Below are 144,179 nucleotides of genomic sequence, written 5' to 3'. Positions count from 1 at the left end.
CATACAGAACTGTGCTCCATAATTTAGGTAATCTAAGTGTTAAAATATTTTACTTATTGATTTTTCCATAAGCATCAGGGAAGGCTTTTTGTTAGTTAAACAAAGAGGAACTGGCTGGGTTTAAAATGGGCAGACAAAGCTACAATAAACTCTTATGTCAGATATTCACAATGAAATAAAAATGAAATCAGTTAATAATCCAGTGTTTAAAATCCATTCAAATATTATATTTTCAGCAACCGGCTACCTGAAAACTTCCGATTGTAGGTAATAACTATTTTGTACTACGTTGAAAAAAAACCAATAATGCAAGGTTTATACAATTAACGTGAAAAAGCTTTTTATAAGACGTAGACATTTTTATGTGGTTGATAATGCCGTTAAAAAACCTATAAAATATCTATATTAAATAACGCAGCATATTATAAAGGCGCATTGTGGAATTTCCACATGGAAAACCATGTTATCACACGTAGGCCTTCATAATTGGACACGCAGTTTATGACATGTGATACCTATCGCAGCTTTATGCACAGCTGCATACTTGTTAGGTGTATAGGATTTATTATTATAATAATAATTATTTTTATTATTATTACTAGTAGTAGTAGTAATAGTAATGGTAGTAGTAGTAATTGTAGTAAGAAAAATGAAACATTTTAAATTACTGAGTTGTTCCATGTCACAATTTGAATTTTAGACGATATTTTCCTACATTCCAAGTACTTTCATTTTGTTCATTTATCATCTATCTCTCCCGGCGTTCGGCCCTCACCTTGCCTCAGTGCTCATCGGCATTTTAAATTCTGCACGGTCATATTTCGTCCCACAGGCAATTGTTTTGTCATCACACCTTAATTTCTAATTCTTGTTTGTCGCTGTAGTTTTTTTGTGTGAAATGTATAAGACGGTGATTATTAAAATAATGCAAAGGCAGAGACAGTTATTGTAAGCAGGTTCATTAGATGTTCCAAACATCTAGTCCATGTGCTAAGTAACGAAATGCACACGTTTCATAAGCAACCTACATTTTACCGTGGCAGGCACGTTAGCAGTTAGGCATGGAATCCACAGCAAATTTAAGAAATGGGTTTTGAAAATCAAAACCAAAATTTTGATTTGCTAAAGTTGACACAGAAATCATTTGCGCGTCCGTTTATATGACTATTCCCTCACACATCATGACATTTACCCGCAACTCTGAGATTCATTCTGTTGGATGTTTTTATTTTAGTCAATTAAAAAAACATAAGTCCGCTATTCTGCAAGCAGTGAACTGGGTTGTGTTTATGAGACAGTCCGGGGGAGTGAAGCATTGATCTGGCTTGGCTTTGACTTGGGGACTTACGATTGCCAATTGAAACTCTGTGAATTAAGTGGTCCGCAGTGATTCCTCCTGAGTAACTAATTTAGACATTATATAGTTCAACGTAAATCTATTAAAATATACACTCTTAAAACGTACCATCAAATATCATGTGTGTAAAAGGTGCTGAATAACATGCATGTGATGTGTATAATGATATCTACGTTTCTGTCACCTGATGGGTGAATTGAAATCAGTACAAACGCATGAGCGACATTAATTACTATAGCCCTATAATAAAACAGCACGACCGCCGAATTCCAGAATACATAGAGAATTATGGGAATTTAACGTTCAAGTTGAATTTTATGCATACAGCAGGTGTGTTCTTTAAAAGTCCCGGGCCATGTCTTTGATGGTTTCCAAGGACTGAAAAAAACACCGTCGTCCTTTATCTATGCATCTGAACAAGGCTATGGCAGATGTACATGGATTAGACCTTAATGATGTTTAAGTCGCTTTCATTTAAACCTGAATACTAGTACGACCCATTACAACAAATTAAAGAACAGTTCAGACAACCACATCACGTTATCCAAAACACAGAGAACACCGCGTATTTGCCGTAGGCTACGCGCTAGCTTTTTCGCGTCTGCAAGCGCCCATATGAGTCCCTTAAATGCACGTCCACCTCCCCCCCCCCCCCCCACGCGCCCTCATATTTTGTTTACAAACATTCAGGTGAACTGAAAGCAAAATAACAAACGAGTGAAGACTGCTTGGTTAAAATTATAGTGTTTAGTTATCCAATTACATCAAACCACATGGTTTAAATTACCGTTAGTAGCAAAATTTTAGCCTTCATGACAAGACAGTCTAAACCAAGTCTAAAGCGGATTTGTTTATTTGTGGAATTGTTTGCATGTATTTGGATTGTACTCACTTAATTGCCGGTTTATTTTTTATATCATTTAGCTACTCCTCACTGCTCTCGTGCCCAACTCTCGTCTGTAAACTTTGTAATGCAGTCTACAAAATGATATCGTTAAAGGAATATTACTATAGTAATACAGCGTTTTACGCATATGCTGAGTGTCCAAATAACAGAAAGTAAGAATGCATTCATTCGAATAATTTGACAATCCAATTTAATATTAATCAGACTTGCAACCCCTCCTATTTTGTACGTGTGATAAGTATGCCAGTAAAAATAACAGGGTCATTTTAATATTAAATACAGGAACGATTTATGGGCGTATTATGACGAAATACAATTTTAAGAACTTTTATGAACGCAGGATTTCATCTGCAGTATACCGATTGTTAATGCTATATTCTAAATATAATGATGCATCTTTTACAGTATTGCGATACACGTACGTGGTTCTGTGTATGTTTTTACCATAGTTCTTGAGCAAAATACTATTTACAATTCGAAATTTATTGTGACATAAAGGGATGAAAGGCAGCGTTCTTTAACATAGGTTAATAAATTTAATTGGGCTTGCCCCTGGGGTCGGATGACATAGTAAGTCCTCGTAACCAATCAGAATTCGAGTCGGTGAAAGGCAAGTGGGGTTGTGACACATCGGATCCATATGTATGAAGTGGCCAGAGAAATTGTGAAGTTTTCCCATGATTTCAGCGAGATTCCCACTAAACTCGTTTAACTTGCTACGGTGAAACTTCAAAGGATCTGGAAATATATTGAAAAATAGTGGAATATTTTTTTCGTTTCCAGTTTTTATTAGTTTTATTAATTTTGAGATGGATCGAGTCCAAGTTTCCTCTCGCTAGTGGCAATTACTTTATGCAGCCTTTCCAGCGCGTCGTTTTTATGGACTCCTCGATCGATGATGACTATGAGTTCAATGTCTGATAGTCTGATTGCTTCAGACCCGTCCAAATCAGCCTTTTTAGAGTTTGGACACGGAATCCCCGCACACCAGCAGCACTCCCCCGGACTGTCTCATAACCACTACCCAGTTCATGGCTTGCACGCCGGCGGACACGCGCAGCACGAAAGTCCCTTCTCTTCGAGCGCGTCCTCCTACGGTCGGTCGCTGGGGTACCCGTACCCGAGCACGGTGAGCACTCACCATCCGAGTGCTTACCTGTCTTACCAGCACAATAGCCACAGCAGCACTTTGGGGCACACGCGAATAGAAGATACAGGTACGTGTAATGTACTTACGTATCAGTTTGTGTATAAGTAATGTTTTACAGCTACATGTCTCAGGGTCGTTTCAAAATAAAGTGGATGCATTACAGTGGAGTTATACAGTAATTGTAAAAATTCCGTGTCGCCCGCGTTATTAATTAATTTATTATTAGTATTATTATTATTAACAATAATAATTTTGTTATTATTAATAGGCTTATTATTGACGCGGCACGATACCTTACATCCATACTTAAACACGTTAAATGAACTACATGTGAAAAAAAAATCCATGCTCACGCCCGTTTTTACTACATACGGAGTGTATTATAAGATAAAACATGATAAAATAGAACTAAGTGAAATATCCAGTTGTACCGTTTAAGTTGCATATTATTTAGTGAAATTTTGCCGAGTTCTATCCAGATATTGTTAATTTTTTAAAGTCTTTCCCAAGAGCAGTCAGGAAATCAGATGTTAAATCCTACGTACAGTCCTGTAGAGTCTAAGCTTGTTAATTGTAACAATTTAATTGATGATATTACTGTGTGATACGTGAAATGTTACTACTTTTTAGTTTAGCGTGAATTTGGGTCTCCGCGTGTATTAAGACTGTACAAAATATCCAGTATCTAGAAATAGCCAAAGTTACAGCACTAGCCCATTACAAAACCGAAAGTTTATGGTATAATACATTTTAGGTCGCTTTGTACGGTTCACCGTAAATGCTGGTTTAATATTAATATTTCAAATTTAATTTTAAACTTCATTAAATGAACCGTTAAATGCGTTGAATCATACACTTACTAAAAGAGAATTCGTAGTGAAGTTAACAGGCCTTATAAAAATATAACAAACCACTGTGTATTGCTTTTATTGAGACTTATTATTATTATTATTATTATTGGTGTTATTGCTGGTTGTCAAATCGCCTGAACCAAACACGACTTTCTAGCCCTTTCGCCAAAATTACCCTCATCGTTTTTAACTCTCTGGAAAACTTAGAACATTGATCCCCTGCCTGGAGAAGAATGCTTTCATTGTACGACTTTTGCCCAATTCCAGATGAACAATAGGTGTTTGTTGGAGAATCGTATGTTCTGCTTTGATAAACATGTGCAGTTGGGTGTTGCAAATACCAGGCGCAAGTAAATGATAACACCTTAAGTGGAAATTAATATATAAATAAAACACACAATTTATTGCAGGTAATGAACATGAAAGTGAAAATGAACAAAAGTATTATACCTGTAAGTCGACTTTTTACTGAGTAAGTCAACGCATTCAAGTTCAGTCTGAGTTAAAAATCTCTTGGTGTTTTTGGTAGATTTGTGAATCGCCTGATCAAAATCAATAGGCCAAAAAGAGCGGGCAGCGGTTATATCATGCTTTAGATTAAGTGCATAAGATAATTTGGGATATGCAGGCTAATTTATGGTTTGCAAGTCCAGCTAAACCGACTATTTTGTTATACACAAGGTACTATCAGAAATCGCATGGGAAAATAAATACTAAAAAACCCCCAAAGTAATCCTATCGTGGTAACGGCGACAGTTGGATTATTTAAATTCTAAAATAAAAACATCTCCTTTAACTTTCCATCTCATAATTAATACGAAATTTATCCGGGAGTATTTACACGCGACAGCGGTGCGCGGCCTTGCCATTTCCACAACTGTCCAAATATCCTCCTTGAAGTATCATTATTCTAACAAATTTCGCGTATAGCAATTCTTACTTATTTCCATTTTTTGAAGATCACGAGAAGCCAACCGTCATTGAGAACGGCGAAATTCGACTGAACGGCAAAGGCAAGAAGATCCGTAAGCCCCGAACCATTTACTCCAGTCTACAACTGCAAGCACTGAACCAGCGGTTTCAGCAAACCCAGTACTTGGCTTTGCCCGAGCGCGCAGATTTGGCAGCTAAGCTGGGCCTGACTCAGACACAGGTAAAAAGAAATAATAAACATTTTAAATGTCAGCTGGATGTAGGCCTATCTCTGTTTTGGGAAAAATGGTATCTTCTCTATGCAGATTCTCGCAAATTAGGAAGGTCAGGGAAAAAATGACCGTAAGTTTTCGTATCGTAAGAGTAACCTATGTTATTGCAGCTGAGTGGTATTGCGTTATAAAATTACTGTTTTTAATATAAACCCAATTTGCCTTTTGTAAAAAGAAAAGCTCATTACTCTGATTAGCTATTACTTTTCACTGTTAGACGTATCAACGCCAGTATTCGGCTGCAACGCTTCTCTGACGTAAACTGGATAATATATTTATACTGTAACAACTGTACAGTCATATTTAAACCGTGTGCTCTGTTCTTCTAAAAAATATTACGGGGGGAGGGTAAAACAAACATGGCTCCTGTTTGGTATATAAATAAACTCTCTACTGATTAGTTATCAAAATGTGAATCTATGTAATCTATTTCCTATCAGATTAGGTTATAATAAGTAAAGTTGAAAAACAAGAAATTGCGTGTGTTCTTTTTCTTTTTTAGGATCAGCTGTGAATAGCACCCCCCATGTTAAAATTAAATACTTGTTTTGTTTTTTTTTGGGGGGGGGGGGGGACTATACTATTATATGGTTATTTTGAATAGTTGTTGTGGTGTTTAAAAATAATAGGGTTTTTCTTTATGTATTGTTTATTTATACGAGGAACACTGCAGGGCACTGGATATCAGTAGCGTTTCTGGGGAAGCAGAGGCAGTGTGGTCTCCTGCACATTACAGGATTGTCATGTCCCACTGACCGTATGATGCAGCTTTATAAATATTTGGTACGCGATTCCTCGTGGCCTTGAAGGAACTCAAGTGCTGCCTATAATACCACATCGCGTTACTGGTTTAGGTGTCCTCTCAAGATTATCCTCTAATCATTTCTTGCTAGCCACTCGCTTTCCTTGCGGATTCTTAAGGTAAACTTGTGAAGTGCTGGCTCTTGTTCCCTAAGCTTTTAAGCTGTATTTCGTTGGAATGTCCTTTTAAATGATTTAACTACCCCCCCTCCCTTGGAGTGCAGAGAGTGCTCTTTCTCCTGAGTTGTCATCAAGAGCGAGTAGCGAGAATTGGTACGGAGATGCAAATGTGCAACATTTTCACTCAGAATACCTTCACTGATACTCTCCCCTTTGTTTTTTGTTAAAAGTAACATTGACCTAACAACTGCAGTGGTTACCTGAGCAAAGTATCAACATTAAACAAATACAACACCTAAGTAATAAGTTAATAAGAAGCCCCAGAAACAAACCTTACTATTTACATTGATTTGTTGGATGAGGTACAATATAAACATTGCAAACAAATGGGATTTGTTTACATGTGGAGATTGCACTTACATATCAGAGTGAATGATTTGAGAGAGGGAAACCTTGTCTTGGGATGAAAACCACTCACAGAATGTACTGCAGTTTGAACAAAGTTCGTGCTGAAGAGATCTCGTTCTAAACGTATGTGAAAGCTGGGAAACACATGTATAGTTAGTATCACGTGTATCTGGTAGGAATTTGAAGGGAAATCGTTTAGCTGAAGTAACTAGAAACTTTGCATAAATTATGTTGCGGGGAAAAAAATCTCTTCTGTAATTCCAGAAGCACACAATGCAGAGGAAGTAAGTGAGGATTATAGAAAATGTCCTTAAGGAGTCTGAGAAGATACTTTGATCAGTCATAGTATAGGTTATACTGCTGACTATCTTGTAGTGACAGTACTTACAATTACAGAAGGACACGTTCTTTAAATGTTCTTTAAAGCTGTTGAGGGTACAGTATTTATGCTCTAGACAGGCTGCTGTTCTGCTCCAAAAAGAACCCATTTTCAGGATGGACAACACAGCAGTAATGTCAGGAATGATCACAGTTCTAAGAGCTAAATACACATAAAATGGGCAGCGATTTCCTTAAAGAGCGGGAAGATCTGTATGAAATGGTCAGGATTGTGTGGCATTACATTTGCTATTACTTTCATGATGTCTTTCATCATGATTGAAGCCTTGGTTTGTGTAAAGGATTTGGTTTTAATTCTCATATAATCGGCCCTGTGCAGAGGGTGAAAGCCACACTTAGGCTGTCTTCTGTCCAATGAATCTCAAATGCATGGAAATCTGGTTTTGTGGTCCCAGTATCCCAGTGCTCGGGCAAATCGGACTTTTAACTTGGGCATTAGAAACCTGACTAATGATAACCATTTACCACATTTCCATAGTGGGTGCCTGACTCTGTCAATGCTAAATGAGCTAAAAAAATAGCTTTAACACCTTCCATTTGACATATGGCAGATGTTTAGAAGATGCCATTGTCTTTTTTTCTTTCTTTTCAAGCAAGATATAAGTTCCGGAATCTGAACTCTTGAGACTTCAGTGTAGAAGAGACTTTTATAGATACTGATAGCCCAGATCCCTTTCATTCTGCGGCGTCTTAATTTCCAGGCTGGCTTCTCTCTGTTGCTAAATGCCACCTCAGTCATCTTAGACGGACACTAGCCCATGGCAAGGCCTCATTTGCCTGCTGTCACGCACTTCGGCGGGCACAGAGGGGTTAATGGCGAGGCAGTGAGCAGATGCCCGGTGACACAGGTGACATGTATGGGCATGTGTGGCCCCGGTCATGGCACGGCCGCGGCCGCTGGTTGTTGTGTGAACATGCGTCTGCTGCCGGCAGGCTGCATGTGTGCTGCGTCCCTCTTTGGCTTCAGCCTCCTTCCCTCAGCCTAAACATGACCAGCGTAATCCGCCCTGTGGCCGCCAGTGGACCACAGGTCCACTGGAACTGTCATTAATTTGACACTGTTCTGCTTCCTGATAATCCACAGTGCTTTAGTTGAGAATACAGGCTGTTTTGAATTGTTTTAAGTTACTTTTTGAAATGATTGAGTGGGATGATCGGGATTTGGAATACATGTGGGTATGTAAATATTTAAATAATTATATCTAACTTGATATAGCACAGCCGTTTATAGGTTACATGTAACATTTACAGTTGTACATCGGGTTTACAAAGGATTTATTACAGATTTCATGAAAGTTAAATCTTTCCTTGGCTTATGTCCGACATCTACCAAGATTGTTTCCCCTTTGAATAAAGAAATTACAATATTTTTCTTTTGGTTTCTTACTCGGCTTATTATTTATTGTTCTGGTGATCTTGGAATAATCAAAAGCTATTTCTTTTATTTTGAGCTTTCTGCTTTTCAATGTGGCTTTAAATACAATGCCATTGTTTTCAATGGTAAAATAACTTCACCTGAGCTCATAACTTTTACGACAATTTGAATCAGATTTGCCTTTTAATACGCCGAACGCTGTGCTTCTGGTCTTGCGCTAAAGTTAACTTGAGGCCACACACTGGTTGTCTCACCTTGATACCACATTAGAATATTGGTTTGACTAGCCCATCTCCCACATAATCTAGATGGCTTGCATATCCGTCAAACCTAGTTACCAGGCAACCTTGTTAAAATATAAACAGAAGCAACCCCAGCTATGTTTGTAAGTATGTAAGTCTTTTGAATTTACACGGATCGAGTTCTCAGGCAACACTTATTTTGTGTTGCATTAGAGAGTCGACGTACAGTGGAACTAATAATACCTGGACCTGGGTGATTTCTTTGTGTTTTATTTTTCACGTGTGGGTGGTATTCATGTCCGGAGCGCATTGAATATTGAAGCCAAAATGCATGTTCAAAATGTGCGCCATTGTGATTGGATTCACAAAGCACTCAGTGTCCCATTTTAGTATCGCGGCGTACCCTCCTTTCCAGACACACGCCTGCCGGATCGCACGTACCGCTGCGTCTTTTCCGAGCCGAGTTCCCTTCGAGGCAGAAACGATGGCGTTTACGGCCAGATGCGTTGTGTAGATTGCAGTGTTTATCCTGGAGACGCGAAGGTGTTGCTTGGCCATCTTTACCTTCTAACCTGCCGCGTGGCTTAATGAGCCTCATTCAGTGGGAAGGCAAGGAGATCCCAGCGATAAACAAGCACTGGCCCCCGAATCAGAAGTGCGACTGGAGTTCTGTTGTTAATGTAGCCTGTGATACCTGGGCTAGAGTATTTGTAGGCCTGCAGTAATTACACATGCAACACAGCAGCGTCATTGTCAAGACTCTGTACAGCTGTTCTAGTGAAACTTGGAATGAAATTAATATAACTCAATAACTGAAGAAATTATACATTATTTTTTTTATATGTTAAATGAGTCTGCTTAGCGATCATAAACCTCTTTGAGCATTGTTTTTTAATTCCTTAATATTACGCTTATGTGAATAAAAACAAGTCGATTAACTCTGTTTAGATGCCAGGAAAAAATGGGACAGAAATAAGCAATATGGCAAGCATTTTCCAGCTATTTGATCTATAAACACGACTGAAGACGTATAAACAAGTGGCACACTGCAGATGCCTTGGCCTGAAATCTGCCCACACATGTCTCTTCGCTGCAGAAAGCATCCAAGCCACATGAAACCCCATGAGGTCGCCTGTGAAAGGCGCCCCTGCGATGCCAATCTGCGTGTTGTTCGGTTTCTGGGCTGCGAATGACGAGCTTCACCTTGACTCCCTAAATGGCGCTCCGAGAGGCAGCTCTCAGCAACATTTTCTTGACACCCTGTGGTTTTGCTCTGGTGAAAATGCATTGGTGGTTTGGGAATGTCAAACTCAAAGTGGAATTATGGGTAACTTTGGCTTCGTCTTAAATGAATGTTACATTTATTTTTTTTGCAGGCGAGCCATTCACTCACAGCCATTTGATTACAATTACAACTACAGTGCAGATACTTATAAAAAAACATATGGCAAGTGTGATTTTTATTGGAATTATTTGGTGTGCCCAGTTTGAAAAAAGACTAATATAGACATTTTCAGCTATTTCAGCTGTCCCCATCAATTCACCCAATTAAATATTCAATTAAATGTACCCTAGCATCACTTCAGTGGATTTTTAATGTGCTGTATGCTGCGGTTTTTATAAATGACTTCAGCCCAATGTTAAAATGTTTTTTTTGACTCCAGCTATTGTCCAGATTTCACAGAAACGATCCATAAAAGCCAAATCAATCTAGCCTGCTGTCTCGTTTACAGAATGTCTCCTGGCAAAACATTTTGGGGTAATATTTTTACTATCTGCCTACCCTGATCCATGTGTCAGTGACCTCACAACAAAAGTCAGAGAAGTCAATGGACATATGGGCTGCTGAAGAGCATGCACAGAAGTGCTAGAAACTTCTGCCTTAGAGGAGCTGTCCGTTAGAAAGATAAGAAGGGTTTCTTACTGTGTACAGTGGCTGTGGCAGGCTTGCTGCACAACCTAACACTATGTTCTGATAGGCAATAACTGAATTCGGAATGTGTAACTTTGCAGTTCATTGAACAATAATGAAACACACATGAAAATGAAATGTGGGGCAGTTTTATTGTGACTGTGTCTGGCGTTGTGGGTAATCGCAGTCGTCCCTTAGCATTTCTGCCTTGTCTCCCTCTGTCTGGTAAAGGTTAAGATATGGTTCCAAAACAAGCGGTCCAAGTACAAGAAGATCATGAAGCACGGCTCGAATGGACCAGAAGGAGAGCTGCTCCACACCACGAACCCCATGTCGCCCTGCTCCCCTGGGCTGTGGGACGTGTCAATGGCGAACAAAGGGGCGCCGACTCACGCCAGCAGCTACATGAACAATTTTGGACACTGGTACCCGACCCACCACCAAGACACAATTCCCAGACCTCAGATGATGTGATGGGTTTATCTGAATTGGCAAAGCTGCACATGAAGAATTCCATCCTTTCATTTCATCACATCTAAATGCGCTCCCCCCCCCCCACTCCTTTTTACTTAAGAATGGTTTTTAAAAGATATGTATATAAATTTTAATCTTTTTTTGTCTTTTATAGTTGGAAGTGTGTCATGCCTTTAAAGGGACATGTCCCTAAGAGACTTCATCTGGTGTTTGAATGCCTGTGTTTTGTTGCTGTTTGTATGAAATGTATAGTCATTTTTTTTTGTCCTTAAAATGCCATGCAGAAATTAAATGACGTAATTAGGTAGAAAGACGGGACTTGGAAGCCCTGGTATATGTTTACCTGCGTGGGATGGGATGATTTCGACCCTAGGGGGGGCTGATCTTTTTTTCCGTAGATCAGCGGAAAACTGGATCGTCCTTACCATGTGATATTCTAAAAAATAACCATGATAACCAATCTGATAATAAAAATACATTTATAACTTTAAACTAATTGTTTGTGTAATAATTATTTAAAATGATATGAAAATTAACTGAGTTCATCACACTTTAGAGCAAAATCCAGTTTAAACCTGATTTTAGTTATATTTTGCATTATTTATTAAAATGATATTCATTCACATATTCACATTTTTGTACATTCTTTTAGCGATTTTAAGTTAAATCAGCCTGCTAACTTTTAAAATTATTTGCCAGCTGTTCCGAATAGCACCGGTCGTTATATTGCCGTCATGTATATATTTACCTATAGTTCTGTTTAACCGTGATTTAAAGTAAATGCAAATAGGACGAGATTGCACATGCAGTCAAACATCGCGTCAGAGTAAACTGATCAACACACAGGTGTTTCTCTCCAAGACACAATGAACGCCCAACTCAAGTTTACTGAAACTAGAAAACAATTAAATTGGAACGTAAATAAAAACACAAGTATGGTAGATTCACATATTTCTATTCACAAGGGCTAAGAAACTACTGAAATCGTTAATACTTCTGAGGCGTGAAAAATGTGTAGATATATAGTCTCGTTAATGATAGTTGGGTAAACGCTTAAACCCGATTATTCCCATATATCTGTAAAAAAATAGATATCAGTCATGTTGCAAAAAATCTTTGCGTATAACTGTAATTATTTAATAATCGGTGTGCATAAACTGTGCTTTATTTAACATCAAGGAAGCCGAGAACCCTTAATTAATGATCTTCAAAAACAAGACGAGCCTGTAAATGCGTCAGGGCTTCTAGGGCTTGAAATAAAATTGAAACCAGCTTACTTTGTGTCAATTTATCTTCCTAATACTGATCTCACTTGAAGCATTTTCATGCTTGAGCTATAAACGTCAAAGGTAAGGTGCATTTTTTTGCGATTTTTTTTTAATATACGGTACTATAAGGCCTACTATTAAATGCCGTTAATTTTTTTTAATCACATTTAAAATCACATTAGTTTTCATTACAACACAGCAACGTGTATAAAAGATGATTATGATTTAGAATAGGCACTCATTTGCTTTGTTACGACGTTAAAATGTCTGAGTCATATTTACGCCATATAGACTGCAATAAGCCAGCCGCCAATTAAACAGTGGAAAATACCAAGTCCTAATACATTTACATTACAGGCATTATGACAATAAAGTTATTTAGGCCAACACATGCATCTATTATTATTAATCAAGGTATAATTATAGACAACAATGATAATAATGTTCCTCACAATAATGATAATTATGTCCTAAAATAAGTCCTACACTATCTTACACTTAATTGGCCAGTGAACTAATGTTCAAGTCCAATGTCATATCATAAAGCTGATATGAATATTCTCATCATGTGATCAGGAAAAAATGCTTCCCATAAAGTGACGATTAACGAACGGAGACGAAAACGATGGACTTAAAGTTGAACTCAAGCGCTTTCACGTCAGGTGCAGTGTAATGGGGGAGGGGAGGTCAAAGCTTTTAGCTGCGAAACATCTGGACACGCCGAAAGGATGCTATTTTAAGAATCTCCAATGTTTTATGAAATGGGTTCACCAATTACGGTAATTTAGGACACAGCTTGTTCCTCTTGTTAAATACGGCTTTCATTCCAACAGTGTAATTACAAGTAATTTACAGCCAACAAAATGTATTTCTTAATGCTGTTTTGTTTCGAATGCAGACATGTCAAAGAGAATCCATTGCTTGATACCTGGGTTGGCCGGTCTAAGTGATTCTGTTGTATCAAATTACTAACAGTTTAATGCAAATAACGGCGAACGAGATCGAACTCGCGAAAACGTCGCGCGAACGTAAAGTTGCCACGTGCCACGTTGTCGGTTATTGTTCATTAAAGCTTGCATAGCACTTGCGTTTTAAGTGCTAAAGACTGATGTAACAGTACAAACATGTGGCTAACAATTAACTACATTTCGTATATGATTTTACGCACTTAAGAAAAAGATAAAATGCACGGCTTGTCAATAGGGTCTAATAGGAAAACGGAAATTCTTGCAGCGGAAGGCGGTCCTATAACTTTTTCCACGTTTATCTGGTGAACAGGATGAATGGAAACAACATCAAATCGTTGGTGTTACATTATAACGCTCTTTGTTTTTAACTAGTATAAAATAAGTAACAAACAAAGTATCGGTAAATAAATACGTAGGCCTACGCATACCAGCCGTAAGGATTTTTTATTTCTGTAAATTAAGTGACGAACTGAAAAGCCGTCACACTGTAGGTCCGTTGTTTACAGGAATAACCTTTAATAAAATGTAAAATTAATTACTTTACGTTATATTCAGAATAGGACTAAAAATACGAAGGATTTAGTTAAAATTAAATTGATGAAACTGCTCTTGTTTTGTAAAATTTTTTACAACAACCAACCTAAAATGTCTGCTTTCATAATGAAATTACGCACGAATTACTGTCACAGTTCCAAAAAAAAAAAACAGACGCACGAATTGATTTGCGAATTGTACTGATTAAACTGTTGAAAAAGAGAACAAGCTATTTAAATTTGATTACTGTTGATTTATACTCGCACCCGTTCCAGAAATTTAAATCATCCCAGGAATGAATTACAATTAGATATACCTAACTAATCCCAATCCCTGTAATATCTCTACATACAAATGTACATATATACATACTATTTTATATATAAAATATACGTCTACTATACATATATGATATAACTATATAATGATATAGGAATTGCTATTATTAATAGTATTATTATTATTATTATTATTAGTAGTAGTAGTAGTAGTAGTAGTAGTATTCTTGTTTTGTTGTTATTGTTAGCGGTGGTGTTAAACTTTTATATTCATTATTACTGGGTTTTCTTAAGTATTTTGACTCTGAAATATATGCAGCTGTACATTACTTTCAGGCTTACGTCGAGTCTGGGGCAAAGTTTAGCAATACGCAACCCTGGAGCACTAATCTCCCGCGAAAGAATGGTGTATTATGGTGTAACGATGATTATAACAATTATTTTATTATGATGTGATTTATTTTGTGACTCGTCTAAGAAAAGACTCCATTAATATGTCTCGTCCGCAATATAGAATAATACAATTGAATGTTTTGTTAGAATTGCGAATTGAAATTTGAATGCCAGGTAGACAGACAGACAGATAGATAGATAGATAGATAGATAGATAGATAGATAGATAGATAGATAGATAGATAGATAGATTTCCAAAAAGAGCGTAAATTTAAAGCAGTCGGAATTTTGACGCATTCATAGAAACAAAGTTGCATCGTAAAACCGTTTGCACGGGTGACTTGCTTCGTTCTTCCTTCGGCTGGCAGTTAATTTAATCGTTAAGCTTTATGTATTATGGCGAAGACACTGACAGACGTAATTTATTGCAGTGCTACAATATCCTCATTGGTGGCTTTATAAAGTATACAACACTTTTCCTGACAAACATGATATGTGAAAAGTTAAGACAACCCAGGGTGCCCTTGTTTAAAAAGGTATACAGGCTATCTGATATATTGAAGTGTTTTATTTTATATACGTAATTACGTTTGACGGACTATGCTGTGTTAAACGTAACATGATATCTTTACGGAACGACCAGTATCTGCTGTGCGGACGAGCGAAAAATGCGGCTGTTCATTTGCATTGTGTAGTCCGTAATACAGATGTGCATACCTCTATTGTGTCATTTTGCTATGTATTCACTACAAGTGTGATGTCAACGTAACAATGTTAATCAGAGTGTTTTATATATTGTCACTTAAACTTGTATTTCCGACTAATATTATAGGTATACTAGAATTAGAAGACAAGTATGCGGCTGACTAAAAGGGTTTGCAGGTGTGGATCGATCATCACGAGAAAATTATGTGACTTCCTGAATTTAGGAAATGTTTACTAGAAGTGGTGAGGAGTTTTAATGCAAAATCTGTGCCGTCTGCCCGTGGCAGGTTTGTCTGATCTTAACTTAAAAATGAAACACCACCTCACGCCTGTACTTTATACCATCGCGACAACTTGACAGTCGACTTTTGCAGAATCGGAGTTATAAGGATCGCTTCACTTAGGACACACCCCGCTCTCCACCCCCGTTTCCCGCTCCCTGTGAAACGTGAAGGTTGAGGAAACATTTAGTCCATATTATCAAAAACGGAAAGAATTTTCTTTTGATCAGGAAGGTTAAAAAATGCGTTTAGACAAACTAACCAAAGATTTTTAAACAAATGCAGCGTGGCGGGGTGCGGAGCCTATCCGGTGAGCTACCGGCACAAGTTGGTACAGAAAATGGATGGATGGATTTTAAAATCCAGTCGATTTTTTTGCAAAGTGGGGCAACGCAGTGTACTGGTGAGCCCACTCGAGTACGAGTGACAAAAGAGAATCTAGACTTTTCCAAGCGGATCGAAAATCATGCATTTGTTGAGACATTATAGGCTAGGTGTATGTGTGCGTGTTCAGTGGGCAACATTCCTCAGGTTGAACTGTCACGAGAGCTTCATGTTTGTCCGGTTTTAGAAAGCTACATATTACACAATTTAATCCCGCCCATTTGATTATTTTATCCTCTATAGCGACGGGTACATTTTTAAAGCATCGGAACAATACAGTGTACCTGAATATTTTTCCACATAATATTCTATTACAACACATTAGCCGACCAATGCAATACAAACTGTGGCTAGTTATGTGTATTGCATATTATTTATTTACATTAAATTCACAATTGTGAACAGTTATCCTACGCCATGCAAATCTGAAAATATATTTCTTCTTCAGATCAGATTTTCAGATAAGTGCAAATGTCAGGTATGAAACAAATGAACTATGAATTCACATCTTGCAAAGATTTAGTTCTGAAAGAAAAAGTCCAGGTCCACCTATCTTCTCAGTTCCATCCCAGGTTAACTAACACGTCCTCCCGTCCATGTTTCTTAGTCTAGATATCTTCTCCATACCCTCTATGCATGAATATATATGTCTTATGATAACTCTTGACGGACATAACAGGAAGAAAACGTGTTAAATTTCTGGAGAGCTACCTGCAGGCTTGACCACAGGTACACAGTGACTTACCTCGGTGGGTGGCAGTCTGCTATATTGCAGTGAAGGAAAGGTGAAGCCTGACACCTCTGTGCAGCGGTAAGCCAAAGTTTTGTTGCTGCTGTGTAAATTCCTTGATAAAGGGACGGGGTGTTGATTAATTTGGCTACTCCCAGCCTTCTTTATATACTACCTCCTTTGTTGGGCTTGGAGCATTTACGGGCCTTGTTTACTTGAAGTCCAGGGAAGAGAAAAGAAGTGTTATTGAATGGAGTGGCAAGGCATCACAGTAAATTATAGGCAATTTCACATCTCAAGATTAGAATAATGGGAGCTCAATTAGGACAGGCAGCGCTGGGTCTTCCGAACAGGGCAATTACCGCAAAAAGGGGTTTGGGAAACTCAAGAGAGCATTGGAGAGACAGAGCAAGATGGAGGTGGGGAGAAGTAACAGGGGGGGTGATGATGCAGATAAAACAAGCTGCTATTCCCAGTGTCGGGGCTGAGCCTTCTCTACCCGAGGTGTCTGATGAAATTTAATTGCAGGATATCAATGAAGGTTCGATGGGGTGTTATTACACAAAATCCCAGCTGTCTTTTGAGGGCCGAGGAGCAATCGAATTCATTGTGATTAATGTTATTAGCATGAGTGCTCTGATAACTAATGTAATTGTGAAGCACTTCCCTTTGGTGCATGTGTCTGTGATGACCGGGTTGAATATGTGGTTCGTTTAACTTGCTGTCACAATGTGCCTATATGTATGATTAGCAGAAAGCCTTGGGTATTAATGCGCCATTACTGTGACTTCCTGACAGCAGGACAATGGGGGTCAAGGGATTTGGAGGCAACAAAGACGTGGAGGAGATAACAGTGAGGTTGTCTCAAAGGCTGTCTGTTAATAGACAAATCGATCTAAAAATGTGTTGACTGTTACTTGTACTCAATGTCAGTGTCAAAGGCCACATCGTACTGTGCTCCGCGCCCCCCCCCCCCCCCCCCCCCCCCCCATCCAAGATGGAGTCTGGGGGTGAACCGGAGTTCATTGGCCTACAGCTGTCAGGGATTCTGCCTCTTTTTTTGTTTTGAATTTTTTTTCCATCTAAATGATGGTAATGAGTGATCAGCGCATAGGGGTGGAATCATATCTCGCTCTGGCTTTGAACAAGTGCCTGGCAGCTGCTCGCTGTCTTCCCCTCTCAGCCGTCGTCTGCTTGACCTCCAGTTAAACCCTATTGCTGCTACCTCCCAAGTTCCACCAGCAACTCTCTCTTTTTTTAGGTCTCCCAATGAGTCACCGAGTCAGGGGCTCCATCTCTTCTTCCAAGGCGCATTTTTGTGCAGCTTCAGACGCCCGGCCATTTGGTATCACGTTCAAGTTCAACAGTTCACTGCCAGTGATTTAGCATGCTCACTAATGTGCTAAGTGGCTGTTCTGAGTCCACTGTAACCCCACTGGCCCACACACCCATCTGGTCCATAACCAGCAAGTGTTTCAAAGCTGCTTGTCCCTTGACTATAGTTGGGGGGCCGTGGTGAGGCCCACACACAGTGGCCGGGGTAAACATGAAACCGTGTGCTCGAAGATTTGTACCGCGTACCCCGAGGTCAACGTGATAACCTGTTCCTCAGTTATTCCGTTGATCTCAGCAGAGCGTGAAGTTCGTCAGTTACGTCATTTTGTGATGTATTCCGAAGTGATGTTTGAAAAATAAAACGCAAAAACATTGCTGTGCCGAGCCGTTATGACAGCATTTTTTCACATATGGATTTTAAAATAGAATGTCTGGCCCTTCAGATGGTAGTATTTAAAATTAGGAACAATAGCATTTGAAATTCTGGGAAATAGAAGAACGTCAGCCAAGAAAAATTACATTCTTTTTTACACTTGGAAGAGAGACAGGAAACCAGTCTAATTAGGGAAATTCAACACAGAATCACAACATACGCCACATACAGGTAGCTGACAAGTACCAAAAATACGAGTAAAGTGTCACTCCATCGACAACGAAAATGGAACACAGCACAGATCGGGAAATGTTCTACAAGAATTTCGGACGAAATGAATGTGATTGCTCGGGAGAGTAGCATGCAAAGCCATACATCATTACACTTACCCCATAACTGAATAAATTAACCCAGAATAAATTAACCCAGGCCTTTATGAATGAAATGACTCCTTGTTTCCAGATGAACAAAAGTTGTGACAAGTGCTCATGTTCGTGCATTGGGCCAGCAGGCTGTCAGTCAGCGTGTCACAATCCTCCACTCCCCAGACGTCCGCTGCTTTCACTCTTAGCACTACTTTTTGCTTTAGCGAGCAGCGCTAACAGTTGTTTTGAGCCATTTGTGCATATTGACATAGATATTCACCCCTGTCAAAATTGCTTCTGGCTGTTGTTGCTGACACAGGACACTCACAGCCCACAGTGAGTCATGGGTACAGCTTGTCTGCCCTTTCTGTCCTGTCTCACATCAACCAGGCCATTGCTCATTTTACAGAAGCACACACACACATACACACACAGGTTTGTAATTATACCTTTGTGGGGACTCTCCATTCGTTTCTATGGAGAAAACTCTAATCCCAACATGACAACCTTAACCCCTACCCAGGCCTAACCTTGACCATAAGTGCCCATTTTTTTTTTTTAGTTTTTTGATTGTAGTTAGAATTTAAAGAGTTTCCCATGGTGGTAACTGAAATTATAATAACACAATATAAAATACAGGTTTTTATCACATTGTGGGGACATTTGATCACATAACCTCTATTTTTCCCTTAAGGGTGACATCACATCACCTTATTAGAAGCTGTGTCATGAGCTGTCTTGTTTACAGCCTTGTTTACTGAAGCACAACCCTTTTTTCTAAATTTACCACAGATCATTGCCTAGCTTTTGCCTAGGATTTTAACCAAGCAACTATCTACTATACAATGTGTTTATTAAATATATGGAAGTGTTCATTCAAGTAGTTATATTTTTATTACATTTTCTATAGTTGTCATTCTTGTTCCTATGGGGTCTGGGGTGGTATGGGGGGGGGGGGGGGGGGGGGAAATGTCAGTGTAATGAAGCATCTTTCCCGTAGTAATTTAGACACATGATAATAAAAAAGGCACTTATGGTCTACATATGTTAAAACGTGCTGGCTGATTGATATCTATACTAATGATGTTTAACTACTCCGCCACTCTACACCCACTAAGTGTTCATTTTCTCTAAATAAAAATAGCATTTAAGCTCACTTCACATAGCACCACTCCTCTTCATCAATGATGAAGTCAGAAGATACCTATTTCACTAATCACTGAATAACACCGCAATACATATATATATACATAATACATACATACAGACGTGCAAGCATACATACATATATAATATATACATACATAATACATACATACAGGCCTGCATGCATGAATACATACATACATACAGCTTCCATCCACTTATCCGGGACAAGGTTCCAGGTGGGTGGTGCTGTAGCACAAGCTCCACTTTGGGGACTCTGGACACCAGTCCATAGTGCTGAAGAAGTTACTCACAAACGTGATCCATTACAGACAGAGGTATAATGTTCAGGTCCAGAAAGTACAAATCCAGACCAAGGTTTTGTTTCAACCAACCAGTTGAGTACTCTGTGACTGTGACTGTTATTACTCGACTGGTTGGTTGAAACAAAACCTTGGACTGGGTTTCTACCTCTTATTGGTAATGGATTACTTTTGTGAGTGACTTCCCCAACAATGCCAGTCCACTGCAAGGCACATATATGAATTATAAACAGTTTATGGATATCAATTAGCCTAACTGCTTGTCTTTGCTGTGAGAAATAATCATTATTATCATTGATAATAATAATAATAATAATAACAATTATAATAATAATAATAATAATAATGCGCTGGTTATGTTTTCTTTGTTCCTATGGAGACGTGATGGATTGGCATCCTGTCCAGGGTGTGCCCTGCTTTGATTCCTGTGCTTTTTGTGATAAGTTCCTGGACTCAATATTTTGTAATAACTTGATACATTGGCAAAAAGAGCCAAAATATACCATAATGTGTTCATCTTCATGTGTAATAATTCCGTATTTGTATTGCTATAGGTATTTGCATGCAGGTCTACCTCGCTATCCCCCTTGACCCTATACTGATAAGCAGTTGAAGCCTGGCTGAAGGGGTTGCATGGATGGGTCTCAATCCACCTGTCGGGTATAACTTGTAAAATTTTACTCTTTAATTGAAATGAAGTTGAAATGCTTGCGATAATGATTTTTTTGCTTTGTTTCTTCGAACTGTCGCTTCCAAAAGACACTGAGGAATTTCCCTTCGTTGGCCCAAACAGCACGGCCACGGCTGTCAAGCACAGGCGACTCAGCTGCTCCCTCGCTCCGCTTTGGTAGCTGAACCGCCGGAAAGAACAAGCAGACAAGCCACTCGGATGCTGTATTAGCCACCATCTGCCACCATGTTGATATTGTGGCTTTGGAATTTTTCAGTTCTAAGTCATTTACTAGAAAACACCAAGAATTATAATTGGACTGTCTTTCAACGTGCATAAAGAGCAGTTGTCATGGTGTCAGTTCTGATTACATGTGCTTAGAAGACAAATCTCACAAAGATCTAATCATAGATAATAATATAATATATAAATCATTTAAGCTTATAAGTGTAGGTTATCTGTGTAATGCTTATCTGTGTAATATATCTAAACACACCTATTCTGTTAACTGTATGGAAATTGCTAGGTTCACTTCTGGTGGTTTGGGAAAGGAGACTTTTGGAAGAAACGAATTGTCTTAACTTGTGAGTTTTAATTCTTGGAACCTTTGGATGGACATCGAAGGTACTGTTGGGCAAACACTGTGGTATTTATGATAGTTGGCTGCTTTGAATTGAAAACAAAGACGACAAACGTTGTTTTCTGTTGAATCGCGAATGAGATTCTCACCAAGCTTCTGCTCCACTTGCCTTCATAGACCCACGGGAACAGCGGTGAGCGTAGCTTCCCATACGGTAACGCTGGCCCTTTTCCATGACACTTATGCTCACCACAGCACGGAGCACGGAACGCTTGGGGCACAGAACACTCACGATCCAGAGAACCGCAAGCATGGGTTAATATGCATGACCGAGCTGTTTTATGTGATATGACAACCAATAGACTGAAAAGGAGAAAGTACTGAAGAAAATCTGTGAAAATAAAATGAAGCATAGTCAAGTGTGCCGAGAATGTATCATACTGCTATACATCTATTCTGACCCATAGGACTGTTCCTGGCTGCACTGGTCATACTGCATTTCCATTCTTTATACTGGGAATCTTAACCTGAACCTGTCACTGAATTATCAGATCAGTAGAATGTTTCAGTTCAGTGTTCAGTGCTGTGTCCATCATCCCATATAAAGCATCCTCAATTTGTTTTGTGCTGCTGAAAAAAAAAATCATATGAGGATTTTTTTTAGATCTATCATGCACTACAATGATAAATACAATACATATGCATGGGAAAAACTTTATTTAAAGCTATTAAAGTTTTCTAATGGCTGTGCCCCTTTTACTGCATTCTGCCATTGGTAATATCCATACTGATGCACCCACTTTAGAGAACTGTACAGCTACTCAGACACAGGAGTGTTAAATCTGCCGTAAGTGGTCAATACTTACACTTCACATTTGTATCATTTGTAATTTCTGACTGGCTTGCCATTTACCATTTCTCTCTTTGCTCGGTAACTTAATTTAACGATCCCATGCCTAAATATCCACCTTATTTGTAACAATATAATTATTCTCAGTTGACGTCTTGTATAAATCTATTATATATTGTATATTTTTAATGTATAACCTTAAGAAATCCAGTGACATCCATGTTTGTATTAGTCACTGAATTTACGGTAAAAAGAATATGTTTTTCCTCACAGTATTTTAGTACCTCCCAGAAGGGAATGCAAAAGTACTCAAATAATCAGTAAACCGTTTTTCTAAGCGTTTCCCAGCAATTCTCAGACTAGTTTATGGTCTCTCTGTCCATGATCTGGGACCGGAGTGCTTGTATAGTTTGCAGTTCAGGTAAAGGTTCTTTTCCTGGTTATTTCTTAAAATATTGTTTTAGGTTTCACAACTTTTTTTCCAGTTCTGTACATTATTCCTGTGTGCACGAAAACAGCGCTTGACACCTAGTATTTCACGATTGGCTGATTAAATATTTAAATACCTTTCCCTGAAACAGCACTAGATTGTGCTGCGCGACAAGATATGCAGTATGATATGTGGAAACATTTCACAATTCATATTATATCACCATTTCGTAATGATTATTTGTAAACCACGCATTTTGGCTTTTTATTTAGAAATGAAGTTCATAGTAGATAAAATCTGTCAGTCTCACGAAAATAAAATTATATCTTGAATCAAATTACAAAACATTACCACAGGTCTTGATAACGCAGAAGTTAATGTGCTGGATTACCAAACACTGATCAGCGACCTGTTGGAGTAGCTGACAGTCATGAAGAAATACTTCTGCCTTTTAGTTTACATTCCTCCTCTTAACACTGTAGTCAGTAAAAAATACATGAATTTTAATACGATCACATGTATTCTTCATTAAAGGTAAATGGAGTTATGTATAAGAAGTTATTGCGGTAAGAAGCACCGTTTAGCGCCCTCTGTCGTTATTGTTAAATGCACATGTTGACGTATTCGAATCGCAACATATCGCAGCCGCCAGATCATTTAATTCACAACAGATATACTTTATCCTGGGCTATAATGTATTTTGCTTGTTGCCCCAAAATTCGCCCATGTTGTTGTTGTTGCTATTATTGTTATTATTATTATTATTATTATTATTATTATTATTATTATTATTGTTGTTGTTGTTATTAGTAGGGTCAAAGGATCAGATTTGGGATTGGTTGTAATTATTTACTATTTTCTTTTCTAGTCTTAATTACTAATCGTTGGTGGTCCATCTGCTGATACAAACCTTGTTATTAGCGGTTTGTGTATTAGCGGTTTGCCTGTGACTTAAGCGAGACACTTATTACAATATGGCTTCTGCGGTTCATTCCTAATGGCCTTGCTTCCGAACTATATATTTTTAACAGATGAGGAGAAATTGCTTAATAAGAATTAAAACAAAAACGACCGGTATTGAAAAAAACCCCATAAAATTAGAAACATGGGACCAAGGACAGTTGCGGTTTCCGCGGACTTGCTTGCGGTAATGTCTTTTGATCGTGGTATAAAATAATTATTTCGAGGGGCAGGCTGAAGAAATCATGTTCACCAGCCCTTCATGTTAAAACAATACAAAAGCATGCATTAATGTGTAACTGTTTAAGTATATTCCTCTATAACGTTGGCGCTATTGCTTCAATAGTCATGACTGTTGACAGATAGTAATTACTTAAAAATATGCTGTAATTGTCTCAGACCTCTTAGATGGCTATCTCGGCAAATACAAATGATATGCCTAGTAATCTGTGATCGTAATCTTACGACACTTTGCTAAGTCAAGTCAACATTCGATGCCAATAATTTCTATTTTTTGCTGTAGTGCCTTATAGCTAACCAATGGGGATTCGTGTGAGTGAAAACATTTTGAAGTATGTGGATTTAAAACACACACACACGCACGCACACATAAAACATGTACTTGCCTATACGTTATGAATTTAAACGATAGGCCTATACACTTTCATGACTGTTTTATTTGATCAACACAGCGTAGTTATATAGAGAGATTGGCGTTAGGACTCAACAGGAATGAATAATATTAATTTGATAAAGAACATTGCAACATTGCTTTGAAAAAAAAACTGCTCCACGAAAAATGAAGCTACTGAACATAATGTGTAATTATGGGAAGCGCGTTTCATCTGTTTCATCAATACGAACTATCGGGAAGTGAAATATAAAGCGTTGGTGAATGTTTGCTGAAAACAATATTACGAATTTTATCCCGCTATATCACCATATGTTATCCCATGCACACTGCCGGTGTATGCATCGTTTTTGTCTGTTTTTCGAATACATAATACTTACGACAACTTTTCAACTGCAAGGCATATGAAACAAAATGTACCTAAGGTGAGATATAAAGTAAAAAATAGAACGATGTATGAATAGTAGAACTTAAGCTTTGTTTATTTATTATGAATATTTATTTGAATGATGAATTGGTGCTATTATGCTTGCGAGGTGTCTATAAACGTAAACTTGATTATACAAAATGATCCCAAACGTGCGTGTAAACTGTAAATTATGGAGGAGATGGGGGTTGTAAACCCCCCCTCACCCAGTAATCAAAACCAGCCAATACACCCCCCTGGACCACCTTAAACTGGTGGAGACCTCAACCCCCCATTGCGCAACCCAATGTCATGCCCTTGATATTCCCAGCACCTTCACGTGCGCGGGTACACTTACGTGTTTAGTCTAATTAACATTTCGACCGTAGGAGCCTGAGTCCTATTTAGAACGAGCCCTACTTCGACGCTGACTATCCGCCCTGTCATTTATTTATTGCCTCTTCGATTTGTTTGAAAAATTCTAGATTTTTATATATTATTTCATATAAATTTGACACATTATCTGTATGCCGTTAATGTGTGATTATTCAGTTATAACCAAGTTGTCGTTTGAATACGCGGAAAAGGATCAACTTGAGATATGAGAGCAGGAGAATAAGATGAGCCCAATTGCTGGGGCCCCTTGTGCTCACAGGATTTTCCAGTAGCAGTCAGATGTAACGTTAAAAAGCCGCAATTTCTGAGCGCAACTGAGCATCCAAACTTGCCTCGCGATGCGGGTGTGATCGCAGTACGCCCAACAAAAACAAGAGACAACTTTAACTGAAAACTCGCGATCGAAGGCTATACTGTATTGAACAAGATAAGCTAAGAGCTGTGGCCGCAGATAGGTCTGAAGCAGGATGTGCCAATTAACTGCGTTGTTTTTGTAGATGCTTGATACTTTATATACATTTATGTAATGTCTTATTGCTGTTTCACAAGTCAGCACCCGGAAAAATGATTCAGTTGAAATACTGCAAGATGTTACGGAAATCACCATTAGTATTGCCTAAGATGTCGGAAAGGAAGGAAGAGCTTTAAGCAACTTAAGGATTGTTTAAGAACTATTGTTGATGGATCCCTTACACTCTGGGAGGGGGGGATAGTACGAATAACAGGAAAATCATACTTTTAATATTGAAACCAGTCAAGGTTACCGAGAAACTTTGTTTCCCACCCCTGCAGGCTGTCTCATGTGCTTTGATTGCAGGTGACGTTAAAAAATCCCTAGATGTCTTCGGGAACATATGTTCATCCGTATACATGTAACGCAATTGCCTTTGGTTGTGCTGACCAGTGGCAGACATATGCTGCACTGTTGTTCTTCTATAGGGGTCAGTGAAGCATGACTGACAATTGGTAACACAGGGTTTACGGGACTGAATTAGCTAGGCTTGTCATTCTCAATAAAAGGGGTATACGGCACACACACGTCTATTCATGTTGGAAATAAATTGTGGAAAGTATTTATGTTTCAAAGCCAGACAATGTGACAAAAGGCAATTCACTGGTTCTATTCCCGTTCACCGTTCCTGTTCTCAGTGTTCAATTTCCATTGTACTTACACGGCTCACATATAAAGAACCCACCTCCCCAGAGGGCAATCCAGAATCTGAACGGGTTCGGCACAGAAATGGTTAAACGACTTGACTGTCAGCTTGAGAATTGCACCATTTTCTCTTGCCCCTAACCCCTGCAGTCTTCGTGCTCTCATTTTGGTATGTGTACTTGCAGCATGCACGTGTCCCGGGGCTAAAGAACTACTCAAGCAGTCTTTTCTCTCCTCTCAGTCTGTTTGTCTCTACCCCGCTCTCTCCCTCTCTTTTTCTCTCTGCTGTATTCTTTCTTTTTATCTGGCAACAGAATACTAATAAAATCCGGTGACTCCAGCATGTCTGCTTGCCTGTCGCCTCCTACAGCTTCTTTGCACGCAGCCCTAAAACCATACAGGGTTTGGTTCTGACTGCTCAGGCGGACTGAGAGGACTACAGGCGAGATTCTTGCCCTGACTTAACTCTTTCATTACACCACGCAAAGTTAAAGCCAGCTTTTGGATCTAGGCATTATTTGCAATTGTCTTAAATACATATTACAAGTTGCATTATGCGGCACAGCCCGTCCTGATACTTGGTACCCAATTTTCGTTGATTGATTAAAGGAAAACAGCGCAATTGTGCACCTAGAAGATGCTGGAAACAATTGCGATGGAATAAATATATAAAAAGTGCAAGAAAAGTTCATTATCTGAGCCGCATATGACTTGAAATAGTTCATGGTTTATATTGTAAGTACATAAGAATAAAAACGGTAATGTTACTGAGTGTCAGTGGTGAAACAGCTTCTGTACGGTGGTCCAAATGATTTGAAAAACAAGCAAATTTCGAATATGTTTAAATATGCATAGGGTTCAATTCTAAATCATTTTATTTAATCTCATAGAATAACAATAACAATAACAATAGTTACATGTAATAATTAAATGACTTTTTAAAATTTTCGGCACCACAGTGCGGTCTTGTATTTCAAACTGAAATATGGTTTAGTGGTTCTATTTTTATATATGTATATAAACAAAGACCTATGTACAGTTTTAGACATTTTATTGTACAAAATATATAAATAACAACCTGAGTCTTTAAAGCATGTCATGAATCTAATGTACATTTACGGCTAAAATGTAGGTCAAATTTATTGTTTGGGTTTAAACAAAATGCGCCTTCTTTAGAAGGAAAAAAATAAACAGCGAAACATAAAACATCATTAATAATTTAAAACCCACTCCATACCTTTTTAAAATGTTACAAGTGAGAAAGTGAATTGAATATACACATGTTATGTGCTCTTGAATACAGATCGATGTTTAGATTGTTAAATAATACAGTGATGGGTTTACCTGACATTTGATTTTCAAGCGTTCAATTAAAAGTAAGGGCACATAATAATAATAATAATAATAATAATAATAATAATAAACTCTTGCACTATGGGTACCCCCGATGTCAGCTTATTTTTGGACTACGTGTATTGATAAACTCAGTTGCATTTAAAAGTCTTTCACTTTTCAGATAACACACCAGTCCATATTAATACACGGCACCAACGCTCTGCGGCGGTGGCGTATGATGTACAGAGCCCGGGTGCTGTAAATGCGATCCTTGCTGATACCAATGATTGCTGTAATCTTCCATATAAGAGGGCGATGAGCTGAGCGGAGGCTGCGGAAGCGGCGCCCTGCTGGTAGGGTTGGTGTGAGAGTTACTGTCCCAAACAGCCGGCGATGGTGGCGAGTTACAGGCCATAGAGTCACTGGCATTGGGGCTGTGCTCGAGCGGAACCTCTCCGTTTTTGTAAAGCTTCTTGAACTTGGACCGCCGATTCTGAAACCAGATTTTCACCTGTCGATGAAAATAAGAAACAAAATACATATCGTTGACTTACAAATCCAAGCTTATGTTTAATACTGAAATTGTTATACATATTCACGGATTTCAGCTTAGTTAGCTATTTAATTTAACCCCGATCACGTCATTCGAATTTGTATGGGATACAGTAAGATGCCTCTACATCATACCCAGAGGCATGAGACAAAGCCTCTGAAGCATAAACAATTATGATTAGTATAAAACAACAATTGCCAGATACTTCACATTAATAAGGCGATGTGACAGATTGTTGACAGTGTTGCTTAAATCAATGCACAGTGCTGATTGTGGTCTTGATTTAAACAGCTGTTACTCTAAAGCTTGTCGTCTTCCTTCGATTTACAAGTTTATCTTAATTTTAGTAACTGAAGTGAGACACAGATGTGTTTGTTTTTAATAAATAGTATAGCTTAATGTGAGAATGTGCTCTTTTATATGTGTTAGTAGGCTTATAGCCTCACAAAAAGGCATACCACACACCTTTAAGTATAAATATCATGTAAAGTATTAAGTATCATTTAAAATCAAGTTCATTAATTGCGGAATCTATTTTTTGTTAAGCTAAAATAAACTACGGGTTTGTATACAGTATACAGTTAGCCTAGGCCAAATTGCTTCAAGTACAAGTAGGCGTATTCTTGAAAGATTTTTGGCGGATAAAACCGCCAACTAGAAAACTGCAATGGCATTAAATAAAAATTAAACACACCTTTCCTTTCAAATGATTCAATAAATGCACAAGACACATATTTGGCATGCATTCGTTGAACCCCTCAAATCGGATTTCTGCCAATTTCCGTGAGATTACTTGCGGAGCTTAAGTGGTTTAAATATCATTTTTTATTAAACTATGGCCTTTTGCAGCATCACTAACGTCTGAATTTACCTGCGTCTGCGTCAGTCCAAGCTGAGCCGCGAGTTCCGCTCTCTCGGGTAGCGCGAGGTACTGCGCCTTTTGAAACCTTCGTTGGAGAGCCGCAAGTTGGTAGCTGGAGTAAATGGTGCGAGGTTTGCGGATCTTTTTCGGTTTTCCGTTGACCATTCGGACCTCGGGCTCAGGTTCTTCTTTGACTGAAAAAATATCTGACATTAGAGTGCTTGAATATATACGCATGTTTCGTATGGATGCACGCTGGTTTTTAGCCATTAGTATATTTTATGTACCTAAGCAGGTACACATGCAGATATTTAATGTTTACATTTATCGTACATTTGTCTAGTACTGGATTGATTTTTAAAGTACCTTTTTAGTTTTCGGTTGTGTTTATGAAAATCAAATGGCCGTCCTCCATTTTTGCATTGAAGACAAGCTTAAAAAACTTAAATGCACGACGGGCATTCGGCGATTGTGTTAATTTTACATATCAATGATTCGTTAATGGATTGTGACTGCAATAAGCACGAATGCTTCGGGGTGCAGTCGTAATCGATCATTTTTGGCCTGTTTTTAGCATAATAATTAGAAGAGGCTTTAGCAAAACCACACGACACTGAAACCATAATAATTAAATAATGATTTTTGTTACAGTACGTATCAGAACATACTACGAAATTTACCGCAGATGAAATCTGAGATCATTGCAAAGTTTATACCTGACTCCATGTAACCGCAAAGTATAACAGCAGAGTGCTATCGTGCTCAGTGTATTGCTCTGGGTGTTTGTGATTTCATTAGTAGAATATAAAATCCCATTCTTAAAAATTCAGATGGACGGCTTAATTCTATGCATACCTGAACGAGAAGCCGTATTTACTGTCATTTAAACAACTACGGCTGCAGCTTCTTAGACATGTTTCGCTTAATAGCGCAGCAGTGAGCAACTTGAAATATTTGGCCTATAATAGATTTCATTACGTCTGCTGTAAATAACAGTATCAAATAGTATCATATAAACAAGATATCTCTTAGATTGATCGTATGTGGTTGCCATTTTTTCTTTCAAAAGCAAACAAATTAAATAAATGTAACTGCGTTTCAGGGTTATTCTGACGCAAATATTGTAAATAAATGCTCAAATTAGAAGATCCACCGCAAGTTTTAAAATAATATTTATCTTCGGTGATGTTCCCGGTGCCTTACGGTACTTGTTTGTCTGAATCCTTTATAGAAGCTGAATTTTCCTTAGAAGGCTTAACCGAAAGTATGTTCTTAGCCACAGTAAATAATGTAAAGGAACTTAAGTAATATGCATTTCTTACTTTGAATCAACCTAGTCGTAAGCTGAGACATTTTATTGGTGCACTCAGACAATGTTTTAAGTTTACCCATGACTAACTGTAAAAAGGCGCCTACATCAATTTAATACTTGCTGTTAGTGAAAGAGTCACGCATAGTCGTTTTATACCTGGTCATTGTATTATAAATGCTGCAATGTTTTAGGTAGCTATTGCAGTATTGCAAACAGGTAGATCGTCAGCCCGTACTAGAAAATGGATGGAAGAATGGATGGTTTGAATATAACAAGAACCGGATTCATTGATCTCTCTGTAGAAATAACTATATGTTTTTAATCATACAATAGAACTAATAAATATTAGAGAAGTCCGTACGGCTACAGCGTCCGAGGCTTTGTATCTTACCTATATCCTGTGGCGGTGACTGCAGCTCCCTGTTATAGTGTCCGTATTGCCGGTAGGAATTCGAGTAAGGGTATTCGGATTTGGTGGGATACGCTCCTGCACCCCCCATTCCGTTTAAATTGAATTGGTGATAGGAGTATGGGTTCATAGGCTGCGAATACGACTGAGTCTGGTAATATTCGTGTTGGCCGTGTGTTGTCTGTCCATTGTAGTAACCCATGTCTGTCGCCGAGGACTCGGGCAGCGTTGGAGAATCTTTGGATGCTGGATGGCAGCTCATAGAACCTGGAAGATCTGTTAAAATGCTGGTGATCTTCTTCTCAAAAGTTGGTCCGCTCATTATGCGTCACCTCCCCTGGAAGCAGAACGTCCAAGTCGCCGTGGAAATCGTGTGAAAGATAAATAAAAGTATATGCAGACGGAGTGTAGTACAAATCCTTAGAGAATCTCTTCTCGTCGAATTCTCTCGGCAGTACTGCACACACTATCGCAGCACCCAACCCAGTTAAACTCTTAATTATAGAGCAATGGGGTGGATTCTCTGTTCCTATTGGCTCAAGAGAACTTTTTTTCGTATTTTCCCCAAAGGCAAAACAGAACTCTCGTCGTCTCTCCTCCCCTCCTCAGAGCCTCCACACACCGACATTTCTTGAGTAAAACTTAGTTTAAATATGAAAATATTCGCGCTTACCACTTACCTGTATATTTGACGACTCGTTTGAGCAATTTCCATAATAGATATTCGCTGAGGTTTGAATTAGGTCAGTAAGTTTAACCTAGATAAACCGCTTTTTAAGAAATTATTTGTTTTATATAAGGAATAAACTCGAATAGTCCGTTCCATCACTTATCGTTAGCGGAAACTTGCACGTAAATATTTGTAAAGCATTTCATTTAACCGATCGTAAAATTATCAGGTAATATTACAAACACATAAAGTTATAATTACTGAGCATCAAATAAAATAAACCAAATGTTTGTTTTCAGTTCCAAAGTAAACACAAAGACTTAGGCCAAAAGCTTAGGTCAAAATCTATATTGATCCAGATACCATGTATTTTCGAGGGCCACCCATTACCGCACGTGTATTTTGATGCAGAATCCATTTGGGCAGTGGGTGAAAGAGACTGATTTGATAAAATCATTTCAAACATCGCCTTCGGGGATTCTTTTGTGTCTTGTCTTCACAGTAACTGCTAGGCGTGGTAGTTTTTTTTAACCGAAGTCATTGACTGAAAGCAAAGAGTCAACATTAAAATGATCATTTGAGTTTTATTTTTTCAAAGATTACGCATACAGCCAAAAACGTATCCATTGGTTTAAATTCGACCGTACAGTAATCATTCTGTTATTAATAGGGCATCAACGTTCATTATTTTTCATACGTTCAAATACTTCTAGATGGTATTGTTTGAACATACTTTTTAAATACAATGTTTTCACTTCTTAAGTTTACTGGCAATCATAAAGTATTTCATATTGCATTTATCAGTTAAGCGCGAAAAAGTACAAGTAAATGGTCCATAAAACCGGTGGTCATAGACGCATTGGCGTAGATTGATAACGCGTATAGCTAAGTACTTTTTGCATAGAAATTACATAATCACGGCACATTTCTCTCAAAAGCAATCAGTTAAGGAGCTTAATGATTCTTCAACGGTCACTCACCGAGATCCTCTGCGGTTTTGTGACTTAAAGTAAAGGAAGATTATAGCGCACACGTTAATACCGTATTACGATGAGTTGGTGGGGTTCCGGGTTATTTGCTATTGCAAATATTCTGAATAAAAAAGTTATCAGATATACTTCTTTGCCGACTAAAAGCAAATATCTATGTATACATACAGTAAAACACTATTCGGAAAGCGAGCTGCTTTTCATCTAGTAAAGCAGTACATAAGGTTTATTCTATTCTATTCTATTCTATAAGCCATGGTATAACAGCGGCCCCTTGTGTCTCAGAGAGAAAGATTGAACAACGGGTCTAACCCGTAGTCTTTATTCGTATATCCAAAGTTATCAGGAAAATTATTGATTATTATCATTGGCATAGGCCTGCAGTAATTTTATGCTTTAGTCAGTGTAAGTTCCAAACTATTAACGTGAACAACCAGAGGAAGAGTAAAAGAAAAGGATTTGCGATTTCGCAGTGTGATGTTTTGCTGCCATCATGTGGTAGAAGCTACTCAACTGCATTTCTGTCCCTTTTAATAAGAAGTTTAATTCTAAACTTGCAAGTACTGCAAACTACTTTTTTCCCCGTTAATTTTAGGGAAAACAATGTCACAAACAAAAGCTAGTAATAATTTTAAAACCAAATTGCATCAACAGAATTAAAATAACTTTAAGAGAAATGCATTGCTTAAACCAAACAAAAACAGAATGCAAAACTGTTGACCAGTATATTTTGCTTAGTATTTTATTAATTTTGAATTTTGAGGACGTCATTATGGATCACTTGAGATCATTTTAGAACAATAAAATCAGAAATAATGAATCTGGTCATCAGTAAGGCTGGGGGCGGCATGGTGGTGCAGTGGTCAGCACTGTAAGGGGCGGCATGGTGGTGCAGTGGTCAGCCCTGTTGCCTCACACCTCTGGGACCTGGGTTCGAGTCTCCGCCTTGGTCGCATGGGTGTGAAGTTTGCATGCTCTCCCCATGTCATCATGGGGTTTCCTCCGGGTACTCCGGTTTCCCCCCACAGTCCCAGCACATGCTGAGGCTAATTGGAGTTGCTAAATTGCCCGTAGGAGTGCATGTGTGAGTGAATGGTGTGTGAGTGTGCCCTGCGATGGGCTGCCCCCCCCCCCCCTCCTGGGTTGTTCCTGCCTCATGCCCATTGCTTCCAGAATAAGCTCTGGGATAAGCGGGGTCCCCCCCACAACCTGGTAGGATAAGCGGTTTGGAAAATGAATGGATAGATGAATACAGCTTGATTTCAAGGATTTTAATCTATTTCTGACTATGTAAATTTATTTTAAGAGAATTAATTCTTTACAAGAAGACTGAAACTTGCTGCCTGGCACCACACCACCTGCACCACATCACAACCCATCAGGCAGGTGATTGAGAGGCATGTACAAGGGTCTCTTTTTGTTGGCCTAATTATCCACCTTTCTTTTACCTTCGTTGGGAAAAAGTATGGGTTTCTCCGGTCCTGAATAGAGAGAAGACAGCATAGGAAGTGCTTCTACGGTTCTGCCGGCTATGGAAAAGACAACATTACTCATAAAATCGTCCATCAGAATTCCAACTAGTCTTAATTAAAATGGGCTTACCAGGAGAATAAATAACTACGTGTCACCTGAACCATTAGTGTCACCCGAAACATTAGTAATGCACAAACAAAAACAAATTTGCCCTAAACCACGTCTCTGCCATCGGTTCAGTAATCATGCCGACTATGCCAGATTGTGGTGGAGTGATCCACCGAGACCCAGAATACGACCAACTGCTGACTACAGCACCCCAGGCCTTACATCCGGGGATATATTCAAATTAACATGAATAGTGCACAAGCACACAAGTTTCATTAACCGAAGGAGGGCAGAGACATAACTCGAATTGAGACTTTATTGAATTCCAGATAGAATCGTCATACCTCGGAAATAATTAACTCAAATGAAGGGTCCAAAGCAGAACATACACCAATCATGAGACAGGAGAGACTCCCCCAGACTGGACCTTTGAGTGGCCAATTGGACTCATGCTCACATACGCTCAACCACAATGTACCTACGCCAGGTGGTCTTACATCACGCACACGACACGAAGTGAAGACCACCAGTGAAGAAGACTTCACTCAGGTGGCTCTAGGTCACTATCTCTGAAATATAAATTCAACAGAGGATTAAGATCACATTCACCCTCCCATCACCTTGTATACTGACTGAGGCACGTACAAATGAATTAAAAACCCAAAAACAAAGAAACGCAGCAACAGAAAATTACACGGCAAATCAAAGACTCCGATCTCAGGACAAATCATGCAAAGAAAAATAATTGACAAAGTGAAATTACATACAAAACAACATGAAACAGAATAACTCAGGAAAACAGTTATCCAACCAAAGCATTAAATACACAGCAAATTAATACAAATCAAAATCCAAAAGAAACTTTGGGCAGTATCATGCTACTCGACCAAAAAGAAGACAAATCCCAAGTGATCCCACAGTCTAAAAGTCCAAATGCCGCTCGTCCTCGCTGGACTGCTCCCCACACTGACCCTGATCAGCACTGGATGGGCCAAAGCATGCCAAAGATCCCCAGGGTATGTCGTAGTTAAACCCATGACAAAAATGATAAAGACAAAACAGCAGCAATGTTCTGCTCCCAGGGACAACCCTGGAACATATTACCACAGTCAGACATCACACTAAACATTACATAGAACTCACTAAAAAAACATTAAAATTACCCACCACAGACGGCATAGAAAACAGCACAGGAACTATTCCTACAGTTCCGTCGGCTATGGAAAAGAAAACATTACTCATAAAATTGTCCGGCCCCAGCAGAATTCCAACTTGTCTTAATTAAAACGGGCATACCTGGAGAACAAACTCGTTGTAACTACAACCAGAACCATCAAACTCAAAGGGAAACACTCAATTCTGCTAAAGCAGTAGGGAAAGCACAAACTAACCATGTAGCCCCACTGCCCAACTATGGCTGGCTGGCAAAATACCTGACAATTCAGACACCGTTCCTTCCTAGGCACTCACTTTATATACAGACAAGAAAATTCATTGAATTTCATGAGAGAAGCTCTACCTCATTAGTCAGTGAACATGAAGACTCATTAATATTATGATCTCCGGACACGTCCTCTTTTTCATCTCACTGAATATGGTAACCCTGTCCATGGGTAACATTGTGGTACTTACTATTGTTGACTACTGGAGGACTGATCGACTGAAGGGTCCTCACATCTGGGTTTGACCAGCTGACCTACAGGTTATCCCAAAAACTTGCATACACACTGGCCCCTTGCGGATAAGATTGACTACCCCTGGTCTAGAGCAATGCCAGGTGCTGTTCCTAGACTGGGGGGGATACTGTCAAAGCCAGTGTATAGTAGACTCCAGTTCCCAGAATCTCTTGCATCCACTTTCTGTTCCCCATATAAAATGATACAGGACAGATGCTGTCCCTCAGCCAGGAATTCACATATGCATGTACAATTTTTGCATTTACATGTTTAGTCATCATAGGCTTTTATTCAAAGTGACATACAATTGAGAAAGCAGAGTCAAGAAGTCCTGAGAGCAATTAGGGGTTAAATGGCTTAAATAATCTCCACATTAACATGCACCACACTGGTATAACCTCCTGTGCCACATTCCACTCTGCAGTAAGTTGGGCTGTGAGACAGTGCAGGTTCCAGTCACCTACTAAATGGCTTCACTGATTTGTTGCCTATTAAAATAAGCTTAGCATAGCCTATAGGGAGAAAATGGTAAACGGCATTTCTTCTGACCCAGATGGGACTTGAACCCACAATCTCCAGCTCCGGAGGCTGATGCCTTATCCATTAGGCCACTGAGTCACTGTTGCAGGGTACATTATCACCTTGCAAATGCCTTCTGTGTGAGTATGCTACCTGTGCCCTTTAGTATTTCACTAAAGGGGCCTCTGTCATTAGACAGCAAATTAATTTGTAAAAGAAAATTGAAAATTTATCTGGGGCTGGTCCATGAGGGTAGCAGTCTGAGCAGAGTTGCCGAGACCTGGGTCAGTCCTGAAGTCTCCTCTGTTCAAATGTCTGAAGGTTAGCTTGTTATAGGAAAATGCAGTAAACAGAAAAAGGATGTAATAAAACTAGGTTGGCGTCCTGAAGGCATTCAAGATAGATACCTGAACCATCCCTGACTGGCTCCTTTAGATGCAGAGGAGCAGAAGCTCTACCTTGAGCTCTTCCCGAAGCTTCTCATACCATCTCTAAGGCTGAGCCCAGACACACTGTGAAGGAAACTCATTTCTGCCGCTTATATCTGCAATACCAGTCTTTTAGTCACTGCCCAAATAGCTTTGTCTTCTGCCTCAGCTCTGTCTTTATCGTTACAGAACAGTACAATGTCTGCATGACTGCTGACGCAGCACCGATCTGCTTGTTGATCTCTCACTCCATTCTTCCATCACTTATGAACAAGACCCCAAGATACTTAAACTCCTCCACTTGAGACAGTAACTCATACCCAACGTGGATGGGGCAATCCACCCTTTCCTGGTTGAGAACCATGACCTCAGACTTGGAGGTGCTGATCCTTATCTCAGTTGCTTTCCACTCAGCCTCAAAATGGCCCCAGTGCACACTGCAGATCATCGCCCGATGAAGTCGACAGATGCGAAAGATGCGATCCTGAGGCCTCTGAACCAGACCTCCTCCGCCATTTGGCTATGCGTAGAAATGCTACAGGCTATGAACGGAATCGCCCTGGTGGATTCCTACACCCACCGGGAACAAGTCAGGTTTACCAATGTCCCTAAAGCTGGATTTGGTAGCTCCTGCCTTTGACTGCCATCTTTTCGCCTTTTGTTGTGGTCATTTTATACTAAAATTGAAACCAAAATTCCCTCCAGCGTTCAATGCAAAGCAGCAACCTGCCTTATGAAACGGACCACAGTGATGACTGTGATAGCCCTGCCCAAACATTTCAGAAATGCTCTGTTAGTCATACTGTTGTATCTCCATCATTTGCTTATCCAAGGAGGCTGGTTGAGTGGGCGCAGTTGCACTAATCTGAGATGTGTAGATAATTGACTGCTCCAATAAAATAACGGCAAAGAGTAATGAGTAATGCTTCCAGACAAAACTTCCAGCTTTTGGAATTCTTTGCATCAGAAGTTTTCCACTGGATTACATGCATGCTTGGGTGTGGTTTGAATAATTTTGTGATCCAAATGAATCTAACCTGTCATTTTTTTTAAATATCAAGAGTTTCTCAGCCAATGATTAAATAGTAAGGGAAGTTTAAAAAAGACTTTCCTCATGAGTTAGATCTCATGAGTTAGACCATCTCTTGCTGGTCTCAGGGACCTTGGTGCAACTTATTATATTCATCCGAGTATCTGATAAGGAATGCCGACAAAATGGGTATCACTGTGAACTGGGTTGTTCCTCTCAACTATTTAGCTTAGTCTTCTGCCCAAAAGACAGCGAGTCTATTAGAAAAAGACAGGAAAAATGATAGCTAATGGGACTTACGGGTGTACGCACAATAGCAAATGCATACCATCAATTCATAAACAATATATCCAATCCCAGTTTGTTGTGCGATGAAGGGTGTTTTGTGGCAATATTCAATGAAAAATATATCATTTAAACAATTGTTTAAATTATAAAGTGTCCTTTAAATGTTTATTTATAAACATGTTATTCAAATGATAGGACAAACAAAAAAAATGCTACTGGCACTACAGTGGACTTCCTGTCTGTCAGTGGATGTGCCTCACAGTGGATATAGACTGATGTCATTTCCGGGCCCACAGTGAACTTCCTGTCTGTCAGTGGATAGCCTCACTGCGGATCTAGAGTGATGTCATTTCTGGGCCCACAGTGGACTTCCTGACTGTCAGTTGATGTGCCGCACAGTGGATCTGCAGCTAGACTCCATTGAATCAAAGTCACAACAAATCAATCTCTTCTAGTCAATTGAATTCTAATTTACAACCACATTTTTTCTGTTCTTTCCTGGGGTTGTATACATCCTAACTTTCCAAAATCTTAAATAAGCTTTCCTAACTTCAGCATAACAGTTAAACTGTCCTAACTTTTTATTTAATTTGTATGGGTATTCTTTTATTGGTTTTACACAACCAATGAAACATATGGAGACATAACAAGAAAAATTATGTATATTGTGCCCCCGTTATATAGTATATCATGGGAATGAATTATACTAGTTGCCCTGGATCCGTGGTAGCCATTTAATTTCCTCCAGTGTACAATAAATGGACAGAGAGTAATTTAGTAATAAATAATTATGTATGTAAATACATAATCTCAAGACCGAAGAAGTGTGCATTGTCCCTCATAGTTCACTGGATTTTCTGTAACAGTTATTAATTACTATATTGTATCCATTTAATACATAAAGGGGAAATACATGAATGGATTAATAACTTTTAAACTAAGCAAGTTTGGTGCATCCAGTAAAGTCTGCATTCATCAGTGGACTCTGGGGGACACTGCACATCCCTTGGATTTTCAGGCTATCTTTGTCTGTAATAGTTATAATTATATTATATCCATATAATATGCGAAGGGCCAATACATAAATTGGTTAATATTTCTATAACCAAATGAGACAGACATGTTCAATGAAGTGTGCTTTGATCAGTGGACTCTGGGGGCAGTGCACACCTTGTGGGTTTTTGGTTTATCAATGTCTGTAATAGCTATTAGTTATATAATGGGTGTCATGCCCTGCTCGTCTGATCCTTCCGTGTGCCACACACCCTCTCATTTATCGTGTGGAATCCCGGTGTTTCCTGCTGTGTCTAGTTCTTGTTAATTAGTCCTGTATATTTAAGTCAGCTTTCGCGTATGTTTCCCCGTCCGGTCATTGACGTTGTGTTGTGGTTCTATGGTCTTGAGTGCTTTACCCTTATTAAATCCCATGTTTACCCGACTCCCTGCTTCCTGTGCTGCTTCCCCGCTCCGTGCCCGAGCGTACATAACAATGCGTCAATACCCATAAATGGGATAATAGCTCATAAACCAAATGAGACAGACATGTCCTATGATACCTTTAGTCTGCTCATGACATAACAATAAGAATGATGTGTATTGTGGCCACGTTGCAGTATATCGTAGAAATGAATTATATTAGTGCCCCTAGATCCATGGGTTCAGTTATCTGTGGTTATCCTTGGTTGGAAAATAAATGTTAAATGTGTAATTATGTTTTTTCAAAGTTTCCTCATCCTTTGATGGGAGAGTTTATTTACGATTTTTGGATGACGCTGTAGTTTCTTATTCGCAAAACCTGTTCCAGCTTCAGTAGGCAAAATGAATGTTCTCCCATATCGACAGTAATTTATCTTGTCAATGTCAGAATGTCTGTTTGAAAACTAATACCATCTGAGACACTATACACTATTACTATATCCTGATTTTGAAGGTATTTTACTGTAGATTTTTGTAAAAATTGCTCCCTGAAATTGGTATTCTACCCCATTATGACCCATTCAAAAACAATGTGTGATCTGGCATATTCACAGCAATGTATGAGGTCAATGTCAAAACATCGGTTTGAAAGCTAAATACCATCTGAAGCACTAACTGTTACACTTACTATATCCAGGGTTTCAAGGTATTTTGCTATAGAATTTTGTAAAATAATGCCCTCTGAAATTGGGGCAGGACTGCTGATGGGACCAGAAGTGAACATAAGATACAAACTCTATACACAGAATATGCTATGCACAGGACGCCTGAAGTTTGAAGAATATCAAGGATTTTCCATTAATTTTGGTGTCTTAAGACAAGTAGCAAATAAAGTTCAGTAGAAAGCATTTATCGATGGATTTATATGGAGTTCTGTTATTGCAAATGACTATAATTGATTCAGCTGTTATATGCTGTCATGGTCCCTGCTTATCCTCTCATGTTCCTGTTTGATGAGTTCCTGTCTGCTGGCTATCCCATTTCCTCCCCTCTGGCTTCTAGCCATTCATACCTGTCTCTCTTCCTGTGCTTGTTATCCTTGTATATTATAACCTGCCTGTATGATATTCCTTAGTCCAGTCATTGTCAATGTGAGCCCTTGTATGGTAAGTGTTGGTGTTACTCTGTTCCCCTTTGGTAGTTAGTGTGTCCTTTACATTGTTTCCCTGAACGTCATCCCAGAGTTAAAGTTGCCCTTGACCCTCCCTACTGTTTCACCTGCCTCCTGTTTTGACCCTTGGTTTTCCTTTTGTTTCTGTGTGCTTGTGTCTTGTTGCTTATTAACCCCTTCAGTTTACCCTGAAGGCTGCATCTGGGGCGTCCCTCTGTTTTGTAATGATATGTCTCTCTTTTTGAATACACTGCATAAAAACACAAATTTTAAAAACAAAATAAGTCCTATTTCTCATAAAAGTAAAAAGGTAGAGAATTCTGAGGTGATAAATAGCTAAAAAGTATTCAGGAAAATCCTTAAGTCAGCACTTTTGCTAGTGTTTGAAGCACGTTGCACCTGATATATTCAAGCAAATTCTGGCAGACGAACACTGGAGAGAGATGTTACAGTCGTCCAGAAAAAGGTTGGTCTTTGAGAACTAACAGGTCAGTGAGCAAGGATACAAGATGGACAGGGTACTTTGCTGTGGTCTACAACAGAAATCATCCAGCTGATACAATAGGCATACATAAAGCTTCAGAGACATTGAAAACCCTCTAATATAGAAGTCATCCAACAAAAACGCAAGAAAAACATATGGATGGTGCTGGGCTTATCTTAGTCACGGCTTCATTATCTGTTAAAAACACCATTCCTGTTCATATCAAAGTGGAAAAAGAAAGACAAGAATGTTAACAGTCAAATGGCAAATGACCCAGGAGGCTAAAATTCAGAAACAAAATTAGAGATGGGAAACCTCGAGCTGAGATGGAAGAGCTTGGATTCTGGCCCACGCACAAGCCGGCCAAGTAGGATGTTTGAATAAAATCAAGATGAATTTCTGCTTAACGTTATACGACTTCTTAAAAACTAAAGATAATTCCATAGTTTTATTTCCTGCCAAATGTGGTATAAACCTGTATGAAGGAGATGGGGAAGAAGACAAAAAGGTTTTGATGGAGAGATGGTATGAATAAAATAGAGCTTATTTACACATCGGATGTATGACAGTTCTTCTCACCCTCATGATCCCTTTAGTATATGTCATAGGAGATGTTTATACTAACGGCAAAAATGACCAGCCGGTACAGAAAGATGACTTGCTTCAAAAGCAGAAATCCAGCCTTTGGATTAGTTAGACTTAGGTATACAGAAGTTTTGTTGAAATATTCTGGGACTTAAAGCCAATATAAATATACAGGATTTACAAAATGCATTCCCTCTACATCTGCATGTTATATTATTGTAGCTTCAAATGGAAGAATATTTCCGCATTAATGACCAGACAGTGCCATTCTGAGGAATATTTTCAGATTTTTTTTGTGTTTCTGTAGTATAAATATAGTACAAAGCCAAATCATCTAACAACGGACACTTTTCCTCCAAGCCTAGAAACAACTCAGAAAATATTACAGTGCAGGGTCTAAATTAAAGGTTTTTAATTGGTTGACAAAGTGTTGTCACCAACTTCTGCAGTTATAAATTGAGAGTGATGGGCACGGTTAACGGATAACTTTAGACATAAATCTATCTCCATATTAATGAATCAACCAGGTTCTACATACAACGTGACCCTCCTGAAAATATGGAGGGTGTAAGAACTTGAGCTATGAGCTGAGCTAAAAACTCTCAGCTTGGAGCTGGATCCCACTTTTCCTGAATTCTATTCCAGTCGTGTTTTATTCATTTATCTCCTGACTCAGCCTCAAACATTGACCCCACCCAAGATGGTTATTATGTTACCATCCAACCAGGCATGTGGAAAATGCTGTTTGTACAGAACGGACTAAGCTGTCAGTCTCATCCTAATCAGTCCCATCTTGTTTCTGCCAGATGAGTCAATTCTGTACAGATGACCCATGAGTTAGCAAGGCCTATCCCATGCTTAGATCAAGGAGTTACTTTGCAACATGCCATGTCTCGTCACACTCAACACTGGCACAAAGCTCTTGGCAAAATCCCTTAACACCTGAATCTAGTACCATCAGGATCTTTTGTATGCAGAAAAGCAGCATCGGCAGCATGTTAGCGTGGCACTGCAGTCACTGATACAGGCAGCATGTTAGCGCTGCCCTGCAGTCACTGATACGGGCAGCATGTTAGCGCTGCCCTGCAGTCACTGATACGGGCAGCATGTTAGCGCTGCCCTGCAGTCACTGATACGGGCAGCATGTTAGCGCTGCCCTGCAGTCACTGATACGGGCAGCATGTTAGCGCTGCCCTGCAGTCACAGATACGGGCAGCATGTTAGCGCTGCCCTGCAGTCACTGATACGGGCAGCATGTTAGCGCTGCCCTGCAGTCACTGATACGGGCAGCATGTTAGCCCGGCCCTGCAGTCACTGATACGGGCAGCATGTTAGCCCGGCACTGCAGTCACTGATACAGGCAGCATGTTAGCGCTGCCCTGCAGTCACTGATACGGGCAGCATGTTAGCGCTGCCCTGCAGTCACTGATACGGGCAGCATGTTAGTGCTGCCCTGCAGTCACTGATATGGGCAGCATGTTAGCCCGGCCCTGCAATGACTGATATGGGCAACTGGGAGAAGGGCAGTGTGTAATCTGCCAGTTCTATCGAGTGGTGGGCAAGTTTTCATTCAAAGAGATATAATATTTGTAATTGCTCCCTGCCTCTGGCTCAGAAACAAAGTCGGCTGAGGTCATTTTGTGGGGGTTAGACAATGACAATTCGTTTGTGATTTTTCAAGCCTGGCCAGTCCCTTCACTGATCTGAATGGATGGCGCTCTGCCAGGCAGCATTCCTGCCTGTTAAGGCTACACAGTTTATAGGATCATCAGCATGTTGGCAAAGCAGATCTAATCCATCAGCTGGGTGGTCCTTACCTTCCACTGCTGCTTTCTTCTTCAACCTCAACTCTGACCAGACGTCCTCCCCCTTCAGTAGTTACACTGCATGAAGGACACCAGGGCTTAGATCACTCATTGGTATCTGCGTTTGCCTCAATTTTATTTCTGGGTGGTCTGCGCGCTGGGGAAGGACCTAATCTGCATTGACTTCCTGTCCCAGGAAGGCGGGGGTGTTGTTGGTGGGTGAGGCTTTCACCAGTCCGGAGGGGCGGCTGAGAAAGCAGAGTGTTGTTGCCTCGGAAACAGGGCTGGATTGTAAGCATTTACTTCACCTGCTGCTTTTCTTGGTGGACAATTTATTGTTGATACCAGCCCTCATAGCTGGCTTAGTTCCTATGACTGTTGCCCAGTGCAGTTGAATTTTTGGGGAGAAATATTCTGTCAGTGTAAAGACTTTAAAGTAACAGTGTTTCCAAAATTTTTCTGATGTTTTTGGCATTGTTAGGTATGTCGCAGTCTTGTAATTACTTTTACTAAATTAATTAATCTATTAATTCAATGACTAATTTTGTTCAAACCTTAACATGTTTAGTTTAAGAGCATATAGATACAGTAGATAAGTCATAAACACATGAACATTCACAGTAAAGAGAATTTCAGTAGGGGCAACCACAACAAAATCCAGAGAAAATAACATTCAAGCAAAACAACTATGTGGATGATGAAGGGGTGTGTGTTTTATTCTGGGAAAATGTGCAGTGTTAGCAAGATACCACTAGAGGGCGCTGTGACCCTCATTTTTAAAACATACTGCAATGAAGATACAATTAAAATGTAAGCCCGTGTCCCTGCTCAGGACCCCCCCACGACCCTGAATAGGGTAAGGGGTTACAGAAAACGGATGGATGTAGGGATGGATGGACGAACAGACGGATGTTGATGTCACCCTATATTTAAATCAAAATCACACTATACCAATATAGTGCTGCAGTATTGTCATACTGTATATTTTGGGAAATTGTTTTGTCTTTGGCTCACAATCAGATGCAAAATATTGACACACATCACAAAAACATGAACAACAGCAATTACAACATCATGTACAAAGATGTTAATCATCTTAGGGCAACTATTCAGATTTAAAACCGTTTATTGAGTTTTAAGAATACGTGGCTGAAAAACCCGCAGCAGTCGAGAAAAAACAGACAGGTTTCTGCAACAGTGCATCCCTGAGTGCAGTGACACCTGTATCACACTAGGTGGCAGATTCGCGTACATTTTTGATTAATACACCCTCAGGCTGATTACCGAATGTGCGTCTGCGTTTCAGATACGCAAATCCTCAGAACATAGTTGTCACTTGAGTACTATTTTATTTGGAGAAACATCAATCCAACGAGAAATAAATGAATATATTTACATTGACAAAGTGCTGCAGTTTCCTAGATATCTAGCGTTGTATAAAAAGAAACTGTTATGGTACTTGAAAAGAGCTATTTTGAACAAAATTGATACTGAAACCATGTGTTCTGAGCTCAGGCCTGTTTCATTAAAGGGTAAGGCTTGCAGCCACAGCAGCCATATTTATAAACACGTGGTTTCAGGCCACCTGAGCTTGACCAAACAGTAGTGTTTGCGATTTAAAAAAAATAGTATCTCATAAAGCAAGCAATGTACTGAATAGGTACGGGCTGGGATATCAGTAAAGGTCCTTTTTTTCCTCTGAGGTAAATGAATGATTGAACGAACCAGTCATGAATGTAAATAAATGATTCAGCCTGCAGTTCAGTCATTCATTTACTGCCATAACGTGCTCGTCTGCTGCCCTCTGCGGAAAACACTGCTTTGCATGATTATCGATTTCATGGCCTCTCGAGGGGACAATGAAATTATGCAGTGAATTCTGCTGTTTTATGGTGAATGAAAGATCTATTGAATTTGCTACTTTAATGGCTTCGGAGAAAAACATCACAGATTCCTGTCATGAGATGGTGATTAAGTGCTTGCCGGAACAGGAAGTAGCAGCTGAAGCCCCTGGACAGCACTGGTGATTCTCACAGAGACGTGGTGACCCACAATAAAAAGGAATTTTATCCTGGCTTTATAGGCCCTGCTAATACTGAGGTGAAGTTATACTTTAATTGGTAGTTTTAGCCCTAGACGCATTTCAGAAACGCTCCTTGTTTTCATTCTTCCATACAGTTAGATCTCTTTCTTGTCTCTGTGAGAATTCACACTGCAGTCACAGGGATACACTGGGCCGGTTATTATAGCCTGGATTCATCAAATGTACTGCATTAGTGAGGTGTCTCACAAAATTATGTGCATTAAAAGCCTTTTGTGCTAAAGCACCAAAGCTCATAAGTGTTGTACTTTAGTGGAACATCTTATTTAACTAGATTAATGTGTAAGTGGGGATGAGACTGACCAAAGTTATTGTGTCAGATGTTATAACGGCAAGAAACCATCAGGACACAGATTGTGTATATGACAGTGAGAGTTCAGTGATTCACCGGAGGCCTGTCATTAGTCCAATGTGTCACCTGGGATGTGCTCATTCGTTTTGTCTGTGGCCACAGCCAATAGAGTCATTCATGGTCATGGGTCTTTCCTTGTCTCCCTACACCTTGTAAAAAATAAGCTGTATCATCACCATGTCAGTGCAGGAGTGGGAGCAACCTGCATGCCACAGCTTGCGCTGTTTAAGGCTAAAACCGATCCACTGAAAGACGAAGACTGAAGAGGAACTTACTTTGTTCCAGATTTAAAAAAAAAAAAATGTAATAGTGGGTAGTGTTTACAGTATCGATAACAAAAATGCGCTTGAAATAAATATTATACATGAAAGCCTAGGGGGATGGAAAAAGTTCTACGTTTCTTTGGGAAAGTTGCATGCATGAGTGTTTTTTTCCGGTTGAGCCCTTGTCCTTTATGTATCTATGTAGGTCAGCGGACAGTCAATGATTAAGCAACTGCAGAAATAAAAGGCTGAAGGAAAGGAAGAGAGGAACTGCAATCTCTATTGGGGCATGTAGGGTGAACTACTTGAAAGGAAAATACCTATCTGTCTGAACATGAACTGAAAAGTGGCGTGTATTGCTGTTACCCCTTAATGCTTCAGAGGAGCTCCAGAAACAGACAGCGTCATTGTTTGCTTACCGCAGTATGGATATTCCAGGAAGCAGAGGGGCCTGCAGGGGATGCGAATCCATCACGAGGCACGCACTTCAGGGACATTCATGGACAAAAGGTTTTGGATCACAGGAACAATCCACTAGAAAACATGCAAACTCCACATGAGCTGAGGACAGGAACCAAACCCACAACCATGGAGATATGAAACCAGGCACAGTGCTTCCTGCTGGGCCACTATGTCACCCAACAGCTGCCATTTTATAAACGTACACCGAGCTCAATTTATTTCTGCAATCCTTGAATTCTAATCTTGGTTCAATTGATCTGAATCTGCTTGCTAATTGCATTTCCCTGCAATATTAAAAAAAAAAAAAAAAGACATTTTACGGAAATTTTTATCCAGAGTGAATTAATTGCTTTCAATGACAGCGTTTTACTGATGCCTGTTTTTCTTTCGTTTTTTTTGTTCGGTTGTATCGTAGATAGATGGTGCTACAGCGGAATCCATTACTGAAAACCTTGAACTCAATAGCATTACTGGCCATCGCTCAAAATTTTTCTAATGGCTTTCAATAAGGCAGGAAGGATAATTAAAGCTTGGAACACAGAAACAGGATCAGTAAACAGACTGGATTTAGATTTTGATTACTGCCCACATGCTAAAACGTCCCTACCAAATAGCCCTGACAAAAAGTCATCACCTGGTTATTACTCAGAACTATACCAGGATAATTCAGCCATCTTCCATAACCACTTACCCAGTATAAGGTCATGTTGAACCTGGAGTCTACACCAGGAAACACAGAGTGCCCTGTAACCTGGAATTCCAGGCCAGTGTTAGTGTCGCCTACCTGGGGGAAGTCCTTTCAGAGCAGAGGGGAAATACAGAACTGCACACGTAGAGGGTGGGCCATGCCGAGTCCAAACCCCCACACTGCCTGTGTGAGGCAGTGTTGCTCAGAAAACGAGCTTGTCACACTTATCCATGAATTTACAAATGTATAAATAGAATAGTCAGAATTTTTTCAAGCATCCTCAGTTTACATCGTAACGAAAGCCTTTTTCATGGCAACATTTAGTTTTTTGTTCTTCCCGCATAAAGTCTAAATTAAAATAAAATCTATTGTGATATACACTCACCGGCCACTTTATTAGGTACACCTTGCTAGTACCGGGTTGGACCCGCTTTTGCCTTCAGAACTGCCTTAATCCTTCGTGGCATAGATTCAACAAGGTACTGGAAACATTCCTCAGAGATATTGGTCCATATTGACATGACAGCATCACGCAGTTGCTGCAGATTTGTCAGCTGTACATCCATGATGCGAATCTCCCGTTCCACCACATCCCAAAGGTGCTCTATTGGATTGAGATCTGGTGACTGTGGAGGCCATTTGAGTACAGTGAACTCATTGTCATGTTCAAGAAACCAGTCTGAGATGATTCGAGCTTTATGACATGGTACATTATCCTGCTGGAGGTAGCCATCAGAAGATGGGTACACTGTGGTCATAAAGGGAAGGACATGGTCAGCAACAATACTCAAGTAGGCTGTGGCTTTGCAACGATGATCAATTAGTACTAAGGGGCCCAAAGTGTGCCAAGAAAATGTCCCCCACACCATTACACCACCACCACCAGCCTGAACCGTTGATACAAGGCAGGATGGATCCATGATTTCATGTTGTTGACGTCAAATTCTGACCCTACCATCCAAATGTCGCAGCAGAAATCGAGATTCATCAGACCAGGCAACATTTTTCCAATCTTCTAATGTCCAATTTCGGTGAGCCTGTGCGAATTGTAGCCTCAGTTTCCTGTTCTTTGCTGACAGGAGTGGCACCTGGTGTGGTCTTCTGCTGCTGTAGCCCATCTGCCTCAAGGTTCTACGTGTTGTGCGTTCAGAGACGCTCTTCTGCATACCTTGGTTGTAACGAGTGGTTATTTGAGTTACTGTTGCCTTTCTATCAGCTCGAACCACTCTGGCCATTCTCCTCAGACCTCTGGCATCAACAAGGCATTTTCGCCCACAGAACTGCCACTCACTGGATGTTTTCCCTTTTTCGGACCATTCTCTGTAAACCCTAGAGATGGTTGTGAGTGACAATCCCAGAAGATCAGCAGTTTCTGCAATACTCAGACCAGCCCATCTGGCACCAACAACCATGCCACGTTCAAAGTCACTTAAATCACCTTTCTTCCCCATTCTGAAGCTCAGTTTGAACTGCAGCGGTTCGTCAACATGCCTAAATGCATTGACACCATGTGATTGGCTGATCAGTAATTTGCGTCAACGAGCAGTTGGACAGGTGTGCCTAATAAAGTGGCCGGTGAGTGTATAATAAAATGTAAATTGAGTATGACATCTTTGTGAAACCGCAGGAAAATCTGCTAAACTGGTGTCTCCGTTAGTTACTGGTGATTATTAGGAATGGACCCATCAGTTGTGTTTTACTTCTTCTTTGACATCCTCATGGCAAAACAAGCAGCCGCACTGGTGTGGTGTTCCTCGGAAACGCCGAGGCCCTAAATGATGCAGGCCGTTGTTAGCTTTCATGGATTTTGGCTGGATGAGGTGAATATGGGGAGTAAGAAACACTTCATTTTGGTAGGGGATCCGGGGTGCTTGAGTCCTCTCATTTAGCCCAATTTTCTTGTCATCTTGTCTGTCTCTTCCCTAAGGGATGATGAAAAGTTCATTATTATCGAGCTCAGACTGAGTTCACAAAACCATGCTAGTTTTTCTGTTTTGTTTTTAGGTGAAAGTTAAATCCTCTTAACTGATTTTGGCTGATATGCTATTGTCCTAACAAAAATGTAAAGGAAAATGGAAAAAAAACTTTCAACAAAGTCATAAACACTGGTCCATTTTCTGTGACTGCTTTTCCTATTCAGGGTCATGAGGGGTCTGGAGCCTATGGGCACAAGGCAGGGAACAACCTAGGATGGGGCACCAACCCATCACAGGGCAGATACACACACACCATACACTCACACACGCCAAACACTCACACACCATACACTCACACACACCATACACTCACACACTATACACTCACACACACCATACACTCACACACTATACACTCACACACACCATACACTCACACACGCCAAACACTCACACACCATACACTCACACACACCATACACTCACACACTATACACTCACACACACCATACACTCACACACTATACACTCACACACACCATACACTCACACACGCCAAACACTCACACACCATACACTCACACACACCATACACTCACACACTATACACTCACACACACCATACACTCACACACTATACACTCACACACACCATACACTCACACACGCCAAACACTCACACACCATACACTCACACACGCCATACACTCACACACACCATACACTCACACACCATTCCCAATCACACACCATTCACTCACACACACCATACACTCACACACGCCAAACACTCACACACCATACACTCACACACACCATACACTCACACACACCATACACTCACACACTATACACTCACACACACCATACACTCACACACACCATACACTCACACACAACAAACACTCACGCACCATTCCCAATCACACACCATTCCTAATTACACACCATACACTCACACACCATTCCCAATCACACACCATTCACTCACACACACCATACACTCACACACCATTCCCAATCACACACCATTCACTCACACACACCATACACTCACACACCATTCCCAATCACACACCATACACTCACACACACCATACACTCACACACACCATACACTCACACACCATTCCCAATCACACACCATTCACTCACACACAACATACACTCACACACAACATACACTCACACACAACATACACTCACACACACCAAACACTCACGCACCATTCCCAGTCACACACCATTCCTAATCACACACCATTCACTCACACACACCATACACTCACACACCATTCCCAATCACACACCATTCACTCACACACACCAAACACTCACACACACCATACACTCACACACCATTCCCGATCACACACCATTCACTCAGACACACCATACACTCACACACCATTCCCAATGACACACCATTCACTCACACACACCATACAATCACACATCATTCCCAATCAGACACTATTCACTCACACTTATGGGCAATTTGGCAACTCCAGTTAACATCAGCATATTTTGGGACTGTTGGAGGAATCCAGAGTACCCGGAGGAAACCCCACGACGACATGGGGAGAACATGCAAACTCCACACACATGTAACCCAGGCGGAGACTTGAACGGAGGTCCCTGAGGTGTGAGGCAACACTGCTAACCACTGCTCCCCCCCCCACGAGGCAATAAACTGCATAGCTGCGTTTCAGATTTGCTACATACAGCTGACACACACACTCACCCTTTTCCTGTTTGTCTATGCCACATCTCTCCAGAGAGGCCGCTTAGAATTCAGTGGCCTGTAAAGAGAGAGAAGCCGCCCCCCTTTTGTTGAATAAATGTAATTTCCTCTCAAGTACTTCAGGGCCAGTTCTGCCTCAGAAAACGAAGTGAACCACCTTCTTTGTGTCTGTCTCTCCCTGATCACTGGGGCATGTAACTTCCAGGGCAGAAAGGCGCAGGTGAGGAAGAAACTCTGTCACGGTAAAATGCACTAACCCCCTGGTCCCACTTCACCCTCGTCCTTTTCATTCTGTTTGATCTATTTAGCTTCTGCTGTCCCAAACACATGCACACACACACACACACACACACACACACACACACACATATACACACAAACACACGCACACAGACACACACACACACACACATATACACACAAAAACACGCACAAGTAGGGTATACCTATCCTTATGGAGCCCGCTCATTCACTTCTATGGGAAAAACGCTAACTATGACAACCTAAACCCTCACCCTGCCCTAACCATAACCATAAGTAACCAAGCAAAATAATTTTTTGCAGTTTTAGTTTTTTCATAGCAGTTACCGATGTTTATAAAACAGAGTTTTCCTTTATGGGGACCAGGAAGGGGAAAAAAATGGATATTTATCACGTTATGGGGACGCAATAGGTATACCCACTCACACACACACACACACACACACACACACACACACACAGATACATATCCATGTTGGTAATGTTGGTAATGTTGGTAATGTTGGTAAATCTGGTCCCTCCACTCTAATAATTACAAAAACAAAGACACACACACACACACACACACACACACACAGACACACACACTGCATAACAATGGAAATGTTGCATGGGCAGGTCCAAAAAAGCATGGACTGTAATTATAAGGTTATTATAGGCCAGCAGGATGGCTGCAGCAAGCCAGAAATATTTTGTGTGTGGGGGGGTGGGATGGGGGGGTTGTATCTGTCTAATCTATGATGCTGTTGAAGTCCAAGACATGACAGCGTAGGGAAGAAAAGCCTCATTCAGTTAGTGTCTGTGACTCCAGACCGTCAAAATCTCTTCAGCGATCACAGATCGGCGACTGAAAAACAGCCTTCCTGTGGGCCGATGTGGGTGGGTGTCGCTCGTGGGGGCCACCGGGGCTCGTTAACCGTATGTAGTCAGGCGGGAAAATGGTCCTGGCTCCCATCAGCGGGGGCTGGCCTGTAAGACAACAACAAAACAGCATCAGGGAGCTAAAGGCTGTTTCATAAATTGGCAACTTGTTGTTTACGCCATTTCTTGGCTTTGCTGTTTACTTCTGTATTAGGAAATGCGAGTCATTTTGTATGGCGAAACTGTGGCAGAGGTGAGCAGATACACAATAAGCTTCCCTTAAGTTAATTAAAAACCAAAACTACACCATCAAGATGAAGTTCTAGCTCTGATGACTCACTCATACTCACAACCTCACAACCAGGGAGGGGAATAGCTTCGAACACCAACATCACAACTGTTGTTACAAGAATTTTCTTGTGTGACCGTGACTGTGAATCAGTCCATCAAACTCTGGTGCCATCAAACTCTGGTGACTCACTGAAAGTTTTCCCCAAAACGTACCTGATTTCAGGGGTCAAGAAATGAATGTTTTCAGGTATGTATGCTACACCAGCCCTGCCTTGCATCCCAAGAAGGCCACAATGCACATAAAAGGAACTACTTCCTGTTTCTCCCTTCTGTTGGATAAATGGGGATTTAAGAACCTTCGTCTCTATGGTCAATGTTAAAAGATGCTTTTGATCACATGACCTTACATCAGGCCCAACACATGGACTGACGGCAGCTGGACTTTTATTTGTCTTTTATTTTGTTGTACTGGTGCATGCAGCTGTGTTTCCGGCTTCTCAAGATGCAGCGGAAGAGGCTCTATGTCAGTAGTGCTTGACGAGGCAACTTCAGGGGAACAGTTGCTAGTTCAGTTTTGTTCATTTTATAATCCCCTTTGCGACATCAAAACTATTGCTTCAGTTACCCAGGTGCATAAATATATAACTAAACAAAGATCTCTATATCCATTGAGTAACAACAACAATAACGTAGAGGAAGTTATTTTTTTTTGTAGAAGAAGAATGTGGCAAGGTAATCAGCAGTTAGAGTCGTGGGTGGAGGGGAAGCTGGAGAGCTGGGGAGATTGTTGAAAGTGAAAAATAGTTTGTTGTCTGGGGTGGTATTGATCGTGTTCTTGCAGTAGGTGGCGTTAGCAGCAGTGATGATAGCAGAAAAATGATAAAAAGTGGCTGATACTCAACCTGATGCAAAGGGTCCCTGGTTTTCTGCCATTTCCTTTCAACCATCTTGAGTTTTTCTGTTTCCCACGGAATGTACTGCTAAGGATGAGATGGTTGCGAATGCGGGTTTGGAGGGGAGGAGACCTGAGGGGGTCAGGGTCTGAGGGCGGGATAGGGAGGAGCGGACCGGGGGCTCCACTGGCACCTGTAGAACAGAACCTGTCAGAAGAAGGAAAGGCAGAGGAGACATGCAGAGAGACAAGTAGGGGAGTGCGAGAGATGGTTACAGCTGAAGGAGGATCAAAGAGGGGAGACAGATGAAAATGTAGGGAGTGACAAGGTGAACTAAATAAAGCCTCGATCAGAAACATGGAGAGCGGCTGTCTGTCATGCAGACAGATTTCAGGATGAGGTACAGTGCAGTGAGGAACCTCTCCAGGACAAATGAGGCGGAAGTGGGTGTTCAAGCACCCAAGGATGACGAATGGTGAGCCATCGCGGGGCAGGACTTGCAACAGCCTGCACATTTCTTCAGAAAAGTTACCTAGTAATTCTGCCCTGTGATAAATGGCATCAATATGCAGTTTATCAGGGTTAGTAATCACAATGGTATGGTGTTCAAATGGAGAGTTATCACATGGAACCCTAACCACACAGACAATGGGTGCGGGTTGTATGATTGTAACTCATATTTACGAATACAAACAATGAAAAAAATCAAAACCGAATTACACTAAAAGATCTGGTACCTTGTATTCGGTACCAGGCCCTACAAGATAGATGTTCCGCTTGAAAAACCTCAGTTGTACCACATTTCTTAGTCATACTTTAGTCTTTTTATGCACACACAGTGAAACAAAAAATAAAACAATGGGGTGATGTCAGATGAAGTCCCATATTTGATATAACACAAGAGATCACGAGGTAAACGATGATGGAACAAGGGGAAAGACTACTAAAGCGTGTCGCTCTGTAGGTATGCATAGGAACAGACATACAGCTTTGGAAAAAAGTGCCCTTCTGATCCTGCCCTTTGTGTCTCTTCCCTGTTTGGGCAGCAGGTGTCGCTGGTCATCCCATCTTGTCATTCCTTGTCTGATAATCCTTGTGTGTTTTCCCTGCTCCCCAGACCTCTGCTTAACTCACTGGGTTGAGTGTGTGGCTCTGACACTGATTTCCATAGGTTTTGAGGCTGGCCAGTGACCAGCCGCAGAAGTTATTCATATTTGTTTAGTTTTCTGTTTTAATTCCTGTACGTGGTTCACCATCCTTGTGTTCTGTTCTGGTTTTGTTTTGTACCTTTTGATTTTATAATGAATTAGCTTTGCTTTGTATTCCCCGTATCAGAGTAATGTCTATTAAGCCTCGTAGTACTGTGTTCATCTTGGTTAAGCAGTTCCACCTGTTGCTTGTTACTCTGTGTTCTTGTTGATTGGCTGTTGTAGTAATGTGTCACTCCTTCTCCCTCATCAGCCTAGTTTGGTCTCTTGTGTCGCCTAGTTCTTCCTTTATATGTACTCCGAAGTTCTTTTAGTTTTTTTTTTCCCAGGGAGTTTCTGATCCCTTGTGGTCCTTTTATTTGTGGTTGCCAGTGGCTTCTGCTTTTGCTTACTAAATTCCTTTTGACTCGGAGCCACTAAGTGGGTTGTCTTTTGGTTTTCCCCACCTGCACCCTGCCCTGCTAACACAGACCACAGCAACTTTTTTAGAATTAAGCCAGGACCTTCTTTGTGTACTATTTATAATTTTATAACTTGAAATGGGACAAAATAAATGTTCTTCCAGACATTAATCAGCATTGATGGATAGCAGTTACAAGAAAATTGTGCTTTGGAGTATTTCTTTCTTCCCTAAGTTTTGTGAACATAAAACCTAATTAAAAAAATTAAGTGAACATCAATCATTTTATCTTGATGACGAAAGACTTTGTAGCTTTTTAAAGAAGATACTCAAAAAGTCTGATATATACCATGGCCCCTTTATACAGACACACTATTCCATAATCACTTATATTTACATTTAAGATTTACATTTAACAACGTATGAAGCAGGTGCTTTTGTCCAGAACTACGTAAAAATGAGGCAACAGCACCTCGCACACATACATGATGTCATGGATTCAACTAGGCATACGTGCAGCTAGACTGAGCTTCCAATGAATGTCAGAACAGTTGTAAACAGTATCTGATATTATAGAGGGTCATAGACACAAAGAGGAGGAACATCTTGGATAGGATGCCAGTCGATCACAGAACACGCACAAAGTGGCCTTTGGCTAACTGCAGGTTTTGGACTGTGGACAATAGAGGACATGCAGACAGCACAGCGCTGGGGGGGGGGTTTCCCAGCCTGGATATCTGAGGCTTGGGGGCAGACTAACTTCTCTGGGGCCCCTAGGCTGACATGGATAGGGGGCCTCCTAAGGGGGTCCTAATCAATGCATGGGGTGCGAGCAGTAAGACTTACCGATCAGTGTGGGGTGGGTTTGCTGTCAGTAACATTTGCCAGGCAGATGAGGGGGTGTATCATGCCAGCAAAATTTAATAAGTTTATCCGTCGGTTCACAATTTATCTACCTCCCTATTTGGATATTATAAGACACCGGAGATAAGGAGGAGGTAATGTTAATTTTTGCACCGTTTTCCTCTTCTGTTAGGCTACTTTGTCCCAGTTTGCTTGGCAGTGAAACAACCACTAGCCAACCGTTAGACTCCAGTGTGAAAAGAAAGTTGTGTAGCGTAAAGTCTCAATGTAGAAATAACTCATTATAGCAGAGACAGGGGGCAACTTTTGCAAACATATTGCTATAATTTAAATGATCATGTTATCTTATATCCATAAAAGTAACTTCTGCAAATCCTGACTTCATAGATTCAGGAAAATGGATGGATGGATGGATGGAAATAAAAAGACCTTATTAAGCATAAATCCATAGGAAAGAATGAATTTTGCAGGACTTTTGAACCATGGTAACGTTTAGCCAACTACTGATTCACAGATAATCTGTTAGCATCATCAGTTCTTTAAATGGAATAATGTAAGACAAATATTTACACAGGAGTTTATTTTCCCTGTATAGTGACTGAATGAAAACAGAATGTACATTTATGTTTATAAAGAAAACAGAAGCATAGCTTAGCCATGGACACCCTCGCAGATTAGTTGCAAGTAGTTTACAAAATGGCCAAAGGGAAGTGTGTGTGTGCAAGGAAAATACCGTGAGGACATATCAATTCAATAAATACCAGTACATTTGTTTTTGCTTTACAAAGTAGCTTTTACTGTCTGCATGTGTGACTGAGAGCCTGTTGTTGTAAAACCTTGTATTATATAGTAATATAAATAGAACTTTGCTTGAGAATATAGCAAGTAACCATGTCTTGCTGTTAAGCACATAGTTCTTCTGGTTATCAAGATTCAGATAAAACACAGATGAAGCTGCTTACCACAAAATTTGCATCTGACTTCCTTAGTTTAGGTGCTAGACGTCCCAAGCATTCGTTCCCATGGGTCTAGACATTTTTTATGCTCCTCCTAACCCCCTGAAATAGATACACAGTATACGAGGTGCCCACCTGCATGCTTTACTACACAAGCATGACAGCAGAGAGTGTCACATTGTCCGACATTAATTAACCTCAAGTCACGTTACTGACCAGATGGCGCAAGTAAAAACTCCGTTGTACTTACCTACATAAGACAAATAAAAAATTGTGAAGGATGAATTGTATAACTGATCTTTGTGTGGCAGTATGACTATTTTAAGTACCTGTGCCTTTAAATGTGCGGGCCGATTTGTATCGTAATTCGTGGAAGCGCCCTATAAAAATGGCAGTGGTTGGCTGGGGGTCGAACGCTGGCAAGGTTCTTCCGGTTACCTGACTTCGCGGTAAAGGTATGCGGGGGGCCGGTTTGCGTTTCTCCTTGCTGTTGTCAGTCACCTTTGTGGCTGTTTGAATGTCTTGTTCATTTTGTAGATCTGCATACGACGGATTTATTGGAGGTGGCTGTTTGGTAGGTGGCAGCGGGTACGTTTTATTCCATTCTGTTTCGGCTCACTTGTACTCAACCGGTGGGTGCACGTTGCTGCGGGTAAATGGTGGGGCTGGCGACCTGTAATGGGCTTGTGTAAAATCGCCCGTAAGTTCGATTTTGGTTCGTGATTGTAGGTTTTAATTAACTTGTTTTGCCTGGCGCCATCCTTTGCAGGCAACGTGGAGAGAGTTTATCCGGCTGGTTGGAGATCACTACGCCATTAAGCATTGCTGCTCTGCCTGCTTTTACAGCTGCGGTCTGGATTGCCTGTCCTGCAGTTGCTGCTGCTTTGCCTCTTTGCCTCTGCTCTTCTCTCCTTTTTTGCATTATGAATGTGGGGATTGGTAGCTTGTCATTCCTTGTTTAACTGCGAGGATTAACTGTTTAAAGTGAGGGATTTTATTTTGTGTGTTTTAAGATTCTTTGGGGTTGGGATGCCATTAGGGAGGAGGGGAACTTTGTGGTGGCATGTTGTATTGTGTGTGCATGGGAGTTGTAGTGTTTTGTTTCAGGATGCCATCTGCTGCTTGACTGTTTAACCTCCTACCCTGTGTGGACCAGCCCCGAGGTTTTATTTTGTCGTGTGGATGGTGTTTAATTTATTTGTAATAAAAGATTGTAAGTGGAGTCACGTCTCTTGCTGCCGTGTATAACGGATCTGAGTACCTTTCTCTTGGAGTTTCATTTAGCTTAGGAACTATTTCCCTGGGTGCAATTCCCAGGGTGGCATAGTCGGTGTCTTAAGGGGTGGTTCCCCTGAGCTCTGAGCCCAGCGCTGTGACATTTGCATTTAATTGCATACAAACAATTTATACAAATGACGCTGAAAACATAAGAATAAGAGAAACATTTTGAGTATAATAAGGGACTATAGGAATATAGATTAATAAGGGATCTGCATCATGTTTAAGGAACAAAAAGTTGACTCAAAACAAACTTCAAAACAAATCAGGCAAACGTGTCAGAATAAGCCAGCTAGTGTATACCATTCATATTAATGGTCACCAGGGGGGCAGTAGGGTCATGGATACCCTGGCAGATTTAGAGGGGGGGGGGCAGTACTTTACAACGGGGCCCTTGAATACATAGAATTACAAGAATATACAATCTAAGGGGGTGTTGGGGCCCTAGGAGGCCTATAATGTCTAGCTATGCCTCTTCCCCTACCTCTTGGGCATAGCCATCAGCAGTGTGTCTCACTGCACTGAGAGGTTCACCCTGACAGATACATTCATGTCTCTGGTGACTTCCTATGAAGTCAGCAGATGGATTGGGAGAGGATGGGGGGTCATGAGGTCACTGGAAAGGGGTGTGTGCTGCTCTCGATATCTTTGTATGAGGACGAAGGTCCGAGTCTTTAGAGTCCTGGTGCTCCCTGTCTTGCTGTATAGCTGTGAGACATGGACATTATCCAGTGAGCTGAGATGAAAACTGGACTCCTTCGGAGAATCCTTGGGTACTACTGGTTTGACTTTGTTGTGAATGAGCGGTTGCTAGAGGAACCCGAATGAGGCATATTACCTGCATTGTGAGGGAGCGTCAGTTACGGCACTAGAACCATGTGGCGCGTTTCCCTGAGGGTGATCCGGCTCGCAGTATCCTCATTGCTGGGAACCCAAGCAGCTGGATCGGGCCAAGGGGACGCCCATGTAACACCTGGTGGCAGCAAATAGATGGTCATTTCTGGAGGGTGGAACTGGACCGCGTGTCCGTCTGGGGGACTGCTATCCGGGATCCCGAGGTGTCTAGTCGTGCGGTGGGTGTGGCAATGTGCTGCACTAGTGCATGCTCCTCAACCTCACCTGATCCTTCCCAGTGTCACTTCTAGGAACCATATTTCCTCACAAACATCAACAAACACTCTCTCCTTACAGTGATCACCTGAGAGAAGATTCCAAAATCATTCTTGGCTCCTGGAGACTGACTTAGGGTCTTGTTATTGCCCAAATATACTCCTACGTGGCTCTACAACCAGAATCCTTCTCACAACATCCCCGTATTAATGACTGAACACATTCAGATATACATGGACAAAAATATTGATACTCATACACTTTCAGCAAGTATCACGCAATTTTTCATAAAAATAAGCTGAAATTGATCAAAATATTTGCTTTCCATAATTCCTTACTTTTTTGTAAAATCTTGCAGAAACCTTGATTTTGATTCTGAAATTCGAACACCATTTTAAATCAGAAAACAAACTGAAATTGCATTGATGATATTATTGACACCCTGTATCCTACATATGCTATACATGAGTTTCCTGAAAATCATTCTGTGCAAATGACTCTCTTGTCTTACATTATCGTTATTACACATCCAGCTGCTGCTATCCAGGACTAATGGGTTAATTCCCACATGATGCTCTTGGCAAATGGCCACACAACCACCACAGAAAGTTTCAAAAAAGATCTCATAAAGGCTTCTCTATTAATACTGAAACCTTTTTTGAGAGGACTGTGATACCTAGGGTAAAACCTCTTTGCAAAATGGCTCAACAATACCCAGTATATCAGTTTTGGAAATGATAGAGCATGTTGTTATCGGTAACTACTCTCAGAAAAAAAGGGTTAAAATTCATACCTTTGCTTGTCACTAGGGTTGTACCCTTGTAATTGTTCCTTTTAAGGCAGAGGAATGGACTCCCTGAGGTACAAACTGCATTAATGTATCGTCAATGAGTCCATTTCTGTAACTTAAAAGGTAGAATTACCTGCATCTATAAGGGTACAACTGGCAGACCCATACAGGCACTGTACCCATACTGGATACAGCCCCAGTAACAAGCAATGGTAACATTTTTATCCTTTTTCTTGAGAGTGTATAGCAAACTTGTGACTAACAAGGAGTCTTGATACTGCAAGCATCCTACTTCCACAGAAAGTTACTCACTTACTGTATGTCCTTGCTGTTGATTGAGGACGGCCTACAAATCCTTGCTACTCACATGGCCATGAGTGCCAGCCATTTGCAGCTTTTCATTTATGACTGTTACTTTTAAGGGACTTCCACTAAACCGAGACCATTGATTAACTAAATCGTGTGTAGGAGCCAAGAACTTCCATTGAACCACCCTCCATATCTGCAAAACCCGTGAATGACTTCAGCTTCCTGAAAGCAGTAGGAACCGATTATGATGGAATTTTTTATCTCTTGGGAATGTTTTAACCGTACGGGCTGAAATCTGTTATCCCAGTAAATAAGCAGGACCACTGAAGTCAAGAGGTCAGTTTCAAAATCACATTTGACCAAATGATGTTCTTTGTTTGGCCACTGTTTATTCTGAGGGAATGTTCAGCCTCTTGAACATCGGTGAAAGATATTGCGCAGTCCTGATGCTAATTTGCACAGATTCAAGCTACTGCCATGGCATGCCTTACATTCCACAAACTGCTACTGAGTTACATCAAGCTATCATAGACATACAGATATTGGATGCCTTACGAGGAAATTACCCAAGATGCTCCAGCTGACTTCTGTTGAGAAAACAGTAAACTGAAGTACATTCCCAAACATGTTGCATTGTTCTTGATGAAGAAAATAAAGAATCATCCTTGGGTTCATAGTTAATAAATGTTCCATTGGGGTTTATAAAATCTGTTTATTTCTGTCTTGGCTCTTGTGGGCTACTTTTTTCCCCTGTTATTCTCAGTAAGAATCCAGCAAAGAGCTCTAAGACTGACCTCCCATCACTGTTGCATGTGTTTCTGTTTTTCTGTTCTCACTCCCTCACTTTTAGACTTTCCATATCATCAATGTTCTTTGGTGTTTTTCGCATCTTTGCTGCCCTAGAAGCCTGGTGTTGGCTCTGCCCCCCACCCCCCCCCCGGAAATAAGGGAGCGGTTGTTCCTCCTGGGTCTTACATTGGTTTCTTTTTTTGGCAATCCTTCTATCTCCCAACATTCCAGCTGGAATTTTGGTTTTACTGAGATCTCCAGTGTCTCCAGACAGTGTCTCCAAAGAGGAGTGATGCAGAAAAGAGGGCGGGGAGGGAATCTGGTGTCTCCTTCGGACTTTTCCTTGGCAGGGATTCGAAACGGCTTTGTTGAAACAGCTGTCATGGGAGCTATCAAAAGAGAGCAGCTTCCCTCTTTTAATAACTGCTTTGCTGCTGCCTGGCTCCTGCGTCCTTCTTATAACATACATGATTGAACACAATTTTCAATTTGTTCTGGAGGGGGGTTTGTGTTATATACATTCAGCAAGTGCTGCCTGCTCTTTTTAGAACGAGAGCCTATGTCCGTCTTTCTGGGGAAGCAGGTTCTGGTTCTGCTCACTAAGGCGGACAGGAAGTCACACCTTTAAATATACAGCTTGTTTAGTCTAATACGGAAACCCTCTGGGGAGCTGATACCTCTGATAGGTCTTTAAACCCAATGCTGACATCAGTCACACAAATCATAAAGTCACTCATGCGCATCGCTTTGTCTGGAACTCAGCGAGAATGTTTTCGCAGCAAAGACCAATCTCCGTCTGTGGCATACTCATGGAATCCGACTTATGCGACATTCTTATACATTCAGGTGTGACATGACTTCTCTTTTACTTCCTTTACTCCTCCATTTTGAAGTAAGCCTCCTTTCTTTAAATCAATGTCTACAGCTGGCAGAATCTCCACTGAGCTGGTGCATCATTGCAAAAACTGTAGAATGTTCTTAAACACCATAGGCTTCTAGTGATCTATGACTCAGCACTATTATTTTAACATTATTAACACATTTAACATTATTGAATCAAACATAGGACCTATTATGCTGTTTTATGTTCTCAGTGTATATTTATTGTAAGTCAAATAGAATAAAAATGCGTTTTGTAAGTCTTTGAGGTCAATATCCATGCAGTTTAACACAATTTTTGTAAGTGAAACCTCCAGTCAAACGGGTGTCTATTATCATGCTCATGCTAGATGAAGTTACCTGGAAGAGCAACGTTTTGAATCTTGGGTACTTTGAGATGCAGCTCAATGGGAATTATTGAAGATCATAATCTTTGTAACAAAGGGTGAATATTAATCAAGGTGTGGTTGGAAAGAACAAGCATCCATGCAAGTTTGGATAATTACAGTGGCCTTTAATTCGCCTGTTGAAGTGTGTTTCTGCAGTGGGTAAGGCCAGTCCTCAGGCTAGTCAAGGCAAGACTGGGAAGTGAACTGGCATACCGTCGCTGTCATTAACCCTCTGTTACAGGGGCTCGGGGTATAAAAACAGGTGAAATAGCCCTGTGGTCGCAGACAGGTATCACAGCGTGAGGGTATTAGAAAGTAAAAGCGCTGCAAAGATTCTTAGCGTAGAGATTCTTGGCTAATAAAGTGTTTCCATAAACGTCCCACATCTCTCATCTGCTTATAAACATGTTCGTAATTAATCTGCAGTACTTGCCGGCTTGCTCAACCTACCTACACAATCTTCTTGTGTAGCTGTAATATTTATACAGTGTTACAGACAGAAGGGGAAGCTGAGGGGCCCTGAGCACCTGCTCATCTTGCCCAGACTGTTTAATGTGAGCTTGTGCGTGGGCTTAAAAGGTACTGAGTCCCCCTTACTAACCTGTGAGCACTTGCCCAACATAAAGTCTCTGCACAGCCCTGATTACAGACATACAGAAAGTACATTATGTGCGAGTGACTCTCCAGGTATGACTATGCAAATCTTTGTTCTCACAGTGTATGCTGAGAGTGTTTTTCTCTGACTTTCACATTTAAGTATGTCTATATAGTCAAATAAAAACAATCATTCAAGGATTTGTTTTAAAAACGATTTGAAATTGACCCATTGCAGTTAGAAAGATACCTGTTGAAATAAGAATACTAACTGTAACTCAGTAACCCTACTGTAAGAGGTTATAGAAAAATAATGTGGCAACTGTGAGATGTGAATAAAAGGGAAAATGGCAGGCTTTCTGTGTTTGTCTGTGGGCTGTCTGTAGCCCCCACCTTAATGAATGAACACTGAATAAACCTGAAAAAGCCGTTAGAATGAGTGAGAGTACAAATAGGTCTGCAGTCCTTTACTGCTGTGACGGGAGAGACGGCTGTTTGTGCAGGTGGGAACAGAGCGGCTGCAGACAGCGCAGGCTTCAGGCCTGTCACCCATTCCCACTAAGACTATCTCCAGGAAAACAAGCCATTTTCCAGTCTCTGTCTGTGTATCTGAGGAAAATGTGAGTCTTCTTATCTTGTGTTTTTAAAAAGTAGAGCTGATGAGTTCTGATGGGTCACTGTAGCACACTCTCTGCTTATTATGCTGTTTACTTAGACGGTATGACGGTTCACCGGGGAGCACTGTGACCTTGCATCTCCCGGGTCAAGTTTGTGTCTTCAGAATTTAAATTGTTGTTATTTTATTCCTCCGCATGGGGAAATTGTCTTTTTGTTTAATTCATCTTGCTTCTCCATGAGACACACACAGACGGGTGAATTTTGGAAGGCCACAGCACAGTGTCGGCCAACTGGGGTTGAAGGCCTTGCTCTAGGACCCAAGGGTGGCATCACTTCACCATCGTCAGGATTTGAACTGGCAACCTTCTGATAAACAGCAAAGAGTCTTAACCCCCAGAGCCACAGCTGCCCCCATCTTCCACCAAATCCCTATAGTAGTGTTTCCCAATCCGGTCCGCAAGGATCTAAAGTCGGTCCATGTTTTTTGCAAAAATGTGGACTGTCTGTGGGTCTCAGAGGACCTGATTGGGAAACACTGCCCTTTAGACATTCATAACAAGTTCAAGTATTTGACGTTGGCTTTCAGAGCTGTTAATGAATCATCACCCACCTCCACCGAGTTCCTTATCAAGACCTTTATTTCATCTCACCCTTTTCAGTCAGAAAGCCAACTCGTCTTCCACATGAAAAAAAAATCTACTTGGTGGCGAAATGAACTGCACAACCATGTCTGTTCAGCAGAATCCCTCAACCCTCAAAAAACATCTCAAGAACCATAATTTCATGCAAAACCTGAACTAGCTCTGCCATACAAAGTCAAAACACCGTAACTAGATATTTGATCAAAGTTGAGTTACCACTGAAATGCAGTCTCTTAAGTTCCATCCAATCTTGCGATAAAATATCGTAGTTCAGCTATGCTCAGTTTTGAGTAAGTACACTATCATTTATCTACCTATTATACATACAGCTGCACAGTCAAAAAAACGCTGAAGCCCATTTTCTCAGTTTGAGTATCAGCATAGTTAGTTTGTTTTGTTTTCGTTGGACTGACTCACCAGACTAGTGATCTTCTCAGTCTTTATCACTTATCCCTTTAGGTCTCTAGGCAACATTAGATGTTCTTGCATTTTGCAAACGCCATTGTAGGAAACTTGTACTAATGATGTTTTATTTTATTTTAAATTGTTCTGATGCTACATTTGTTGTGTCTACTTCCGGCCTGTGGGTGGCACTGAGCATATACAGAGGATAATCGATAAAGGGTATAAATGGTAATGTCCTACACATAGTAGGCCCAGACTTTAATGGATTCAATTGAAATACACCACCATGTTTTCTAATGTATTGCATAGCTATTCCTCCCATGCTGACTTCACTTGTTACCGATCATTCACTGGCAGCTCAGCCAAGCTGCATTCCTCCATAAGTTTACTTCCTGGCTTCTGTATGCTTGTGGTGTATTATTTGTCTCGCTTGTATGTCACTTTAAGAAAGACTATCTGCTAAATAATGTAAATGCAAGTTTCTTCCTAAACGTATGTTCTCTAGGTGGGTAGCTGCCTGTAAACTCCCCTCACTGTCTGCCCTGAGAAAGACAAAAAATTTGTACAGGGAATATCTTGGTAGCGGGAGGGCTCTGGCTCAAGGCAGCATACAAGCAGTTAACAGCTATCAGCAATTTAAAGACAAAGGATCATTTTTGTAATAGAAATTTCCTTATCCAGGATAAGTGAGTGGAAGATGGATCTTAAAAGTACTTAATAGCTGAAACATTTCATAAGTGATTCATTTATTTTTTTAAATTTAGTTACATGCTATTATCATATTACACCTGCTCCCCTTTTAAAACCTGTGCTTACTCTAGGCATATAGGCAGATTGAAAGTGGACGGAGTACTCCCGTAGTCACACATAAAGGGGCTGAAGAGATGCAAGGGCAACCCACTGAATCAGCACAACAGATGGGATAGTCAGCGTCAAGGTTCTAGAATTTTGGCAGTCATATACAGCAAATGGCCGTCTAATTCCACTATTATTTACTTCAGCGTCTAGAAAATCTGATTTGCTGCGTCACAGTTACAATACATCACCCTTACTGTCACTCCAGTCCGCAGTGCTGCGACAAGTAGACTCCGCCTGTCGGTTTTATTTTTGGGGCTTGATAAGAAACCATGAACTAATGGAACAGACAAGGGGGGGCGGTGTGTGGTTAAGTAGGCTAAGCCTCTGTGCCTGTTGTTGGAAGGTCAAGGCCAGCATCTGCAAAATAGTCATGTCTGTGGGCCCTTGAGCAATGCCCTTAACCCCCAGCTCCATGGGCACCACTAAGGGCGGCAGCCCATCACTGCCAAGCTTACCCTCACCTGGCCATGTATCTGAGTGTGATACAGAGCAAAATCAGGTAGGCAAAAAGATCCCCCCCACAGGGATCAATAAAGTGTCATCATTTTTAGCAGGTAAGTGGGGCTGCTTTTTGAGCCTTCTGGGTTTACATTAAAAGAACTGGGTTTGTGTCTAAATGCCTGCAGATTCAAATCAAATTGGGAAGCACGTGTTGCACCATTAAGATAATCCCCTTAAAATGCTTCAGTAAAATCAAGTGGTAAAATGTGAAAATTATTATCTCAGTAGCATAACATAAAGGTTTTCCACCTTTTTAATTATAAAAGCCAACATGCAGTGGAGCTGTTCCCTACTTCCAACATTCACACTCCCCAGCCACCCTTTAGATTATGAAGGAACCCACAGAGGCAGGTGCAATCAAAGATTGTGTGTTTGACATTAGAACATGTATTTTAATTTGGAAACAGATGCACTGTGCATCTATTACAGATAAGTAGTTTAAGAAGATGGTCAATTAACAATTCATATGATATATGATTAGTACAGCAGTTAAAATATTCGCGTTAAAGTATTACAATATCAAGTAATTCACAAATAGCGTCTTACACCTCCAGCAGAGTCTAGCTAGTAGGTGAAGTCTTGGCAGCAGTGCGAATTCAAAATACAAAGACAAAGGTGAGAATTTAAGGCATCATGCAAGGATATCTCCTCCAATCGAGAAATTTATGTCTGGTCAGAGTTACTAATGAAAATTAACATTAAAGATTTTAGAACATTTTCAGCAGCAAATTTTAGAACAAAATTGAACTTACATTAAACCATCTACTCTGAATCTTTTACTAAATTTTAGGAAGAGAAAAAGGGTTAATGTTGAAGGAGGTGGAGCTGGATTCGGGCAAGGTGCATTTTTTCAACATAAGGACATAAGGAGGCAGAGCTGGCTCTGGTAGGGTGCAAATTTGAAAATAAGGAGGTGGAGCTGGGCTACGGTATTGTGCGATTTGGACATGGGGAGGCAGAGTTGGGCTACGGTATTGTGCGATTTGGACATAAGGAGGCAGAGCTGGGCTACGGTATTGTGCAATTCAGACATAAGGAGGCAGAGCTGGGCTACGGTATTGTGCGATTTGGACATAAGGAGGCAGAGCTGGGCTACGGTATTGTGCAATTCAGACATAAGGAGGCAGAGCTGCACTCTGGCAAGGTGCGGTTTGGACATAAAGAAGCGGACCTGGGCTCCAGGAAGGTGTGATTTGGAAATAAGGAGGTGGAATAGCACTCTGGCAAGGTGTGATTTGGACATCAGATGGAGCTAGACTCCAGTCAGGTGCAATATGGACATAAGGAGGCAGAGCTGGGCTCCTCTGGGATCTGTCTATATTTACACACTGCCTAGGGCCCCTCAAAAGGTAGAGCTAGCTCTGATTTTACCAATACCCCTCTCTATCTCACTCAGTTGTAGCCACCATCCCGCACTGCCTGCCCCCTCTCAAAGTCTCTACTCTTTGCATGCTCCCAATCTTCCCTGCAGCATGTATGCTTCCTGCCTGTCTTGCCACACCCCTGCCTTGAATTCAGGTATGTGGCATTAGCCAGGCGTGTCGACACTGGCCTGCCACTGCACACTCTGAGTGACATGATCCAGCCCAGTTATGAGCCATAAAAAACCACTTTATATCCTCCATGACCAAATAGGTTAGTACACGGAAGACTAATGTAGGTTATCTGGGAAACTTTCACGGATGTATAAAAACTGAAAGATTTCTAATATATTCAGTATAACTTGGCACCTAAGATTTAAAGGAGCATGGAGTGTACTTCACTGTGGGGTTTTCCGTAGTTCTCCTCTTCCATGAATATCAGCAAAAGGAGGCTTGGCCAAATACGGCATAGTTAATCTCATAATTTTATACAGAAGCTGGAAACTACCACAGCAATGATCTACCACATTTACTTTGTCATATACCTTTTATGGGAGAAACACATGCACTCAATTTATCATTTTTGCTAGGCAATTCAAGTAAATAAATATGTGCAGAAGCTTTCTTGTTTAGCTACTCTTTTCGATTGGACTGGCAGAACATATAAGTTCAACCCAAAGTATTAATGTTCCCAGGCAACTCTGCACTACAAATCTTCAGCTTCCGGCTTTGTGCACTATCCCTGCCCTTTAATCCCATTAAATCAGTTTCCTTTTGGTAGTGCAGCCTTGGCCAGTATCTCTGCCGATAACAGAAATAGGAAGTGCAAGCGTCATTCCGTCTGTTTGCAGTTCACATAAAAAAGAGATTTACACAAGCGTACCAGTCGTGGCATAAGTAATAACAAATATAAAGGGCCTGACAGAAAAGTACCTTATTATTATTTATTTTGCTTAATGAAAAAGTGCAGAGAGCACAAAGCATTAAAAAAACCAAGCAGTTTATCTTCAACACTCAACTAAGCTCATATGCCAACTCGGATTCCAGTCTTCCTGCTGTCCAAAGCTGCTTACAGCTCAACAGGTAGGCTTGTCAGGTCACACATGTTATCACTCCAAAGTGTGTGAAGCCAGTGAGTTACTTACATTTCTTTATTTTACAGTGGCCATCCATTTTTTCTGAAAATGAATCCACGAGGAAACATTTCACTTTGGCCAAGCGGTGTTGCCATATCTAACGAATAATGCATGTGAAATGTAAATAAACCAACTGCCTCTCAGACATTACAAGCCTGATATATTCTGTTTTCTTATTTTTTACTCCCATAGTCTCCACATTTTTCATATTGATATGTTGCCAAAATATTTAGATAAACATAGTCTGATGTATTGCTTGTCAACTTGGAAGAAAACATCAGCTCATTTTATATTTTACATGATGAGTAACACACAGTGGTTAGCACTGTTGAGTCACTCTCTTTCTTATGCAGGTGTACTTTATGGGGAAACCAAAATGTTCACAAACTGCTAATCATGACTGACTGTGGCCAGCATTAGCCGTAAAGCCTCATTCATACTTCACTGTTCCATGTGCACTTTTGGCCCCAGGACAGTTGTGCGCGCAGAAGCTTGTGTTCATATCACATTCATCTGTGGATGCAGGTGCTCGTGGTCGGTGCATGCATACAGCAATGATATTCTACCAGAACAGTTGAGGGCAGATGTATTGCAACGAACAGAAATACAAATAAGTAAAACAGGCTTGGATGGTATTAAGGTAATATGGCATATCACGGTATATTGAAATTACAGCAAAATTAGCCATGACCTGGCCCCTGCTTGGCAAATGTTAACGGGAAATGCTGGAATAATGCTGCATTTGAAAATACCATATGCCACAGTATGCTGTCTGGACAATATGAAAAATTACATGTTCAGGAACCTCTACGCCTTCTCAGACAGCTGCTCACCATGGGTGTGATACGCATATGTTACTGTCTGTACTTGTGTTCTTGCGTACCTGTTTGACGTCACCTTCCATTGCCGAAGAGCAGTTCCAATACTCAAGAATAGAAGTACGGAGTATAGTAAAAATACTCAGATGTCGCTCTTGCCCCGCCCCAAACATCAAGGATACATCATTGCATTCTCGCCGAGAACAATCCCATGATTCATTGTATCCCAAATTCACTCTTGGGAGGAAGGTTAGCAATAATGCTTTTGCCAAGAACACAAGTACAATCTTTGCCTTCTTGGCATTGAGAAACACCTCATAACTACTACAACAACAGCTACTCTTCCTCTACTCATTCTTGATTGACCTCTGATCTGTGAAATTCAGTGCTGCCACCTACTGGAAACACCTTTTCAATTTCCTTGCCCATGCGCAGTTGCTGGTCACTGACATGCATGATTTCTGCCAGACAAAAAAAAAAATCAGGGCTACACATGCACTGCTCAGTGAACACGCCTGCTGACGAAACTTACGTCACTCACCCTTCCGCAGAATAATATTTCTTAATTTAGGTTCCACTCGTGTCAATGAATGTACAAACGCTCCTCTACTTACGAATGAGATACGTTCCGAACGGCCGTTTGTAACTTGAAATGTACGTAAGTCGTTATTCAATATCATTTTAAGGGTATACATAAGTACAAAGAACTAGGATGCTGGGAGTATGCACGCTACGCTGCTGCACGGCGGGAGTAGCGGACAGAAGTTGTACTAGACGGAATTGGCGCGCAGAAAAAAAATATATGTTGCGGTCAAGAAAGGAAGCCTAAGAAACACAATTGGGACTTACAGTCCTCTTCGTTCGTATGTCTGAAAGTTCGTAAGTTGAAAGTTCGTAAGTACAGGAGTATCTGTATTCATTTGTTTCATTGTACATACCAATCCAAAAACTATGTACCAAACTGTACAGGGTGAATATGTGTACCGTTGAAGTTATAATATTTAGCCAAAAATAACATGTTCAGATAAAATGTAGCTTCGTATAATCAATGACGAAATGTATGGATTTAATACCTTAATATTATTTAGCCTATCATTATCTAGGCAAGTTTCCCATTTGAGTGAGGCACCTTGAGGTTGGGGCCCTATGTAGCCACAACAGTTGCAACGCCCTAACAACGGTTGTATCGAAAACCACCACCCTGACTAACGTCATATAAGCTCACTAATCAGCCAACGCCCGTCCTCCATGAAGGACCCACAATGGCTCTCTCAGATCACTTCACTGCATTTTAGTTTTAAACAAGTCAACAGATGAAATTTCTGAAGTTTTCTGAAACAATGTTGCTTTTCAAATTTCTGCTTTCCTTGCTCTGACTCATGAATACATAATTACCGAAACTATGCAATATATGAGCATGTTGAAACTGCCCAGAGGATGATTTGTGTAGGATTACCGATGGGCTTGTTGTAGTACCCCTGTTGTGATTTTTCATAAATCAGGATAAGTGCATTTAATAATGGGAATAAGACACATCAATAGTCAACGTAAATCAGATATTTATTGCTAAAATGTGGAGCCGCTATTTGGTTTTAATTTTTTTTGTATGTAGTAAGTGGCTTGCATGGCAGTACAAGTTAGCTTTCATTTTCATCTTTTTAATTAAATGGAAGTAAGCCGCTGACTGTAGATGCCAAAATATTTCAACTGTGTAAATGCATTGTTTGGTCATCTATCTGACAGCGGCAGTTTATAAAGGGCTCGAATTATAGTGATCTACAGGCTGATATGTGTATGTAGCTTTACTCATAAAATGAAGCCACAGGGTGGAGAACTGGCACAGTTTGCCCTAGAAAATAAGGGCATTCAACACTGACTCATAATGACTAGCAGCAGTTCAAAAATGGCTGCTGTGTCCATTTATTGAGAGCCGAATTTGCAGGGGACGGGCATATAACAACTGCCAGCTCTATGGCAACAGCATGCTTCCGTCATCAAGGTACAGTACAGGCTACACTTGATTAGGATGTGCTTTGGGGAAAATGGTCCTGAAGGTTTTCACTGAAGCTAAATACGTATAACTACGCTTTCCTATCAGCTTCTCAGTAGATCAAGTCTTTCTCATAAAAACTATTTTACTCATAGGCGCATTAAACGGGAAATGAAATTATACATTAAAAAAATGTTCCAGTGCATTATGAAATCATGAATGTTTACAACCTTATTTCATAATTATATATTTATTATATTTATAATATTCCAGCAATTCTAGCATCCATTATTCATTTTTCTGCTACTTATTTTAGGTAAGCCTGAAATCGAATGAAAGATTCGAGTCTCTAATGGTTGCCCGTTGCTGAGAGGGAGCCCGCGGGCTGGGTTCCTCTAAACGCCATGCAGGGTGTTTTAAAGGTAAACAGCACACCATAAACCCATTGATGTTTTATCACGCCATCGGATTGAACAATGACCTTGTGAGGTGAGCGGCAAAGAACACAGAGTCATAGAAAAGTGGAGGAGGAGCCAGTCCCGAAGGATGAAAAAGGGTCTATTATGGCCTGTGACTGTGATCTGAGAGCCTCTCTGCCTGAGCCTCACTCTCCACTGCTGCTCCAGCTCTACTTAAGCACTCACCAATAATGCCTTTCCTGAGATCACATGTCCAGACTGGGAATTCTGGAGGCATCACTCCATCTCTTTAAAACCATAATACTTTAGTCACTGCTTTGTAGTGGCCAAATGCAATAGGAATGACCGGATTAGAAGAGTTAAGAGCAAGAGGGGGAAATGGCAAGAGGTGTCCATCGCAAACCGAAGGGGACATCATTACATGTCAGTAGAGAAGTAGAGAGACAGGACAACCCTCTTAAAAGGACGCTGTAAGAAAACATGTGGTAAATAATAATTATCATGTGCTATATAGTTCAGGTCAGGATGTATTAATTCCTTTGTCCTGAGGGAGCGGAGGGTGGTGTTGGTTTACAGCAAATGCAGGGAAAAGCCGTAGCCCAGATTGAATGAACTTTGCACCTGTGTGGTGTGGTGCTGAATGGTGTGTCATTCATTGCCCATATGTCCTTTGCACCTACAGTACGATTGGTATTTTTTGTCCTTCAGGTACTCACAGGAAGTATCTATGGACATGTGCGTACATTTTCACCATGTCTCTAACGACTATGTTTGTGGCCACTAGTACAGATGTACAAGCAGGTTTTAGTGCATGTGAGTTTTAACGTTAAAGTAGGGTAGGCTGAAAAGTGAAGGAAAGCAGCAAAAAAAAATAACATTTAAAACTAGGTTTATGTTCAGATAACCTGGATATTAATTAAAATAGCATTTTTCCTGCACTACTTTAATATGGACATGATACTGTAGGTCTTTTGTTTTCCTGCAAATTATCCAGACACTTATGTCTGTACATGTACTGCATATGCTAGCACATTATATGCATACATAGCTATAACTTTTTGTGGGGCTCAGGTTGCATAAGCAGAGTGTATCATGTCCCAGAGACCTGATATTGCCGACGGAGGGAGGATGGTAACAGGCAGACCTCACAGTTCTCATAGCTTCACCACCGTAGATCATGTAGCACATGCCACAGAAGGTGGGTCACCCAGCTGGGCTTGTTTTGTCTGAGCATTCAAAGGAACACAATCACAGCCACTACTCCATTCTAGAGGTGGAAATTTCAGGTCCAGAAAGTACAAATCCCAACCAATATTTTGTTTCAACCAACCAGCTCAGTATTGAGAGTCATCGTTACAGAGTACTCAAGTGGTTGGCTGAAACAAAACCTTGGTCTGGATTTTTACTTTCTGGCCCTGAAATTTCCACCTCTGGTCCATTGCAAAAACATCCTCATAGGGATATGTACAGTATAGCCTGTCAAGTTTGGTTCTCTTTCAACAGTGAACCAGAAGATTTCATTTTTTTAACATGTGCATGTGTGCATACTGTGTTTGTGTGATATTGAACAACTATTCTGGTAAATATTAAAAGCTTTAATTCAACTAATGAAGTGACCTTGCTGGTTCCCCCATAGTTTCTCACTTTTTTTAAGAAACAGCTCTTAATGAATCTTAAGCCTGCAAACAGAAATAATGAGATGGATTATGAGGCTAAATGGAAGCATCCATCAAGCAATTCAAGCGTGATGACTCTGCCTAACAAAGTCAAAACTTACCCCCTTTGCTAGGATCAATAATTAATATGATAAAAGACTGGAACAAACATGAGTACTGCTTTTTGTGACAAACCCCTTGATCACTAGTGAAAGTAAATTAATTTTACGTGTTCCCATTCTTTTTCATGTTGAATGACCCATGGTGGAAATGGCTCTCCTCCACAACAATGCTAAGATTAGCGGTTCAGTATATGAATATTCATGAACGGTCTCAACTGTATTACTGCTTCAAAGGGGTCAGAAGGAATCACTGCCAGAAAGGGGTCAGTATTGTACATGCCTAGAATACAATATTTAATTTAGTCATTTTAGTAAAGTCGTGTAGTGACAAGCCGATGACTAACATAGAGCTCACAATGTATTTCCTGTTTCCATTGCCTAAGTTCACTGGGAGTGGGGGGCAAACAGGGGCATGAATGAGCAGATAAGACAGACTGGCTGATTCAAGATTAACCCAATACAGAAATCTATCTGCTGTTTGGCAAAATGCCACTCTACCAAACTGTGAATCTTAATCTCCTTGTTACGTTATAGTCACACAATTTTAAACAATTAATATTAAGGCAAAATAGACTAGAAAGTTCTGAAAGTAACATATAGCATACATACTACAAGTAATTAAGTGATCATATTTTATTTTTAGATGCTTTTATATGGAATGTGTCTGAACATTTTACAAGGGGAATGTGTTTAAACCGCAACGATTACATTTAAGGGCCTTCTTTGCAAACAGCTGAAAATAAACACTGTTATCTAGAATATTTCTTTAAACGTGGGATTATTTGGAGTCTCCATGAGTCTCAAAAGAAATATTCAAAGTGACTTTGATTTTTATTGACTTACTTGCTGCGATTGTCTGATGGAATATTTACTTTACTCCTTGGCACAGAGATGTTAAGAAACTAGTAGCTAGGTTTGTTGTATCAATAAAAATCATTCACGCGTTGTTTCCTCCTTCTAGGGATGACGCCAAGAGATGATTAGAGATGATAGGACATATTTAGTCATTTTGCAATTTGATTCATTTTGCCCTCCTCTTCCGGAGAAGGCCATGTAGAGATGGACATGGATAGGCCTCGTCCTTTTCTTGTTTTCAAAATAAACAGTGAGGCCCTGTGATAAGCTACCACATAGCTTCCATTAGAACAGAAGTCACAAAATTGAGAAGGAGTATGTGCAGGAGATAAGGAGAAGGGACTTTGAAAAGGAAAAGGGATTCTTTATAAATCATAGAAATGACATTGAGCCAGAGGGGTAACCCACTGAGCATCCATGGAGGGTCAGTGTTGTAATGGTCTTCTAACAGATGTTTCCCTGAACAACTACATAGAGGTTTCAATTTCCTAGGGACTTCCAAGTGATGTCCATTACAAAGTGAGAGTTCAGGATGGATGAGAAACCCCAACAGAAATGCCCAAAAAGTTTAAATGTATTTATAGTACCAGTCAAATGTTTGGACACCTACAAAGCGGAGATAGTTTGTCACATAACATGATCTTATTTTGTTTGGTTCTAACCTGCGATCGCTGCTTTGTGCATTTTGAGCCCTGGATATCTTACACATGGAGCCCTGACTTCAGTGAGCGTTGTCATTTTGTTACTCCCTCCTGTAGTATAAGGTGTGTGCTCCGGTGACTTGTGCTCAGGGACAGACACTACCCGGCCAAATTCAACCCCGAGCTGCAGCCTCACAGCTCGAAGGCTGTGGGTCACATTCCCAGCCCAAGCTCTGCTCAGTTTCGTGTCTCTAATCCGCTTGTTATAAGCGTGATCCCTGTACCTCCTGCTCACTGGGACGCTACACTGGATAAGTAGCTATGGAAAATGAATGAGTGCTACGTCTGTAAAAGTTCATTGATGGCAGAGGAAATAGAATAAGTTATGACTGTGGGCAGTGGTGACCTAATAGTTAGGGGGGTGGCCTGTGATTGAAAGGTTGCTGATTCAAATTTTGAACTAGCAAGGTTCTGCTCCTCAGCTGCTGACCTGTCCACTGCATAGGACACATTTTACTACGGTGTGTCAACAATGACAATTAATCACTTTCGTCTCATACAATAAACCAGTTTTTAAAAATTAATGATTCCTTTGATCATTTCTTTTTACAGTGTTTTCTTAATGCATGTCTAACAACTTAAAAGGTAAATATATATATATATATATATATATATATATATATATATATATATATATATGATATAAAAACCTGTGATGGGCTGGCCCCCCATCCTGGGTTGTTCCCTGCCTCGTGCCCATTGCTTCTGGGATAGGCTCCGGACCCCCCGCGACCCAGTAGGATAAGCGGTTTGGAAAATGGATGGATGTTTATAATGCTTTATATATGCATTACAGTGTTTTATTAATGTGTTTATTGATTCGTATAGAAAGGGCATTGATAGAAGGTGTAACCAAAACATCAATATGCTTACTGAAAAAAATTCTGTGAAAAAAAATTAATTAGTCTACATAATGTATACAAGGTGGCACAGTGACTCAGTCGGCAGCTACGAGACGTCACTCCTTCAGGGGTGAAGGTTCTGTTTCTTGCTCTGACTTTCTGTGAGTCTCTGTGTGTGTTTTTTCCTTAATCCAAAATATGTGGCTTGGTGTCTCTGAAGGAGCCCATTGTGTGTGACAGTATGTGACTTGAAATTGCACATCCCAGGTATTATAGGCGCTGTGCTTCCTGGGAAAATGTCCAGGCTCCCCCATATCCTATACTACACTTTCAGAAAAAAGGGTAAAATTTGTACCTTTGCTTGTCACTGGGACTGTACCCTCAATGGTCTGCCAACTGTACCCTTAGCTGTAGGCAACTGTACCTTTTAAGGTGCAGAAATGCACTCTGAGGAACATTATGTACCATTGATGTACCTCTGGGATGTTCCTGTCCATGCCTGTGACTTAAAAGGTACAATTACAAGGGTACAGCACCAGTGACAAGCAAAGGTACAATTTTTTAACCCTTTTTCTGAGAGTGTAGACCCTGTTAATCCTGGGATTATTTCGAGGCTCCCGAGTATCCTGTACTGGATAGGTGGTTAGGGAAGATGAGTGAGTGGATGGATTGTGCAGCTCTGGAGAAAATTAAGAAAACGCAGCAAAATTTTTAGTTTCAGTCATTTCTCAATTTATGGGTATGCACCTGTATAAAAAATACAGTGCATGTTTTGCAAACTCCTTGCCAGGCTCTTCTCTGCTTCTTTGCTTTACTGGACTTCAGTCCTAGTTCTAGCAGCCTGTCCTAGCAGTGCACTTCACACCTGCACTTAATGATTCCCGTTCCTTTTGAAGGTCACTTGATGTCATCCTACGATTCATGAGACACTGTCAGAGAAGTTACCGGTCATCTCTGCCATTAGAAAGTCGCTTCCGCCTTTTACCTGGCTGGTTTCTGGTCGTTCCCAGTGTCTCCTGCTTCACCTTATTCTTGTGTCCTGCCGTCTTAGAAACTTAGAAGCAGCCTGCCTCGCAGTGTAGCCTTCTGCCAGCAGAACCAGGATTAAACCAGGATTTATAAATGCATATTTTTTGTACAAATACAGAGCGGATTTTTTTCCCCAGAGCTGTACATACGAAGGTGTATGCTTTTCTTTTTTGGACTGGTGACATTTCAATAATTTTTCTATGATAAAAACATTATAATGCAATAATAATAATAATAATAATAATAATAATAATAAAAACGCATCATCTTTACAGCCACGTTTTCACCTTCCCAGATGCCGTTCCATTAATCGTACTACATGAACCAAGTGGGTGTGGAAGACCTACCGATAGGAAGGGCGGGGGCAGCGGTAACAGTGAGTTCTCAAGTTTGAAAGGACGTAGGGATCCTTTCCACGACAGGCAGACACCCAGCGCAGAGAGCGAACATGGCCTCGAAAGAAAAATGCCCGCTCCGCACGGATTTCTACCTCTTGCTGCTGGGCATATTTTCTTGTATTCTCACCTGTTTCGGATTTAATCTAGACGTTCGGTTCCCAGTTATAAAAGAGGGAAAGACGAAAGGTAGTTTCTTTGGGTTCTCCGTAGCGCTCCATAACCAAACAGAAGGCTCTAAAAAATATCTGTAAGTACCCTGACAGGTTATATTTCTTCCCGCAGCATGTGAATATTGTTTCTGCTTTTGTACAGTAGCAGTCTTGGAGGTCGTCTTTCCTTATATAACATATGATATGTGAATAGAGAGCGTGGAAACTTGCAGTCGCGTTGCTTGTACTTGCTGATGTTAAGAGGCGTTGTTACTGCGGCTCCGTCGCCTGCTTTAGTCGCACCCGCAATCCGTGGCCACCTGATTTTGGTCTAAATTAGAGGCACCGAGGCGTCCATTGTGTGCAGTGTGACACTGTAATCTAATAAGAAAGGCTCATTTTAGAACAGCATTACCTGCCACCTGTCTTCGCCTACACCACAAAATAAACCTTCCATCTGCCAACGACGGCTGAAGTAAATAAAACAAGAAACCCTTGTAATATTACCGAATTTCATTCCGATTTCATTCGTTCAGCAAAATAAATTTTCTTTTCATGTCAAAGTTAAAGTACGGGAATACCGCTAATATTTTGTTCCTTCGGCACCCATATCTTTTGTAATCATATTTAGAAAAAACTGTAAACTGGAAAAATGGTTTATTAGTTCCCAGGACTGCAGCAAATAACTGATCTACAGCCGACACTGAAGAAGAATATTTTTTCTTTAATGCATTTGTCAGGTGTATTAAAGATTACAGCATATCCTGCATCTCTCCTTTACCTCAAAGTGCGTTGAAGTACATTTACGGAAGTCATAATGGAAGTATTGTTTCTGTTACTTATTTGTACCCAGTAAAGTCTGTTCAGCCGTATAATTAGTTAATTATAGATTTCCTAGTATTAAGCTGAGCCTGTGTGCCTATCAGTGTATTCTTTTATGTAACGTTTATTCATAGTGCTAAATTCATTATCTTTAAATTAATCATTTTTTTGGCGATTAATTATGGCTTTATTGAATAAGGGCCTGAGGTATGGCAGCATAGAATAAGCACAAATAAGCCTGCATGCAGTAAGCTAAGGATGTTTATTAGTTGTTTAATTATTAGCGATCATTTATGGGCCAATCAGTCCTTCTCAGAACATCGGTTAGAACCAGGGCTGACAGTGTATTAAGTTTTACTCGGTGTTATGAAACTGCATGGGGACTGTATTCAGAATATGCCTAGAACAACCTGTTTGTCAAAAATGTTGCAGCTAGGCGAAGCTATGTTTTATGCCTTTCAGAATGATTTTTGTGACATTTAATGTTATATGGATCGGAAATCAAAGTAGGAATACGTTCAAATTAAATGGATTAGATGGCTTGGCTAAGGGGATATATTTTCACGTAAGTTCTGATGTTCAGACAGAAAGCTGGACATTTCGCCCTCTTCCCCAGTCACGTGGAATCGTATTAGAGGCAAAAAAAAGCCAATTTCCTTTGTATCGTGTTCATGCCGCAAAGGGCGTACAGTTTTATTCTAGCAGATTGCTGGGTGTAAAGGCTTTTAATGTCATTGTTTGGAGCTTTGGTATTATGGCCCCAGGTAAAACAGGTGATCTAGCAGGGCTCTGTAGTGAATGACAGTAATTGTTTTGGATGGGGGTGCTTAGAAATCCTGGAAAAACTGCAGAATATAAAGTACAGGTGTAGGCTGAATTGGTGACTTTCTGCACTGTGGTGTTTCATTTTGTTGTTTTGTTAATGTCTTCACTGACATATACTGTCCTGTGCTTTTCAAAAGGGGAGGGGGTGGATTGCCAGTTGTAGCTGTTTTTTTCCTTTCATTTTTATGGGATCTACCCAAGTAAAGTGCAATAAAGTTGAGGCAGCTGAAATGCCTTCAGGTGGGATTTTGTGAGCAATAACAGTGTAAGATGCTGTTTGGACTGAGATTGCAGGGGGTAGCCAAGGAAATTCCATGTGTTGGAGCAATACTCTCCTCCTTACTGCGGTTACACTGTTTAATTCCCTAGCATTTGTCCAAATTGAGGACGGTCATGCCTTTGGTTGAGTGTGACAGTAAAACATGCTGATTAATTACACATGTGGCATGTCCCCCTAAGTGCAGTGGTACAGTTGTTAAGAACATAGGTTCGTTAACTTAAGAGTATCTTTTCTGCAGTGCCCTCGAGCAAAGTAATTGACAAATAATTACCTATAATAATCGATTCTTTATTGATCTCTGCAGGGAAATTGTCTTTACGCCTCCCTCAACTTGCTCTTTGTAGAGTGAGCTGTCTGCCTGGGGCGTCTCCCTGCCACACGCTGCCTCATGAATATTGCTCTATGAATAGATATTTTTTAGAATGGTTTTAAAAAAGGTATTTTTCAGGCAAGCAAACATAAAAGCAGCTGAACTCACCTTCGAAGCCAGGTTTGACGCCAGCTCAAGGCTGAGCATAGTCAGTTGTTATTGTGTGGCCGTACTGCTGAGTTACAGTAGACGGAATCGGTAATAAAAGCTAATTTCGCTCTGGCCTCCAGTAGCACTGGGCATCTAGCTGCATGGCTCTTTGGGTGCCGGCTCCTTGCAGTGATTGCTAATTGGCCCTGAATCCTGCCTGGGTAGCTTTCTGTGCAGGAAGCACCGGTCAGTGGCTGACTGTGTCTCGGGCTTGTAGGGGCCTGTCTGGTGGGACAGATGGCTGCCATCCAGCAACTGCAGTCCAAAAGCTGGGGGCGCACGGTCCCTGTAATGAGGCTGGATGGTGTGTAAGGGGCTCCTCACAAAGTCCTCATTGCAGGATGAAGACCCTGAGCCTGTTTGTGTTGTGACGGGCTGGGGACAGCGTGCCACACGTTCATTGCCAGTGTTTTAAACTGCTAAATGATTGTTTGATATGAAAAACATGTTCTTACCATATTATTGGCTTTTATTGGTTCACGTCTAATTTAAAACATCTGTTGCTTCTTGCATTGTTTTTTGAGCATGAAAGGAGATTACGTGTGTCACTGTCAAACAAAATATTGTTTTTCTTGGTCTTCCTGTATTGTGGTCTATGTTTTACGGGTACCCCAACCATGTCTACATGATTTCCCAGTCAGCTTATTTTCTCAGGACGCCATGATTTGGAGCATCCAAAGAATGCTGAAATGGGGTAGAGAGGGGGCTCTAATCTGCTCAAAACACGAAGGAAATATTTAATTGACATCCTTAGAAACATCCGAGTCCCTTTTTCCACAGAAGGAAAAGGAGAGTCGGGACTGGATTGACAGATTTCCTAAGCAATCAAAAACAAGTATGGGGTTTAGAAGCTTGAGATCAATGTCTGTCCTTCCACCTGCCTGGCTACACACCTGTAAGTTAAACACGGCAAAGGGAGTGCTGCATACCGTAGTGTAGATAAGAGCTACCTACTGAAGTCTGGAATGTTGCGGAGCCCTTAGGCAGCTAAGTGCATTTATTTCACTAGTCCCCTATGTGCTTGCCTCCTTTCCTGTGCCCTCCCCCACAGTCTGGTTCAGGCCATGCCTGTGCTTAGCCCTTCTGCTTATTCCATGGTGATGGCTTATGTTCGCACTCTGATTGGCCAGTCCAGTCTCACTGACCTTAAGGAATCCCTGGAATGCTTGGCCCTTCGCTGCATGCATTGCCTGCCGAGTGGCAGGTTGGGACAGGCCTGGTGATGGACGCAGGTAGTGCGGAAGCCAGTGCTTGGTTTCTGAGATGTGTGGTAGGCCTTTAAGCGGGTCTGTCTGACAGGCCTGCATTTGGGCACGGAGGTGGGCTTATTTATTAGGTTTTTGGCTCTGTGAAGGTCAATCGGTAGCGATACCCCTGTCCCAAACACATTCAGTTAATTATCTGTTGCTCACTGCTCCTTGTTGTCCATGATTTACAGCTATCAGACTGCAGTTATTTCTTTCCATACTAAACTTTTCATTAGCATATGTTAATTACTTTCTTAATGGTAAAACAGTTTGGACTATAGCATTTAAAATAAAATATTTCAAGTTATATAAAACCCTGAAGCCTGTCATGAATGGGCATCCCATCTAGGGTGTCCCCTGCTCTGTGCCCCGTGATGGACTGGCATCCCATTCAGGGTGTCCCCCTGCCCTGTGATGGACTGGCATCCCATCCAGGGTGTCCCCCTGCCCTGTGATGGACTGGCATCCCATCCAGGGTGTCCCCTGCCCTGTGCCCCGTGATGGACTGGCATCCCATTCAGGGTGTCCCCTGCCCCGTGATGGACTGGCATCCCATTCAGGGTGTCCCCTGCCCCGTGATGGACTGGCATCCCATTCAGGGTGTCCCCCTGCCCTGTGCCCCGTGATGGACTGGCATCCCATTCAGGGTGTCCCCCTGCCCTGTGCCCCGTGATGGACTGGCATCCCATTCAGGGTGTCCCCCTGCCCTGTGCCCCGTGATGGACTGGCATCCCATTCAGGGTGTCCCCCTGCCCTGTGCCCCGTGATGGACTGGCATCCCATCCAGGGTGTCCCCTGCCCCGTGATGGACTGGCATCCCATCCAGGGTGTCCCCCTGCCCTGTGATGGACTGGCATCCCATTCAGGGTGTCCCCCTGCCCCGTGATAGACTGGCATCCCATCCAGGGTGTCCCCCTGCCCTGTGATGGACTGGCATCCCATCCAGGGTGTCCTCTGCCCTGTGCCCCGTGATGGACTGGCATCCCATTCAGGGTGTCCCCTGCCCCGTGATGGACTGGCATCCCATTCAGGGTGTCCCCCTGCCCTGTGATGGACTGGCATCCCATTCAGGGTGTCCCCTGCCCCGTGATGGACTGGCATCCCATTCAGGGTGTCCCCCTGCCCTGTGCCCCGTAATGGACTGGCATCCCATCCAGGTTGTCCCCTGCTTTGTTTCCTGTGCTGTCTGGCATGTGATCTAGAATAGATCCTCCCTTTGTGACCCTCTGATTCATACAGTATATACGTGTATTATTGGACAGGTTACACCTATTCTATTTATATTTTAGTTAGCAATTTTATGAAAAAGATTATGAACAGAGTGCTGTAGCATATTGTACATCTTGCCTGTATCTCTTTTGGCTAAGCTACTTCTCCAGTTTTCACTCTGCTTATTTTGTTACTCTTTCCAATTATTCTCCATTTTCTAAAATAGTCAAATCATCTCTTTTATGTTCCATCCATTCATTTGTAGTATATCAGTATATTTTCTAAAGTGGTATAGGATGAGACAATACTCTTTATATTAACATACTTTCACCATGTGTTAAAATTGAGGCTGTCAATTTTAACGTTAATTTTAAAATCATAACACCTTATTATTTCTTATTGAATGGAGGAATAGCATGAGATATAGGAAGAGACAATACAGTTTATGGACATGCACTGCCTGGCCAAATACAGTCACCACTTGAATTTAAATCAGCAGGTACTTAAAAGCCAGTGATAGCATCTTTATTAAAGCTTAGCAACGTTATGCAGCGATAAGGTGAAGCCACCTGAACCCATGAATCTACTGAATGGACAGGTTATCCCATCAATGGATTTTTTCCTTACCTAAAGGCATGGATATAATCCTGTGATGAATGCGGGGCTTGAACTGTCAAAGTGTGGTTTAGGGAGCGCAAGGAATCACTTTCACACATGAATTGGGCAGCACAGAGTTTTGACCTTAACCACTGAAAGTCCATCAGATGCACTGAAGAAGACTTTACGGACTGGTTCAACTAACCTATCATGAACAGAAGATCTTGATGAGAAGTTAATGCAAATCTGGCTGAAAAAAAATGTTGAGAAGCACATGGAAATAATGCATTAATGAATGTGCACCACAATCGAAGTTATAGGGTTCAACAAAATATTTAACTGTGCAGATTTTTTTTTTGGCCAGGCAGTGTACCTTTATTGTGCATTAAAATAGTATGAGCAAAGCTTTCTAAAGGCTTTCAATAGTATTCCTTCCTGGGTGCAAACAGCCCAAGAGCTTCGGTCATAACGCACAGAATCCCAGGATTTACAGCTCAAATAAAAACATTCCCTTAGCTTTGCATGGGGAATGTCATGGAGGGGAAAGTCGACTGAACATTGTTACTTGGTTCATTTCATAAAAAAAAAAAAAAAAAAATGACAGATAAAAATATCTGACCTTAAAATAACCATCATCTTAGATTGAAATTTGTTTGGCAAATCGGTTTTAGATTTTGATTGACCAGCTTTCAGAGCAACGTCATAAACAGATAAAGAAGAGACTCTTGGTAGACGCAGTGTAGTGGAGTTACACTGTGAAGTCGTAGCTGCTCTATTTGACTGATGCAACACTGATATAGGTAAATATAATGTATTTTATCTTTGTTTTCAGACTTAAATTTCATTTTGTTTGTGACATCTCACATGTGTCTTTGACTGTCAAGCTGAACATTTCTTCCACTCCCTAGAAAATACCGAGATGTACATCATGTGTCGCTATTCTGCCTAAGAATACAGAGATATGGTCCATAACACCCTGCCCTAGTCCCACTCCAGTATGTTCCCATTGGCCTAGACTGGCTGATTCCAGTGGGTCAGAGATACTCTCTGAGATCCCGCAGCCGACTGTCCTGTGCTGCCTGATCAGGGCGGGCAGTCAGTAGATGGCTGGATAGATAGATGGATGGATGGAAGTTTTCTAATAGCTTTTGATTGTCGCCCACAGATCAGCCTGGGGTTGTAATTGTGGTTTTGGAATCCATTTTGCAGCTTGCATTTAACCTTTCTTCTCTGGCATCCTCTCAGACATGAAAGTCGCTGAGAAATCAGAGATGAGAAAACAACATTTGTTCCACCCTGGTCTCCAGTGAATTTTCTAAGTGTTTGTTGTTATGCTTTGAAAGTCTGATGCCATGTGGGCAGTCCGGTGAGCATACTGTGTTTATATTGCCATCCATTTATATTCTGTAATGATACAGGGACACAATGAGCTGGGGGGAGGGGTGTATTCCAGGAAGCACAGGACAGATGGTAGTTGTCTGTCAAAAGGAATTTACTACCTGTAATAACTGAGGAACTAAGAGGCCTCCTGCATAGCCTGGTACATTACGGTGTCATGAGTGCATTTCATGCAAGGCCATGAGATCTTTTAAGCTGGCAGTGACAGAATGACGCATAGCTGCACTTTCGAGTCCTTTACCTTTTGTAATTTTCACTCTTTGCATTAAAGTAATCTGGTTCCATGGTTTCATCTGTCTTTTGCTCTTAAAGAAAATGAAGAAGTATGAAAATGAAGACATAATAGTGAGAAGAAGTGCTTGAAATGTGGAACTTGTAATTTATCTTAAAAAACCAGTATCTGTTTTTGCCGACTTTCCTCTAAAGCAGTTGTAATCTTTGATCATTGATGTGTTACTACTTTGATGTCATAATTGTATCTGTAGATCAGTAAATTCTGGTCAGGGACTTATACTAATTCTTTTCCCCCTTTTTGGGTTTTTATGACTTTGTAAATGCCGTTTGCATTTCCCATCTAGTGTCTTCAGTTAATGTCCTTAAAAGATATTGCTTTTAATTTATTAATTTCTTCTACCAAATTTTTTTTCTGATCAAAAAAGCATGTCTGTCTGCATCAGCTTCATCATCTATTATTGTAATCTCGGCAATTTTTACCTAATAAGAGAATATATGTGAAGGCCCACACTCTACTAATTAGAGGCCTTTGCAATGACCTATCTCATAGTTAGTTCAGTATCCGTCATATTACAGTAACTTTTGATTTTTTTGGATTTTTTTTGGTATTGAATAAACTAGAAGCTGTAAACTTTTCATGGTCTGCGGTACATACCCAAAGATAATGTTAAATTTGACATAATTTGCCTGTTGATACATGCATATGAATACTGCCGCCAACAGCACATGCCTGTGATCCTAGGCTTTCTGTACCTGTCATTTTTCAGCTCCACTTTTTCTGATCTGTTTCGAAAGCTAAGGGGCCCCTGTACAACTGCAGTTGTGGCACAGTCACCATATCATCCCTGATCATGAGGGCACACACAGCGTGCACACAGCCTGTCTTATAAAAAGACTGCAGTCATTGCACTCTGCTGCGTTGCAGTTCTATGTATCTTGCTGACTGTTTAACATAGTATATGCTATCGCTGGCCCATCTCTCCCTGGTGAGCCGCTATAGGCCCTGATGCACGCTTGTGACTCTACTATTTTCCACCGACTCCTTCCTGAGAGCCATAAACAGGGTCCTGTCGTTCATCTCCATGGCGACTGCCACGCAAGGCAGGTGGCCAGTCACACGGGTGCCGCGTTTCGAGACATTGTCCTTAACGTTCTCAGAGACCTTCAAAGTCATTTCCCTGCATATTAAACAAATGGTGTGAGACTGAGTCGTTACGTATGCAGGGGGTCACAGATCTCCGAGTCGTTTTTAATAATGAAGTGTTTAGCTGCCGCCTATTTTATGCTATATATTTTTTACCATACATGGTATTTTCTTTATTGCAATTTCTAACAAGCGCTTAATTAAGGTAGTTAACATACAACTAAGTGTTACAGGTTATTTTAAGGTGAGAGTCATGAGCTCTTTGTTGCTGCAATCTCACCTTGGGCTAATAACCAGAAAGATAGCATTTCAATCCAGTAAAAACCGCAGCTCACAACCTGCTGTGGTACCGATGAGTAAGGCACCCAACCGGAGTTACATCTTAGAACTAGAAAAGCTATTTGGTGTCTTAATCCCCTGTTTAATACACTGTACTAGCCTGACACAGTCCTTTTCATGCCCTTTGTGTCAGTGTGGGTCTCCATGCTAGTACCTCGCAACATTATTATTATCCATTATTTTCTTCTTTTTCTGGTCAGCTGCTGCAGTTGCAAGTATGCATGATACACTGACCTTTGGGTTTCTGATTTTTTAACAGAGTGACTACTTCATATAATGTGAAAATTCATAAATTATACATGGGTCCATTATTAAAAATGTAAAATTGACAGCATAGAAGGTACCGCAAATAACGTGACCTTTCTTCCACAGACAGCTAACGTGAGTGAGGCTGGAGGTGAATCTGTATTAGGTTCAGCACACAAACCTTTTGTATACCTCAGTAATTAATGTATTGGGGCAGGATTCTATAGTGTATGAAGTCCTTAGCTTTAGGGGAAATATTACACTTCAACTTCAGCACAACAATGGTTCAATCAGAGACACATTGCATTGTGCTATTTAGCTGACAGTTCTGTCTCTATAATGGATAATAATCTGAAGTAGTCCAGCTTAAAACCTTCAGGTCTCACATTCATGACTTTAACCTCCACACTGCTTACCTAATGACAAACACGCAGGCTGTCAACCCAATGACGTTTGTGCTGTGCTTTGTTTACATTGCGCACGTTAGATGGGGGGGGATATTCTACGTAGCAGGATTTTTTCATTCGCCATGTAACGTAAACCAAATGTGGGGATTGTTCAATAGGATTGTAACCTACATGGTTTCCTTTTGGACATTTTGCATATTTGGCTTAAATCATCCAGCTAACTGAGAAATCCAGCTTTGTGGATTGTGCATTGAAATTGTTTAAGAAAAAACTGCTGCTACTGGGTTTTTGAGGATGAACTCTCTTTAGTTAGTCTTCTTCTCTAACTTCCAGAGGCTGTGGGAACACAGTAATCACATGTCACTGTACTCTTAGATACGCACATACTCCAATTAAGTAGGTGGTCCTCCTTTTTCTTCAGATGTTTGCCTTTGGCTCTCTTGACTCATCTGCCTCTTCCCACCCCCTCCTTCCCTCCCTCTCTCCCTCCCAAGCTCTTAACATCTGTGGAATCTCACATACTGCCTTTGAATAAGTGATCCCAACCCCAGCGTCTCCCCCTCCCCCCTTTTTTTAGAGGTAATTGCATTAATCAATAAGAGGACAAGCTACAGTTGTCAGACAAGGATGTCTGGTCCCGTTCCTTAGAGGACTGGATTCATTGGTGAAGTTGTCCATGAGGAAGCTTCCATGCTGTAATATATCTGATTAGCAGCTCTGAGCGGAAGGTCAGCCCTTTTCTCTCCTCACTCCTAGGCAGTTATGGCTCTGGTTGGGAAATTTTGAGTAATGGTGACTTATGTCTTTTTGAGTTGACTTCTTTCTCCTCCACACGATGTGGGCCTGTGGCAAATGCGGTTATATTTGCTGCAATGTGTCTCCTGTAGATATTGGTGACTCCTCTGAGCTGCCAGTGCCAACAGGATCCGTGGCACTAAAACCATCTCTCTGCTGTCTAAACACCCCAAGTGCCTGACACAGGCTTTCTCCAAGAATGCAATAGCGTTTTTTTTCCCCCAGTCCCTTTTCTACGGAGTATATTTTCCGTAAAACCCTCAGAATTCATTTGCATATAGCTTTGTTTTTTTTGTGAGTTGAATTGATTGTCCCTGACTCCATTTTGACAGCATCTTGGCACTTATTGAAATTATACACCTTTTGTTAATGTATAATGTAATAATGGGCATTGCGTTTCTCACTCCTGGGGCGGATAACACCTGGTAATAAAGCATATACCTTCAGGCTGCAAAATAGTCTGTCTTGCTCAGGTGACGTAACCCTGCTTTCAGTATGCATTCTCCTTGCTTCTGGTATTTCACTGCCTCAGGACTGGGAATTGAAACATCGTGTCCACTTAGAACAAGTTGTTTGGCAATAGCAGCGCAGAACTCACTGAATCGTCTTTGCTTGTACTGTATTTTGTACATTGCTCACCGTGCCGTTGGAGAGATGGCAACATGGACGTTGAATGAGGGAGTGGTTTTGTGCCCCAGAAGAACAAGCAAACACAAGAGTAAACACACAAAGTAGACTTTGCAGCCTTGTGAGAGCTGAAAATGGAGTGCTGGAATCTGCAGGCTTTCTGTCTGCTGTCATCAGGTTCAGACATGCAGATGCTCCTTCACCCTTCATTTGACATCCCCGCTACACATTCCTTCCATGCCAAATCTGATTTGAAGTCACATGACTCCCTGAGGAGAGAGCAGGCATGCGGGTATGAGGTGGTGTGTGGGTGCTGAGATCAGGCTCATCTGAAGGCAGTAAATTGTTTCTTTTATCCTTTTTCTACTTCTAACCTTACTGAGTGTCAGATTTGTTGTCTTCTCAGTCTTCTCTCTCTCTCTCTCTCTCTCTCGGTTTATAACAGCCGGCCATTATTGTCAGCAAAACCCTCTTGTTCTGTTATCAGTTGCACACATGTGCAAAACAACAAAGAAAAGCAGATAAATACAAAGACACTCTGTTCTCTGACACCGGTATATGGCGGCCTGCTATGTCATAACTGGTCGGCCTTCTGAGCGCAAAATTTGCCAGTGTTCCCTCCTTCCCTTTCCCGTGTTAGCGATCGATGCTACTTTTTTCAAATGTCGCCCTACCATAAAACTTTCGTGATCCCAAAATGTCCCACACTCACGTTCTAGTCTTCGTGTGCATCTTGTCACCGTTGTCTGAAATATTGCACCTCCCAAGTTTTGGTCTATGGTCGTTTTTTACCGTCATTGTGTTGATTGTGACGGTAACAGGCAATGTTGTAATTCTCCAGGCTTCTGACCGGTGCCCCCAAGGAGAAAGCCCTACCACAGCTAAAGGTGAATGAGACAGGCGCTGTCTATTCCTGTCCGATCACCACGGAAACCTCTGATTGCACGAGGATGGATCTGGTGAGCTCAGGTAGGCGACCTCTCTTTGATTTCTTTCCCATTTCTGCCCTCTGTTGGGTAAGAATGTATTAGGAAGCCAAAATGGACCTATTAACTAAAGTCTAAATCAAAAGTAATGTATAATCTGCGGTTTTCTAAACTTAATTTTTTTTATGTAGTTTGGTTGTTCCATGAACTCAAGTTGTAATTGCATACTTTTGCATAAAATTTCATAAAATGTTACAGCATAAAATACATAATACATTATTTCGTTAAAAGTTTCAGTGTTTTTTTTTATATTTGCTAATTTGGTTTCAGGAAGCTAAGTAACATATTTAACAATGTCGTAAAGGTGTAATACTGTACTACAACAGATTTATGACCCCGCTAAACTGGATTAAACTGCATCTGCTAACTTTTTTAATTGTCTTGGCTGTATAAGGTCAGTGATATGCTGTGCAGTAAGGCTGTGAAAGATAAAGTGGTCAGAGGTTAAGAGTTGGGGCTTCAGCTTTCTTACACAGCTTAAATTTCTGTTTATACTTTGTAAATGTACTGCTTTGCAAAGCAAAAAAAAAAAAAAAAAAGCTCAACAGCATAAATTGACAGCTCAGATGCTCATAGAACAGTACTTCTGAAGGACATCTGCGCATTGTCTATAAATGCTTATCCCAGTTCAGGGGCATAGTGAGCATGGAGGCTGTCCCGGCAAGCACAGGACACAAGAAAGGGGACACCTTCGATGGGACTGCAGTGCACACACTTGCTGTCGTGCATTATGGTCAATTTAGAGTCACTAATTCAGTTTATGGAGGAAACACACACAAACACTGGGAGAACTCCACACAGGGCCAGGGGCTGGAATCAAAGCCATGTGACATGTGATAATAGTGAGTGAATAGTCACCGCTTACACACCATATCCCCTTTCACTAGCATCCCTAAAGTTACAAGCATTGAAGTTTAATGTTACCCTTTACATGGACTACCGTACCAAGCAAGAAGGTGTGATGAGGAAGGATGTTGCCTCTAGTTAATGCTGCGATCCCCTTAGCTGATAGATTTGATTGTGCACTTCTTAAATTTCCGGCATGCAGCGGTTTGCTGAGGATCCATCCAGAGGATGATGTAAAGGCAGTTTAGCAATATGTGAATGTTGTGAATGCCAGTACTCGCTCTACACAGAGACATTATTCTCATAGCTAGTCACTGGATCAGGAGCACAGCGAGACATTTACAGTGCTGCCCTGGAGGGTGTCCATTTCTCAGGCTGTAATCTGCTGCTTCCCATGGCTGTCTAGCACTAATTTGTTTTCCTGTTATACTGTAACTTGTTAAGGACGTCATCAGAAACCCATATGCTCTGACACTGAGAGCTTATAAGCCACTCACACAAGTTACAAGATGTAGAATTGTCACCCTTCTCCATTTTATGAGCTAATATGTGCGCTTTGTATGTGTTAAAAATCTCTTATATATCATTCATTCTTCCATATTTCTGCTGTCAGTATTATTTCTACGGAAATCAAAGTCACAGGTGTCACTAGTTTTCTAAATCTTTATAATTGAACAAGATGTTATTACTGTTGGCCGTCAAATTTCAGTATTGCTGTATGTGCATGGAAACCAATTCCAAACATATGAATAATGTTCTCCTAACACAGCTTGAGAACAATGTGACTAAGGTTCAATCGGTCAATTGGTACAGCACTGCTAGGACGGTAAGGGCAGTTTAAGTTTTTCTGAATCCATAGTGCTTTATGTGCAGATGCTCTTATTAAAAAAAACCTCTGATCACTGCTAATGTAGCCAGGGACTCCAGTGTGTACAGCAGTATGTACAGCAGTGAATACAGAAGTGTGTGCAGCAGTGTGTATAGCAGTGTGTATAGCAGCGTGTACAGCACTGTGTATAGCAGTGAATACAGCAGTGTGTACAACAGCGTATACAGCAGTGTGTACAGCAGTGCGTATGGCAGTGAATACAGAAGTGTGTACAGCAGTGTGTACAGCAGTGTGTACAGCAGTATGTATAGCAGTGTGTACAGCAGTATGTATAGCAGTGTGTACAGCAGTGTGTATAGCAGTGTGTATAGCAGCATGTACAGCACTGTGTATAGCAGTGAATACAGCAGTGTGTACAACAGCGTATACAGCAGTGTGTACAGCAGTGTGTACAGCAGTGTATACAGCAGTGCGTATAGCAGTGAATACAGAAGTGTGTGCAGCATTGTGTATAGCAGTATGTACAGCACTGTGTGCAGCATTGTGTATAGCAGTGAATACAGCAGTGTGTACAGCAGTGTGTATAGCAGCATGTACAGCACTGTGTATAGCAGTGAATACAGCAGTGTGTACAACAGCGTATACAGCAGTGTGTACAACAGCGTATACAGCAGTGTGTATACAGCAGTGTGTACACAGCAGTGTGTATACAGCAGTGTGTACACAGCAGTGTGTATACAGCAGTGTGTACACAGCAGTGTGTATACAGCAGTGTGTACACAGCAGTGTGTACAGCAGTGTGTACACAGCAGTGTGTACAGCAGTGTGTACAGCAATGAATACAGCAGTGTGTACAGCAGTGCATATAGCAGTGTGTACAGCAGTGTATAAAGCAGTGTGTACAGCAGTATGTACAGCACTGTGTACAGCAGTGTGTACAACAGCGTATACAGTAGTGTGTACAGCAGTGTGTACAGCAGTGTGTACAGCCGTGTATACAGCAGTATGTACAGCACTGTGTGCAGCATTGAATACAGCAGTGAGTACAGCAGTGTGTACAGCAGTGTATACAGCATTGAATACAGCAGTGTATACAGCATTGAATACAGCAGTGTGTACAGCAGTGTATACAGCCGTGTATACAGCAGTATGTACAGCACTGTGTGCAGCATTGAATACAGCAGTGAATACAGCAGTGTGTACAGCAGTGTATACAGCCGTGTGTACAGCAGTATGTACAGCACTGTGTACAGCAATGAATACAGCTGTATGTACAACACTGTGTACAGCAGTGTGTACAGCAGGGTGTATAGTAGTGTATACAGCAGTGTTTACAGGAGTGTATACAGCATTGAGTATAGCAGTGTGTACAGCAGTGAATACAGCAGTGTGTACAGCAGTGTATACACCCGTGTGTACAGCAGTATGTACAGCACTGTGTACAGCAGTGTGTACATTTTTTCTTCAAAAACATGGTGTCTGGTTTATTCAAGGAAATTGACCCATCTGGTGAAGGTCTCAGAAACGGCGGAACACTCTGGGTGTCACCACAATGTGGCCGTTCTGTGGTTCGTCTCTCACCCCAGTGTCTCTTTCCTTACTCTGATCAGTAACACCAACATGCCGTCTGGACCTTCTACTGTCTGACACCATTTTTCAGCAAGTGGTGCTTCTCAGCTGCAGATACAGTCTGCCGATTCCCTTATAAACTCCATCCATTTGGTAACTTTGCTTCACTTAGTTTCGGTGGTGCTGATGCTGTCATGATGGATAGACCCCCACTGGCCATGTGAATTTCTCTTTCCCGTACAGTTAGAAGCCATTGCTTTCGATTGTCCATAAGCTGTCATAAAAACAATCTTATGGATAATCTCACTGTAGAATCTTTTCCTGAATACTGATTTTTCAGTTATAAATTCTACCATGCCATTGGTCTGCTTCATTTATGCAAAACATTGATTTGTCACATTTTCACACACTTCATGACAAGATTTAAAGGCTTTATTAAGCTTTTATAAGTGTTTTAGATTTTGCCTTTTGTCTCATTTAGCATCCTATCAAAACGGATGGCAAAATGCAAGATATTAACTTTTTTTGTATGTATAACCATTCTGAGAAGTTTTCCTGTTCATTATATCAGGTTTCCCCAATAGGTGACTCGCTGGCCAAATCTAGCCCATGAGAGGCAAACGTTTGGCCCATGCAAACTGCAAAAATCTAGAAAAATTATGCGACCAATTGGCCCCCACTCTCCCCACCCCGAACAATATTGGGGGCAGTGGCTCTTGGCTTTGTGTCCTTGGTATAAATTGGCCCCTGGGGAGAAAAAATTGGGGAACCCTGCTGGCCTCTGGGAGCCATCGTGATGGAGAGAGACTTTAAAGGCTCAGCATTACATGAACGTTAAAAACAGTAACATGTGCTCTGGAACTGCGTGAAGAAAAAATCAAGAATGAAAGATTTGAATGTGCAGAAAAGCAGGACTGTGGTTCAAATAGTCATTGAGCAAAGCAGAATATCCAGGCTCTGTGAGAGAATTTGTCCTCTCTCTGTGTTCATCTTGGTTTCTGCCTCGGTACACCACTTTGCTGCTACAGTCTAGAACCATGCAGTTCAGTGAATTGATAACTATAAATAATGCTTAGTGTGTTCCCTGTTCTTGTTCAGGCACTTGTGTAACATTGATGCACGGCACATGTGTGAGAACTTTGCTTCCTCATTCTGTGTGACTCCTTATAGCTACCCCGACAGAGATGGTGGAAGGCATGTGGCTTGGTGTTGCCATAGCCAGTCAGAGCGCGGAGGCAGGGGGCCACGTGCTGGTCAGTATCCGTGCTCTCTGTGTGTGCATCCTTAACCACAGAGCCCTCATGCTCCATCTGCTAACACCTTATTTGGACAGCCCGCCTACAGAGGGTTCGCAGTCTTTGTAATACCCTCTTCATACATTTTCATGCGATACTTTATACTGCATTATGAATGTTGTCCTGTTGTCAGTTATAGATGAGAGCTTTTATACATTTATAATGCATAATAAACATGATGTAATATGTTATGCCTTTTATAAATATTTATAGCCGTGTTCTTAATGCTTTATGAATGCATTATAGTGCATTATAAATATGTTCATACATTCTTGCAGACATAGCATTCATAAAAATTATAACCAGAACTTCTAATACTGTATATGAATGAATTATACTGTGTAAAATGACTAAAAGGCCTAAAGTTACATTTGCTGCTTATGGTGTTTCCCTGTAATTCCCATCAGATTATTGATTTGAGGCACTGAAGAAAAGCATCATATTATAAAAGGTTTATTAGCCCAACAGAAATCAGTATGCTAGGCTATAGGTATGACTTGTGTGCTTCACACACTCCGAGCAGCATGTGTTTTTACGTGACAGGAAATATCTGGGTAAGCACATGTCTGGTGATGTTGTTTGCAGGCCTGTGGTCACCGCTATATCAGCTTGCTAAAGGGAGCCTCGGACCAGTTCCGTATGATTGGCAAGTGCTACGTGCGGGGAAACGACTTGACTTTTAACCCCACCGACGAGTGGCAGTCCTACAGTTACGAGGGCTGCAACCCCAACTTTTACATGGAGGAGGAGGGCTTGTGCAATATGGGCATCTCAGCCGGCATAACGAAAACGGACGTCTTCACTGGCTCTCCAGGCAGCTATTTCTGGCAAGGTAGCGAAAAATGACGTGGCAAGTGGTGCTTCATTTCGGGCCGCTTCCTGGAGCCCTGGATCCAAATGTTTGTTGTCTTTGTTCTTTCCTCCCTCAGGCAACGTCCATGTCACATGGAGGGATCCTACTCCTGGAAACTCCTGGGATTACATTAATAGAAATATGGACAAAATGGGCAAGCACTACAGCTACATAGGTAGGGTGATAGCGCCTACTGTTACTGCTAATGCCACGTACGTCACAATTCATGCTGTTTCATAAGGGCTGTGGCTGCAGATCAAGACTCCTTCCTCGGAAGTTTTGCAATTAGTAAATTCTGATAGCAGGAATGAAAGATATTTTTATTTAATTTCTCTTTAGTGTTTGTTCCATGGGGGTGGCATGGTGGTGCAGTGGATTACACTGTTGATTCACACCCCTGGGACTGGGGTTCTCTGCCAGGGTTCTATGTGTGCGACCTAAGGCCTAAGAATGTATAGCACCCACAGAATTATTGTTATTACATTTACATTTACATTTACAGGATTTGGCAGACGCCCTTAGCCAGAGCGACTTACATAAGTGCTTTGAGACTCTGCAATGAATTTCCAATGCTAGCTCAATAAGGACCCAAGCTATGAATACTATCTCTGAGAACTCCATTGAGTAGTGCAGAATTTTTTATTTATTTTATTTTTTATTTTTTATTTTTTTTTTAAACACACACCAGAGTAAGAGTCGAGAAAGAATATACAAGTTCTACGTCAGGTATTTCTGAAAAAGAAAAGTTTTGAGTCGTCGCTTGAAGACAGTCAAGGAATCAGCTGTTCGGACATCTAGGGGGAGTTCATTCCACCAATTAGGTGCCAGGACAGAGAAGAGCCGAGATTATTAAATAGCAGTTGGAGTTGTACTGTTTTCAGGCATATTTCACTAGTACCATAAGAATTGTACTGTTTTGTCGTGTTTTTTCTTGTGTCTGTGCATTTGTTTGAGTGTTGCACAGTCGCAGTGTAATTGTGTTTTTTCTATTCCACTTATAGGGTGGTATCACAATCACACACCGTATTGCTATGTAGTTGAATGCGTTTCCACCTGTCTTCTGAGTTATGCTGAAAGAAATGCAGTACAAAGGAAAGCAAAATACACTGTATCGACAAAAGTGCTGGGACACACCTCTTAATAATTGAATTCAGGTGTTTCATTCCGACCCATTGCCACAGGTGTATAAAATTAAGAACCTAACCATGCAGTCAGGTTTACAAACATTTGTGAAAGATTGGGCCATTCTGAAGAGTTCATTGAATTCAAGCATGATACTGTCATAGGATGCCACCTTTGCAATAAGTCAGTTTGTGAAATTTCTTCCCTGATAGATATTGCATAGTTAACTGTAAATTGTATAATTTCAAAGTGGAAGTGTTTAGGAGCAGCAAACTCAGTCGTGAAGTGGTATACCACGTACAGTAACAGAGCGTGGTCACCGACTAATGTGGCACATAGTGTGTAAAAGTTACTCTGCTGACTCTATAATCGCAGAGTTTCAAACTTACTCCGACATTAACCCCAACAAAAAAAACGGTGCATCACTGCTTCATGAAATGGGCTTCCATGGCCGAGCAGCTGCATGCAAACATCACATAACCAAGAGCAATACTGAGAGTGTCAGATGGAGTGGTGTGATGCACACCACCACTGGACTCTGGAACAGTGGAAACGTGTTTTGTGGAGCAAAAGTGTTGTGTGTGTTGTAGTCAAATTATGTTGAATTGTTCATGTTTATGTATATGTGGATTTGCATGTGTTACACAGTCACACCAACTGTCATCTATTGCCTGTCACAGGTTATTCTGTGCTGGAGGGGCAGAAGGTGCTCAGCAAGAATATCTACACAGTGGTGACGGGGGCCCCCCGCTACGAACACAAAGGCTCTGTCTTTCTGGTATCGAGTGATAATAATAAGCTCACTGTTAAACACGTCCTGCATGGAGAGCAGGTGGGCTCCTACTTCGGAAACAGTATCGCCGTCGCCGATCTCAATAACGACGAGTAAGTATAAGTCTCTCCTCTATGCACTGGGCCTTGTGCTGTGATATTCCTGAGGGAGTCACAAAATCAAAAGTACAACTTCAAAATGAACCTGAATGGGTTCGTCCTGCTCCCTTCTTCCTGTGTTGGAGACTTTTCAGCTGCTCATAGTCTGAACTGCGGTGAAGCATAGATCACTAAATGAATGCAGAAAACCGATGAAAAGTACATGTCTTATACTATTCATCTTCAGAGCTCAGCTAGATGACCCAGTTTAAACCCAGCAAAGTGGTCAGCCTGGCAGGATTTATGATGATTTTCTTACCAAATACATCGGTAGGCATTAGGCTTATCATCAGTTGTCATGGTAATGCAAGAGATCGCCGAGACCTAGTGCTGTGCCCTTACTCTACCTCAAGCCGCTTGAAAAACAAAGCATGCCATTGCGTCATAATCTTTTTTCTCTGTTTATTTAAACTAGGGAGTGTCTTTATTAAAAAAAATGTAAAATCCTGTCTTCTTGTTCTCACCAAATGCACTGTAACAAATCCATTTGTGTTTCAAAGACGGCAGAAACCAAGAGAAATGAGTTGTCCGTTATACTCATAACTAACTAAAAAATACTTTGGCTATGAAAGCTTACAGCTATCCTGCCTTGATTCCGGACTGGATGAAAGATGCCTTGCTGCTAATTGCTATCTGTAGCCTTCTCCTAAATGTCACTCTGGGTTTTAAGAACAGGTGCACACAGGTGACAGACAACAGACCAGCAATGCATGACAAGCAAAACTCGAGTATCTTTCAGACACAAACACCTGTGTTTAACCAGAATTTGCTTACAGTGGGTTTAAGCATTAATCACTTCAATACTCAAAAATGTGACAGAAAATAAAAAATGTATCATGAATGTAATCGACCGTGAAGTACCGTCACTGCTACAAATGAACTAACACAGAAACTCAATGAAAGACCGCTGTACCTCTGTCTTTCTGTGTTCTGCAAAACAGTTGGAATGATTTGATCGTGGGGGCCCCGTTTTACTTTGACCGCAAGAAGGAGGAGGGTGGGGCGGTCTATGTCTACATGAACGAGAACGGCTCCTTCCAGGAGACGGCCAGCATTTTGCTGTGTGGACCCGTGGGTTCAGGATTCGGCATGGCTGTCGGCGCCATTGGGGACATCAACCAGGACGGCTTTCCAGGTAAAGGCACGGCCGACGGCAGCAAAGAACGTAAACTAACCCAGAAACACTGACTTGAAAGATGCCAAAGGTTAGCTAAATCTGTCAGGATGGTGATAATCGAACAGGCACAAATGTATATGTCTTTATGTTCCCACACTCTGCACTTACATCTATCATATGTCTCTACCCATCATCTATTCTACTTTTCCTGTACAGGGCCCTCGTGTTTTGTGCAGTTTTACAATTTTGTTGATCTTATCAGGTTTTATATTGGGAAAGAACATGACAATAAGAAGAATATTGATGACAACCATTACTTTATCCCCTTGTTACTACATACTAATCTGTATTAATATCTACATTCTTGATTGTAAAGCTGTATTAATGAACAGATAGATGGCTCATAACGAGCAGAATCTTCAGCTACCTGGCATCTTTCCCTCCTGCAGCCCTTGTTGTTTCACTGCTAGTGAAACTCCCACAAGTTAGGCTGTGGGCTAATTCCATCACCCCCCTGCCTTTTACTATATCACCAGTACTACTCTTCTGCCACCTAGTGGCGTCATGCAGAACCATGCGGTGTATGGACCGTGTTTAAAACCATATTTTTAACCAAGGAATTTAATGATCTTAGTAGTTTCAAAAGCCTAACCTTTTCTTCAGCTGGTTTCTCAGCTCATATCACATATCGCTTCTCTTTAGAAATCTGCAGCAACTGAAAGTGCATTCGATGGTTCCTTTCAATTCATTTCAATCCACCAACTCAAAAATTCAATTTTTCAATTCACTTTACACGAGTGTACGACGAAGGGAAAGGTTTTTACATGTGGTCACGGTACTGCGTATTACAGCATGTGACAATGCAACCTTATACTGTACAGAGTACGGGGAGCAGGAGGGGGAAGCACATGGTGTGACGTGATATAGAAAGGGGAACTTAGACAGGTATAATATAAAAGGACATAACAGTAAGACAACAGTGCGAGTCGGTGATTGGCTGGGATGGGATTGAGGCTGGAATTCTGGTGTTGAGCTATATAAAGGGAAGTCAAGCTGTAATCCTGTGTGGGTTACTGGAGTGTCAGTACGACATTCCAGACGGCAATGGAACAAGAAGTGTGGCTTTGGAACCGGGCTGGAAGCCTGTTTCTCACACACTCACTGTAATGTCTTACATTCAAACGATGCAGTGATGGACCGGCAGGTTTCCAAAAAGACAATCAAGCTATGAACTTTAATATTGATCTAAAACGATGGGTTGCTAAGATGGGTTGTTGTGTCTGTCATTGTAAATCCATTGTTTTGGCGGATGGAGATTCTTAATGTACAGTCATATTTTCCAGAGGGTTTTTGCTGGTTACAGGTCATAATACTGGCAATTTAAATTTGAAAAAAAAAAGTTATATAATAGCATGAAAATGCAGTGAGAGTTGTGAGAGTATTTGTGAGAAGGTTTCCAGCTTGATCAGTGCTATTTTGGAGCATCCATGTAAATGCCTTTAAATGTGGTGTATGGCTGATGACCTGTTCTGCTTCCTTACTGGACACTGACACTTGTGTTCTGCTTCACTCAGACTTCGCAGTGGGGGCCCCTTTCTATGATACTGGCAGGGTCTACATCTGGATGGGAAGTAAGCAGCTCATCTCCCAGAAGCCCAGTCAGGTGCCGCCACCCTCAGTTCTTACATTCCACTGTCTCGGTTCATAACGCTTGTGACATTGAGATACTTTAATAGACTTTATTCTTTATATAGAAAAAAGTAATTTAACATATGCCCTGGCTGTTTAAGTTTCTGTCGTTGCTGTTTATATTCTTCCTTTCATCTTTCTTAACCATTCAGTACTGGGGCCCAGCGAGCCTGGAGCTAACCCAGGAAGAACAGGGGAAGAACATGGGATGATGTGGCTCATTTCTGACATTCCTCTCATTTCCCGTCAACTTTATAGGTGATCGCTGGAAGTGATCTCACCAATGGTGGCTTTCAGACCTTTGGATACTCCATCAGTGGCGGCATGGACATGGATGGGAACAGCTACCCTGATGTGTTGGTGGGCTCCCTTGATGAGCGCGTCGCTTTGTTGAGGTGGGTGTTTTTTAAAAAAAAAAAACTGGTCACCATCGGTGTTGTAGTTCAGGCAGAAAGCCAGTAAATGTGACAGTAAGTTTGTTGCTATGTAAACCATTTGTGGGAAACCCTTGAGTAAAGTATTGTATGCAAGAGCATCTTTCTTGTACCCATGTTGCAGTTAAAACAACAGATTTTGATGGATTTAAAAGAGCGAGTCTAATGATGTAAAAGAGGAATTAAAGGAATTATTGCAGTATATGCAAGATGTGGGGAGGCATGGATTTTTCTACTCATATATTATAGATTGCTGAAGTGAGCTGCTTAGTATGAGAATGCGTGCAGGAGCAGTGGTTCAGCTTGTGGGGGGGTCCCTGCTTTGTACATTTACACAGTAACGTACGAGAAAGAGTGCGGTTGTACTCCTTATGTCACGGCTGTGAATTGGTCGTACATACGAGACCGCAGGCTTCAAGTATGTTATCGCTTTTATATAACAGTTCATTGAGTAGTATTTATAAGTCAAAAGTAATAAATCTTAACAGCATTTATTTAAACAGTTATGGGTCTCTGCAAAAAAATAGTTCCCAACTGTTGACTGTTGTCAAGCAACACAAACATTCCAATGCAACGCAGCTTCACTCGCTCCCAACTACTTTGTGCCATTGAAATTTATTTGTATGTTGCCATTAACAATTTTTAGATGCAGCTGTAAAGCGGAGTGGTATGTCTGATGTGAAATGTCTGAGTGCAGGCACTCATAGAATGCCTCTTGTCCAATCGGATTTCTTGGTCGGAACTAACTGTCGTATAATTCTGATTATAGATCAAAATGACCATTCAACACATCATTGCTGATTTAATAAATGTCCATATAGTGTAAAAGCATATTTCCGTTGTCATGTTGCCCATCAATAATGGGACAGTTACACTGTCAGTCTTGGATGTATGACTGTACTGTATCTATTCTGCTCCTCTTAGGGCACGGCCGGTCATCCACCTTAATAAAACATTCACGGTGAATCCCTCCACCATCAACACCACCATGTGCTCCCCTGGTGAGCAGCCCTGGTGAGAAAGATCTAGCAGTGAATTAGACCCAACATGCAGACAGCCATTAAAGAACTGCTCTTAGCCCTAAACCGGAATCAGTAGAATTTGTAGTGGGTAGCATCTACCAATGCATCTCCTGGATCATTTGGAGCAATTTTCATTGAAATATAGGGTCTTATATGAGGTAAAGAACAAAATATAATTGCAAAAGAGCAGCACGTCAATGTAAAAGGAGCACATTTACACAGGAATATGCTATTTTCCTGGGAATCATTTAACCTGACAATGGGAAACATTAACAAGCATTTTTCAGTCGCCTACATTAGGAACTGAAAGCACGATGCTTTAGATATTCAAAATGCCAGATACATACTGTACTGTGCTGTATATACAGCTTTTTAAGGTGCTTTTCTTTGGGATTATTGATGTGATTTTCTTCCCCAGTGTAACTGCACAGGTATGTTTCTCATACACTCTCAGCACTGGCAGTGAAACCTTCAAGAGAAACATCAGTGAGTAGCTCTTGTATGAAGATGTCCGATTCCTGCTACATTAGCAAATGCTGTGTCAGACTGTGGGCTCCTCCCCGATCTCTGCAGCGGTGAAGTACACAGTGATGGCAGACTGGGGGCGCCGCAGCATCCGTGTGCGCTTCCTGGAGAACAAACAGGACAGCTACACTGGCTACCTCTCCATGCCGGCCACCAAGTGTCAGGTCCTGAAACTCAGCCTGGTGGTAAGAATTTGTCTCGTCGGTGTACCCCAGAACCCGTGGAACTAAACAGGCTAATAGCCTGACCTGAAAGCTCGTGCGAGGATTATTTATACAAAAATGCGGTGTGGGCAGAACAAAAAATGATTGGTTCAGAAAGATAACCAATCATATTGTAGAGGAGGTGGGTTCAAACAATGAGAGGAGGTCGGACCAATACATCTGATTGGTTGGTCCCACCTCCTCTGGCTGCTTGGACAGTTTGGATGGGATAATAGTTCATCACAGAGGTCCCCAACACACGCAGCGGCATTACATATACAATTTAGACACTAATTTATCTAAACGACATGTTTTTGGACTGTGAGAGGAACCTTGGAGAAATCCTACGCTGTGTTAACATGCACAGGCAGGAATCGAACCCAAAGTCCAGGATGCTTGAGGCCACTGAATCCCCATACTACCTGCAGAATGCAGCTCAGGATCGAACCGTTTCACCATTTTCCTGGTTTAAAGAGATGACTGACATTTCCAGCCCTTTGTTTGGGATGATCTCCATTGATGTTGATGATGGACCAGCTGCTGGTGATATAGACACTGAGGGAATTGCTTTCTCTAATATGAGCCGGGTGCTCTACCCCTCTCTGCAGGAGCACATTCGGGATAAGCTCGCTCCTGTTGTGTTCATGCTCAACGTGAGCCTTCACGAACCGGTTCCCAGTGTCCACAAGAGTCTTCAAAACCTTGATGCCTTCCCAGTGTTTAGCGACAAGCAGAGTCTCTCGGAGAAAGCCCAGGTATTTTGAACGACCCTTTTAATGGCTCTTACTTGGACCCCAACATGGAAATATGGCATTTCAGTAACTTAATGACTGACCCATTACACCTGGAGTGTTTCAGTTTGGATGTAAATTGTAAAAAAAAAAAAAAAAAAACTCTGGCTATTCTTATGTTGTATCTGTCACGATATTTTTTCTTTGCTTAAATACCTTCAAGATTCAGTCGCATACTTTCACAGATTCTGCTCGGCATGATTTTGCAGAATAAGTGATGACTTCTACTTGCTGAAGTATGCATATTGTGCCTGGCTTAGCATTTCCTGTGGGTTCTTCTGTCCCCTTCCAGATTAATTTCCAGAAAGCTTGCGGTACAGACGACAAATGCACAAGCAACCTGCAGCTGACAGCAACGTTTGCCGACGAGCACCACCAGCCGTATCCCAGGCGAGTCTTCATTTTCTCTGCCAACGTGGGGAAGCATTAAAAAGTGCCTGTAGAGGGGCATGCAGTGGCACTAGTGAATTCACGCTTGACATTTTTAATGCCTTGCTGCAGCCAGGGGGGAGTACAGGTGATGCAGTACAACACAACTGTGAAGAAGGTGATCCTGATGGTGAATGTGAGCAATAAGCCAAGCCTTGGGAAACTGGCTGAAGACGCCCACCAGGCCATGTTAAACATTACCGTCCCATCATCTCTGCGCTATTCCGCCATCCGTCTCACGGTAGGTACAGTAGGGGGCTATGCTTCATACTTTGAAATCAGCCGTAATTGCAGAGCATAGCAGTGTGTGATTAACATCGCTAACTGGAAACTCAGTGTTCAATGCTTAAATGAAGTCAGTTTGTGAACAGACTGTGTCTGTTTGATAATGTACTGCATGTTGTTAATATATTAATATGTAATATTCCCTGCGATTATATTACTATGAGTTTTCTCTCCCCCTCAGTTGTGGTCCTTCCTACAGCCTAATGCACACTCCATCATGTTGCCTTTGCCATTATTTTTATGCTGAATCAACTTTCTCTGGTTTTCATTCTTTCCTGATGGTTTACTTGAATCCATGTCCACTCCCATAACCAAGTACTCAATTTTTCCTCTCATTCATATGGTTTTGTTTGCCAGTCTACCCAGAATTAGCCTTTCAATCTTGTATTGTGAGCTCAAGCACGCTAGCATGAATAGAGAAGAAAGCCTTTTGAAGAAAAGCTAAAGGCAAAGCATTCAAATTTATAAAGTGTTATTTATTAATGTAGTTATAACCAGCAAAGTTCATGTGTAGAGACTGAGAAGGTTAAGGGTTAGTGTTAGTGACCCAGTGGCCTAATGGATAAGGCATATCAGCCTCTAGAACTGCGGTGTTTGGGTCCCATCTGGGCCTGAAATAATGTTGCTTATAAATTCTTCCCCAAGCTTGTTACAGTTTAATGTGTCTGTGGCTGACAGTGTGTGTGTGCATTGTTGGGTCCCTTAGCAAGGTCCTTAACCCTCAGTTGGTCCAGGCACAGTTAAACCCTGCCGTCTCTTTTGGGCACCAATTTAGATAAAAGCCTTTGCTTAATAAATAGAAATTATATAATGCTGTGCGTGCTGGTTGTGCCATTGAAGAGGACATGAGAGAATGTGAATAAGTCATTATGTGGTCCAACAGGCTGCAGGTTTTAACCTGTGAGTGCTCATGGTTAAAAGATCTATGGAATAGCTGTTGACGGGTCACTGCGCACAGTGTGGCTGTTAAAGAATCTCTAGTGAGCCTGGAGAAGTATTTCAAATTTCATTTTTAAAAAGTGATTTGACAATTTCATACCACATAGCTCCTGTGTTTTTGCTAGAAATACCTGAAGTTTCTGTACTAATCTCAGATTTCTGGCGTATCAAATCACGGACGCATCAGCTTGTAACCTTCCCCCAAGTGCCTGAGCTTTACTGAGCTGCGAAAGTCACCATCATTAATGTCTCTTTCTATGAATATCTTAAGCATAAACATGTTTAATATGGTCAAATGTCTTGAGAAAATATTGAAATATATGGCTTATCTATTAGTTTTCATCTGTTGCAATTATGATGTGTTTACGTGTTCAGCGTTGAGGCGTGCTATTAATTTTAGTGTATTTGTTGTAGTCCCAGGATATACCTCCCTCAGACATCGAGTGCAAGTTTGAAGAGACGCTACTGTGTGATTTGGGGAACCCTTTCGTTGGTGGCAAGATGGTAATCCTCATCAAAGTGAATTAGTTTACTGTAGTCCTCCAAGGCCTCAGTTAGCATTGTTGATCTCTCATGGTCTTTCGCCTGCTCACCCTACAGGTTTCCTTCCTGATCATCTTTGAGACGCTAATCACTCTGTACACACGGGAGGTGGAGTCTCAGCTGCAGCTGTCCACGTGAGTCACTCTGATGTGCTGTGTCCATTCACGCATTTGTCTGATACTGCAGCACTGCGTGAAAAATTTAAATCAATAGAAAATGTTATAGTGCTACTGCGTGCCTGTGCTCCAGTGCTTTATAAGGTTTGATTTACAACATTATAACTCCGGGAAGTTAAATTATAGTAATAAATGCAAATAAGATCGTTGTAAAAGCTTTTGTTGGGCACAGTGGCCAATGAAAAGCCAACAGGCCCGGGTTTTATACACATGGTTTGTTTACTGAAATTAGCATAATAATAAAATACATTATCTTTAGTTATAGTTGTGTAATAAATATCGATATGGTTCTGAATGTTGCATTTGGTAAAATGATCCATGTTCAGTTCTTTAAAGATGCTATATGAAATAATCTTTTATTTAGGTTATTTTACCTGAGTACTGAGTTATTCCTAGCTTGTCTACCCCACGTTTATCCCTGTGATCTGGATGGTGGCCGTGTCAAGGCACGGCGGGCCCGACACCTTGTGAACGTGCCCCTGAATGCTTTTCGCAGGATCAGTGAGCAGAGTGACCTCTCCCCGGTGCCCGTGACCCTGAAGGTGGAGTTCACGATACAGACCACCTTTTTTGTGTAGGTCTTTCGGATGCTTCTTTTTAGCAGTCAGCCTGACTTCGGTTTTGCAAAAGGACTGTCCCTTTTACGCCTTTTTCCACCCCCACCCCCCCACCCAGATCCCCTCCACAAGCCCAGACATACTTCAGCGGGAAGGTGATGGGCGAGTCAGCCATGAAATCCACAAGCGATGTGGGAAGTCCTGTGGAGTACAGTTTCTCGGTGAGAGATGCCATGATTCTGTAAAAAAAATAAGCAATAATAATCCCAGGGCACATATGACAGGAGATTATGGGAGCTGAATTACAGGAGGGTCTCTGCTTGGAGTTGTTGCAGGAGTTTGAAAGCTTCCAGAATTAAAATGTTCACCTTTCGTGGACTTTTTGTATTCATTTACTTAATGTACACAATATGGACAAAAGCATTGGGACAGCTGGCCATTACACCTACAGGAACTCTCATTATATCCCATTCTAAACCCATGGGCATCAATATGGAGTTGGTCCCCCCCCCCTTTGCAGCTACAGTATAACAGCTGCATCTCTTCTGAAAAGGCTTTTTGCAAGATTTTTGAGTGTGTCTGGGAATTTTTGCCCATTCATTCAGAAGAGCACTTGTGAGATCAGACATTGAAGTCTGATGTGAAGGCCCTAGCTCGCAAATTTCATTCTGGTTCATCTCATAGGTGTTTGATGGGTATGAGGTCTGGGCTTAGTGTGGACCAGGCACTCTCTTCCACACTGAAGAGAGACAGCTAACTCCCCCAACCATGTCTTTATGGACCTTGCTTTGTGCACTGGGGCACAGTGATGCTGACGCAGAACAGAGCCTTCCTTAAACTGTTCCGGCAAAGTTGGAAGCATGAATTGTTCAAAATGTCTTGGTATGCTGAAGCATTAAGAGTTTCCTTCTCTGGAACTAAGGGGCCGAGCCCATACCGTGGAAAATAGCCTCATATCATTATCCCTCCTCCACCAAATTTTATAATAGGCACATTCGGACCGCATGATTCACATTTCCACTATTCCAGAGTCCAGCATGAAACACCTGAATTCAATGATTAAGAGGTGTGTCTCAATACTTTTGTTCATATACTTTATAATGGTAACAATAGTGCTGTCTACACCCAGTTTATTAACCAGTGTGGTGCCTGCCGCTGACTCTGATCTGGCCAGGAGGAAATCAGAGTAGCAGCAGTGGAGAGTGGCTTTGGTGACACCAAGAGTTTGCATCTTCTGCTGTGTGTCACACATAGGGGAAGATGAAGGCCAAAGCAGCCCTGAATCAGCCAAAAATATGTATTTTAAATGTATTTAAAATCATGGAAACATATTATCTATGCATAACGTATTCTTTTAATAATTAAATAAAGAGATTGACAAAAAATTATGAAGCGGTTCAATCAAGTCTTGTTGCTGGAATTGGGAATGGAACTCGCAGCCTTTCTCTCGCAACGTCATGGACTTCCCCTGTGTTCTCAGGTGGCGATGCAGGGCGAAGCTCTAGGGTCGATGGGCACCATCGAGGTGGAGATCGCTTGGCCGTACGAGGTGGCTAATGGCAAGTGGCTGCTGTACATCTCAGAGATCCTCATCAAAGCGACTTCAGAGTCACGCTGCGTGCCTCCTGGAAACATTGTCAACACGCTGAACCTCACAGTGAGTGCGCGGGGCATCTATAGCCATTTGGGGAAGAAACGTGGCAGTTGCCATTCCTGCTGTTTTGAAAAATATCACCTTCATGCTAGTGACAGGCTTGTCGATGGCAGGTCTGCAGAGGATTCCTCTGATCTCTGACTTTGTACAGAGTCCATCCACTCAAAGCAAACATGCTGTGTCAACATGCTGGGCAGAGCTTCTGTGCATGCTGAGCTCCCCCTGCCGGTGAAGTTTGCAAGATCCAGGCCCTGAGGATGTAATGCACACTATCTGAAGCAATGGTGTGATGTCTGTAAACTGTACGTCACATCGCATTTGAGGGCAGTGTGTGGCCCTGCTCCTCATTGGATGGTCGCTAGTTGAAGCCCAGCCTCGGCAGAATAGTCACATCTCCGTTAGCCCTTCACCCCCAGCACCAAGAGTCAAGATTTATTCGTCACATGCGTAGTTTTACAGGGACATCTTGTAGTGAAATGCGTAGACTCCATAGACTGAAAAGCAAGATAACATTTGAATATAATCAAATAAATGACATTAAATGGTTAAACGTCTGGAGAGATGCTAAGATGGGTAATAAAAGTTAAATAAGACTATATATACTGTATATACAGAAGTAATATTTTAGGGGTGGCAAGATGAATAATTAAAGTTAAAAGTTGCAATATATACAGTATATAGACTTGATGTTTAAGGCATTAATTCCAATACAGTGGTACCTTGGAACATGAACTTAATTTGTTCCAGAAGCCTGGCTGAGTTGCAATTTGAGAGAGTTCCAAGACAAATTTCCCAATAAGAAATAAGATAAATAAATTTAATCCATCCCAGACCCCCAAATGATGGCCTATATAGACTTATCTAACTGCCTAACTAATTATAGTTTCCGTTATAAGTTACTCACACTACTTTCCTTTGCCATCACTACTCACTTCCTTAGAGGCCATGAATACTCTATCTTTAAGTTTACTGTAGAGAAACCACAAAAAAAATCACACCAAACACAGGAACACAGCTTTCGCACGTCTAACTGAAGAGGTGCCGTGAGACCGAGAGGAATTCATAGGCATCAGCATCCCACTAAGTCAGTTTGCGTTTGTTTTAGTCCACCAGAGATGATCTGAACAAGTTTTAGAAGGTCTGTCATGTTCCGAGTTTTCGGTCGAGTTGCAGTTAGGTTTTTCGAGGTCCAAATTGGTAGAGTTGAACGTGCGTGGACCCATAGAAAGTTTTTGCAGGAACGATCAAATTCCAAGATTTCGGTCAACATACAAGTTGAAAAAAATTCAACAGACTCGTTTTATGTTTGAGTTGGTCAAGTTAAGAGGGGTTCGAATTCCAAGCTTCTACTGTATTGAATGTACCAAAACGGTTATGTTTAATTGGAGAAAACTGCTAATATGCAGTAGACATACAGTAAGGATTAACATTATGATGGGAGGTGGCATGAAAATATGCAGTGTACTGTAAGACACCAGGGGCACTGCACACGGGCTGACCCTGCACTGTGACCCACACGCTTGTTCTCACCTGTGTATGTGAACGTCTCATGGAGATCAAGATGGCAGGCAAAATTGATCATTCCAATGTACCTGTACTCGTGCAAATGGAAAATAATGGAATTGTTTCATTTAATAATAAACTCAGTTTTTCACATTGTTTTCACCAATTTTCTTTTCCCCTCTAGGTATCTGAAAGAAATATGGCACGTCAGAAGCGAGAGGCATCAACTACAGCACCCGTGAAGATCGAACCACAAGCGGCCATCTCTCAGCAAGCGCATCGCCTGGAGAATATTTGGCTGGTGAGTGATGGGCGTGGGGGGGGGGGGGGGGGGGGAGAGCCATGCTACTCGTCTCACTCCATTTGGCTGTTAAACACACGTCAACAGCAAGAGTCAGCATCAGCATTAACAATGATGAAAGCCTGAAGCCAATGGCTGAAAGCATCACACACACATTATGGTAACGGAATCTGCTTCACTGGGTCACTAGTGGTCAAGTGCCTTAACCAGTCATACATTTGAGCTTTCTTGCCTAAAACATTACACCAAACTGTAATGGTTAACTTTGCAAATCTCATGAATGTAGTTCCCTTTATTCTAACTTGGTTTTGTAAGATCACCAGCAGCGTGTTGCACCAGCTAAACGTAAGTTCAGTCGTAGCCTACAGTGGATGTACATGGTCCCTACGTTTGAGTTTGTCTCCCTCTCCCTGTCTCTCTCTCCCTGTCTCCTTGCTTCTCTCTCCCTGTCTCCCTGTCTCTCTCTCCATCTCCCTGTCCCTCTCTCCCTGTCTCTCTCTCCCTGACTCTCTCCCTATCTCCCTCTCCCTGTCTCTCTCTCCCTGTCTCCTTGCTTCTCTTTCCCTGTCTCCCTGTCTCTCTCTCCATCTCCCTGTCCCTCTCTCCCTGTCTCTCTCTCCCTGACTCTCTCCCTATCTCCCTCTCCCTGTCTCTCTCTCCCTGTCTCCTTGCTTCTCTTTCCCTGTCTCCCTGTCCCTCTCTCCCTGTCTCTCTCTCCCTGACTCTCTCCCTATCTCCCTCTCCCTGTCTCTCTCTCCCTGTCTCCTTGCCTCTCTTTCCCTCTCTCCCTGTCCCTCTCTCCCTGTCTCTCCCTGTCTCTCTCTCCCTGTCTCCTTGCTTCTCTTTCCCTGTCTCCCTGTCTCTCTCTCCATCTCCCTGTCCCTCTCTCCCTGTCTCTCTCTCCCTGACTCTCTCCCTATCTCCCTCTCCCTGTCTCTCTCTCCCTGTCTCCTTGCCTCTCTTTCCCTCTCTCCCTGTCTCTCTCTCCCTGTCTCCCTGACTTTCTCTCCGTGTCTCCCTGTGCAGGATTGCATGCATGGCACAGCACGCTGTACGACCTTCAGCTGCCCACTCTATAACATGAGCACTACGGCCATAGTCATTGTGCGGGCGCGGGTGTGGAACAGCACCATGCTGGAGGTAGGAGGAGTTACGCAGCATGCGCTGTAACTGCCGGCCTTGGCTCTTTGCCCGCTGCACGCAGAGGCTGCATTTCTGCTTGCTCTCTCCAGGACTATTCCAAAGCATCACGGGTCACGGTGAAAGGCAGGGCATCGCTGAAGCTGATCACCAACATCCCCACTCTCAGGATGAACTCCGACGCCCTGGAGGTCAGTATGTGTCACATGATACCACTGAGTTTCATTTAAAAGGCCCCACAGCATTAACACACAAATATGACTTAAAATCATGTCTATTAGCTTAGCTCTAAACGTAGGATATAATTAATACTGAAAGTCAGTGTTTCAGTGATCGAATAGGCATTACGTCATTTGAATATATGACTCGTGTATTATTATAGCCCTCGTCTTAAATAATATTAGCAATATATTAATGTATTTTCATTCATTGCCTGCTTCAGTGAAATTTGCTTGCAAAGGAAATGACACTAGCCCCTGTGATGGAGGTCATAGTTTTCCCCAGTAATGCTGTTTATACACAGATATACAGACTGAACCACCAATGAACTAAACCAGGGTGGTAATCAATCCCCAGCTCCTAAACGGGAGTGAATACTTAAAGGAATTATTTGTAGTAGTGTGGCTGCCAGGCCAGTTAACAGCGTTATCGTCATTGATGCTGCGTTGTTGTTGTTGTTGTTGTGTCTAATTATCTTCATGCACTTGGACACTCAGTTTTCCCTGGACATCGACCCAGTGCTGATGGAGGAACACGTGTACACAGCCCCGCTGTGGGTCATCATTTTGGCCGTGCTGGCCGGCGTTTTCTTGCTGGGCCTGATTGTCCTCATACTCTGGAAGGTAGGTCTCCTCTCCACATCCCTCACATGCAGACCCCAGCCTCTGCTGCTGCTGCTTCACTGCGCAGATCATATCTCTACCTCAGATGGTCCAGAAGATGATGTTCATTCTTCAGACGTCTTGTCATGGGAGCATAATAACAGTCACCATGCACTTCTTTCTGAAGTCTTTACAGGGCCAGCAGAGTGATGCTGACAGAATTTGTTTTTCTTTCACGTAGATCTTTAAGCATTTCCTTCATTAGATACATTTGTTTCCGTCATTAATGAGTCACATTAGTGACAGCATTACTGGTTAGCATTAGTCTGTTAGAGTAAACTAACTTAAACCTGCAGTTAAACTTTGCAGCGCTGCACTTCATGTGGGGTCACATGAAGTTAATCTTCGGGGGCCTGGTCGCTTCAGTGAGATGTGCATTAGCCTTGTCTGACTGTGCTCTCCGGTCCTCCCTCATCCCCCACCCCCAGTGTGGCTTCTTCAAGCGGGCGAGCAGGAGACAGATGTATGAGGCTAAGGCCCAGAAGGCCGAGATGAAGATCCAGCCCTCTGAGACTGAAAGGCTAACAGATGAATGCTGATAGAGGGGTCCCAGGGGGCCACTGCCTACCATCACTGGGGCTCCTTGGTAATCCTCTCCCCCAAGGCTCGCCGCAGTCTTCTCTAAGGATCTTCTCTTTACAGCCTAACAAACTTTTCCCATAGTTCTCTCTTTCAGATTCCTCTGCTCTTTCATGCTTAGAAGTTTCCTTCAAAGATAATACCTCTGTAACCCCTTTCACCTCATTGACTATATTCTCTTTCTCCCTGTGGTTTCTTGTTTAGCTGCTAAGTTTTTATAGCTTAAAAAATGAGTCTTCACTGAGTACGAGTCGATAGTGCTTCGTTGTCTGGTTCTTTACCTTGTGCCTAAAATAATGCCTCTGTCTGGGCCTGACTTTTGTAGAGCTGAGCAATAACAAAGCCTGGATGGAAACACAATCGACGGACACATTTAAATGGATTTCCGCTCGGCTGTAACCGTGCCGAAATCCCTGCACTGGCTGATACTCCGTTTCTCCTTTCCTCCCTCGGAAACAGCTAGGCTTCTTTAAAAGAGCCAGTTACTACAGGATAATGCCGAAATATCATGGGGTGAAAATTCCCAGAGAGGAGCGATACCGGTCCAGCGACGCATTTCTGAGGGAGGACCTACCAAAGAGAAGCTGGGTCACCAGCTGGACTGAAATGCAGTGGTACTACTGCTGATGGTCACGTGCCCCAGCTCTGCGACATCTAAGGGGCTTTGAGGACAGAGACCCCGCCCAGGGCTGGATGGGCACCGTGTGCTTTCTGGTACATTACCATTATCCTGCTTTATTTTTTTCATTTCACTGAATTACTATTATTTTTTTATCTAGTGCAATAATGACAGCTCTTTGTTTTACACTGAGATTACTTGGCAAAATACTCTGATTCAATTTTTTTTGTCCCTTTTTTCTGCAAGAACGATGGAGCGATGCCGGTTGTATAGCTTTTTTCCAATGTTTGTTTTGTTTAAGATGTATTTTTTTTTAATGCTTTTCTGCACATATGCCTTTTATTTAATTTGCATCAGTACTTCTTAGGATTTGCTGAATCAAATGCATATTGCAGTAGTAGGTGATTTATAATTATCTGGTGACTGAATTTCAAACAACCGTAGGAGTTCTTTTGCAACAGTGGCACCAGGCTCTCATCCCCAGCTGTGTGCATGGACTGCCAGGCTTATTGGTCTCTCTAAATGGCCCACAGGGTGTGGATGTGTGTGAGCGTGTGCCCTGAGATGAACTAGTGCCCTGTGGACAGGCTCCAGGCTCATTGAGACCCTGTACTTGACAAATGACCAGCCAAGATAGGAGGATTGATAGATTATGTCGCTCAGCTTTTATAATTTACAATCTGTAGTGTCAGAAATATCATTCGGAATCTGAGACATAGCCCGACACCACCTGATCTTACCAGGTTACATTTTAGCTGTACCATCTCTTTTAAGGGGGCGACTTTGACTATTCACTGACCTACAAAAAGGAAAAAATATATAAAAATGGGGTAAAAAATATGTTCATTGTTTTCTCCTTGTGCCTTTCTGTAAGTTTTGTGTCATGTACAGTCATGTAAATTAGATTTTTGTCATTGGATACACTTTGGCTACCTTAGGACAGCACCTGGGAATTTGAGTAATTAATTTACAGTCTTATGGCGTTATAGGATTGGCTGGGATTTGGAAGATGAGCCACGCAGTCATTGGCTGACATGCTTTTGGACAGGTTTTGATTTTTAGACTTGTTCTTTTTTCTTCCTGCACTGTAAGAAACAGTAAGTACATTAATGCCTTTGTTACTCCTGCAGTAAAGGGGTTCTCTTCATGATATGCAACAAGATAGGTGTCTGATCAGCAGGGCTAAGGATTCTTAGGCTCTTGGCATGACTATCTGTAATGCACGGTGTCGGAGGCTGAGAGGTTGCACGGGTCCCATTGGTGAAAGGGGCAGCATCAGTAATGATGCTATCGATGGAATATTTTCGAACAAGCAGACCGATTTTCCTCATTAAAGCTCACTGAGGTGTCATCTGTCGACCACAATGATCAAATATACATTGGGAACAATCATACACAAACAAGAATGTAGATTTGGGTATGGATAGTAAGGACATGTCCCTACCAATATTGTACAGCCTTGTACACAAACCAGTACACAATCCTCAGGTCATGACAATCACATCCTGATTGTTGGTGTAGGTAAAACACTGGAGAATCTTACGAGAAAGGGGAGATGGGACAGAGTCATCGTTCAGTTATTTATTTCACAGAAATGTACCATTTATTCTGGTCAGTTTTCTGGTTTGTTGTGCATGAGTAAGAGGACTGGAAGGAGACTCGCTCTCGAGGGTAATCTGTTCTGTGTTGGCCCAGTTGTGTGCTGTGTAGAGTATCATAACTCATGTGACAGAGCCTGGCAGATATGGATGCATGGCCCGTGATCTGGAAATAATCATCGGAGCAGCCAAATTTTAGAACCAATCCCCCCCCCCCCCCCCCCCCCCCCGTCAATGAAGTAACTGATTTACTTTGCATTATGATTACCGAAGACGTTAATAGGCTCATGCCTGTTTTTATTGTTGATGCAGGTCTAATGTTTGTGATACATTACACATAATATCCGGTCCCATACCTTTATTATCATCTGTAGGGGGTACAATAACATTGTAAGCATCCAAGAATATTGTCAAATTGCTGTAACATCGGGTTGAATCCCCAGAACTAGCGTTTTAAAACGTAATTCTGTGATATGCTGTAATACAGTATGTTTGTTAGTGTGTTTGATCGCTTGATGTTGACCTTCTGAATGACATGCAGATAGATCATCTTTTAGATGGGGGGGGGGGCATTGAAACAGGGTTCGGTGAGGAAAATACTTGATGTTTTTGTCATCGTGGGGGAGGGAAACGTGTTAAAAGGTGCAGTGTGTACATACTGTATGTTCTCCTCACATCAAGTTTTATATAAAAAAAACAGACTACTTATATTGTTTTCTTTTATACTGTGCTATTGTAGTATTAATAAAGTAAAAAGTATTAATAAAGTATTTTTAAATGAGCTATTCATGCTAGTGGTTTATTTTTTGGAATCCTTTGAAAATGTCATAAGACAAACACGCTATATAAAAACAGTACTCAGCTGGGTGCATATTTACATATAAATGCAAATCCGAAGACATAGGATCATTCTGAAATGTGTGCACTGTTCAGCTGAGGATGTTTCTTATAAATGCTGGACAGTAAATAGGCAAAGGCATTTGCAGTATTATGCCATTGAAATGTACATCAAGATCTGTGGGCACTTATGCAGTATCACAAACAAGTATCACCAAAGCCCCATATTCATAACTGACTCAGACACATATTTAGGTTTTTATTCTATAAAGGCACAAGATTTTTTTAACAGAATTTTTAAAAACGGTCAAAATTTTTTTGACTTCACACACAAACATTTGTATTTTAAATCATTCATATATAACAAATAAATTATAAAAAACAGCTTATTTGCATAGTCAAAATGTTTTGACCTGAATTTATAAAGAACATTCAACAATTATATGTGACATTCAACAACGAAGCAGATGGAACCAAACATTTACAGGGGATGCTGGGGAACCAGAGGCCTACAGTTGATTGCCTAAGTCTGTTGAGTGCAGCTTGTTCACAGAGCCAGATTTCTCTGACTTCCTAGCTCTACTGTACTTGTATCCCAGGAAGATGGTGCAGAGGAGGAGAACCAGTCCGAGGACTAGGAGAACCCACTGCCCTGCCATGGCTGACGCACTTTCCACGTCCAACCCGAGGAAGTCCACCTTCATTCCCTCAGCTCCTGTGAACGGACATTGAGACTGGGCTATGAGGACAGGCGGTAACATGACCCAATTTGAGGTCAACAGGCTGAAAGAAAACACCACTGTCCTTCATATTCAGAGCCCATTTTGCAGAATGAATGAGGAATGCTCCATTTTGCTGTACATCATACATGCTTTGCCCTTTAGGTGTGATAGCAAATGCGTGTCACAATGCATAAAATCCTAGGTAAAAATTCCTTTTTTTTTTCACCGAGAGTGGGGAAGGAATACATTTTGTCATCCATCCATCCATTTTCCAAACTGCTTTTTCCTACTTGGTCGCAGGGGGTCCGGAGCCTATCCCGGAAGCAATGGGCACGAGGCAGGGAACAACCCAGGATGGGGGGCCAGCCCATCGCAGGGCACACTCACACACCATGCACTCACACATACACACCTATGGGCAATTTAGCAACTCCAATTAGCCTCAGCATGTTTTTGGACTGTGAGGGGAAACCGGAGTACCTGGAGGAAACCCCACGACGACATGAGGAGAACATGCAACATGCATGGGGGGGGGGGGGGGCGAGAAACATACTGATCAGCCTCCCCCTGGTCGATTTTGCTAACCCAGGGGGTAGGGTTCACACTCATGATTTTACTAGTGTTCTATATGGTGTAGTCCAGAAGTTATAAATCCAGATCAAGAGATTAGTTTCTACTAACCACTTGAGTACTCCGTCTCTGTGACCCTTTATGCCCAACTGGTTGGTATAAACAAAATCCTGATCTGGATTTGCAGTTTCTGGATGAGAAATGTCCAACACTGTCAATACACCCGCTTCAACCTTACCGCCAGGCCTCCAGTCATAGTCGGGCCAGCCTCGGACTTCGCCATTTTTGTTGTTTTCCTCCTCCAGCCAGCTGATGAGCGGCTGGAAGTACTCAATCAGGGGCAGGGCAGACATGTTCGGCTGCCCTGTGATCAACGCCATCGCCTCAGGCCACGGCTTACTGAAGCCGAGCTTCATGACATCCCTGCAGGAAAAGCTCCACGTTAGAACCTTCTCCCATAGCCAATCCACAGTCTGACACCCAATGAAGCTGTTTCACTTAATAAAATTATTTCCAAAAGTTATATGATTGGGACAGTGTGACTTTGCACTTAACCATCTCTCCTATTTGACTATCCCTGCGGACTTGGCACTTAACCATCTCTGGCACTTAACCATCTCTCCTATTTGATTCTCCCTGCCGGCCCCTGGAGGATGGGCTCCCCCCTTTGAGTCTGGTTAGGGTTAGGGCTTCCTCTGCTGCCCCCTGGAGGATGGGCTCCCCCTTTGAGTCTGGTTAGGGTTAGGGATTCCTCTTTGAGTCCCTCCCATGGTTTCTTCCTTCTAGGGAGTTTTTCCTTGCCACTGTCGCCTATGGCTTACTCACTGGGGGCTTTGGGTGAGGATGCTGTAAAGCGCTTTGAGACGATGTAATGTTGTGATAATGCGATATACAAAAATACATTTGTTGTTGTTTTTTCCAGCATGTAAATGCAGTACTTTGATGAACATTATTTTAATGTCCTAACACTGAATCCTTGTATATATTCTATTCTGCTACATTCTACCTGGACTTTTTGAGACAGTATAGATCAGAGGTCTCCAACTCTGGTCCTGGAGATCTACTCTCTAGTAGGTTCTGTATTCTACCCGGCTTCTGATGAACCACACCTGTTCCTTGTATTTATCTGAGTACAGGTATGGCTCATCAGAAACCAGGTATGTTAGAAAGCCTATGGGAGAGTATCTCTCTAGGACCAAAACTGGAGATACCTAATATAAATTGTCATACAATTCCGTGAAATTGCTTCCCTGTAAAATGCCCCATGGAAGTATCACAGAATGTCATGGGTGTTCATTTAGTGTTCGTGTTACTTTTTTGATGGTGCATTGTCATGTGATGAGTCGAGATCCTCACCCCAACAGCTTTCCAGCGGCCTTCGACTCATAGATGTCACAGGTGTGGAGGGGGCCTACTTGGTTGGCAGCCTTGCACAAAGCCTGGTGGAACTGGAACTGGATGACGAAGCTCACAAAGTACCTATTTATCATTGCAGAGTAATCATTTCTCCTGCCCATCTCCCAGCCTGGCACTCAAATTCATTACTGCTTTTAAGGAGTGAATAATTCAAGCAAAAATTCAACAGTCAAAATCACACTCGTATGTTTACAAAAATATGTTTTTTGTCCATACAGTATATATGCCTGACACAGACAGTAATTTAAATCTGTGGTAAGACTAATAAACCTAACAGACCACCCCCCCCATTTAAAACATGCAATTACAATATCAAGCAATTTTTCTTGTCATGAATTACTCAAGTACTGGAAACCCCTAAACCCTAATAGAAAGTTTTAGTTTGGAGAATGAAATGTGACTCAAAATTAAATCAGTAATTAAAGAAACAAGTAAATAAATAAACAAACGAGATAAATCATTCTTTGGCATAAACAAACAAATTGCTGGTAGAAATGAAAAAATCATTGCGCAAATAAATGAATAATTAAATCTGTAGAATAAGTAGAATAAGTAAATGCGAACTAATTCCAGTAGATGGCACTCTGTGCTCCTGAGATTCAGTTTACTGCTAGAGTATGGCGGCACACCAAATTGTCTGGAAGCCCATTGAAGTTTTGGCTATCAAATTTAATTTTTCTCTAGTAAAAATCGTATATTATAGATATCTATAATTATTTTTATTTTTTTTGTAAAAACTCCATCAATCTGGAAATGAATAAATGAATCAACAAATAAATCTTTGGCATAAATAAATCTTCTTATATATATATTTGTTATTCATGGCAAGGATTTATGTGCTTATTCATTTATTTTTGTTTATTTCTACCAACAATTTGTTTGTTTGTTTGTTTGTTTATAGCAACAATTCATTCATTTGGTTGATTTCTTTCTTTTTTTTTTAAGTCACGCTTCATTCTCCGTACTTTAGTGCTAAATAACAGGAAAGGTCACAGCGATTTGTACAGTTGACTTTCTGAATGATTCAGTCATTTTCAACTGACTTATGAATAAAAATTAACTGAGTTATAAGCTTCCATTTATGGTTAACTGCCACTATAACATGCTGCATTTTTGTCAGCTTCTGCTTATGTTATTTGCATATATCTTACATTATGGCCGTAACAATGACCTCATACCTGACATAGGGGACGTTAGCAGGGATATGGAATTTTGCTCCTGGGTCAAAGTCCTCTTCAGTGCGGAGTACGGGGGGGCACAGTCCCTGGTACTTCAATCTGGAAAGAGAGACCCAGTGACGGTCAGCACTCTGTCCGCCAGAGTCGCGGGGATGTTTTTGTGAGAGAATGACTTCTCACCTGAGGGTCCACCACTCTTTGTTGTACTCTTTGTCAGAGATCCGTCCATCAAATACCTTCCACCGCCACTGATCCATCAGGTAGCCGAAAGGGAGGAAGGCGATTTTGTCCAGCGCGATGCTCATCAAGTAGTTAATGTCACTCTCTGTTTAACAACCACACGCAATTAAACTTGACTATAGTTATTTGACATTTAGCATGAAAATGCCCCACTGATAAAACTGAATTTATGTTTAAAGGTATTTTTAAGACCAGCATTGTGTGCCTTGCTTGCAGTTTAAAGCTGAGAGAATAGTGAAGATAAACCTTAATGAAAGTCAGATCTCTGTTGGTGCGTTAAGCCTGTGATTTTCAGCCACTGTGCCGTTGCGCACTTGTGAGCCGTGAGAGATTGTAAGGTGTACCGTGGGAAATTATCCAATTTCACTTAATTGGTCTAAAAACTTTCATGAAAATTAATTATTATAATACTCCCATTTTCCACGACATATCTGTGTGAGCTGAGCTTTTCAAGCCTGACTCATATAAAAACTAAAAACAGAGAGAGACTGAGAGCTGTTGAGGAGGAGCTTCGTGTGTCTGTCTTCAATTCCTGCCAGGATATCAGCTTTGTGTTCATCCAAGGCTCAGGTTTCACACTGAGCGAGTATGAATAAACTGAGAGAATATTTTGTCATTACTACAGAGTGTCATTTTGTAACATTTTTGGTTGGGGGGGGTGTGCAGTGGGATTTTTTCAATGGAAAAAAATGTGCCGTGGCCCGAAAGAAGGTTGAAATACACTACATTAAGCAAGGCCTTTAATCCCCAGATATTCTCCAGAGGCACGAGATAAATGACCTGATCCTGCATTGCGACCCCAAGCTTTGCTGTCAACTGTATTTCCATATTGCCATGTTGAATATATTGAATTCAGGTGTTCCAATCACTTCCATAGCCACAGGTGCATTAAATCCAGCACCTAGGCATGCAGACTGCTTCTACCAACATTTGTGAACGAATGGGTCACTCTCAGGAGCTCCGTGAATTCAAGCGTGTTACCGTGATAGGATGCCACCTGTGCAATAAGTCCATTCGTGAAACTTCCCTGCTATATTCCACAGTCAATTGTTATTGGTATTTTGACAAACTGGAAGCAATTGGAAACAACAGCAACTCAGCCAATCACAGAGCGGGGAGAACATATGCTGAGGCACCTCCAAAATTGTATGAGTAGAGAACTTCATGGAATGGGTTTGATCACCAAGTGTGATGCAAAGCGTCGGATGTAGTGGTGTAAAGCACGCCACCACTGGACTCTAGATAGCAGGGGAGACGTGTTCTCTGGAGTGATGAATCTCGCTTCTCTGTCTGGCAGTCCGATGGACAAGTGAAGGAACTTACTGGCCTGCACAGACCCCTGACCTCAACCCGACAGAACACCTTTGGGATGGATTAGAGCAGAGACTGAGAGCCAGGCCTTCTCATCCAACATCAGTGCCTGACCTCACAAATGCTCCCTGGAGGAATGGTCAACGATTCCCATAAACACACTCCTAAACCTTGTGGACAGTCTTCCCAGAAGAGTTGAAGCTGTTACAGCTGCAAAGGGTGGGCCAACTCCATATTAAAGCCTATGTATTGAGAATGGGATGTCATTAAAGCTCATGTGTGTGTAAAGGCAGGTGTCCCCATACATTTGGCAATATAATGTATATGTGTGTATTTGTCTCAAAGGAGCAAGAGGGGACATGTGAAAAAAGTGTATAAAGGTGCCTGTCTCCATACCAAATAAAGCATAATTTTATTTCAATTCATATCAGTTTTAAAACATGCCTTGAAGAACTTACCTTTGTTGGTCTCTGCTTTGTCCAGTAGTCCAATGGTTTTCAGGTGCTTTGGAGTGGAGACTGATAAGGCCATCACGTCGCCAATAGCTTCATGGAAGCCTGGGTTGGCCCCATCCCTGAAGGAGATTGGCTGGTCTTTGTACTGCAGGAAGTACTGGACATGGCCCATTTCATGGTGCACTGTGATGAGTTCGTCCATGGTCACCACGGTGCACTGTTTTACCCTACACACAGAAAAAATAAATAAATAACACTGCCTACAAAAGGAAAATGCTTTATTTTTGAAATTGCATAATATATGTTATCAGTTTTACAAAATTCTGATTTTATTCAGGAAACACTGTTGGGAACCCTGCTTGGGGGTTTGAAAAAATGCAAGGTGTTTTATTGCTACTTAGACCATTAACCTTTACAAACGGTTCTGGTTGAATACTTTAAAATAGCGTTTCTTGACCCGGTCCTCGGGGACCCCCAGATGGTCCGTGAAACAAAATTGCGGAGCAGGGAGGGAGTGAAAATGTGGACTATCTGGGAGGGAGCTGGAAAGGAACGAAAATTTGTACAAGCTAGGAGCTGGAAGGGAGCAAAAACATGGGCCGCCTGGGGGCCCCGAGGACTGTGTTGAGAAACGCTGCTTTAATGTAAGAGACTGCACTTCATCCCTGACCTGAAGTCCTTGCGGTTGTAGAAGTCCCAGGCGGAAGCGTGGCACACCACTTTGCGGCCGTCCGTGGGCTTCTCCAGCATGGACTTCTCCCAGAACTCAGGGGGCATAGGCAGCAAACCCAGGGAGGTGAAGAAGTTGTCAGACTCTTCAAACATCCTCTTAGCATTCCATTTCTGGAAAGGAAAAAAAATCATTCAAAAATTTAATTGAAATACGAATTGAAAACAGACTTGGACACTATTGCGGTTTTCTCAACTGACTCGCCTGGGCTATCATTGCAGGTGTGGCATCCACTTGAGCCGCATCTGGGTAAGGAATCACCAAATCCATGATCGCAGACCAAGTCTGGGCCCACATGTTACCTGTTGGAAAAATAAAGGCAGACTTTAGTTTGCTACAGCATAACTGATCCGGGACAGACAGTCTGTAGATGTAAGAGTTTTTGCATGTCACTCAGTTATAACATCCTTCCAGCCTGCCCACCCTCGTCACCGTCACGTCTCTTCTGCCTGCCCTGCTGCTGTATCACTGTTCATCCTGCCATGAGAAGCAGCACCATCCCTGCCCCCATTATTGAGACTGAAATTTAAAAATTTGGACAATGTGAATTAGATCTTTGCCATCTGATTCATTTGGCTTCCTCTGCTGCCCCCTGGAGGATGGGCAGCCCCTTTGGGTCTGGTTCCTCCCAAGGTTTCTTCCTTCTAGGGAGTTTTTCCTTGCCACTGTCGCCTCTGGCTTGCTCTCTGGGGGCTTTGGGCAGGGATAATGAAAAGCGCTTGTTGTGAAAATGAAGAATGTGAATGAAGCTGAACTGGATGATTCCAGCAGGCTGGTACAGACAGCAGGGCTTTTAGTCTCATATGTTTCAATGATGCAGGTTAGATTCCAGGCAGCAGCTGTGTGTGTGGTCATGTATTACATTGCATATTACATTGTGGGGAACAAAGTGATATTAACCTATTTTGACCATATGGGGACATTTTTTCATCCCCAGGAGTGGAAACTCTGTTTTATTAAAAAAAAAAAAAAAATAATAAATATATATATATATATATATATATATATATATATATATATATATATATATGACTGCAAAAAAAAAAAAAAAATCCCCATAATTTTGTATTTTGTTTCATTTCTTACGGTTAAATTTAGGGCTGTCCCATACCTATTGCCCTGTGTTTCCGGGGACAGGCTTGCCGTGATGCTCACTATGGAAGACGGATGGATCAGATGTGATTTGAATTCGTTTTCTTACCCAAGAGGTGAGCCGGAATGGGTCCCTTCAAGTTGATCCGATTGCCTCCATACTTTTTATAGAGGGCTCGGCGGACATAAGCGTGTAGGTTGAGGTAGAGGGGCTCCAGTTCCTTCCAGAGGCGCTCAAGGTCTTGTTCGAATGTGGGCGTCTCATACAGAGAGCGCCAGAAGGCCCCATTGTCAGAGTGACCTGTCACACCGAGCGAGCAAAGTGAGCAGGAGCTCTGAAACCACCCATAGAGTTCAAATCATGACGGTGACAATGACGATGATGCTTCTTAGTTCTTGAAGAGGAGTTTCTGATACATCAGCAAGGTTGAAACCCCCCAAAGAACATTTTGATCTACTGTACTTCCGCCTAGTTGTGGCAGCCCACCTTCCACCCGCCAGCCCCCACCCAGCTTACGGTGCCCCGGCTGATGTTTTTGTAGGGCCTCACCGTTCAGCACGGCAGCCTTATTGGCCAGCTGCACGTATCTCTTGTAGTCGTCGCGGATCAATTTGCCTGAAGCATCACGCCAGCCCTGCCAGGCGAATAGCAGCTCGTCATAGTCCCTGGATTCCGCCATTATCTTGGTAAGGTCTACAGAAACAGTACAGATGTACAAATATGACCATGGGCCACTGAAAAATGCAATCAGGTTTAAGATGCACATTCCGCTGAATTTTATTCAGGAAAAATTGACGTTTAAGGAAAAGGAATTTTTGTAATGTCCATATTTTCAAAAATAAATAAGCACGGAAAAACCACAAACAGCTTTTTAAATGTATGATACACCAATGATTTTGGATGGCTACACTAAACATGTCACGAGATAAATAATGTGAGACCAGATTTGGGTCAAAAGGGTCAAAATTTAACCAAATTTCAGCACCTTCCTGAACAGCTGGCTTGGGCTGGGTTTGAAGTTGTATAACACTGGGCATAGTACATGATACACTGCAAGCAGAGGTGGATAGTTCAGGATCAGAAAATCCAGACCAAGATCTTGTTTCAACAACCAGTTGAGTATAAACACAATCACAGTCCCAGAGTACTCAACTGATTGGTTGGAACAAAATCTTGGTCTAGATTTTTTGATCCTGAACTCTCCACCTCTTACCGCAAGCAACTTTTTCTCATCACTTACAGTAAGTGTAAACTCTTTACATGTACTTCATGTGAGTAAAAAAAAAAACTGAGCAGTTTGAGAGCAAGAAAAAGTCCATAAGGTATGCTTAACCCATCTCTGGGTCTGCCCGTCATAGCCTAATATGTAAAGGCCATATTTTATACTCCTCTGCTGTACTGCAGACAAGCCATATAGTTAATGACTGACCCTCATTCCACACCCATCCAGCGAAGTAAGTGAGGAACCTGACCAACCCATAGTTTCATTTCAAGGTGTCTCCCATTTGTCTGCCGAACTCACCAGGGTCTAGAGGGAGGCAAGTTCCACCTTCCCTGCAGACTTCAGCTACGCTGTACTTAGTTTCCATAGTTGCCAGCAAGTTGTTGTACTGGAAAAAAAATTAAGGTTTTTAAACGACACTTGTAATCAATTAAATTCATATGTACAGGGATACACATAACTGGAACTCAAGTACGCATTCACTTTTAAAAATGATATGTGCAACAATTGATTGTTGTAACAGTGCAATTGCGTTTGCACTGATATGATAAGAATTTAACCTTTACATGTGAATCCGTACTTTATTTGCGGTATAAATGTTAAAATTCACGGTAATTTCCTGTCATAGCAGCAAAACTGCACATAAAACACATACGTATTTGCGCTGTTGCAACAAATGATTGTCACATGTATTGCTTTTAAAGGTGAATGTGTCCTTGCATATCAGTTATGTGTATTGCTGCAAACGAATTATTTTGTAAGGAAGCTGAGATAACATTTAATTTCGAATAATATCTTGTTTTGCTTATTTCTCCTAATGTGCAGGGTGCAACACCATCATGCACTCACCTCCTTTAGCTCCTGTTGTGGAAGCCCCGCCCTTTCTATGTCACTTAGCTTCTTCAGGATACGCTTCACTGACAGATCCTGGAAGTCTGTGGGGTCATACTTGCGTGCCTCCAGTCCGTAGGTCAACGTGTGGTTGGACATTTCCAAGTTCTTCTCCAGCTGTATTGAAAGTAACATGAAAAATACACCTTAAAGCACAAAAAAACCTACTCAAGACAGGTCAGGTTTCCCATTCATTCCTAATGAGGCCTTTGTAATGCATTCCTCCTTGTCAGTACAATGTGGTACTTTATATTCATAGCAGTATTAAACTGGACTGCTCAGCAACAGCTGCCATATTTCAAAATGCATTGGACCATTTTGATTTCAATTACACCTCAATAATCCCTCATGGTTAAAGTTTAATGCTTTCTGTGCAAACGTGACTGAACTTCAAGAAAACAAAAGTAGGGATCACATGGGACCCAGTGGAGATGGATGGTCTGGTCATTACCATCGTCTGCTTGTTCTGCTCATTTATGTCGGTGTTGTAGGCCCAAGATGCCTCAGTATAGGCGTTCCATACAGTCTCTGCAGTACTGTTGAATTCAGCAAGGAATGTCTTGGCTTGGTTTTCATCTGAAATCTTATCTGAAGGAGCATAAGCATGAAGTACTTACTGAAGGCAAAAGAATGATTTCAATAGTGCTCTGTGATGAGAAGCCCGTTTGCCTTACCATACATCTTTCCATGTTTAATCAGTGAATGTAATGTACCGTGTATGTGATATAAATATCTGATGAACCAAATTAATTCACTCGGAATTTTTCATATCATTCTGAAGTTGTCATTCTGATATTGATGCTCACTGAGAAGACATTATTCATTAGTTTGAAATCCTATTATTCAAGCACCTATAAATTGCATTTGTTAAATTAAGAAAAACAATAAACATAATCAACGTAATTGTGGGGGTTTCCTCCTAAGACACTCTGAGGCTAATTGTTGTTATTAAATTGCCCATAGGTGTGAATGGTGTGTGAGTGAATGGTGTGTGAGTGTGCCCTGTGATAGGCTGCCCCCCATCATGGGTTGTTCCCCACCTAGTGCCCATTGATTCCGGGATAGGCTCCGGACCCCCCGCGACCCAATAGGATGAGCGGTTTGGAAAATGGATGGATGGATGGATGTACATGAACAGTCTCCAAACTGTTCTATATGACAATGAGTACTTTACTTTGAAAAATTACATTTATAATTATATACTGTAAGTATGTGCAACATACATACATCCATCCACCCGTGTATGCATTCACCCACGCACCCACCCGTCCATGCATATAAACATCCACCCGTCCATGCATTCACCCACGCACCCACCCATCCATGCATATAAACATCCACCCGTCCATGCATTCACCCACGCACCCACCCGTCCATGCATATAAACATCCACCCGTCCATGCATTCACCCACGCACCCACCCGTCCATGCATATAAACATCCACCCGTCCATGCATATAAACATCCACCCGTCCATGCATTCACCCACGCACCCACCCATCCATGCATATAAACATCCACCCGTCCATGCATACATCCATCTACCCATCCATGCATATAAACATCCACCCGTCCATGCATTCACCCACGCACCCACCCGTCCATCCATATAAACATCCACTCGTCCATGCATACATCCATCTACCCATCCATGCATATAAACATCCACCCGTCCATGCATACATCCATCTACCCATCCATGCATATAAACATCCACCCGTCCATGCATTCACCCACGCACCCACCCGTCCATGCATATAAACATCCACCCGTCCATGCATTCACCCACGCACCCACCCATCCATGCATATAAACATCCACCCGTCCATGCATACATCCATCTACCCATCCATGCATGCATTTCTGTACCCACTTGTCCTATGCAAGTTGGTCCCTGTGAGTTGTAGGGGTCCAGAGCCAATCCCAGAAGGTATACGTGCAAGGCAGGGAATAATCCAGGATGTGACACAAAGCCATCACAGGCTGCTCTCATACACTACTCACACACAAATTTGTGACCCATCACCACGAAATGAGTCTTATGGGTGTATTTCTACCAGTGTGACTTAAGACTCATTTCGTGGTGATGGGTCACATTTGCACCTATTGGCAATTTGTTGTGATTTTGCTATTTTGTGATTGGTCATTCGCTAATATGTTTTGAGGTTCGGAGGTTCATAGCCCCACTCTTTGGTTTCTATAACATATATTTATCTTATTTTCATGAAATTAACTTTGGCTCCTTTTAAAAAAAAATTAAACATCATCAATTAAAATCTTTCTACCATTCATACTATGGATATAATACGTTTACCAGGAGTTAAAATGGTGTTGGACTCCCATGGGATAAACAAGAGAAAGATATAGATGTCTTTATACAGTACATGTGATGATGGTGCTCAGAAATTCAAAGAAATGTCATCAACAGAGCCAGGCCTGTGTCAGCAACTCACTGATGTCCCCAGGGTAACCCTCTGGGACGGGTGGCCTCCAGTCAAAATCAGGCCAGCCCAGTGTTTCATTCTTGTTCTGCTCTTGTAGCCACTTGATCACGGGTTCGAAATACTTCATTAGAGCACCGGCATCCATCTTGTTTGTCCCGACTGCATCCATCAAAATTTCAGGCCACGGCCTGGAAGAACCTGCACTCAAGACCTTCCTGTGTCAAATGAGACAAGAGCAGAGCTCACTGCATCTCCAGAAGCCACAGATTTCTGCTAAACGGTATCTAAATGCTACAGAAGAATTAAGAATCATTTGCACTGAATTTAGCGCAGAAGGGCCCGTTCACCCGGACTACACGAAGGCTAGAATGGAATGAGCGAAACTTAACCCATATTCAAGAAACACTTTAGTGAGATAGGCAAGAAACAAAAAAATAAATTACAATTTACCAATTTTTACAGTATTTTACATTTTCGAGACTTAAGAAGTCAAGAATTCTGGCATCAGGCTATGGCAGCATCTAGGACCCGCCCATGCAGTCTTTAAACCTTCCGCTAAGATTCATGCTTCAACCTTCATTTTACAAATGAATTTCCTTCAACCTGCTACGTTGTTAAATTACTAAACAGTCAATGTGGAAGCGTCCACTGGCAATATGAACAGTAATCCCCATCTCGACTCGTGCGTTGCACGTACTGCAGAATGCTCCCCGCCTCCTTGGACTTGTAGATATCACAACGGTGCAGTGGGCCCACATGATTGGCTGCTTGGCAGAGCTTCTCATGGAACTGAAACTGCAGGATAAAGCTGACAAAGTATCTGTGGGGGAGGAAGGAAGACACGTTGGACAGGCACTTTGCTCCACAACCGACATGACAGAGCCCTAACCATTCTATTCAAGTCAAGCCCAAGCTAGTATCTGATAACATCTGTCACATGGACAGGCTGCACTCCCTGAGCAGACATACCTGATGTACGGTGTGTTTCCAGGTATGTGATATTTTGCTGCTGCATCAAACTGACTCTCTGTGCGTTTGGTAGGAGGACAGACCCCCTGGTACTTAGTCCTGGGACAATAAATAAAAATGACTGCAGTCAGGATATCACACAGTCCTTTGAACACCCACACTGAACTTTGAATTTTTCAGAATGACAGCTACAGTGCAGTGCTATGGTTTATGGGATGTTACTTCTTTGCTGGAGACACTACCTTAGATACCACCAATCTGCATTGTAACGATCCGGAGGGGTCTTTCCACTGAACACCCCCCACCGCCACTGATCAATAAGATACCCAAAGGGCAGGAAAGCAATCTTCTCTAGAGCCATCTTTAGGAGGTAGTTAATGTCACTCTCTGCAAAGGAAGCCCAAGTGTAAGTCAAATGAGTAACAACTGAAGAGCAACTGCTGAAAGATAAGGGAGGGACGGCGTGCTAACATGAAAATAAAACACGTTTGTTTTACAGTAAGCAAAAATTAGTCATTAACGGACCTGTGAGTGAGAGCTAAATGCGATAAGTAACAGTTAAGGATAAACTTTATTAACTGCAGAGATTATTAGCAACAAATCAGAGGACAAAAGTACAGTCTCAAGTTCGAAATTCAAACATAAATCTGCCATTTCCAGTAAGGGGCTGCTTTCTTAGACATACCTAGTTAGCTAGTACTGGGAAAGACTCACTTTTGCCTCCAGAGCTGCTTCAGGGGGTGACAGTGTGTGCATAGGAGAGCCATTTGCTGCTGTTCTTAAACCTTTATTTTTGACCTTCTGGCCTGCCTGTTAGCTTTAAAAAACACCGGCCATTTTCCCATAACCTCTCTCATTGACGCCGTGCTTTTCATCCAAAGAAATGCTATTGATTGGATGTTTTTTCATAGCATTACATTCTCTGTGAGCTCCACACACCACAGTGTGTTAAAATCCCAGGATGGCGGCTGATTCTGAGATGCCTCAGCCACCATCTCTGGCACCAACAATGTCACTATGGTTAAAAGCACTTCAGTTCCTTAACCACTCTAATGCTTAACTGAACAATGTGTGACCCTTTAGACCCTGTCTAGATCAGGCCCACAGTCAGAAATAAATTTTAGGAAGGGGATCGAACTCCCATATCAATATATATATATATATATATATATATATGTATATATATATAAATATCAATAAATGTCTCATAAATTTTGTTGACAAGGGGCTCAAGCAAATTTCAAGGGGGGTTCAAACTTGTAATTTTACTGGCTAAGTGTATGATTGGTAACAAAGTTTTCTTTTTTGGGGGGGGAGGGGAGGTCAGCATGGTTAGACACTTAGTTCCGAAATGCATCGTTCATTTGATGTGCTTCCAATAAATCAATAATAAAGAATATGCTCGAAAGTGCAGTTTTCTTTATTTAAGTCTTTATTTGACTTGCACCCAAAGATCCAGCTGAATTAAACCCATAGGTGCACTAGTAATCCCAACCTTGAGTATCGCACGTAATTCAGAGAGCCTATATTGCAAAGCTGGTTATGTGTAACGAGATGACCACTTCTACACTCACGCACTCACTATATAGTGTTCGCTACATAGATCACTCACTAGGGGATGAGGGCAGACAGCGGGTGATACACTTCAGACACTAGGCGGATATTACGCTGCTACATAATCATGCACCAGACATTTATCTCTGTCGCATGAACAAACACCAGAACACGGACACCAACTTTGCTATTTTTGGATGAGTACATATTCTAACTGACATATGCCTTCCCGACGTTAAAATAAAAAAAATTCAACAGAACTTCACAACACAAATCTGTGCCCATTTAACATTTTTTTAGAACAAATTTCACTGCACTGTATCCACCTACGCAAGCATGACGGGGTCACATGGTGGGCAAGTGGACATTTCTGACACCTTAGTCGGAATGCTGCTTTGTTACTGACCTTATCAGCCTGCAAATGCAATATTTTAATAACACCCATCTGACCCACAGGTCGACCCGCTCATCACTACTGTCCAAATAATTGCTAATGTGGATTTTTTCTTTAGCAAGCGTCTTGCTAGAATATAAAACATATTTATGATCCACTTGATTTATAATTCCTAATTAAATGCCATCCCTTTTGTAAGCATCTCTCTGGTTTTAGACCCTTATTGTATTCCGTCTGAATATTGAAATGGGGGGGGGGGGGGGTAATGCTAATTATTACTGTACTGCTTTTTTTTACCTTCATCATCTGTCACACTATCCAGCAGGCCGATGATGTTCAGGTGCTTTGGCGTGGACACTGACAGGGACAGCACATCACCAATAGCCTCGTGGAAACCCGGGTTGGCTCCCTTACGGAAGCTGACGGGCTGGTCTTTGTACTGCAGGTAGTACTCAATGTGGCCCATCTCATGGTGCACTGTGAAGAGCTGCTCCATGGTCACTGTGGTGCATTGTTTGATCCTACAGGGTGAGCATGAGCACCACATGGGTCAAATAGCCTTTACACATTCCTGCTTCCCCCTGAGCGACGTAGGACTCCACTTGCTGCTGCTCACCTGAAGTCCCTTCGGTTGTAGAAGTCCCAGGCAGAAGCGTGGCACACCACCTCACGCCCATCTGAGGGCTTCTCCAGCATGGAGCCATCCCAGAACTCCCTGGGCATTTCTTTGAGGCCTAATGATGTGAAGAACTCCTCTGAGACCCTGAACATGTGGGAGGCATTCCAGTTCTGCGAAGACAGAGAGAAAAATATCTTCCTACACATTGCTAGCGATGGAAAGACTACTGCATGCTGAAAATGGCGCGGAGTACCTGAGTGCAACCCAGGCATTCATACATTTTGCTTGGGTTCTCATCTACCTATCTATCTAATAACTATCAAAAATCTGGATGAACGTCAATATAATACAGCCCAATTTACTGTAATAGCACATTTAAAAATAGCTATAAATTGCTTGTTATATAGAAAATATAATAATATCCCAGCTAGCTATTTATTTTACACTTAGACCCTTATGTAGCTGATCATGCGGTTGAAGCTGCTCTTGTCATTACTTGGTGCCGGGGTCTTCCCAGATACAAATTATGCAGAGTCATGAATACACCTACTTGTTGTATCATAGCATCGGTCACATCTACATTGGGTTTTCCAGGGAAGGGGATCATCATATCATAGATGTTGTTCCAAGTCTGCGCCCACATGTTTCCTAAATAAACAAAATGTAGTTTAGAAGGGGACCCATCGCACTGATGCCTCTTTGTACCTTCTCATCGCAATTTACAGTACAACACTGATCTCGAATTCAGTTCTCGTAATCCCAAATTGGTGCATTGATTGGCGTGATTTGTTTCCATCAGGCAGATTACTAGACCTCCGGCATGGCCTACCTAAGAGGTGAGCCGGAATGGGTCCTCTGAGGTTGATGTACTTCGGGCCATACTGAAGGTAAAGCTTGCGGCGAACATAGGCATGCAGATTCAGGTAGAGTGGCTCCAGCTGCTGGTAAAGGTTCTCAAGGTCCTGTTCAAATGTTGGTGTCTCATACCAAGACCGCCAGTAGGCCCCAGTGTCAGCAAAGCCTGACAATAATAGAGTGGAAGAGATAAAAACTTGTGTAGACCTTATATTAAATGCAATGTTATAGGATAAACAGAAGGTATGCTACATGATATAATCACACGCCTGGGGGTCACATTAACAGTATATGTTATTTAAAAATGTAATTATCTGCAATTATGTGAATGTATTACTGCAAGAGTGATGTTAGCACTGTATGTAGTACTACTGCAAGAGTATTGGTATTACTATCATGTCTCTCCTAACCAGAGTTGGGTAATTCAGGTTCAGAGAGTAAAAGTCCAGACCAGGGTTTTGTTTCAACCAACCTTTACTCTGTGACTGTGACTCTTTATGCTCAACTGGTTGGTTGAAACAAAACCTTGGTTTGGACTTTTACTCTCTGGACCCAAATTACCTAACTCTGCTCCTAACTGTCTAATTTTGTGCTCCATCATTTTAACAACAGTTCACTGTTGTTGTTACTTCATACCCGAGAGAGAGTGAGTGCTTTAAAGTTCTTACCATCCATACGGTAGGCATTGTTGCTGAGCTCTACAAACACTGGGTAGAATTCTTTTTGGGGCACCCCAGAGTTGTTGTGCCAACCCTCCCACGCATACAGCAGCTTCTTGTAGCTCCTCGAAGTTGCCATGACCTGGGTCAGCTCTGTGGGAATACGTCATAGGTAGGTGTCACGGTGTCTCAGCCAAAGAATGGCTTTTCTTCCCCCTTCATAAATAAGACTGTTTTTCAACCTGAAGGATGATCCATTTGACTGACACAAAGATGCACACATGCTGTTTGATGTCATCTCTGGTCATTTAAACACATGCGCTCTAATCTGCCTGCAGGACAGTGTCTCATCAGGAAAAGCAGACTCACATCCCGACGTAAAGCCAGTGTCACATCATGAGTAATGCAGGCGCCACACTACATAAAAAGACTCCTGAACCCATATTTACGCACACAAGGTAACAAGGTGACACATGTACTTACCTGGAGATAATTTAAATGATGTTGACTGTATAACTGGCTTCATAAATTTGGGTATGAAGAAAGCTAAATATCCATCCATCCATTTTCCAAACCGCTTATCCTTCTGGGTCGCGGGAAGGCTAAATATGTTAAATGCAATTATTTTTAGGATTGTTCCTATTTCGCAAAAAGACTAAATGCCAGAACTCCAGATGACGTCCAGATAGAACCAAAACTAGACCGGTCACTGTACACACGAAATAAGTTAAGACGATATCAATTTCAACACTGCCAGAAGAGCAAAGCAAGGCTAAAGGAGAGACATCTTAAAATCTAACAGCATCCGATCAGATAATCACATTTTATTTTCCTTCATGGAGTAGCATGTGCAATTAAAAGCTTTCCTTCCACCACACACAACGAACAACACGAGGCCTGTTGTAAATATTCAAGGCAAATATACCTACAACACTGCTGTAATACAATCTCACGATTTTGCCTGTTAAAAAAGTCCAGCAACGTGCGCCGGGTGTGAAAGGCAGCACTGTGCACTAGGCAACCTTGAATTACCCTGCAGTACAATGTACATTGTCAAGGATTGGCCATAGGAAGCAAGACAGAGGCAGAGAAAAAGTTCATTTCTTGTAAAAAGCAATTCCCCAGCAGGGACCGTTGTTTGTTATTATTATCGTTTCATATGCTATGTTGTAGCCGCACCAGTGGCTGGTACTAAGACCCCACGATGGGAAAAGTGAAGCTTTGTTACCCAGCTGGGTGGGAACACTGTGTGCTGTCAGTCATTGACTTTTTTAACCCCAAGGGGTCCAGCAATCTAACCAATGAGAAGCAGCCTTTGACCAGTCAGGGACTGAAAGCACAAGATAATCCCACTGCATTTTCCCAATCAAAGGCCCTGGGGGATTCCCTGTTCACTCTGGTACATTTTCAAAAGAGGAAAAAAAACATGTGCAGTGAATTTATATTTGCAATATTCTGCTCATATGCATTAAATGCAATTGTTTGAATCTATTTGTTTTAAGTAACTTTAGTTTATAGAAAAACAGACTATCATACGAAATCCTAGTAACTGTGTTTTTGTATATTTAGTATGTAATATCCTACATTTTTGCGAAATCTTTGGACATAATTGAATAGCATTAAATATGGTATTAAATATTAAATATTGTTAAAATATTGTACTTAACATAATTCACGACAGAATGTTTCGAAATAATGACCCTTCACAGTGCCTGATGTTCTGTTTGTCTCCTTTATGCTCTCACTCTACATTTCGAATACTTTCTCCTGGGAAACCAAAGTAATTTTCTTTTTCCTGTTTTTTTCTTCACTGTAGATTCAGCTTTCCTGGTCTGCCTGCATTTAAGGGCTTTAAACCCTAATCATCGCTTCTAATCTGCTTCTCCTGCTGTTAGATAGCAGAACCATTCTTCCCCCAGAAGAATCCACTTCACACATATGCCCAAAGAAGGTGGATCATTCCATTGTCATTAATGCATCATTTGAGCAAACATCAGGGCATAGATGCCTCATAAATATTATGATTCACAAAATGTCTTTCTCCTTATTCGGCCCTGATGTGCAGCAGAGTAAACTGCTGAAAATTACTATTACAATAACATCTAACTTTATCCTTAGTTTCCCTCACAAAGACACTGGATTTTCTATACATTTAACGTAAAAGCCCAAGATGTGATATAGTTGTGACACATGTACATACCTGGAGATAACAGACAAGTAATAGCTAGAGAGGAAAATATGGTTTGAATGTGTGCTGTAGTTTCAGATATTGGGTTCAGGGTTATGTCACCAAAAAGTATCCAAAATGTGGACTCATGTGGCAGCGACATTCCATGTTGTCTTCATAATATGATGAGGCTCTGCTAATTTCCTCCGTGGTTTTGCTGCTGCTTGCAGTGAGACGGTAAACCTGCCCTGGTGCAGCTGCAGCAGAAATGCCCGAGCTGCAGGGGGCGCCGTGCTCACCTGGTTCCAGCGACCAGCATTTAGACTCCTCAGATGGGCAGACTTTGGCTGTGGAGTATATGTTGTCCATCTTGCTCAGAATGCTGTTGTACTGAAAAATATCGGCCGGTAATCTGTATATTAACATACGGTAAGCATTGTCTTCTGTGCATGTAATCATATATGTGTCTTAGAAAACAGCACACCCTGTGTAACAGATTTAGAAACAGAAAATTTTGAAAAAGACAAAATTGTGTCACTTCCCCTGGGAATGGATTAGAATGTGTATGAGCAACTTTTGATGTATATGGAATTTTGGTATTTATGCAGACTAACCTGCTCTCTCTCTTCTGGGCGCAGATTAGCAGGTCCCAGAATTCGGATCCCCTGGATAATTTTCTTCAGCTGGGGGTCCTCAAAAGGTGCCATCACAGTGTCATTAAATAGCTCTTTAGCCACCATTCCCCAGGCTTCTGTGAAAGCCTGCTCTTCCAAGGACGCTTCAACCTATGGGAATAGTGCAGGTGGTAATACAAACATACATACCTCACAAGGGAAGCTTTAAAAACACAAATCTGTCATGCTTGTGGCCATAAGTAAGACCAGGGAACTGAATTCAGACTAAGAAATCACTGGTCCATAATAACCAGTATATGAAAATCAAATGAGTTTGTTGTTGTTCCCGCACCTTGGGAGAACCGTATTGTTCATGAAAAATCCCAAAGATATTCAAACAAACCCACCAAATTCATCTTTCCTCATGTATAATCCAACATTGCAAATACTGGGATCATTATCATTATTTGGTGTCAGCACAGGTGCTGAGGAAGACCAGCTGTCAGGTGCAGAGTAAGCAGAACAGAATGAAAGGCCAGGCAGCCCAAGCAGAAATTCCCTTGCAGCACTGTGGCTCCCTCCCTCCGGGCTGCGTAAAAGAGGTGTGTCTGCGCAGAGGATGGCTGAGAGCGCAGCTCAAGGGCTCTGGGCTGCGTAAGAGTTGGTGTGTCTGCACAGCGGGTGGCTGAGAGCACAGCTCAAGGGCTCTGGGCCACAATGCATTTGACTCTTACATCATACTGATTTAACAGGCACAGTAAATGCACCCATTTGCCTTCAGAGTCTAGAAGGGTGAGGTACTGTAATTAAAGGTCTGTGATCTGACGGGCTCAGTGGGCCCTGACAAAGTACTGAGTTTTGGGCCAGGTACGGGACAGTATTTTATGTTCAACTCCAATCTTGGGTTGGTTTTTTATGCATGTTTTTTAATTTCAAGAATAGCTTTTTGCACTTCCTGGGTCCTCTGCTCATTTACACTTTCCATACCACTCCCCAGCACCCATCCGAACCCCCCAGCCCTCCCTTTCTCTCTCATCTACCAGCTACCTAGCAAGCATCCAACGAGGAATGGAAGAAATACAGGAAAATGTCACAAATGTCTCCGTATACAGTATGTGTATGACTAATATTTCCACAGTTCAGGTTTCAGTTCGGTTTCGGGTATTAGATTTGCTAACATTCAGACGAAACTGGGTTTGGTTTTAAGATGTTCGGTGCGGGCCGAGCTCGGGTTTTAATTTCAGGCCCATATCCAACTGTAATACAGCGAGTAACTGGAGAAATGGCAAGGAACTGGTTTAAACTGATCACTTGTGTCCTTATTGAACAGCACCCCATTAATAACGAGGTCTCAGGTGGTACGATCCATCCCTGTGGCCTGGAAATCGTGCCATGGCAATAATTTGGCCTCTCAGATTCTCCAGCCCCTCCATTTGTCACAGTGTGAGGAGGCCCTTGGTGGGCAGTCGTGCGGCTCCTCGACGTGACCCGATAAGGCGGAGGCGGCAGACGGCGTGGGCCTCTGTCAAAGGCGCCCCTAATGCATCTCAGGAACTGCCAATCAGAAAACAGCGCCTGGTGCCCCTTTGCCTGGCAGGTGGACACCTTCTGGACCACGATATGTTTGTTCAGACACCTTATCTGCTCGCTTTCCACCGGTCACACAGGGGAAATGGGAAGTTAGTGACGCATTTTCACAGCAACTCTGACCCCTCTAGCAGCAGAGAAGATAAGAAGGCTACTGTGATGAAAGAGATATATAGGCTACAAGCCTGGATTCTCAAAGTTCTGAGTGATTTTGTTTCCACTTCCTGGCTGTTATCATAGTCGCATTCATCCGATGCAAAGTCATGTTCTAAAGGTGATATAAGAGAATTTTCTTTTCTGGGTTTGCATAAATATTTACTTAGAGGATTAACCATGATCTCCTTGGCATTAATCTTCCTTGGCTATTGTTATTTAATTTTAAATTCATAAAAAGAAAATGCCCTTTCAGGGAGTGGAAGTGTTCATTTGGTGAGTGAAAAAAACACTATGCACAAATGTGTAGTGTAGAGGTGTCACTATTACAAGCTGCATAACAGATCTGCAGCTACCCTATTGTGTCACTTTATAGACCTCTGTTTTTACTCACCGTTCAACACACTGATCATAATGTTGCTTATAACGCTTATCTAAAAAGATGTCTAAGTTGAGGAGACCCAGTTCTTTACAGTCTCCAGATCAGTTGGAGATATACATTTTGTCATACTGATATTTTTTTTTTTTACAGAAAATCGGAATAATCTGACTAGTTAATGGACGTAATATGCTTATTGTGAGACCTTTCAAAACTGACTCCTTGTGGGGCCCAACACAGGATCACATGATACAGTGGAAAGAAAATGGACTGTATTTGGGTACTATAGGCTAGTTTAACAAAATAGTGTGAAGGAATGAAAACAACTGACAGCTGTTTCAGCACAAAAGGAAATATTGTGCATTTTTAAGCTACAACAAAGTACGGACTCAGACGGGGGGGGTCTAGGTGAGTTTCCATGGCCAATGAGTTTTGCATTATATTGTGTATTGTACAGTTTCTTTTGTGTATATGTAGAGTGTATCCTGTTGTATGGTTTTTATATGTACTGTCTGCATTTATTTAATGTACTACACTGCTGATAGGAACTCGTGACCCAGGATTTTCACTCACTAGTTCACTCGTTCTATGTGACAATGAAAGTGATTTGATTTGATTTGAAAATGAGATTCTTCTAGGTCATACAGGGCTGTCAGCGAGGCCCAGGTGAAGCAGGTGTGGCTCATCACCTGACCTCTGTCACCTCAGGGTGTCTCTGCCTTGTGATCTTACACAATTTCTCATTTTTTCTACTTCGGGGCATCATTACTGCTCTGCCCCTTTTACTAGTGAGACACTCAAAGGCTCCCTGAAAGACCCATTTTCAGACCATTAGTCCTTTGACCAAAATCATAGTTCCAGATCCATTGTTTGGCTGCCGCATGGTAAAATGAGTATCTACGGGCCACAGGATAAAAATAGAATTTGATGAATCTTTTAAAATTTAATAAGCAAGAAAAATAGGTTGAATGCTCCATGCAGAGTTCCAGAGGTACTGTCGGAAGTGAAGCAGCATTTCATTTGGAAGCTCTGGCATAATGAATGACTAATGTTTGCATAGACTAATTCCTCAAAAATGTAATTAGATACACCCTTGTTCTGTATGCTTTAGTTTGTCTTTCAAAAAGTAGAAACGACGCTTTATGTAAGAACATTGAAATCCGATACCTAAAATATCTGAGTGCTTGTGTAGTGATTCAGGAGAAGTGAAAGACCCTGACAGAGCACGGCATATTTAAGAGCTGTGCTTCTTGTGTGACAGCTGTGTGACCACTCAGCACTGCTGCCGGTACATCGAGCTAACTCAATGTACGACAATCCTCTTAAGATAGATATCACCTCTTACAGAAAACTCTTACTGTCTGCTGGTCACATTTGTGAGAAGTGATAACATAACGCAGCTTCCAGTGTGCATCGTCGGGGTATTCTGCTGCCCATTACTTGTGTTACATTAGCAATCAGTATTTTGCGAAATCCTTGCGTGTGGTTCAGCCAGCCCAATCAGCTGCGCCCTCAGGTCAGGGCAAGTAATCTTCACCTTTCCCACTAGCTGTGCTGCCTATTCAGAATCCCATATTTACTCAGACACCTACTGGCATCGCACACGAGAAACTTCCCCAGCCATCCAAATCGTAGATGTGCCGTCGCACGTCGTGCCACCTGTCCGCCGTCAGTCACCATTTTCCCTGAGAGTGAGCTTCTGCCGCGCTGCCCGCCGCCTGCCTGAACAAATGCTGCCTGATGCTCACACCTCAGCAGCTGAGATACTATCTGGGGAAGGTTTCAAAGTGCCCAAGCCTCATTACCCTGGGATGAATAGGCTTGGCCGTTTGGAATGTCAGCAGCGGGCTAAAACTGTCACTACGATGCGTGAACCTCAGCGAGCATGATCGGGAAGCCAGCTGTCTGGATCACTGTGTCATTACCTGCTTATCCTCATCTATCAAGTGAGTATAAGCTCATGGAGTAATAGCACAGAGACCAGCTTGTACTGCATATATGTTGGCTTGGCTATGAGGGATCTTCCAAGCTGTGATCCTTACCTGTTTTTTGGAGTTGTAGTCTGTCAGGTTTGTGTTGTAGGTCCAGCTGGCACTAGTGCTGAAGAACAAGACCTCCTCCGCGGTGGTGTTGTATTCATCTGTAAATAGCTTCGCCCCCTCCTCTGTACTGGGGTATGTCCCTGGGGTCCACCCCTCGGGCAAAGCAAGTGTCGCTCCAAGGAGGGTTGCTAACACTGCTAGCCAGAGCATGCTGGCCCAAGGCTGTCCCGCCAGAAAGGCAAAAAAAAGTACTACAAAAACTCAATGAAAAAAAAAGGAGTTTTGCGAAGAGTTGTGCAGCTGAATTGCCCTCTGCTGGCTCCTCTGCTTCCTTCCTTTCCCTGTGTCTCAGAAATGCTGATCAGTCACTGCAAGCTTCTTTTTAAGTGCCAGTTTAACCCAGCCCACAGTCTCTGCAGCCTTCCCCTCACGAGTTTACAGCGTAACCCATGCACATTGTACAGTATGTTTCTCTCCTTCTCTTTCTCTCTGCCTTGCTCTCTCTCGCGCTTTACCTGGCCACCACTCCGCTCCTTCCAGGTTTCTCAGCAGTAGAACAAAAACAGCTTTTCAAACGCTTCTCGTTTGGCTGAGAGCTGAAGCTGTTGCAGAGTAGCGTCACACGCCACCCGGTCGCCAAGGGACCGGCGTCTAGTCCGCCTCACACGCCGCAGGACTGGAGGAGACGAACAAGACAGAACCGGTGTGAAAAAGAAGGATCAGAGGGTGAGGGGAGATTGAGGGAGGGGAGGGAGAGAGAGACGGAGGGAGAGAAAGAAAGAGAGAGGTAATTTGTGGGAGAGGGGCTTCAGAGGAACAAAAGTAAACGAGCCTGACATCTATCTTTCACCCTTATAATTCTCAGTCCAGAACTCCTTGAATTTTTCGTGCATTTTTAATTAATCAGTGGACATGAAGGATCTTCTCAAAATTAATTTAACTGCACTCTGTTCATAAGCATTATGAAGCCGACTTTTCTGTCTAAAGTACCCTTAAAGTAGGTACATCATCTCCAAAGTTAATTGTTGCCATTAATTAATTATTGTTTAAAGGCAGCAAGAGCCAAGAAGAGTAAAATAATGCTGTAATTGAAAGGGATCCCGCAGCATGCAGCTTCGACCGCTGGGTCAGGTTTACTGAAAGCTGCGGTCTCACTCAGCAGGAATCGGACCTTTCGGTATTTGCAGATACGGGGCTCTCGCGGAGTAAAAGCGAGAGACACATTCACTCCAGCCTCCCGCCGATCCCTTCCACGCAGGGTTTGTGTTCTCCATGGAGACCCTTCCCAGAATCCTTCAGTGTCACTCAGGGGGAACAAGAGGCCTACACCAGGCGGTCAAAGGCGCTGGAGGATTCAGGGAAAAGTACGGTGCTCACCTATATATTATCAGGGCAAGCAGTGGAGAGGGACACTGGTAAGGGGAGGAAGGATTGGGAAACAGAGAAAGAGAAGCAACATTACAATCATGCTGAAGTGACACTCAGCAGGGGCCTCGTGTCGCAGCCGATAAAGTAATAACTATTAATAATATGCCAATAACGTTATAAATTTCTCAGTTCCTAATGTACTAAAAGTCAGTAATGTAATAATTGGCAAATTATATAAAACCCTATTACATTATCAGCAAAAATTACATTATTAGTTCAGAAAATGCATTAAATTATTTGGCAGTTATTACAATATAGACTTTTATTACAGTACATGAGGATGGAAAAATGATTGGTAGTTATATTATTGGCTGTTACAACTGTAACAGTGTCGTTAGTTTGTTTAACAATTACCGGTTTCTGATGTTTTTTTCCACATAGGCAAATGTGTATTTAATCAATACACAACTTCTCATGCTCAGCTGATTTTTATCTTCTTCTGTCTTTATGTATTCAAACTTCTATTAAAATTGTCCGTCTCATGTGTACTTTGAGCAGTATAATCTGAAACAGAATATCCTCCTTTCAGTCTGGTTTCTGTATAAACATGTTTAAGCAAAGCAAATTTTTTTTCTTTTTTTATTTTAATGGTGTACATGAGACCCGGTGACGTCAACATCCAATGCTGAGCGACGATGTCAATATCAGAGTTAATTAGAAAACGCTTTCCAAAAAAGAAATGGATCACATGTGTGGCCGTTTCTGTATCGCTGAGGCTCACACTTTGGCTGCACACTCAGAAGTGGTGTTTGGAGAGTCATCGTGGGCTCCAAGCCCAAGAACTGCTCTCTGAATAGCAGAACTCACAGCCCTTTCCAGCAGCTTGAACCAAATCTGAGAGTGACCCCATCCTGGAGTCTGTAAGTACTGTGGTCCACACTCTCCCCATCACGGGATCCTCACTAGCCTCGTCCCCCATAATCCTCAAAACACGAACAGCATCCATTCCCTGAATGAGAACAACAAACTCGGGTCAAAATCAATCCATATGCATCACACTCTGTTTTTTAGCGTGACAGTTCATTACGTCAACAGGAAGAGGGATTCACAAGCATAATATTTATAATTAATATAAGTGTTTACGAATAAATGCTGGTCACAAGATGTGCAGTTCATCTTGGGCTTGTGCACGATGGATATAAAAGCTGTAAAGTAGCAGAAGAACACAGAGCTGCTGCTGTCTGTCGTGGAAACTTCTTCCCGTTTGAATATAACTGGCAACCAGCAATTCCCCGAACAGCAAAACTGGAAAACATTTAAATGATTTTTGAATTTGACTTATTTTCCGCTTTCTAAAGGAGACCATCCTTTAAAAAGATAAAAATAAAAAGTTGTTTAAAAGTAATAACAATAACACAGATGTCCTTTGGGGATGCATGCCGATTCCAGCATCTCAGAAGCAGCCGCTGTGTGGGGATTGTCGTATCCTCCTGCGTCTAGATCTCAATCCTGTTCCTGATGCCCCCCCCCCCCCCCCCCCCCCCCCAGAATGTATTTATTCCAGTCCACACTGCTTTCAGCCTGCCACACTCATTACTAGCCTATTAAGTACCATATAAGCCTGATTTAGGTAGGGTTGGAATGGGGGGGGGGGGGGGGGGGTAGGAACAGGATTGAGTACCATTGGTCTAGAGAATCCACTTCAGCCTCCAGAACATCTTCCATGTGCTGAGAGATACCTTTCTGCATGCCACTGGCTTTAACTTTACCTTTAATCCGCCTGGCTGTTCTCCTCTGACCTCTCTTGTTTTATTTTTTTTTCCCACAGAATAAACATAAATGCTTTATGGTACAATAAACAAAAACATACAGTCAGCTGCATTCCTGTGGGAGAAAACACCTTGTCAACAAGAGAGGTCAGAGGAGAAGAGCCAGGCTGATTAAAGGTAAAGTTAAAGCCAGTGGCGTGCAGAAAGGTATCTCTCAATGCACAACACGTTAAGTATTGACATGACTCTAGTGGATAAAGAGGATCCTACTGCGTAAGGGTTACTAATAAAGTAGACACTGAGTATGGAACAGTAGCAGTGAATGTGTAGTGATTGCTGACTGAGTTTCGCCTGCTTAGTAAGTTCTCCTGTCCCCCACGGCCGCTGATGGGTATAAATCGGCGTGTTCTGTTTTCCATCCCCTTGTAACCTGGAAGCAGCTGCACCCCTAAACCCAGAAAGCCCTCAGGCCTGACAAGCCCCCCCTTTGTCTGTCTCCACTGGGCCGGCTTGCTTTGCTTTTCAGTTCCCACCAAAAGTGGAGTTCTCTTTCCCCTCTTGTGTGCTGTCATTCGCATTCCTACCCCACCCGGTCCCCCTGTGAAAGCTGTTTTCCCTGAATAAGGATCCCGCTCCCGGCCCAGCCTGCTGTCACACGGTTCTGCCTCAAACAGACACAGGCGTGGAATCAAAAAGAGAGTATGCTTCCAAACTCATTTGTAGCCAAAATAGTAATATATTTTTTTAATCGTCCGTGACGTTGTACTAATTAAACGATTACAGAAAATGAATGGATGAGCGTTTGCAATAAAAAACAAATCTCAAATCCATCATAAGGGATTATACAATGATATTGCAAAACACAATGTTTAGTCATTCTCTAAATGTAAATCTTGTGTTTGTAAATGAGTTAACATAAAGATTTGTGGGTTGTAAACTATTTGTTTTGACAATTATGAAGTGAAGTTATTGAGGGTAGATTGATACGATGGCACAACACACTTGAAATGTAACCGGAGGGTTAATAATTACACTGCTGACGTTCATACTTGCTGAGTACACATGTATGTGACCTGTTTGGTTCAAGAGTTGACTCTCCCCCTTTATCTCCGGTACAAAGGTGCCTAAATAATTACAAAAGATATCTTAATCTATATATTTTACAGCTAGGAATCATTTTGCCAAAGATTGCAAACTTGCCTGGATGTGGGCGCTTACAGAACCGCATGGAAGGGCAATGTTCCCCAACACTGACGGCAAAATGATACGAACAGCTTCTGTGATCATTTTCCTATCTGTCTTTTATAGACCCATGTTGACAACGAGCTTCCATTCTGTCACAGACTTTAAAATCAATGGTGATAAAGCTGAAAGGTCTTTGATAGCAGGAGAAGGTATTAATTTTATAGTCTGCTTTACTTGGTAAAAGGTAGCATGGCGATTCAGTGGTGCTTTACACCTCCAGGTCTGTTGGTTTGAATACTGGCCCTGTTGTGTGTGTGAGAGTTTTCATGATATTCCCATGTTATCATGGTCTAAAGGCATCTTTAAATTGACTATTTTGTGTCTTGCAACGGAGTAGCATCCTTTCCATTCTTATCTGTTGTCAAGTAGCCTGGTGTTGCTTAGCAATGTTTACATTGACAGAATGCATTTTTTGTGCACGTTTTTCCTTCCTCGTACAAATTTCCCCAATGCACCCTTTAGTTCTTAATTAACCCGGAGAGACCCTTTAGTTCTTAATTAACCCGGAGAGACCCTTTAGTTCTTAATTAACCTGGAGGGACCTTTTAGTTCTTAATTAACCTGGAGAGACTACATATAGAATGAACAGGCTGGTATCAAATCTTTGGTTGGTATCAAATGTTTGGACTGAAATTTCATTCTATGCTCCCTTTGTCTCCTTGTACCAGGTGCTACTTATGCTTATCAGTATGCTGTCAGACAGACTGCTGAAGATATCTGAACTCTTCCTCTCAATGAAGCCCATACGTACTTCATCATACAGTTGTGGAATGACTTCCTGCTTAGGATAACATACAGTACATTGGATTAAGAGCATGGCTGTACTTTCTAAATCTCTTGTCCTCCAGAACTGAAGGGTTTGAAATCGCTGGTAGTCATTAGCCAATTCCTGATCTATTGTGTTTTGTTTTGCTGGGGTCACGGTCTTCAGCATAAAGTGGCTTATAAAGCTCAAAAAAGAAATGGAATATAAATAACCGAACAAGCGAATAAATATCACACATTTATGCCAAGGATTTATTTATTCAGTTATGCTGAATATCTATATATACAGAACATTTGTTTATTTAAGTCATATAGACCCTAAACTACACAGAAATAGATTTATGAAGAAAATCTGGATGATTAAAAACCCTGTATAATTACATCCACTAAATTAAATAAAATTCACCAGTGAGAAGCACTGGCAGTTCATGACAGCAGAATCTCGTTCTCAGTC

General features: G+C 41.7%; 4 protein-coding genes, 1 long non-coding RNA gene and 1 other non-coding gene across 9 annotated transcripts; 3 read left to right on the top strand and 3 right to left on the bottom strand.

Moving 5' to 3' along the window:
• The first annotated feature begins 2,892 nt into the window (after positions 1-2,892).
• On the top strand, positions 2,893-11,693 carry dlx4b (distal-less homeobox 4b). Its single transcript, XM_049013397.1, has 3 exons — positions 2,893-3,481; positions 5,225-5,418; positions 10,959-11,693. The coding sequence occupies exons 1-3, from the start codon at positions 3,160-3,162 to the stop codon at positions 11,199-11,201; spliced, it is 759 nt and encodes a 252-aa protein (XP_048869354.1). The 5' UTR covers positions 2,893-3,159; the 3' UTR covers positions 11,202-11,693.
• Positions 11,694-15,650: 3,957 nt separating this feature from the next.
• On the top strand, positions 15,651-22,290 carry LOC125741901 (uncharacterized). 2 transcript variants are annotated; one of them, XR_007397936.1, is made up of 3 exons: positions 15,651-16,823; positions 20,839-20,944; positions 21,044-22,290. It is a non-coding gene; the product is annotated as an uncharacterized LOC125741901 (long non-coding RNA). The 2 variants fall into 2 exon arrangements; XR_007397935.1 differs by having other exon boundaries at positions 20,839-22,290.
• Positions 22,291-27,220: 4,930 nt separating this feature from the next.
• Positions 27,221-31,323, bottom strand: dlx3b (distal-less homeobox 3b). The gene is made up of 3 exons (XM_049013396.1): positions 30,817-31,323; positions 29,123-29,307; positions 27,221-28,209 (listed from the first exon to the last, which is right to left on the bottom strand). The coding sequence occupies exons 1-3, from the start codon at positions 31,154-31,156 to the stop codon at positions 27,898-27,900; spliced, it is 837 nt and encodes a 278-aa protein (XP_048869353.1). The 5' UTR covers positions 31,157-31,323; the 3' UTR covers positions 27,221-27,897.
• A 4,972-nt stretch (positions 31,324-36,295) lies between these two features.
• On the bottom strand, positions 36,296-36,368 carry trnar-ccg (transfer RNA arginine (anticodon CCG)). Its single transcript has one exon. It is a non-coding gene; the product is annotated as a tRNA-Arg (tRNA).
• Positions 36,369-77,207: 40,839 nt separating this feature from the next.
• On the top strand, positions 77,208-112,426 carry itga3b (integrin, alpha 3b). 3 transcript variants are annotated; one of them, XM_049013810.1, is made up of 26 exons: positions 77,208-77,470; positions 88,904-89,031; positions 93,463-93,545; positions 94,173-94,419; positions 94,517-94,615; positions 96,243-96,447; positions 97,434-97,627; positions 99,184-99,272; positions 99,557-99,693; positions 100,657-100,746; positions 101,173-101,240; positions 101,328-101,464; positions 102,091-102,237; positions 102,566-102,663; positions 102,775-102,943; positions 104,341-104,430; positions 104,527-104,603; positions 105,142-105,219; positions 105,321-105,423; positions 106,683-106,859; positions 108,544-108,660; positions 109,687-109,800; positions 109,893-109,991; positions 110,517-110,642; positions 111,110-111,267; positions 111,720-112,426. In XM_049013810.1, exons 1-25 carry the CDS (start codon positions 77,274-77,276, stop codon positions 111,218-111,220), a joined length of 3,180 nt encoding a protein of 1,059 aa, XP_048869767.1. In that variant the 5' UTR covers positions 77,208-77,273; the 3' UTR covers positions 111,221-111,267; positions 111,720-112,426. The 3 variants fall into 3 exon arrangements, with proteins under 3 accessions (XP_048869767.1, XP_048869768.1, XP_048869766.1); XM_049013811.1 differs by having other exon boundaries at positions 111,586-112,426; XM_049013809.1 differs by having other exon boundaries at positions 102,566-102,667; positions 102,779-102,943.
• A 1,607-nt stretch (positions 112,427-114,033) lies between these two features.
• Positions 114,034-139,278, bottom strand: ace (angiotensin I converting enzyme (peptidyl-dipeptidase A) 1). Its single transcript, XM_049013808.1, has 25 exons — positions 138,579-139,278; positions 134,418-134,588; positions 134,103-134,193; positions 131,646-131,789; positions 130,952-131,143; positions 130,673-130,770; positions 130,120-130,292; positions 129,801-130,024; positions 127,798-127,942; positions 127,556-127,654; positions 127,284-127,406; positions 126,596-126,801; positions 124,594-124,730; positions 124,101-124,259; positions 123,552-123,639; positions 122,579-122,722; positions 122,138-122,329; positions 121,141-121,238; positions 120,877-121,049; positions 120,210-120,433; positions 118,381-118,525; positions 118,201-118,299; positions 116,963-117,085; positions 115,845-116,029; positions 114,034-115,029 (listed from the first exon to the last, which is right to left on the bottom strand). The coding sequence occupies exons 1-25, from the start codon at positions 138,786-138,788 to the stop codon at positions 114,824-114,826; spliced, it is 3,849 nt and encodes a 1,282-aa protein (XP_048869765.1). The 5' UTR covers positions 138,789-139,278; the 3' UTR covers positions 114,034-114,823.
• Between the last annotated feature and the right edge of the window lie 4,901 nt (positions 139,279-144,179).

Source organism: Brienomyrus brachyistius, chromosome 5, assembly GCF_023856365.1.
Source record: "Brienomyrus brachyistius isolate T26 chromosome 5, BBRACH_0.4, whole genome shotgun sequence".
NCBI lineage: Eukaryota > Metazoa > Chordata > Actinopteri > Osteoglossiformes > Mormyridae > Brienomyrus > Brienomyrus brachyistius.
Note: the sequence above shows the minus strand (reverse complement) of the source record. Positions and strands in the feature narration are given on the sequence as shown.

Bases quoted from the DNA above. Each gene is read 5' to 3' on its own strand.
- dlx4b (XM_049013397.1), top strand. From the start codon at position 3,160: ATGATGACTATGAGTTCAATGTCTGATAGTCTGATTGCTTCAGACCCG. The intron at 3,482-5,224 runs GTACGTGTAATG...CATTTTTTGAAG, and splicing joins CACGCGAATAGAAGATACAG to ATCACGAGAAGCCAACCGTC. The intron at 5,419-10,958 runs GTAAAAAGAAAT...TGTCTGGTAAAG, and splicing joins TGGGCCTGACTCAGACACAG to GTTAAGATATGGTTCCAAAA.
- dlx3b (XM_049013396.1), bottom strand. From the start codon at position 31,156: ATGAGCGGACCAACTTTTGAGAAGAAGATCACCAGCATTTTAACAGAT. The intron at 29,308-30,816 runs GTAAGATACAAA...ATATTTTTTCAG, and splicing joins GTCACCGCCACAGGATATAG to TCAAAGAAGAACCTGAGCCC. The intron at 28,210-29,122 runs GTAAATTCAGAC...TTTCATCGACAG, and splicing joins TTGGACTGACGCAGACGCAG to GTGAAAATCTGGTTTCAGAA.
- itga3b (XM_049013810.1), top strand. From the start codon at position 77,274: ATGGCCTCGAAAGAAAAATGCCCGCTCCGCACGGATTTCTACCTCTTG. The intron at 102,238-102,565 runs GTATTTTGAACG...GTCCCCTTCCAG, and splicing joins GTCTCTCGGAGAAAGCCCAG to ATTAATTTCCAGAAAGCTTG. The intron at 104,604-105,141 runs GTGAGTCACTCT...TGCTTTTCGCAG, and splicing joins TCTCAGCTGCAGCTGTCCAC to GATCAGTGAGCAGAGTGACC.
- ace (XM_049013808.1), bottom strand. From the start codon at position 138,788: ATGCTCTGGCTAGCAGTGTTAGCAACCCTCCTTGGAGCGACACTTGCT. The intron at 130,771-130,951 runs GTAGGCCATGCC...TTGTTTATTTAG, and splicing joins CATTCCGGCTCACCTCTTAG to GAAACATGTGGGCGCAGACT. The intron at 116,030-116,962 runs GTGAGGATCTCG...CTTTTCCTGCAG, and splicing joins GCCGCTGGAAAGCTGTTGGG to GGATGTCATGAAGCTCGGCT.